Genomic DNA, 119,941 nt, shown 5'->3' on the forward strand with positions numbered 1-119,941 from the left:
CGAGAACAGTCAAGCCCAGGTACACAAAAGCACCTAGAAAGAAGAAAGAGTAGTCAAGGAGTAAGCCATTAAACCTCACCTCAGTGAGACCAAGGAGTCAGAAGTACTCTCCGTATCTGCAGTGAGGCTCTGCCGCTGTCCAGCGGGGACTATCAGGTTAATGGGGTCAGTCGGAGAGAAAATAAGCTCTTGCTTTGCAGCCTCGTGAGGCAGTCCCTCCACAGAAAGGGCTGTGCTCTGCCCCTTGGCCTTGAAGTGCATATCCATTTTTCAGCAAGAGTGTTGTCGGTAGGAATCGGAGGTCAGAGCAAACCTCTCTCCTTTCCTACTCTGATCTCGAGGGAATGCACTTACCTGGCTATGGAGTCATGCTCCTGCTTGTGTGATCTCGGTCCTGCTGACTCTTTGAGCTGCTGGCCGAGTCCCTCAGGGACAGTGAAGGCTAGATGCACTCCTGCCTGGAGCCTGGAGGCTAGACATTGAGGGTTTGAACCTTCTCAAGGGCCTCCCACTCCCTGACTCAGTGCTCCGTACTGTTATTTAGGAAAGCAAATTAGCTCCCACCCAAGAAGATGCACCTTCGGGGACACGATACAGGGCAATGAAACTCTGAGCTGCATGAAGGACTGAAGCTGCGTAAGACAGCAGAAATTCAGAGACAGATTTGCTCATTAGTGTCGCTTGTTCGTGTTCTCTGGCATCGAACTCCCTGGGTCTCACAGGGCACATGAAATCTACTTCCAGAGCCCAAGGGCTGGGGCTTCGTTGTAGGGTTGACCTCATGCAACCTCTGTGAGAATGCACAGAAAATCTGTGGCACGTAAAGGGCCTAAAATGAGGTCTCTCACAGTCAAAAGCTAGTTCTCCAGTTCTGCTCTGCCCTCGCATCCAAAGAGGGGAAACACAGGAAAAAAAGTTGCACTGCGAGGTGATAGGTAATCTACAGGAGCCTTGAGTAAAATCTCTACGGGGCATAGCAAGAGTCTAGTGGTCACTGGCAAACTTATCAACAGCAGGTAATGACAGCCCTCCTAGCTGCCTATAAGTGATCACAGCCACTCTGTGGCTCATAAACCTTCATCACAAATAAATTATTCGATGTGATTTTCATAGATGAGGGTAACTGTCATTAATGTCCAGAAATTAAGTGAAACAGGCGGACACAGATATTCACTGTGGGATGCTCCCACTGTGAGCAACATAGCAAAATCAGTTTTGTGACCAAAATATGTACTTTAGAGTAGAAGGAACAACAAACAGCCTCCGTGAAAACAGAGCAAATGCCATTAACTAAAAAGCAACACAGAAAGCACTTTTGACTTTCACTTGCTAAATGTAATCTAACATTTACCCGCCACAAGCCAGAGGTCAGTGTCTCTTCCCTTCTAGCAAGTGCTGGCTATGGAGGAAAACTAAAGAGTAGTGTTCTTCCTTTGAACAGTGCTTCCATTAGCAGAAATATTGCTGTTTCTAAGTGGCTTTGCTGTTGAAACACATAGCCACTGTGCTTAAGAGTTTTAGATCTTTTAAAGCAACAACAACAGCCACTTTTAAGTCAAAAAACTTCTTGAACTTAAACATTTTAGAAAGAAACCTTCACAAAAAAGTTCGTGGCATCCCCCAAATGATTGAGCTTTGCTTTTTAAACTTTAGGCTGAGGATGAAAAACACTTCCTTCCTCTGGGCTTATATTCACTTTGCAGTGACGTATCCATTCTTCATTTACACTTAAAACTGAAGTAGGGAACTCGTTCACTGATATGTGCTCTATTGGTTATTAGTAAGTGAATGGGTTATTGTATCCTCATTTTTGGAAAATCCAGCAGAATAGCCACCATCTATGTTTCTGCCAACCCTGGATGTTGCTTTCTGCTTTTTGGGCATAGGGAGACTCTCGGGCAGCAGGTAGATGAATTAGGGATGTCTGTGCTTCACCTTCTCATCCTCAGCAAGCGTTTGCTGCAACTGCTAAGCCAGTCTTCCCATTAGTCTGCACACTGTCTTATGCTTCAAACGAAAAAGAAAGGCTATTAAGCACTAACAGATCAAAGGTAATATTTTGCATATCCCTTGCAAATGATAAATTCTCTTTCAAAAAACAGACAGTCATATGTATTGTCTGGAATATGTGCTTGCATCCCTGAAAAATTTCTCTATCTGAAAATTTCTATTAAGACTATTTTGTTGTCCCATGCACCATTTGATAAGATTGTGTGTGGATTCTATTCAAAGTGAAATATTTCCTCCCTTTTATTTTCCATTGTTTCGGTTAAGACCTGCCACTCGAGAGACTGTTTTTGTCACCGAGCCAGGGAATTAAGTCCTCTTTTTCTGGATAACCCCTGAATATATATATTATCAAAGACTATTACAGGCACTTCTGTTCATGTGCATATTTTTTAAAAGTAGTGGCAGACAATTAAAAATATGAACACAAAGTTAAGATGTTCTAAAGCTGAAAAATGACAAATATTTTATTTCATGGCAAACATCATATGCTGTTTAGGAGAATTAGTGTGTAAATGTGTCCTTTACACTGTTCACAGAAGCCCTTCTTCTGTATAATAAAGTACATATTTATGACAAAAACATTGTAGCAGAAATCAGAGCTATTCTAAGCCAAGGTAAAGGTACTTCTTAGGTTGTAATAGCTGTATTAGAAGATATATCAGTATAGTTGTACTTTGATTCAGTCTTTCCTTTGAGAAGAAATCCTATTCATGTTTTAGTGTTTTCATATAGTCAGCCTCATTTGGAGGTATTCAGTGTTTTTTGTGTGGGAAACCATATAACAGGAGCTACTCAGCTCTTTATGAATAGAAACTCAATTTCTTAAGTATAATAGAGCTGTTCATTGGGTCTGTCCTTGTGTTCTGTCGTTGAAATTCAAAATATATGATCATAAAAAAAAAAAAGTGACATTATTCAGTCCACATCCAAAAGGATAGAAACCTAAACATTTCTTTATGAAGGTAAAATGAGGTGGCATGTAACAAAAAGGAGAGGTTTTTTTGTAGCATAGTGTAGCTAGATACAACAAACAATGTGGAGTCTATAATATAACAGCGCTGAGAAACACCCTACTGACTTTGATGGCAGTTTTCTCTGGAGTATCTTCATATGGTGCTGAATATCTGAGCAAGGCTGTCAATCTCGGAGCAGCTGAACAGTTTTTTTTTGTTCCAAAAAGAGTGGATGAGACTAAAGAATGATTTGTAAGTCCTGTCAGTACGTCTTCATGATTTTAAGTCAGGATAATTCTGAGGTGTCTGATTGCAAAGGAACTAGACCCTGTGGAGGTTTTCACTGGCTTCAGAGAAAAATTATTTGCTAGGGCAGCAAGAGTTTAGCTGTGTACAATGAAAAGAATCTTTTTCTATAACTTCCTTGGTTCCAGTGAGGGTGAGCCTAATTGTTAAAATAGGGTTAATTATAAAATCCCTGTGGACAATAAGATTCCTGAGATTTTTTCCTGAGGAGAAGGTTCAGTGTTTTGGGTTTAGGGACATAAGCACAATCACAGGGAACTGGGGGGAAATACCAGGCTGCTTCTTGTTGTCCCCTCTCCCCTGGTGTCTGAGTCTCCCCGTGTCCGGTCTTCTAACAGAAGCTCCAAGTGCCACCGTGGGGCTTCTCCTGAGCTCCAGAGATTTCAGAGTGTGCTGGGTGCCAAGGCTCACCGCACTAATGATCTGCACCCATGGGACCTGTGCGGTAGGATGGATGTATCACCAGGCCTTTCAAAGCCACGTGCTGGTGCTTGTGTAGGTTGCCCACCCGCTGCTCTTGCTGCTGGTGAAGATGTGTTGGGTGCCACCGGGGACAGGGCTGCAAGCTCCACTCTGCAGTAACCTAACTGGGTTTCACAGAATCACAGAACAGCTGAGGTAGTAAGGCCCCTCTGGAGATCATCCAATCCATCCTCCTTGCTCTAGGTGACCTAAAGGAGGTTGTCCAGGACCGAGCACAGCCAGGTTTTTAATATCTCCAAGGACGGAGGCTCCACAATACTTCTGAGCAACCTATAACTATATTGGAGATCATCCAATCCATCCTCCTTGCTCTAGGTGACCTAAAGGAGGTTGTCCAGGACCGAGCACAGCCAGGTTTTTAATATCTCCAAGGACGGAGGCTCCACAATACTTCTGAGCAACCTATAACTATATTGGAGATCATCCAATCCATCCTCCTTGCTCTAGGTGACCTAAAGGAGGTTGTCCAGGACCGAGCACAGCCAGGTTTTTAATATCTCCAAGGACGGAGGCTCCACAATACTTCTGAGCAACCTATAACTATATTGGAGATCATCCAATCCATCCTCCTTGCTCTAGGTGACCTAAAGGAGGTTGTCCAGGACCGAGCACAGCCAGGTTTTTAATATCTCCAAGGACGGAGGCTCCACAATACTTCTGAGCAACCTATAACTATATTGGAGATCATCCAATCCATCCTCCTTGCTCTAGGTGACCTAAAGGAGGTTGTCCAGGACCGAGCACAGCCAGGTTTTTAATATCTCCAAGGACGGAGGCTCCACAATACTTCTGAGCAACCTATAACCAGTAGGGTTAGATACCGGGTATTCAGCATGTGCGATATTATCTGTAACGGTTGTCCTCACTTCATGGGGTGGCACTCGTGTGTGCTGGTCTAACCAAAAGCAGCACAGGAGTCTGTTCCCACCAGCCCCCAGCGTTACCTCTGCAAGGTCCATGGCATTGCCCCAGGGGTGCTGGAGGGGCTCTCCCATGATCCCAGCCATGAAGCTATTGGGTTCAGGCTCCTGCAGCTCTTCCTCAAAGTGGAGATGGACACTTGCCAGGGTGCCTGGGTTCTCTTCCATCGTTTAACTGCACCACTGTTGATCTTGCCTGTAGGCACTAGTGTTCACTGCCTAGAGCTGGCACAAGGGTGCAAGCCCCCAGTGAGATCCGGAGGATGAAGGTCATGCAGCTGATGGGCAGTGACCACTGAGAGCCACTAGCTCTGGGCAAGTCCAGGGCTGTGGCTTCCCATGAGACTCCCAGTAAGCATGTTAGACCCATTGGGTTACCAGAGTGAAAGACAGTGCCTAAGAATAAGGGTGTAAGGGTGGGGAAAAACTTCCTAAGGCAAGCTGGGCCGGGAGAGGGGCCAGTCTGTTGGGACACAGGGGAACAGCAGCAGCTGATCACTACCAGGGCCCACACAAAGTTGCTTGTTGTCTCTCTGTAGGGGGGATGTCAGGGAGGCACAAGGTAGACAATTTTTGGAATTTTTTTTGGAGAAGTACGCTTCCAAGAATTTTGCTCAAAACTCAGCAACCAATAATGTCATACGCCTGAGGACAGAGCTTCAAAAAGCTTTTCCCATATAAAATTCACTGCAGGAATTTTAAGCCAGCAGGGTTTAGGCATCTGATTTCTCAGCAGGGCCTATATCCTGAACTCTTACTCACATGGGCATGTTGGGCTCTCAGCAAAACAACAGGCACGTTTGAAGATCCCTCTGAAGTTCTGAATGCGAGTGTCCCTGAGAGCTGACAAGAGTTGGGTTCCTAAAAACTTTTTGAAAAAAAGACTTTGGCACTTAAGCCTAAGATTGTTTTCACTAAAATCAACATGTGTAATTGTTTAAACTAATATTTAGCTAGAGTATAACTTGCTTTTAAAGCTATACCCATTCTTCCTGTATTTCAAAAGATCAGTTTAGGAAGTAAAATAGAAACACTTAATTACTCTTTTCCTTCTAAACCTCCTTTTAACTATATATTTTTTTTCTTGCTGTTGTCTTGTGACAGAGACCTGGTTTGCTTGTTCGTTCTGTTCTCACAGTGCAACTTGAGCTGCGTTCAGTGTTATGTTACTTCCTTCCTGCACCGAGAAACCTCTATCATGCCCAATTTACACTCTTTGCTTTCACTACACATTGTGTCAGCATTCCAGGCTGCAGTTAATGGTGATTAAATAAGACAGAAATGCCTAAAATCCACGAGCGATCCTGCCTGAAACACAGGAGCTAACAGCTTCTGTGCTACTTCTGTACAAGTTCAACTCGCTTTCCCTCTTTGCTCAAATGCAAATATTTCTTAAGAAAGAAACCCAATTCGTAGCTTGGAAAATAGCTCTTCAGTTTTGTTTAACAATTTTTAAAACTTCACTAACATATGATCGCAACTTTTCCCCTTCCATTGGCATGATAGTACCAAGATGTACAAAACATATGCTTTGATTGAGTTCAATTACTTGGAGATATAAGCTTGACTTTGGCTCCTTTTGGTGTTTGGCACTCTCTGTCTATTTGTGGAGAGCTATTAATTGTCATGTCAAAACTGCTAAGTTCTACTGGCATGAAAATAAAATAAAAAAAGAGATATCTCAATCAATATGAAAATAAGTAGTCAAAACTTAGGGTTGAGTGAGATCTTTCCCAAAGCTATATTCCAGCCTCTCATGAAACTTGCTAGATTTTGATTGCATTCTGTCAAACCACTTCTAGCTTGTTCTGCTAAAACATAGGATTTCCGTAAGTAAACTCTGTCTATTCTGTCTGTGTGGTTGTTCGCATGCTGTTGTCCATTTAAAAAACAACTGAAAGAAGAACAGAGACCTCCATGATATTGAACTACTGTCTTGAGAAAGCTCCATGGCGCTGAACTCCTAAGTCTTGATATAGGTATCAGATAAGTGTAGGAAAAACACCAAGATTAGTACTTTCTCCAATGGGAGATGTTGTCATTTGAGCTCAACCAAATTACCAGGGAGCAGAAAATCCATGCAAGGCAGACACAGAAAAAAAAGATCTCTGCATGACTTCTGCTGCTCATGGGATTACCCGCTTAAATTCCTGTTCCTCGTCTGCTCCTGCTGGTAGGGTAGAGCCACCCCACTGCAGGTGTTGCTTTCTGACAAACTCCTTCCCTTCCCCTCTACCCCCAGCCCCTGAGATGTGGATGGAGGAGCTGCTCTGCCTGCAGGAGTTACGAATGCAGCAGCTGATCAGAGAGCGAGTGAGGGCTCCGTAACCTATGGACTGACGCTCACAAGCACGTCTGCCGTGACCACCTAGTCCACGGTATCATTCCGACGAACTTGTTTCATCAGTATGAAAGCCCTCCTTCAACTTCTACTCCCCAACCCTACCGGAGTGCATCCTCCAGTACCAGCGTAAGGTTCCTCCCCTAAAGAGCATGGCTTCAAACCCAGACATCACCCTGTGCTCTCCAGGATGCTGTCCGGAGCAAAGCTCTGCCGCAGCAAATCCGCGTTTCAGCTTGCTTGCTGCGGGGTGACCACTCCCAAGAGAGCAAACACAGAGATCGGGCAGATGATCGGCGGTTGCCTTAGCGGGGTCTTCGGGCACCACAGGGGTGCGGAGAGGAGGAGAGCGGGATGCTGGTGGAAGGCTTCAAGGCAGGATCGCTGTGGCAGGACTTCCTCCTCCGATCGGAAACAGAGATAAGAGTGAAACTCTAGCTAGAGAGACTCTTCTCAAAAGGAAGATTTAATGACTTCTGAATGATGGTGTATCTGTCTAATGCATTTAGCCTGTGGCAGAAAAAAAAAAAAAAAAGAAAAAGAAAAGGGTTAGGAAATCCAGGACTGATCTTCAAACTACTATGAAGAAAATCTCAGCACATAAATAACTGAGTAGAAGGTTCATTCTCTCCAAAAACATTCAGAGAAAACAATAGGGTTGGAAAGCAATTTATCTCTGTATTTAGCAAATTAACATGATAACTGGAAAAAAACACCTATTTTAAGAAGAACTGAATAAAGACAAGGACTTGGGTTTTTGTTTTTGTTTTTTTTTTGTTGTTGTTGTTGGTTTTTTTTTGTTTGGTTTTTTTTTGTTTGTTTTGTTTTTTTTTTCTTCCTCTTTAGGTCTTTTCTTAAGACAATACTAAATTACAGATAGCACAGAGTATGTAATGCCTGAACAATACATAGGTCAGGCAAGTGAAACTGGTGCCTTGTCACAATATTGATATGAGTGTTTTATTAAGGAACGCTCAAACAGTGCTTTTGTGACAGTGTAAACATGACCATCAACTGGAGTGAAGAAGACAGGAGAGGTATGCCACGAACAGACAGTTCATTTGGCATCATCTGACAAAGGTACATCTTTCCAGCATTCAAAAATGTTAGTGGTCTAAACAAAAAGAACGAGAAAGTTGGACAGAAAACAAAGCAAAGATCACTTTTGGGAACTATTTGTGAAGTACCTTTGACATGCTAAAACTCCAGTGGTGTTTGTTAGCAGTAACTTTGGATCTCTGCACTTTGGGATAGTTGGTAGCATTGGCACGTTTCTTGTGAGGCACTTCATTGCCATCTGTCTGTGGTCTTTGTGAACTTTATTTATTTTCATTGCTTCTTAAATATGCATACCATGAGGTTCTCAAGCTCTAAGAAACAGAAATGTGGGGCACATGCTAAAGTATGCTCATGTGGATTTGCACTGACGCCAGTGCAAACCTTCTTTTTTTTTCCCTACTTTGCTAACAACAGTCACTGCCTGAAAAATCAGTCCCAGATGGAACGGATCCCACTGTGGACCTTGTTCCTCACCTCGAGCTTTTGACCAGCCCCCACTGAAGATATTGTGAATGATGGGCTCCTGCGCTGTCTCATGTAGGGTTAGAGCGAGGTATTTATTTACAGATCTCCTGAAGCCAGAAGCAGGGAAGAGGGAAATGCAAATAAATATGTATATACATTAATGACGTGAGCAATTCTTTACTCTCTCTTCTCAGAGACCTGCTCAGCCCACAGCATAGAGCAGTTTCACATGAGCATGCTTTTGGGGACTGGCCTCCCAGATCCATTTTGAGCAAATGGAGAACAACCAGTACAACTTAAAACAATATTATTAGCTCAAGAGCTCGTACTACAAGACTATAGCTCACATTCTGCAGAAAACCAAAGGCCAGCCCTGCCAGGAAGTGTTGATCTCATGCTGTCCCCCTGTTCCTCCCTCCCCCTCTCTTTCAGTTGTTTCTAAGAGGCTTCAAATAATGGTTTTGTCATTGCTGCGGGTTAGTGAGCACAGTTCCCCTTCTCCTCTTGCCATTAGGGTCTTTCATGTCTTATTATCGAGGTGTCTAATCTTCCTGCCCTTTGTTGAGCATTGCAAGCCTTGTTGCAGCTGTTCTGCATGAGTTTAATCTAACTCACTGGATAGATGTGTGGATGAGACTCTCCAAATGCTTGTGTTCTGCTTAGATGTTATCATGAAAACATAGAAGCCTTGACCTTTCACATAACTCAGCTAGCCATGAATGGTGGCAAGCCCTGTCCCCCAGCCACATAAATTTCATGCCTGTTCATCAGCTGCTGTGATGCAGAAGAGCATTTTATCTCCCTTACTTTTGACATCTTAATTTGGTTACAGGGCTTTCCTAGAAGGTGTTCGTTGTATATTTTCATCCCCAGCTTTTGGCTGCTGGCAGGTATTAGATAGCAGCGAGCAGCCTGGACACTTTCATTTGTAGAATATGAGCTAATCTGCACATTTAATGGGTTTAATGGATTGCACCGGAGTCTTATATAAACAGTGCTTCCCATCTCACTAGCAATAACCGGGAACACAAATTAGTAGATCCCATTCTTCCTTGTAATTGCATTAAATCAGTTGATGTCTGAGCTGGAGCAGTACCTATGTGAATCCGTTTATGAAAACTGCTCCACCTCCCACTTTATTTTGTCTCTGTGTTCATATATGTTTATACTTGTCACGGTGAGAGCACCTACATGTTGCTGTTTCTGCCGGTGTGGGGTTCCCATTTCGTTCTGGTACCATTTACCGTTCGAAATGAGATCCTAAGAGATGACACCGCTTTATGATGAAGGGTTACCTTCTATTTCTTAATCCCTTGTCATGCAGTGTTACATGTATTAGATGGTTCACATATTAGATGTTAATTAAAGGGGAGCAGATGGAATCTGTCAGCATCAGAAAGACTGCGTGTTTGAGTTCCTGAGCCAGCAAAAGCAATCCACCGGTTTGCCAGGAAGGCAGCCTGCTGAATGAAAATGTTGTGTGTCAGTGGACAATGAGAACTGCAATTTCTTTGCAATTCGGCTGCATTGTGGTTGATTAATAATAAAAAAAAAGTATAAAGCAGTTAAAAAAAACAGACTTGTTGAGCAGCAGCTGCTACTTGTATTGGTATATCCTTGATGGCAAAATATCTTTGATGCCGAACATGAAGTGTTGTGCAAAAACCTAGCACTTCTGATTTTATTCACTACTCTTCTTCTGCCTTCCTGCAAACAGATTTATTTCTGTGTAGCAAAAAAAATCAGTGTATTTTATTTATATTGCTGGTGCATCAAAACTTCTGTATATTTCTCACATGCAAACAAACCTCTCAGTTTTCCAAGTATGAAGAGTAAATTGAAAGGTGGGCTCTGAAGCTGTCAGTATAGGCACAGCTTCTGGTGGGAAGAGGGTAAATGGCTATGCTTCCAGGCTCAGCCTTTTGCTCACTAAATTCCAGCTCTACTCAGAAACATGCTTGAGCATGACAGTAAACCAGCAGAGAATTCAGCCCCTGTGGTGGTGAATGTCACTGGCCAGTGAGCTGCAATATTTCTTATTTTCTCTCTCTGAGTCTCTTCTTGATGATGCACGTTGTGGTACAGCTGCAGAGGGGATGCTGTCTGACAGCCGTGCTGGTACATGTAGTGACACAAACATTTGTCCCCTTGAAAACTGTATTATGAATCAACTTGTTCACAGAAAACCCTAAGTAGACTTCAGAGCATTTGGTGTGGAAATGAGCTGAGGAAAGACCAGAAGCAAATGGAAATAATGACTGGGGAGGGGGTGGGAGAGAAAGAAAGAAAAAGTAGAGGCAACTGTAATGGATATTTATCAAAATGATACTCCCGGTTTTGACATTCAACATGTCCTGGCTCTGCTCCTGCCCCCAGGTGTGGAGCCTCGGTTCACCTAAACCACATTTTTATATCAGGCCTTCCTGTCCACCAGGTTGGGACCCGACAAGGATAGATGAAGTGAATCTGCCATACAAGGGAATGAAAATGAAAAATGGAAAAAAGGAGGCTGTCATATGGGGGATGTGGCATGCTTGTGTACAGAGCCCTTTGGTGGCTTCCAGTTTTCACATCTAATGCAAAGCAGCCAACTTGTGCGAGGCCACGTGTTTGGCAAATGCCCAGGGAGAACGGGATGAGCTCTTGGCTTCCATGACACTTCAAGTGCATGACCAGGCATCGCCTCTCCAAAATAAAAATGGGTGCAGAAACAACATCACAGCACGTAGCAGCTGAGAGACTGACGGGCATGCCCTGGTGAATGCATTTGTGCTGTGGGGGCTAGTATCTGGGAAGCAATTGTCTCAACTGAAGTGGAGATAATTAGCTATGAAATAAGTGAGAAGAAAAGATATTTTCTGTGATCTGATGCCACTGCAGAACTGCAATCTTCTATATTGTTTAAAATGCATTTGTGTGCTAAAAGAAAGGGCCAGATCTTGATTCCTCTGGAAAACCCTTTTTTTTTAAAAAAAAAAAAAGACTGTACTCCCTCTGGGGTGACTGAGCAAGTTGCATGTAAGCAGCTTTCAAGGCTGCATGCTGTTGTTATATCCTGTTTTGTGTTACGGCAGTGGCCGGGCTTCCCAACCCATTAAACCAGGCACTGGCAAATAAAATGTGTACCTGGTTCAAAGTGAGCTGAGGTTTTAAAATCAATACGTCTTTTGGCACCATATCAGATACCTGGGATAAATCTAAGTTACACTATCAGACAATAGTTGCATGTTGACCAAATGTGCAGTCTTAGTGCTTTTTATGTTTAAAAAGACCGGCATTCCACAAATTTGCTGAATACCTTCAGCCATATTTTTGTAGCTTGTAGTTTCTTAGTCTTGGTAGTCTTGAACTGACTTTCATTATTTTGCTCAGGATTGACACCAGATAACTGGCACAGGTTCCCCTAGGTCAACTTCTTTAGTCATTTCCCTTTTATTTAGAAAAAAAAAAAAAAAAAAAAAAGGTCAGTTTTCTACCCTTTGTTATCTTCTTAGTTTATTACTGAGTGCTTAAAATCAAATTCTGACCTGAAGAACTCCTTAGCTTATCCTTCAGGATTTTGGATGCAAGTTTGAACCTGTTGGTTTTGAAAATCAGTAATTATACCAAATGTTTTCTTCATGTTCTTTTTTCCCAAACAATAAGCTTCCTCTTCCATTTATATCTCCATATAAAATTATTTGTTCTAAAGGTAGCAGAACAGTCTCTTTTAAATCTCAATTTTTTCTTTATTCTGTTTCTAATTCTATCATCTCTTCCTATATTAACCTGATGCCTGGTGTGGATTTATCTATTGTATATAGGTTTTTTAATGCCTTATCTTTAGTTTTAATGAAATGGCCACTGATATTGTAGATATTCCTTTCATTTCTCTGAACAGAAATTGTGTATTATATTTTATAGCTGAAAACTTTCCTTTACTTGCTTCCTTATAATTGTTGTCATTTTAAAAAATTATACCAAATGTTCATGTCTATTTTTAACTAGGGCAGTTTTTTCTAATCAAATTTATTTATTTTTTCATATCTATGGAATTGTACCTACTGATCATCCATTCCTCAAACGAGTCTTACTTAAAATTTATTTCCAAGTGTGCTAGCAACCGCTAAAAACTTTTGGAAGATTCACATTTCAGGTATGCCAACTTCTGCTTTAGTCCGCTCCCACTACATAAAAGAACACTAGATCACAATATTCTCACTTTGACAAATGCATTTTCTTTATATTTTATTTTTAAGTCAGTGACTAATACTTTGCCCATCAGAGAGAAGTCAGATACCGAATTAAAGGTGTAGTGTAGTAAGAAAACTCTCTTGCTTATTGCTTTTACAAAAGCTGTAAGAACTTTGTTACTAGCATCAAAAAATATCCATTAGAAGTTGGGAGGATTATGGACAAATACAGGAGGATTTGTTCATCCATAAACATACATGCAGCACTAGATCCATCTTTAATGTAACTTCTTAAGACTTCAAATAATAAAGTGCCCTGCACTGACGATGGCTTTGTAGAAGGCTGAAAGGGCCTCTTGCAGCACACTCTTCTCCGGTTCTAACGGACAAATTAATTCATCTCTTTATTTCAGCATTCAAGGTGCCATCTGTACTGCCAGTATCCATCACTTTTCTTCTGTGAGCTTACCCAGTTAGCAGAGGGACTTCATGCCAAGTGCCATTTCAGCTTGGGTTTGGTGCGTGAGTAAGGCACAGAAAAGCTGGATCTGATATTGGGCAGGTGAGAAAGAGGAGCAGCCCTGAACCAAACGGGCTGAAGTCGGAGCAAGTCTCTCCATCTCAGGGCGCGGATCCAGAGCTGTTGCTGAGGATGCGACACGCGTTAGGTGTGTCTCCTTGAAATATTTACCTTCATTTCTTAGCAAGAGTTTCACATTAATTTCCATTTGCTGCACAGATAGATTAGAAAAATGTGTTTTCCTCCTGAGATTAATGTATAATGACATCTATCCAAAGAATGCTTAAGTATTCACACTTCAGAGAAACTGACCTTTAAGCCACACTTAGTGAAAGTAAGCTAAAATCAGTATTGCATTCTTGTTACCAAGGACACTTATAATCATCTTCTTAATTGTCCTTGACAATCTTATCATTAAGGATCTTGGCATTAATTAACCATATAATGTCCTCTGCTTGATAAAATCAGCCTTGCTGGCACAATAGGCATTGTATTCTCCAGGCATTCCTTGCAGGGAGTGTATCTATAGCAGAGGTCGTTCATGCTACTAATGTTGCCTGGATGACACACAAATATTTGGAGCACTTAATTGTCTGAGAAGTGAGCTGAATGAAGGCAGTGGTGACGCTGTAAAATATGTTCCAACTCAGTGTTTCTTAAGGGAGCTTTTATGCCAAGATTAGTATCAGTGTTTAATTGACAGCCTCTTCACTTAGTTAATTACTTGGGCTATTGTAGCAGAAAGAGAGAAATGGACAAAGGCATTTGTGATATGAATCACTACCAATACAGAAACAAATATGTGAGTGCTGTGAGTACGACAGGAAAAATACGGAGTCTTATCTTTCTCCTGCTGGAGTATGATCTCCTTTCAGCATTTTCAAAGGAAAACCTGAATCACCACAATAACATTGGTGGTTCAAAGGTGGCCAGGTTCAATGCTTTTATATTTTTCAGATGACTGTTAGGAAAGATTACAAGTTGAAGGCTGAAAGTTCAATCTGTGTGTCGTATATCAAAACACAGTCATAGAGAAATTGCATGTAATCCCATATCTGCACACACACAAAATATGTGTAATACAGTCCCACTTTCAGAAATTGGAATAATCTTTAAATAATGGAAGACTTGAAAAACCTTTTGTGCTTTCTTAAAGCACAATAGCTAGCCAAACTATACTTGGACTACCTATCTCGCACATCAGAAAGATTTTTCCTGTAGTATATGGTTACAGTGCTTATGCAACCACCACTTTCCATTTTAAAAAATGAGCAGGCTAAAATTTTGAATGTGGTCTGTAAATCTCTCACACTTTAATGCACTGACTCTGGTTATGCTTAAAATGTGAGCATGCACAAGATCTTTCAAATGCAAATGTGAAAATACGGCAGTCCTGCTGGGAATGCTTTCCAGAAGGCACAGTCACCTTGGTGTCTCACCCCGACCTCTTGGGTGCTCATGCAGTACCCACCTCCAGCTGGGCCACCAGAAGATCCTAGCCAAAAGCACGCAGCTGCTGAAGGGAAGCAGTTTCTATCATGATCCCATATGGGGCTGAGGCCTCCAGTCCTTGGAAGGGCAAATTTCTCTTTCTGCTTTACCCACCGTAGGTGGGTAAATTAGGGACCTTGCCGACAAACTGAAGGAGCCAACAAACCTATCAGGTTTGGCAGCAATGATCTTGGGACACTGTGTTGACTCCCTACCAATGGCCATGGCAGAAATCTTCATAACTGCCAATGAAAAAATCCCTGTCCTCCCCTCCAAGCACAGCTGTAGAAGGCAAGACTACAAATACCTGTGTCCTTTCTAGTTTTTTGTTCTGTGGTGTTTCATAACACATTTCCTACCCAAGTGTTGTCTATCACCACAAAAAACCCAAAGGACTTAAGCAGTGAGGTGGGAAGGGCTGTGAAACCTCCTCCCTTTGCCAGTGCCACTGTACCTCCATGATGAACGATCAGGGCACCGTGGAACTTTTTAAGCCTGAACTCTAAAATCGCTTTGGACCATCCTCAAAAGATTAGGGATCCAGTGCTGGCCCGCCAAAGCAAAGAAGATTTTAACAAAGCTAGTTAGTACTAGCAATCCTCCGAATCATCCCAAGAGCATCATTAGCAATTTTAACTGGAGACCCTGGTATGAACACGGCTGCTGTGAGCAGCAACAGCTCAGTCCCATTAGGAGTCTCCTGTTTCCAAGCACGGAATGATCACTTCCCCACACCACGTTATAACGGGTAGCTTTGGGGTGCAGCTTCTCTATCAAACTACGCTGTGAGCTGCTGATGGAGCAAGAGGCCAGCTCTCCCCCTCCCTGGTCCAGGTGACATGTCCCCTCCCCGGTTGCTGGTGCCCAGCTGCTGCGTGGCCAGGCCCAGCCACCTCTGCTGCTGCTCTGGCTGGAAGCTGGCAGTGCAGAAGAGCAAAGCAGCTGCTGGATGAAGCGACGTGGCTTGCTGAACCGATACACGGGACGGGGTAGGATACACGGGTCGGGGATCAGGGACAACAAAACTGTCCTTCTGGGGAAGAGCCAGCATCTAGATTGGCCTCAGCACATCATACATCCATGCACTCGTGGTGTATGCGCTGTGTCTGAACGCCGGCAGGCCCAGCCAGAACGTTACAGAAGTGTTCATTTAGAAGAATTGTGGTTAATTTTGACCTTTTGACTCAATGTGCCTGTCAGACTGTATTTGTCTATCAACATTTTTCCAATCAAGCTTCCTTAGGCACAGTTTTTCATATGGAAATTACATTGCTTCTTAAAACGAGGAGACCTTTATTGCATACTGTGTCCCTGGATGATCCTTCTGGAAAGTCATCGTTCCCCACTAAGGAAACTGGGAGCAGGTGCTGGGCAGAGGGAGACTAAGCCCCATTACTGCTGCCGCTGGGTCTGAACTGGATGCAGAGATCTGCGGGTATACCCTGTGAATGTCTGAATGTTCATGCCTCATAAAGCATTAGGGCATGCAATTTTTCCATACAGAGCATTAATTGGCTTTTTCCCTCTCTGATGGAATAATTCAGATTCCGATATTCAAGCAATTTTTTTCTTATCTGGCTCTGGTTTTACTTTGCACCTTTCTTTTTTTCCTAGAGATTTCCTTTCACCTCTTGGTAACCATTTTGCAGATAGATTTCACAAAACATTGCATCCTCCAAGGCAAACAAAAAAGGGTTGCAAAAGCCTGTCTTACCCAGCTCTCCCTTCCAGACTCCCAGGAGAGGGTTTGAGTTAATGCAGGAGTTTACTCTTCTCTCTCATTCTCATTTTTCACATGGGAAATGTGTATGTTGGTGAATACGTTGGGGAAAGCCTACAGCTGAATAGATTGGAAGGCTTAGGTGCCAGTGAAATTCATCAGTAGAGTCAAAAGATGACTCCAAAGCTTCTGTATTTGGATCTGAAAAAGGACTGAACAGAGGTCCTGAAGACCAAGGGTGCTTGAACTTTGACTTGCTGTACACTGAAATATGCCTTCCAGTTCATTCAGGATCAGGGCTATATTTCATGGTTTTGGATAAAACTCACAACCTTCCCTCACCCTCAGCCTCTGCTAGATATATTACTGAGGCCAGCTTCCTGTTATTTCAGATCACTGTCATTTCATCTGCCGCTTTTGTAACTTTGAGAAATGCCATATTCGCCATCTCAATGGTTAGGCTTTTGCCCTGACTGCACATTTTGGAACATATCATACATGTCATAAAAGTATATCAAACAGATAATATTGGGTGGGTGGGCTAAAAACAAAAATGGGGTCTATAAGGATGTGCCTTTAAATGATTGCACGTGACCTGTAGGAGTAAGCACAGCCAACCTAACATCTTGTTGTGCATTGATGTACTTGAGTTCATTCAGATGGTTTGTGATACTGTAATATATAAAGAAACCACGTTTCCTGCCTTTCCTTGTACCATTTTATTAGTTTTGTAAAAGTTCAATCACTAAAAAACACTGAAGTATTTTTAAATTCTATGCACCCAGGAAAGAAACAAATTTTGAAAGGATGAGTCGGAGATAAGAATAAGCTGGTTTCTGAGACTGGTGTTCAGGCAAACAAGTCATGACGAGGGGGTCCAAGTCTTGACCACTTGTTGTCCCTGTAGACACAACCACTGGTAGAGATGAGTGGCCATTTCTGCCCAAAAGCTTGACTTGGTAGCTAACTGCAGTTGGGTGTTGATTGCCTTGATGTTCACTGACACAGGAAAATCTTGTATGAAAATACCTTATTGCTCTGTGAGTCAAATTATCCCAGACCTTCTGTTTGTTCTCATTGTTGAGGTAAATGAAAAGAAGCTCTAGAAAGAAAACAACTCATGACTCACAGAGAAAAGGTGACGGAATGATAAATATGGCACACTTGGCTGCTGCCTTCACCAAAAAACCTCTCCTTTACTTAGTCCTACAAGCAGTAGCTCTGCCCATGTCCTTTCTTTATTTCTCCACTCTCCATCTTGCAGAACTTCTGCTGTTATTTTCTCTGGCAGCTTACTAGAGCCTTGGAGTAACTGAAAAAATTAATACAGGGGAAAGACTAGACTGGAAAAAAAATAAACTTTGTGGAAAAGTGCGTGCTAGTCTCTGGAATAGTCTTCACAGGCAGACTCTGCAAGTGATGCATTTCATACAGAATCAGTCACTGGTCAAGAACAGTCCAGAAATGGTTGGAAGAAGATAGATAATTGTAAGAGGTTTTTTTTTTTTTTAATCTTGTCTAGCCCTGTTTACAGGGCAGTGTCACCCGAGGCAGTTGCAATGACAGTCACCATCACATTGCTAGCACTTGGATCTCAGAGTTAGCTTCCCATAAAACCGGTCAGTTGGAACACGTATTTTTGGATTGATAGCTGTAATTTTAAACAAAGCAACACAGATATGTGTTTAGCAGGTTCATTCTGAAACCATAAAACCTAGACTCTTTAAAAAGTGAAATGTACAACTTGCTGAATATGATCAAGTCTCCAAAAGAGCACTGGAACTACCTTCTTTGTATTCTGAATTACTTAAACTGCCCTTCCATAAAATGCTGAATACCTTAATTAAAATTACCAATCATTACCAGGTAAGACATACACAATGTCCTTATTTTAGTTTCTGATTACATGTGTCATAATATTATTGAACAGTTTGATGTAAGACAGCTCTTTGGGCAGTCACTGCTGCAAGATGAGACTTGGCTATAATAATAGATTTTTAAAATAGTTTTGAATTAAAAATCAAAACGATAATTTGTCATTTGTGCATTGAAAGCCACAGCAGGTAGCCACAAGACACTATATGCTGCCTACATATGAAAAGCACTATTAGTTTAAGTACCAACATAAAGCGGCACGCAACAAGCCTGGGGTACTGACAGGGGGATCAGGAAGGGAAAAGGTGGATAAAAGTGCAGCTTTCATTCAATTTACTTCTGGTAATTATTCTTTGCTACTTGAATGGTACGACTACGTCTCTACGTAAGAGATCTCATGATGTCCAGTGCACATACTGGGTCCCTAGTCAGTGCACACGTGCAACTGCAACAGCCCATCTGCAGCACAAACAAATGGTCTGCTACACGGGTGGCTCAAGAGCCACGGCGTAGGGATTGGTGTGCTAATCAAGGACACTTTTCAAAAGTGCAAAGGACAACGGAGCTTTCAGCTTCCCCTGAGGCTTTTAAAAGTCTTCCACAAACCCAGTGCCTTAGAGTGAAGGCACAGTCCGCCAGGTTTTGTGCAGCTGCCTGCTCCTTTGCCTTCGCGATGCGCTAAGCAGTTGCAGGCCCGGGGAAGTTGGGATGCCGTGTAACTATGTCATCATGCTGTTGAGCAAGGTCTAATAAGCCCTGCTGAGAGGTAGCATGTGTTTCCTCCGTCTCAGTTTAGCGCTAACAGGGATACATCTGCTGACTTGTGTCTGGCTGGCTTGGTACCTGAGACAAATGACTGTCAACGTCCGATCGTTTACATCTCGAGGGAGGATTTCATCCAGTGCAAATCACAGTTATTGATTATTTTCTAAAGCTTTAGGTCGTCTCTCTCATTCTTAAGAAATTTAAAAAGTTTTTTAGAAAAGTCTTATTATGAGAAAAATGTTCTCATTCAATCCGATGTGCCACAGAACCTGTAGACATCCCCAGTTATCACTTAATACTCTCTATCGGGCTGGAAAGTGCTCAGGCCTCAAACCCAGCAGCTTCAGACAGGGCCAATATAGAGTAGCAGAGACCACTAACCGTCTTCTGAAGGCTGAACATTTAAGAAGGATAGTTGTAAGCGAATGTCATCTACTCCAAGGCAAGCTGAAAGCTTGAACATCTGCCAAGGATGAGCCAAGCCAAGGGACATGACTTGGCTCTCTCTTTCGGAGACCTGACGGGGGCCAAGGGAACTTGTTGTATGCGTATGGCAAAGCATATAAATGAAATGTTTTTTGACAGTGTCCATCAGAAAGTAGTGTCAGCATCCTGTCACTTGGCTCTGCTCTAGCCCTGCCTCGCAGCCTGCAGGAAGCAGCTCAGGGTGAAGGGCGCAAGTAGCTGGATCACGTCTGAATCCACCCGTGCGTACTGCAGGTCATGGGTCCCCTTTGGTATGGCGAGGGCTAAGAACAGAAAAGGCCTTCATTTCTCAGTCCAGGCTTTTATTTTGCCAACTACTGGCAACTAACCATGGAAGAAAACACCGTGGCTTTTTTCACTTGTTGCTTTGTTTTCAAAGGAGCAGTTTCCAGTACAATCGAGAGCGTGTGAGGACAAGAAAAATGAGGTATCAGCATTGGCCTTTGTGAATAACTACTCATCAGCAGCACTGTTTAACATTTCACACCACAAATCTATTTGAATCAGAGACAAGCCTAAATCCCATGGAACAGGAGGCGTGATCTTCCCGGGATTAGTAAGCACACTCTGTTAATATACGTCCTAACTTTTGGAATCTGTAGCTTTAATAATATTTATACAAAAAGAAATCCAAATGACGCTGCTAATTTGAAACTAATGGCAGCTGAATGAACCATGATTTATCTCTAAGTTATAGCTGAGCGTAAGATTTACAGTGCCAAAAATGCAGAGAGATTTCCCAGATATTTACCACCAGTGAGAGAAATGCCTGTAATGCCTGATGGCGGAGCTGGCGTGCACCGCTCCAGCGCCTGCGGCTCCGCTCAGGTTGGGAGGCATGTGCTGGAGGCAAGTGGGTTTATGATCCATCAGCCACCGTAGAGATCAGAATATACTTTGACTGCTGAATCACTTGGTACTTCTCCACATTTTCTAGCTCATCAGTAGATTAGGTGAAGGATGGATATGTGAAAGAAAGCGATGCTATTGCCTCTGGGTGTAAAGGATAAATGAATGGGGAGGGGAAGCATAGCACAAACATTTTTATGCAAGTGCTAATAGATGGTGCTGATAACTCTGTATAATACAGAAGTAACAAGTACTGTAACACAGACGTACCAAGAACAGAGACCTCTTACACATGCAAAGAGTAAGACTGGCAGTAAATACAATCTTTGCAACTGTGAACTTCCAGGCTAACTGGAAGGGGAGGATCCCTATTCACATTTACACATGGGAAGCTGAGTCATGCAGGGATTGAGAGAGGGGCATCCTCCAAGGGAGAGTCAGCCTGTCGCAGGCTGGGCTCACCCTTGGGGACGTGCCTGTCCCTTTCCTGGGACCAAGGAAGCACAGAGGAGACAAAGTCCCAGCCGAGGTCTCCAGTTCGGTGCAGATGACCCTGGGGAACTTCAGACAACCTCCCTGGGAAGCCTCTGGCAGAGCAAGGAGTAGATGCTACACACCCAAAATCCATGTGCCGTAACAAAAGACATTCTTCCTCTTTCCCTGAATAGTGACTAAAAATGTGTGCGATTAAACAAAACCTGTCATACAGGTGTTGTATTACCACAGTTGAATGGTTAGACAATTAAGGAGAAAATAAAAAATTTAAGAAAAGAAGAAGAAATTTCAATCAACAGTCAGACTAAAACTGTTTTAACTCAGTTAAAGAAGTGAGCAAAGTTTGGAGAGACTTCAGTTGAAGGAATTCAGAAATTTGCAGCCTTTTTGGAGGGGGGATGATTCAGTTTATTTTTAGCGTGCAAGGCCTTTACATAGCGCACTTGGACCTAGATCTGGGGGTGAATGCTGATCCCATCCTGCACTTGCAGATGTTTTAATCAGGAATTTTAAAGTTGGCCCAAAGAGCTGAGCACCATTTTTACTGAAGATGTGAGCTATGGCAAGTGACTCAGGTTTGAGAAATGATGGCAAGTACTAGTGTTCAGAAGACCTCACTGGATCGTTTCATCAGCTCTCTTGTTAAAGTCCGTTATCTTTTTTATGCTCACTTACCTTCTTCACTGAACATAACAACTTTATAGATAGCCGTAAACTTTCACAACTAATGTTCAGGAGAATTTGGTTTTTTAAACAATGAATTTGGAAGATCTTGCAGGAAAAAAACAAGCAAGCAAACGAACAAAATTTGATCATCCTAGACCATGCTGGTGTTTGATCTGAAGCTGAGGGTTCTGGCAATCATTTCACATGAAATGCTGCTCTATGAATCAAGAGACACCCTGAGTGGTTGCCTAAAATAGGTCGGGTGAATCAATCGCCCTCTGGAGGAAGGAGTTCAGGATGCCTGCAGAGGCTAAATAAATAGGGTTTCTGACTTTTAAAGTTAATGAGATGAATCCTGTGCTGGGGAACTGTGGTTTGCGGTACACTGTGAAAAAGGCGACGCGTTAAAGGCTTCGTACAAAATAGAGTATCTTAAATGTCCCTTCATCATCCCCTCAGAATCAGCTGAAACACGTGTTGGGCGGGGGTGAAGCACCACACCATGATGTACTCCGAGGCGGTGCCACAGCGTGCATGCACAATAAAGCAGAGTTAAGATTGTTCAGGCAGTGTTTTAATTGATAACATTAAGTCATTGGCTTACATTGGACTTCTCCCAGTATAACTCAGACCGTAGAAGAACTTAAATTATCTTTTAATGAACTCCACCTTCACTGGTGACCCATGACACAATTTACAGCGCACAAACTGGTGTTATGAACACACTCAGCAAAGCTGCTGTTTTCACAGGCTGCTCATAAAAGCACTGTAACAGAAAAGGCTGATTCAGAGGAATACTTCCTCAAGGAATTCACTTGCAAAATACTTTTTCTTCTAGGTTTTGCACACTGGATGACACAGCTCAAAAAATCTCTTTTTTTTTTTTTTTTTTTTTTTTTTTCCCCCCTTTCAGTTCTGGGAAGAAAGCTCTCCCTAAATTGCTAGTGAAGCGTGTCCCCAAATGTCCTATTTCCTTAACAGGTGATAATGTTCTTATGGAAGTGACAACTCGCCCCAGCTGTTGAAACATTTTGAAGACTGATTGTACTGATGAAGGGTTACTTCATGTGATGAAACTCCGATCAGTAGTCCAAATATAGGATTACTTCTAGCCCCTTTGTTTTGAGAACTGCTTCACTTACTACCACATGGGCTTAAGCACACTGAGGGATTTTCCCCTTGCAGGCATCAGTTTGGTAGATCATTTGCAGGATTGATAGTTCTGTAAGCTCAAAGCAGTGATGGACCTGGAGGGGTCAGTGGTAGCATAGCTGCATGCTAAAGGTAGGCAAACATAAAGGCATCATATGGAAAAATCTGTCTGCAATTAAGTCTTCATTGCTAGAGAAAAAGAAAAGGAAAAAACGAACTCTGGTGTTTTCCTCTCCCCAGTTCCCTGAGTGAGCCTCTGACTTCTGTTTTCTATGACTTACAGCATGAAGAGGAAATCATCTGGGGGGGAACCAGAAAACCCTTCATTTAAGTAAAATTCTGAGAAACACTTACAAATACCATATATGTCTATTCACCTTGGTGATTTTCTGCTATTTACTGCGACAATATGTTATTTACCATATTTGTAATAAAATAGTATTGGAAGATAGTGTGTATGGAAAATCAATATAAAGGTGGATTGCAAGCCACATCAAGCAGACACAATTTTTTTCATATATCAGTTCAATTCTTAATGGGACCTTAAGGCTCTCTGGTTAAGTAAAATAGTGTTATAAGGCATATTAAGTTTTCTTCTGCCTCTTTTTTCATGGAACAAGAAATATGTCCGCTGAGGTTTCAGCTCTGGAAGATGTTGCTTGTTGCTACTCAGAACTGAGCCTTTTGCATTAGCCAATATACTTCAAATAAATTACAATTATATAGCACCAAAGTTTTGGCACAGAGAAACATTTTTTTTTAGGTAAAACTGCACTTTGCCAACAATTGCTGTGTGAAAGAAGAAAGCACAAACACCACATGTGAGTGATGTGAATATACATATATGTATGCATATACATAAATTAGTTCATCTGTAAGTTAACTGGGTGTTAATTATAAATAATTTAATAGAAAATGTTGTCTATTTAGGTTGCCATAGTGTCTTTTACTCACCCTGCTATGCCATGGGAACTTTAACCTATGGTTTATTAGCTGCTGTATGATGCCCACCTAATTCTTAATTTTGGTTCATAGATGGATGCATGATTCTTATCATTAAGTTATTTAAGTGAATCTTATGATTCACTTCAGCAAAGATGTTAAGGAGGTGAGAATGCTATGAACAGCTTTTGAAGAGGGATTATGGTTAAATGATTATTTCCTGTTATCATTCCTTTCTTGATAATAAGTTTCTTTTTGGTGCAGGAGGAAAGGAGTGATACAAAGGACTAGGGAAAGAACATATGTCACTACGGATTTTGCGTTGTGATAAATTTAACTGTGTTGACAATTAGGGGCACTGTTATGTAAAAGCATGTGTTGAATTTACCTTGAAAGACGGTAAAAATCAGGTGCATCTCATGACGCTTGTGGTTGGAGCAGAGATAATCAAAGCACAGGCATTTGCCTGTAGAAATCCAAAGTCCTTAATTCCATTAGCTCCAACGGTGTTTTTTTTTTCTCTCTCTGCTTCCTGTCAGAAATACTCCAATGTTGTGTTTGCAGTTTACATTGTTCTTCTATTCTTTCACTCTATTCAACACATTTTCTTCTAGGCAAAATCAAGAACTATAATGAATAATGTTTATGTGTACACATCTCTGCTCATCCTCCTCCTATACGTTTCAAAAGTGTAAACAAATTTATTGAAAGTTCATGAAAATGTCCCCCAGTTTTCTTCTGCTATTTATCTGTTAATTTGTCTGCTACTGTAAATTCTGATGATTTCAGCAGGTGACAAGGGGAGAAAAGGTTTTAATGGGAAGGACCTTGCTGAGCGCCACTGCCAACCAGGGAGAAGTGGGAGGATGTACATATCTTGGGAGATTTGGGTTAGGAGATTGGCACTGCTGGAACAATGTAATCTGAATGGTGAGAAATAATTCATGATGATTTTTCAAGGCATTCAAGGAGTTACACCGGAGCTTGTTTTTACACGTGTTTCTATTTTAGCAAAGAAAACTATCATACAGTATTAGGAGAAATGAGCATGAAATTAAAGTTTTACCATGAATAAGAGATGTCAAGACACACTTTAGAAAGCCATTCCTAAATTGAATCTGGCCTTGAGTCTATGCAGGCACAAGGGTCGCAAGCAAAAAGAACGCAAAGCTCAAGCTAGGCTTAGTAAGACACTTTTGAGCTTTGTAGTACATCCCCTAATAACAAACTTGTGCCTGAAGATACCTCTTTATTATCATACAGCCGCTGTGAGATAAGGATGTGTTAGCTATTCCATTAACCCTTCCCCATTATCTCCATGGTTGTTTTAACTGATGAAAAAAAAAAAAGCTCAAGACCGAAAGTCGTCAGAAAAAAACTTAATTGTTAGGCATACGCCAGCACGCCCAGAGAGCAGCTGGCAGCTGCTCATCGCCCCGGATGGTACCCAGCAGGTAGCAGTCCATCCTTGGCAGACCGATGAGCCCTTTTTGGGGGGGGGGGAATGGGAATCCAGGCAGCCCCCATCCTGCCAGAGCGGGGTGGAGGGCCCAGGGAAGGACGTTCCTCGGAGGGCGAGAGCAGTGTCCTTCTGCAGGGAGAGACGGAGCGAGCAGGGCAGCTGGGAGGTGGTAGGGCTCCGAGCGGGGGGGGGGAGATGAAAGGAGGAGAAACTGAAAACAACTATGCACGCCTCCGGGTCTCCAAAGGCTAAAGCTGTTAAACTTTGGAACCACACTCGCTCCAGGAAATAGCTGAAGTTCACATCCTAGCCCCACAGCCTGCATTTAGCTGCACATTTATTTTTAATTTTATGGCTGGTCCACATGCCACCGGTTGGCCTATGCTCCTGGCCTTGCCATATTTACTTGGGAGAATCAAATAATTCTCTCTTTTCCTTTTTCTTTTTTTTTTTTTTTTTTTTTTTTGTGCGTATAGTACAATGCTAAACCAAACAGAAGCTAACTTCCACACTCCCCAACTTTCCTTAACCATTAATGGCGATTTTTTTCAGATTTCCATAGTAAATTTTACTTCAGGAATATACAAGAAGGCAACATAAGCAAGGTGGTTAAAAAGTTAATTAAGATTATTAAATGATAATAACACAGGAACCTGTTGCATCATTAACAAAATTAAGTGCTTTAAATCATTATGAATCCAGGAGCTGAGGAATTAAACACTTGAACAAGTAGTCAAGTCCCAGCCCTCCCTAAAACAGGGAACCTCAGTTGGCACATCTGGACTGAGGAGGTGGAGGAGGAGGAGGAGGAGGAGGAGGAGGAGGAGGAGGAGGAGGAGGAGGAGGAGGAGGAGAAGGAGGAGGAGGAGGAGGAGGAAGACGAGGAGGAGGACGAGGAGGACGAGGATGATGAGGAGGAGGAGGACGAGGAGGAGGAGGACGAGGACGAGGAGGAGGAGGAGGAGGAGGCGGAGGAGGAGGAATCCAAGATGTCCAACCTCTCAGCACTGCGCAGCAGCAGAAGGACTAAGAGTAAAGAGAAGCCCATCAGGGGATGCTCCCTCTGGCTTTCCTGACCTGCCACAGGACTAGAGGAGAAAATCTATCACCCAAGGGAACATCTGTAGCAGATGGATTTTCCCCACAAACACTACAGGAATCTGAAAACCCACAGTAGCGGTAATGGTGGCAGTTTTGACAATAATATTCATCTTGGCTGAGGTCAGGAACACGCTTCTCTGAATGTGGAACATTCACAGGGAGTTAGTCATATAAACCCAGACGGCAAAGCCAGCCACGGCATGGAAGATTTTACTACAGATCAGGGTTGGAGTGATGGTGAACGCACAGTACATTGAAAAGAAAATGTCTTCAGAGCATCTCAGATTAGTACTCACATAATGCTCAAAGCCTCTGCACATTTGGTAGAGGCTTTTTTTAAAAAAAAAAAAAAAAAAAAAAACAAACTATGCCTAGTTGACCAGAGCATTTTTAAATTGATAAGTCACGTTTCCATCAAACAAAAAATTTTATGACAGTTGGATGTGGTTTCAGGAGCAATTTTTAAAGAAATGTCCCAGCCCAACTCCTTCAAGGATCCTGTGTTACGTGTATAGGAAACTCTCACACATTCACCTCTGTCATTAGTGCTAACACCTCTCACCAAACCCCTGCAAACAGTGCCCTGTTTGTGTGAAATCAACGGCGCTGATTTCCTCTGGATTTTGTTAAGCGCCTAAGTACGTGGTAGAAATCTGGCAGATAGTGGGAAAAAATGAAGGTTTAACTGGCACCAAAGCAGTGTTAAAAGGGGGATTAGTATTAGCATGTGCTTTGAATTCAGAGTAATAGAAGTAAAACCAGACGCGTTTTGTTTGGCATCTATTTCATGTCCCAGTGAAAATGGCATACCACCATTTGATCAGGCACGAAGCCATCCCAACAGATGGTCCCCAGCAGCAGCAGCCAAGAGACCATGTATGAACATCAAATGCGTTTGCAAAGGGCAGGACTCCAGGCCGCCAATGTCAAAATTGTTTTCCATTCCCAGCTTCCGTGCCCATGGCTAGCGGGGCTATACAGCCGCGCCGCTGGCCCGGGGACCAACCCAGCGCCCTGGGGAGGGTGTACGGTCAGGAGTGCTGTCAGCCCTTTTGTGCCCACCTCTCTCTGACCTTCTGGAGGAGGCCTTCAGCACGCTGGCTTAAAAACACTCCTGGACACACTGTTTGAGTTGAAATTAAAAGATGGAAAAAGCGTGGGCTTCTGCTCCGTGATTTTCTCAGGACCTGTGTAGGCACAAGGGCACCAAAAGTGCTCACAGAATGGGCGCATCTGGAAGGCAATGAGCCATTTCTTTAAGGACCCAATGAGCCCAGAAGAGCACACGTTACTCTGCCAGCCTCTACGTGTTGCAAGGAGGCATTTTTTTCAGTCCCCAATTAGCTGGCTGCTGAGCAAAGCTGCTGCTCATGTTCCTGTTGTGAGTTTGGTTTGCAGATGATTAGTTAATCCACTGTGGATCTGAATGAGGCTCAGCTCTTCCCTCTCCCAGTCGTCACGCCTTTATGTGCAGGAATAAATGTCACCCAGGCTCTGTTGAGCCCGTTGCAGTCACCAAGCACCTTCCCCCTGTTGTACCTGTGCGGGTTCCCAGGAAAGACCGGACCACCGAGATGACAGCAAAATTCTCTGCTCCTCCTTCCCTTTTCTCATCCTGCTCCAAACCAGAAGGTGTTCATACAGCCAAGCCAAACGCTCCCTCCCTATCACACGGCAGAAGAAATAAGGAGGCAAAAACCTTGGAAGAATGGCTGTAGCACCAGTTCAGCACGCTCCCCGCTGTGCCCACCGGTGCCTGGCCCGGCCGGGGCAGACCCCAGGCAGGGAGCAGGAGTGGTGGCAGGAGGTGCCTCCAGTTGGCACCTCGTGGCCATACCTCTGGCTGGCCCCAAGGGAGGAGACCCCCAAGGCCACCTGGCCCTAAGGGGCGATCCCCCACACCCCCACGGCACGCAGGGGGGACTGGCTGTGGAGAGGATTTTTCACCTCTTCCTCATCTCCTACACGTCGCTCTGCTCTACGGGAGCCTTTGCCATTACAAAAATACCCCGAAATTCCTTTGGAGTTCACAGGGCTGAGGATCAGCCCCTCTTTACTCAGGTTCATGGCTTAATTGCCATCCACCGTGTATCGCGGCGTTGTCCATCAAGGAGCTTCCTGGATCTTAACAAGCCAGACGCATAAGCTTCACAGGCATGCAAATATAGATATATGTATTCCAAATAACTTCTCTCATTGCTGAAGTGCAGCCACCCCGCCATGAATTGTGGCAATTTTTCAACAATGTGCAGCTGCATTACAAAACCGTGCAGGATAGGAAGTGAAGGATACCTCACTTCAAGAAAACCCTGGAGGAATCTGAGGTTGGCTCCATAGAATTAATCCCAAGTGAATTTGTCTCCTGACCAGGTTAAATAGTTGGCACGAGGAAAGGAAACAAGAACATATTTCATTAATACTGGGGCTTTAATTTGCTTATATTTGAGCCCTTTTGTGTGTATGAACCTTGAAAATAGCTTGTGATTCAACATCAAACGCTTTTGTGCAATTGTCCTGCCAAGTGAAACTTGTTTGAGCTCCACTGATGTTCCAATAGCAACAATTGATACAATCTGGCTAAACCCTAAATTTCCATTTATTACACTCTTTGAATGTTTCCAATACTAAACAAAGTGTCAAAAAAATTAGATGGATCTATGAATGTGTTGGAGAGCAAAAAAGGGCTACATGCACCGATTTGTACATTCAGTGAATACCAAAAGGTCTTGAATCTGGCTAGGGTGCCAGAGTTGGTGCCAAATTAAGTCCAAACAGCTTTTCCAATAGCATCCCCCCCCATTAGGGTCTCAGGTGGACCAGCTCTAGAAAATGCTGACAGGGTCAACACGACAGCACTTCCAGCAAAATCTTTCAGCACCCCCTAATGAATGGCAAGGCTTTTTCCTGGCAACACCTGCAGGTCTGTGGGAATTCCACAATCACAGATGGAGCAAATCTAGAGACTGGGGCAAGAGAGGAGCAAAATACATTGCCTGAAAATAATGCCTCTGCCTGCAGCTTCTAACTGAAAGCTCGTCAAGGACTGAGTCAGAAACAGCCCACTTGTAGTGACTTTAGTTTTGCTCGGGCTTGTTTGACTTAGCAACAGGCTCACTGCAGGTACTTTATGTTTTCTACAGGTCTGTTGTTGTTTATTTTTCTTTTGGAATGACATAAGCAAAGATTACAGCAAAACTACATCAGCTCCACGTGCACCAAGCAGCAGATTCTTTGTGGGTCTGACATAAAGCCCTGCTTATCACATTGGCAGACTTTTAAATCATCTTTTTCACCCATTTAAAGCAAATACTGGAAAAATGGGGAGAGAAATTTCACAGTTAAGTTTTATGGTCCTGTCGGTGATATGTGCATATTTCCATATAAACCGGTAGCAGCACTGAAGCAATGAAGTCTCCAGTGGTAATCTCTGGCCCTTCTTCACTTGAGGGATTTTTTTTTTTTTTTTTCCCCCTCTTCTGTGGCAGGTTGCAACGTTTTGGAGACGGGTGTGCTGCAAGCATCGTGCTTAAGGACTCCAGTGATGCACAGCGGCGATTTCAGTTTTGACCTTTAACTCGGTTCTTTGCAATTCACTCCAAATACCTGCTGGACACGCGCGTGTTTTTCCCTTCCACAGCCTTCCTCCGGCGGGCACAAAGGTGCTTCGCTTCCCCGACCCTCACGGGGTTTTTGCTACCAGGGAGTTTCCCGAGCTTTCCAGGACTGTGCTGCCACCTCCTGACCAAACCTGCGGCTCCCCCCCTGCTAAAAGCCGGCGGGGGACGGAGGCCGGCCACCTTTTTCCTTTCCCTTTCCCCGAAAGGGCTGTAAAGGGCCCTTGACCTCTCGCCCTGCCGGTACCCACTCTGCGTGGACACCGCTTCCCTTTCCCCCCGCCCGCTCCGTCGGGCGTGAAGGCGTGTGCGGGAGGCCACGCGTGAGCAGCCTGCCCCACGCCCCGGAGCCGCCCGAGGTGCCTCCGGCCCCCCGCGGATTTACGTTTTCGGGAAATTCAACCTAGATTTTAAGGCAGGCTTGCCTTTCTTTTTTTTTTTTTTTTTTTTTTTTTTTTGACGTATCCAAGCGCACCTTTTTTGATGCGCTCACTCTTTGCCCACCCCTAAGGTGCAACTCCGGGGCCGGCGGGTCCCTGCCCTCTCTCCTCCCCTCTCCCCACCTCAGCAACGCGGATTTTCACCCCGCCCTTCTCTCCGCGCCGGCGGGATGCTGCGCCAGCCGCCTCCCGACGCCGCTGCTCCTCCTGTCCCCGCCGCGGAGCACCCGCGTTGCCGCGTCCCTTCTTCCCACGACGCCAAAGCTGCTTTTTAGATCCGCCCCCCCCCCCCAAGCAATAACCGCGGGAGGCCGCGCCGGGAAGATGGCAGGCACCGGCACCCGGGGGCTACGAACGCCTCCGCGCCCCGTGTCCGTCCCACACCCACTCACGCCGCCCCGCTCCTTGCGCGCCCCGCGGCCGCTCCGCGCCCGAACCGCGCCCGTCGCCACGTCGCCACGTCGCCCCGCCCGTCGCCACGTCGCCCCGCCCATCGCCCCGCCCCGCCCATCGCCCCGCCCCGCGCCCGCCGGGGGCCGGCAGCGCCGCGCTGCGCCGCGCCCGCCAGGGGGCGCCCAGGGCCGAGGTGGCACCGCCGGTCCCGGCGGTCGGAGGCGGCTGCGTCTATTTTATTATTATTTTATTTTATTTTATTTTATTTTATTTTATTTTATTTTATTATTTTATTTTATTATTTTATTTTACTTTATTTTATTTTACTTTATTTTATTTTATTTTATTTTATTATTTTATTTTATTATTTTATTTTATTATTTTATTTTATTATTTTATTTTACTTTATTTAATTTCATTTTATTTTATTATTTTATTTTATTTTATTATTTTATTTTATTTTATTTTATTTTATTTTATTTTACTTTATTTCATTTCATTTCATTTTATTTTATATTTGAATTTATTTTATATTTGAATTTATTTTTTATTTTACTTTATTTTATATTTAACTTTATTTTATATTTTATTTTATTTTACCTAAAGGGAACCCCCCCACCCCTACCTACACTGGGGAGCTCTAAGGGTGCACTTTGCAGTAATGATTTAAGGGACGCGCTTGCCGGCTGGAAAGGAACAAGTACAACGTGAACGGCTCCTCTGCACATTCACACTGGCAAAGTATTTCCCTCTCAGATATTCAGTGTCTCTCTTGCACTCCAAACCAGTGTGCCATTTATCCTGTAGCCCCTCTCCCCTTTATTTATTCAGGTTTATTTTTCTCAATAAGTGAGCCATTATTGGAAAATCTTTTTAGCAATAAGGCACAAATTTGCTACTATGTTCCTTCTAATACAGGAGCAAAGATTTAATGGTAGCATACCACCTCTCTTACAGTATGCTTTCTGTTACTAAAGTAATGGCAAGTGGAATAAGAGACAGGTGGTGGTATCTATAAAGTCTGCTAATGGCCCCATCAACATATGTTTAATGTATTCTAAACTATACTTCACATCCTACTGTTGCTAGCACATTTCCTCTGGCACCTCTTCTCAACAAAGAAATTTGGAGAGGAAAGGAAACATTAATAAACCCAAAGTGTTTAATTTAAAAGCAGATATAAAGTTTAACACTGCTCATAAGAAGGTTTATTTGACAAGAGATCAGCTCGTTATAGACCTCAATAATTTTGTTGCCAGCATTAGGGAAAGGCTTTGACAAAGCAAAGGCTTTTTAGATACAGTTATGGCCTCTCTGCTGCGTTTGGTGTTTGATCATGTCATGGAACAGCATCACTTTCTAATGGATTACAAAAGTCGACCAGTCATGAGACAACCCTGGGTAAATGTTTGTTGGGAACAAAAAAGGTCAGGTCTACAACAACAGGTTTTCCGCTGCTTAGCTTTTTTAAACGCATCTTCCTCTGTTAAAGATGTGTTTTGTTTTCCCATGCACAGGTATATTTCAGGCTGAATTCGGATGTCCTGCTTTTTGGCGAGGCCTTGGACAGGCCTGCGCTGCCGTTTCACCTCCAGCCTTTCAGAGGGTGAGCTCTGGGTGGTGACAACTCGCCTTCCTCCTCCTCCTCCTCCTCCTCCTCCTCCTCCTCCTCCTCCTCCTCCTCCTCCTCCTCCTCCTCCTCCTCCTCCTCCTCCTCCTCGTCCTCCTCCTCCTCCTCCTCCTCCTCGTCCTCCTCCTCCTCCTCCTCGTCCTCCTCCTCCTCCTCCTCCTCCTCCTCCTCCTCCTCCTCCTCCTCCTCCTCGTCCTCCTCCTCCTCCTCCTCCTCCTCCTCCTCCTCCTCCTCCTCCTCCCTGCACCCTAGGAGCCCCCAGCTCAGCAGGGCCGTAGTCCCCAGCAGCGTCCCCAAGTGCTTTGAGAGCACCGATAGCACCAACGATGGCACCGACGGTCCTTGCGCCGGCAGTAGGTAGCCAAAGCCTTGCCGATGAATTTGGAGTGAAATCAGCAGTTTTCAGAGTACAGAGCTCCCACGAAGAATTACGGCTGCAGGAATAGTCTCCTGTGAGCGTGCAAAGTCAAGACTCCGGTCATTAGGACCAAATTCTGCCGGATCTAGTCACGAAATCCCTGCTGAAATCAACATTTAGTGCGGCAGAGAGAGGCAGAATTTGGATGCCGTGGTCTCTAGCTAGCCCACAGAGCTTAACCTGGATGTGCATCTGCAACCTGGCTTCATAGTACTATTATACCTGATCAACAGGAGCACTTTTTTCTAGAGAGCTGTGTTTCTTGCAAAGCGTTGGAACTGCTGCCTTCGTGTGCTTTTCCCGGCGCTGTGCTTGCCCGGCAATGACGACGGCCAAAATTCCCAGCTGAACTGCAGGATTCACAGCATGCCTCTGATCATCTCTAAGTTGAAATCGCTCGAAGCGACCTAATTTCTTGCACCCTGCTCAGGATACAAGGCCCTTTCCAAAAAGCGGACGCTTGGTGTGAGACTGGGACAAAGAAACACGGGTGTCAAGGGCCAGTGCAGGAGAGATGAGGAGCGCTTAGGTACCAAACCCCAGCTGGACTTTGGGTGCCCAAACCCCTATGTATTGCTACGTATGTGATCTACCTAATGTATACCCATAGGAATGGGCTCCTCAGAGAAGGCAGCCTCGGTCCTTAGCTCCCGTTGGGGTTCAGAAGGAGAAGGAGGTGGTGCTTTCACTTCACAGCTTCTCCCTTGAGGTATCTGCCCGGGCAAGGGGGGCCCAGGGTCAGCTTCCTCTCCTGATGAGGAGAGTCCCACTCCCCAAATTGGGTGCTGAGCGTCAGGCCCAGGGGCTCTGGGTGAAAGCAGTCATTAAATAATTACTGACTTAATTATAGAATTATCTTGAAAACAGGCATGGCAGCTGCATCCCACACGCACTCAGGGAGAGCCTGAGATCCGGTACAGACTTGTGGGTTCTGCCCTGCACTAAGATTCTTTTTAAATTATGTGACCGTGACTTATTTCTTTGGATTGATTTCTGAGATACAAGTACATGCTTAAGAGTAAAAAAGGGAAGCAAGCATGGGAATGAAAGAAATTGCTAGAAATTCAGAAGGCCTCTACAGTATGCTCTAGAGGGCTATTTGCTATTATACACAGTAACAAAACCATTTATTATCATATTCTAGGAAAAAATACAAATATCTTCTATTCTATAAAGAAATAGTTCAAATTGCTTTTTGTGGTGTAAGTTCTATGCCAGAATAACACAACGATTTCCAACAGAACATCAGTTTATGTTTTTTTCTGTTATTACAGAGGATCAGTTTCATGCTAACGAAATGAAGCCCTTCAGCCTGCACTTAGTCTTAATTGGAAGTCAATGCATCTACTCATATACGTTAAGTTAATTTAATAAAAACAGGACTGGAATATGCAACAATGTTTCCTCTTTCCTCTTAATGATTAAAGAGGATTTTCCTTTAGATTCACTAGGGTGACCCTTCCTCCCCATTTTAGCCAGTGCAGCTCTCTTTCCTGAATGTTGTTATTTATTAAGAACCCCCGGGGGAGCAGATCAGCTACTAGAAACTCTTATTTGACTTATCACATATGATCTCAGACACCCAAAGTTACTCTATGTCTCTCAAACTCTGCAAAAAAAAATTACAAAGCGGTAACACTTTGGTGAGAGCTCCTCTGTGTTGTAGCGTCTCTGTTGGAGCCCGTTTTCTCTCTTGCTTGAGGTTCTGATTTTGCTTAGCAGTCAGTGAGGGTCAGTGGTGAAAAGAGGCGTTGCAGGTGATCTCCTGCTTGTCTATTTTTGCTTCTGCTTTCACGAGCCCGTGTCTCTCGTCACCAGTTTGCCAGACCCTGCTTTTACCCGTCCCGCCTGGCAGGCGAGCGGTGCCCCGCAGCGCCCACAGTACGTGGGGCGGAGGGTGGGCATCTGACCCTGTGTTGTGATGGAAGCAGATGGGACCAGGTTTTAGCACATTGCTAACAAAGCAGAGCCAGACTTCCTCTGGCTTTCGGCACCATGTTTGGGTCGATGTTTCTAAGGGACATAAGCCAACAGAGGGAGGGTTTGTCACTATTAAAGAATACGTAGAATCCACACACACTCAGTAAAGACCAAGACCAAGGCTCCCGCCTGCAAGAGTACAGCTTAGTGAGACGTTCCTACCACAAGCTGTATGGAGTTGCTGCTTTCCCTGCATGCGAAAGATCAGATTTCTGCCATGTGATATCATCCCCAAATTTTCCTTTCCCTGTGCCTTCCCATGTCCTGTTATTTTTTTCTATGAAATCCATAGTCTAAAATAAAGCCTTACTTATTTCACTGATTTTTTTTTTTTTTTCATTTTACAAATAAATAACTTTACCTCCTCATCTTTTTTTGCCTCTGCACTCACTCCTGGTAAGGTGCTAATAATTGTCTCAGTGGTACGCGTGCAACATTGGACTTTACGTACGACCTCGCTGAGCCTCAGCTTGCAGTATAGTATTGCAGTTTGTTTCCTCGGGTTGTTTGTGGCTCTCTCACAGTCTCCCATTGATACTGAAGCAGAGATGGTTAACAAATACAAGCTGGGAAAATCAGTTGATCTTCCGTTTGCTGAAGGCCTGATGGAGAGCTGTACTGCAGTAGCTAATGCAAAGTTCTGGTTAAATATTGTCCTACCGTTTGCACTATACCGTCTGTTGTTTTTACACTAAAGGCTTAGCAGAGGTTGGAAGCAGTATTGACTTTGTAATTAAACTATTTTAACTTCAGGATTTTGTAATCACCGTACTTAAACCATCTGTTATGGTACATGGGTGATTTCCCCACCCCCCGCTCCACCCCTCCTCCCAGGGAACAAAACGCCGTCGTGTTTTTAACTGCAAAGCCCCTCGTACGATGGGGATAGAAAGGGGAAACAAGGATAATTTCCTTTTTCTAAGGCAACGTGCAAAAGCTCACAGAGCTTGCAAGGGGAGGTGCGCATAGGACTTCCACTCCTGGCTCCTCCTGTCCCCTGGGCCCAGGGGCGAAGTGGAAGGATCGTGAGTGGGGCACCTCCCTTCCCTGACTTGGCCCTCACCAGGGACTTCCAGTGTGAGAAGTAAGGAAAGGAGATGGAGCCTGAGCTCTACCAGGGCAGAGCCTGGCAAGCGGGAGTGCTCATGCGGGGGAACCACTGAGCTCTTTGTGCTCAGGGAGAGGAAACAGCAGCAAGGGTTAAGGCAGAAGACAGCAGCAGATTTTGTGGAACTATTTCCGTCTGTTGACCTACCTGTGTCTCTCCCTTGCTGACTAGGACATCCAACACCCTGTATCTGAAGTCCTCCGTGCCGCTCAAACTGTAGCATCGCTGCCTGTATAAGCTTGGACAAATCCCTCGGGATTTGCCCACTCCTGCAAGTTGCACTAAGTCAGTACGGAGAAAGCCATAGCAAACTGTTCCAGGGGTATAACGATCTGGTATTCTCAGCGAAATGAGCATTTGCACTTGGCATCACCAAATTCTGGACTTTCACCAGCGTGACAAAGTCTATGCAAAAAAAAAAAAAAAAAAAAAAAGAGCTGAAACAGTTATGATAGTAATACTGCTAGTTATTAAAATCTGAGTTGTCTTTCTCTGTATTGGTAAAATAGCAGCATCTTTCCCTTTCTCCCATTTGCATGGGATTCTTTTGTTTTATTTTGCTTCACCAGGTTGGTTTCTTCTGCACTTTCAGCAGATCCAAAGGCATGCTGAATGTGTGCTGAGTTAAAGTAGGGGCTTTCCTATTTTACATGTATAAAGTTAATCGGAAGTCTGGATTCCTGATTCCTGGTTTGTTGCTCTGAATTTAAACCACTAGGTCAGATATCTTTGTGCACCCCTTAGTTAAAAATATATTTTAATTTTGCTTCATCTTACCTCAGTTTTGTGTGTTCATGTACATTTGCTTACCAGCAGTCAGCTCGGGAGAGCCTTTGTGACCAGTGCATGGGAGAAACGCACTCTCACATCTTGTCATCTTGTCACATAAACCTAAGGTATTGAAAAAAAAAAAAAAAAAGAAAGAGATACAAGTGTCAGGGAATCTTCCCAGATGTATTAAGCAGAATTCACTTTTTTCCTCTTGTTCTAGTTTGCCAAAGAAGAATTTTCTTTCAGGACAGATGAAAGAGCTGAATTAGACAGCAAAGGTTCTCTATAGCTAAACATCAGATTCAATGTTCTTCCACATATCATGCCCATCACGCATGTTGGGTAGACCTACCCTTTGATCTCAGCCCAGGTTTGTTTGGCGTTATGGTTTCTGGAGTTCTTTGTGGACAGCAGATAGAGTAATGAGTGAGAGAGGCAGATTTTTGCTGTGAAGCGGTGCAAGCACAGCAGGGCTCCCGAGGCTGCCTTGGCTGGCCACCTCTTGGTGTGTCTTACATGTCCTGCCCCACCGACTTGCTTCCAGTCTCAGGAAAATGACAATTTCTTCAAAATTCCTGGGAGGCTGAAAGAAAATAGGCCAATGCAGCGTGACTGTAGGTGGGTGAGAAATTCCATTCAAATCAGTCCCATCTGACAGCAGTAAACACTGTCACCAATTTCTATTCCCCTTGTAAAGAAATGACATGTTTCTGTTTATTTCCTTTCCTAAACAAGGACCCTTGTGCCATGTTGTAGTTGCTGTGAAAAAGTGTAGCGTGTCACCTGGTGCTACCAGAGGGCAGTGACTGACGTGAAGCAAGAGCAGCCCCCCCCATGGCCACCCACTCTGAATTTTATTTGTATCCCCGTGGCTCTTCAGCATGCGCTCGCCTGGCAAAGCCATTTCGTTAATGCCAGTCAGCAGGAACTGCTGAGTGCACAACACTTCAGAAGAACTGTTTGCTTACTTCGAGAAACTAAATGCAGATGTGGAAGCCTTACCTTACCTTTCTGATGGTCGATAAGCTGAAAGAACAAAAGCTAGCATTTTCAGGAGTTGGACTCACAGTTGCATGGCTTTTTCACACGTGTTGTTCTGCTCAGCGTTGGAAGAGTGAAGATCTATTTCTTTAAAGATAGATAGCTAAGTATTACCATAGCAGTAAGTTTTCTATAAATTAGGTGCCTGGATATTTTTAGAAGGTCTCTCCTATCACTTACAGGATTAAGAATTAGATGCTCATATGTAACAAAAGCTCTCTGCACTCATCAGTGTTAATAAAGCTAAGCTACAAACTTAATTTCCAAAAACACTCTGGCACTTGTTAGCTTATCTCTCTGGTCACCTCTGAGATTAGCCCCCAGGACGTGTAACACATAGCCGGATGTTGACTAAACACACCTTCTCCACTGCGCACTATCTGGACATCATCCAATTTCAGCTGAGAGGCTCTGTGATGCCCAATTCCACCTGTTCTGCTAAGCGGCTGGTATTTCTTGGAGGTCGGTGTCAACTCTCATTGTTGCAGGGCTGCAGCCAGCCTGGGGCTGGGGCTCACAGACGAAGCCCGAGAAGGTGGGCAAACATCTCACCCTGACCTCGTAGACTGCTCTGAAACTCTCCAGGCCCAACCAGCCATGAAGGGACTTAAAGCTTGTCACGTACTCCACTGCGTAACTGCCGCGTGTCCTGTTGCCCACCAGACTTCTCAACCTCGACTGAGGCACCTACGGTCCCCACGGGACGCGTGGAGCAGCTCACGTTTCACGTGGAAATCATGTGAGCCACAACTCCAAGGATCTGAGTGAGCAACAAGTGCCCAGCAAAGGGATTTGCTGAGCAAAAGCATCTCTGAGGGACAGCCACCTGCCAAACTCTATTTTGCCTGGAGGTAGATGAGAGAGGGAGCCAGCTCCAGGCCTAAATAGTTCAGCTTTGCTTTTGTCTGAGTTGTCCAGGGCTCGGGTGCATATCACTGATGATTTATCAGTGGTAGATCATGCCTTGACTACTGGCAGAAGTAGCAGGAACCTCATTGCCAGCTCCTTGATGAGGCTACTCTTGGAAGACTGTGGAGGGCTAGGAAGGAAAATGTGTTTCACATCGATGATGTAGAGTAGATGTGGACCCTGGAGTGGACAAACTTTTGATTTTTACTATTTTCCTGCAGAGGTAACTGCCTGGCTCAAGGATGAAGCCAGGGTATACTCCAGCAGTTATATGGGATGGACTGCATAATCAATCAGGAGATAAAGGCCACTCTGCAAAGCAGAGGAGCAAACCAAGCTGACTACATAGATGCGTCTTCAGTTTCTTCTGATGTGATTGTTCCACTTCATGTAAACTTTGGAGCAGGATCGGAGATCCGATTTTCTTCCAAACGATCAAACACCATGATCAGCTGGAATAGCTCAATATCAAACTTAATTTGTGGCTTGGTTCATATTTATTTAAGCAAAGTGTTACGTCCCCAGTACAATGGACTGAGTCCATTTCAGTCTCATCCTCAGTACTTTACTCTTTTAAAAATTAATTTCCCTAGAATTTTCCACATACCCTTCATTTGGAATGAAATCCACCTTTAATTTTAGAAGGAACTTAATAGCGTAGGTAACTTTTTCTATTCTCTTCCAAAATTATTTTAAAATTACCCATACTTTCAATTATACAATGATGAGTATTTTGGTACTTTCAGAAATGGAACTGAAAGAAAACTGTAAATCTAGGGCACTGCAGGTAGTTCATCAGTTCATCAAGAGCCAGAAGCTGGATAACTGTTATCTTAAGCATGCCTGGAGATTGGCCATGTGATCTCTAAAATTAAAGTACTTACCACGAACTGAAAGCTGGGACTGTTAGAAACCCACAGCTGCTGTGGATTGGGTGTGGAGGAGGACAGAGCCAGTATATCAGCCAGTGGATGGCACACCTACATGGGAAAAGAACGGGTAGAGTCAACGTAAAGGTGCTGTTAGAGGATGCTGGATGTCTGGGCTGGTGTTCGAAGGCTGATCACACTTTGAAGATTAAGCTTGGTAAAGAGCGTACTAGAGAGAAAGTAATGGCTGTTTATTGTCCATCGTTGTATTACAGACAGTTGGTATTTTTACTGTAGTAGAGATTTTCTAAAGCATGTCATTTTAATTAAATTTTCAGTGACCCTTATGTATCTTGATGCAAGACAGGTGATTAATCAATGAAGTCAGCTTCTGAACAAAACTGAATGATACGAGAAAATTAAATATGACAAGAATTAAAGAGGCATATAATATTAAACTCTAAATGTATAATTTCACTGTATGTCTCTTTTTACTGTAGCAACCGGGGCACAAGGGCAGTATGAACATGTGGCCCTTTATTTGATCAAGGATAATAATCAACTAAGCCAAAAGGAAGGGAAGTAGATTTTCCTAGTTCAGCTGCTAATATAATCTTTTATGTGTTTCCAATTGTGTAACCATTGCTCCACGCAGTATTGTAACATGCAGCCATTGTTAAGTGGGGAAAAATTTTGCAAGTAACAAAGAATCCAAAATGTAGAGAAATGGTATTTGATGTCACTAGTCATACAATGGGTACAATATTTCACCTGCCTCCATTTCAGATCCCAGCCCTGCTTTTCTCCTGCTTTGCCTGCTCGTGCCTCCACTGGCCGGCTCAGGTCTTGATGAGAAATGATTCTGCTGAGCCTTGTAATTGCTGCAAAGGTCTGGTGACGGTGGAAGCAGCGCAGGTTGTGGCAGGATCTCCTGCTTTCCTAACCTTTCACTATCCCAGTTATGTTGATTACCTGAGATCTAATCATTAACAAAGATGCAGCATCTCTCTAGAGGCTGCAGATCCTGCAGTCCTTCCATTAAGGGTATCATTCTTGTCTTAGGCTGTGAAAGATGTATCTCTTTTCCATCAGGGAGGTTTCAGCTGATGGCTACTTAGATGTGCATTTATCCTGCCTTACACAATTATTGGCCTGGTCCTAGCCTCTTATTCCAACTCTTAGCTGAAGTTAATGACTATGTCAGTGACTCCTAATAATTTCAGTAGTGAGCACAGATCCTTGCAGGTCTTAAATCCATAATTAGTTCAGATACATTGCTTCACGTTGGCCTGAACCCCAACCATGACCTTAAATTCCCCAATGACAGCCTCAGAAGTATGATTGACAATGTGATCTCCATCACTGAAACCCTCAAATAAGTCTCGCTCGTTTCCTCTAGACCTGGGTTTAACTTAAATGGCTCATCCTCTTTCATTTTCAAATGTAAATTTCAAATCAATGTTAAGGCTACTTTTAAGACTAGACTTTAAAGGAATCATAACTAGATCACCTGGTCCAGCAGTAGGTTTCATATAAACTCAACAACCCCTGCTAAATGAAGAAACAACCCACTTTTACCCGTTCCTGGCCAAGTAAATCTTAATTTTAATTCTGACTGTAATATTAATCTACATTTGCCTCCCTATATTCTGTCATATCTAGAACTAAGCATAGTTTTGGGGTCCCTCTAAATGGTGGCATTAGGCTGAGCTTGGTGGCCACTTCTATATCCAACACTGATTCGGGGTCTCAGCTTCATCTCGACCCAACCCCTGAAGTTAACCCTAATGCCAAAGCTAACGCTAAGTTAAGTTCCACCCTGAGCGCATCAATAAGAAAAAAGAAGCAGACTTTCCTGAATTAACAAAGTTAATTATGCGGGTTAATTATGTATGGCATGTGAAGTTATTGCGCAGGCTCATCCAACGTAGTAGTCTGAATCCAAGTCCATAAACCCAGCTATAGCTATTCCCAAATCCTACAGAGCTCATCATAAAAACTAGACCTGGGACCTGTTTCAGACAGGCAATTTAGCAGAGCTTTACAGACCCTGGTTTGCAACAGTCATAAGGCCCATACTGACCTACCCATCCTTGCCCAGTCTCCATCCCCAAGGCCAATATAAAATTTAATCCAATTCCTAAAGGTAGATTAGTGATTCCAATTAAACGGTATCCCAAAAGTATTCATGCAAAAGGCTCTTACTTACAACCTGGGGCATATCAGCCCTAAAATGAGCTATCTCTTCCCAGTTCTCAAAGCCAGGTAAGGCCTCCTGTGTTCCCTAGATCGAATCACTAGCAGGCAGCCTCAACTTAAGCTTTGCTTCTATTGTAGCACAGCAGTACTGGCTGCTGTGGGACGTCTGGCATGGAGCGGTACACCTTCCTCCAGAGGCATGGCACCAACGACCTGCATTGTTACTCTCTTCTTTCCACAGATTCTTGCATTTCTCTGCCTGATCTTTGGTTCTGTTCCTCGCAGACTTCGTTGCTTTAGTGTCAGATATCTGCTTTTCCAAGAGCGATAACATCTCCACAGGTTTTCTTTAAGTTCTCTGAGCGTGGCGGTGCGCTGTCATGGCTTCTCCTCCGCACCACTCGCTCCACAGGCCTAAAGTCCACTCGGTTCTGATCCCCCGTTGAGGGAAACACCACGCTGTTGCATCGTAGAAAGCATCTGTTCCTATTCCAGCCTAACTGCGATCTTCTAAAGACTGCCTTAAATATAAGGTTCTGCTCAACAGCTCATCTCCACCCGCTGCACCGCAGGCTCCCTTCCCCTCCGTGACCGCTCATCTCGCATGTGCTGGATGGAGATCGCTGCCAGGATGCTCGCCCCACCAGGAAGATGCATCTGGCACGTGGGATGACAGTACGATACACAGGTTGGCTTTTCACAAGTAATTTCACTGGGTTTTCATTACACACGTAAAGGTAAAGGCATACTTTTTTTTTTTTTTTGTTTTGTTTTGTTTTGCTAATTTTGAGTCTGGAGCAAAATTTCCATGGTCTTAATTGCCTTCAGAGTTGAAGAATTGCACTTCTCTTTCAGCGCAAATTTTGTGCTGCTGGGCACGGTCTCATGGCACACAAGACAATCGGTTCTTCTCCAATATTGCTTCATCTTGATTGATATAATTTGTATTAGAATCAGTTTTACTTTTGAAGTGGAAGCAGGTTTGACCTGCTCATCCATCTCTTTTGCCTTTTCTATCGCCAGTTCAAATTCACGGATATTGGCAAACAGATCAAAAGGATGTCATTTTTCATCTTTCCTTCTCAGAAAAAAAATGCTTGTTTTTTTTTTTTTTTTTAACTCCTTTACACAATATTCATTTGACACTGATTGTACTCAATATATACAATTTTTCATTACAGATTTTCTGGTATGTATATATTAAAACCAACATATTACTGCTTCAATAAAAATGCAACTGGACTGAATAATACAAGACAACCAAGTGGTGACTCCATTGATTCTTCATATTATTTACTGTCATGCTGCTATACTACCAAATGTAAAAATATTCCTGTGGGATATCCACAAAAGCTATGAATGATTTCATTTCCCACAGACAGGACTTGCCGAATTCACCGAACTACGTACTTGACTGAACTAATGGATCATAAAAAGGAAATTTCTCATTTGTTTTTGCTAGTCACAATTATTATGGGTTTGTTTTGTTCTGCAATGCTATGACAGATTTCTCTTAACTGGCTATTTGAATATTAGAAATTTTTTTACTCCTATTTGCTGTCGATAATGAACTGCAATCTACAAGAGCGTGGTCCCCCATGCTACTCTGTGCTTTGCAGCCATCACAAGAATCTGCACATTGAATGATAGTTTCTTATCTCAGATAAAGTGCAAATGAAGTAATTTATGAAACACCTTCCCCCCCCCCAAAAAAAAAAAACAAACCAAACCAAACCAAAACACAATGAAAAACGGCCCACGTGAAAAAAAATAAAATTACTGGAAATGATGCCTGTAAATGGCATATGAGTCACTATGTATCACAAACTGTTTTTCATGTATGGCCTGATGGACTAAGACCCTGTCTGCTAGTGGCTGCATACTTCCTCTACATATTATGCTCACATAAATTCAACAATCTGAAAGTTTCCAACTTAATTATTTATGCTGTGCCGTTTATCAGCAGAGGGAGCCAAGCGCTTCAGGCCAGTGACATATCCCTTCCCATAGCGATGCATTTCTTACCTTTATACTCCCCTTCTCCATCTTCTCTCACTTGGAATGGGAGGGATCTCTCTCTCTTTTCACTGACTATAGGGGTGACCTGCTTAGATAGGGAACCTGACTTTTATAGGACTAATTTTAGGGGAAAACATACCCTGTTCTGAATACTCATGAAGAACTCTTTGGCAGCACGTACTTCACTTGCTGTAAAGCCTTGCCCCCAAAAATATTTGTTTGAACAGGCTGCATTACTGCTACACGTCATAGGGAATTTTTATTGAAACCAAAACTTTCTTGTATCTTTACACGTTTGGTCACAGAGTGAGATTTCACCATAAATTAGGAAGCAACTGCCCAGAAGTCTTCTACATCTCAGTTACGGAACTATGGTGTCTCATTTCTACATGAAATACTTCATATCAGGAATTAGTCATGAGCTAGCCCAGCCAATGCTCCTGATTACTTTTGTGCTGCAGTCAGACTTCGCATGATGGAAAACACTAAAGGAAATCATACAGGATTAGGAACAAAAACTTCATCACAATCATCCGTTCTCTTCCACCAAAAATACCCTGGTATTTAATTCCCCAATATCCGGCATATATTCAATAGACTGAAGGGAAATACGGACATCGAAGAACCTCAAAAGACTGGATTGAAATCCAAATCTGAATCTGACGTTGGGACAATCAGATTATAAAATAACACCTGCTATTTCACGGATGTGTAGAAGGAAGTTTATTTTGTAAGTGTGTTCTCTTCCCTGCCCTCTTTAATACCACTAGTGAATATTCTTCACCTGACTTCTCCAGAAAGGTACATAAATGCATGTTTGTATACAAAGTATCATGGCACTTGTAAAATATTTTTTATTCAAATAGCTGCTCTGGAGGGTTGCAATATTTTTAAATCATCTTTACTAGGTTTGGTCTCGGTATACCCAGCTGCCCAAACCCCATGAAAGCTGATGGACATCTTTTTGTGGATTTGCACCGGTAGGAATTTTGGGCTCAGACCACAAGTAATTTTGAAATCCCATGAGGTTTTGTGGCATAGTTTAATTTGTTTCAGCTATCCAGCTACAGTAGCAGGCTCCTGCCATTAGTTAGCTTATGATATTTGCATGTTTTGTTTGGTTTATTTTAAGAGAAAGTTTATTTTAAAAGAAAAAAAATTCCCCACAATATGTTTTATTTATTTCCTGAGGAGTTTCACTTGCACAAGTAGGCACTAAACATTTGAAATTGACTTTCCAGAGCACAACAGTAAAAAACTTAAGAATTTGGTTTAGTTTCATTTAAAACAGTAAAAATTGACCTTGTAAACATTTCCATAGGAGGTGGGATACATACATTTGACAATCTGTCAAATAAGAGAAAGTAAACAGTTACTCTGTGGTCCTAATAAATAATGAGCAACACAGGCATTAAATAAACATTTTTATACAAAAAGATATCAGTGAAAGACTAAAATAGCATTTTTAATAAATTAGGAATAGATGTAATAATTTCTTTACAACTTATTCTTGTTTGCAGGAGTCACTGGCTCTTTCTGCTCACCCTGAATTTCTGACTGAAAAGTTGTAATGGCGAGAACAATCCTGAATGATTCACAAACAGGACCCAATCTGAATATAGCTACTTTTTTTTTTTTTTTTTTTTTTTTTTTTTTTTTTTTTTTTTTTCCCCGTGGAGGACACTAATGTCTCTAAAATGGCTCCTTTAACACCTATATGTAATACTTTTCTATTCCACCAGCTGAAGGGGATTGTCATCATAGCCTTAATGTCTGGCTTTGGAAAGCAAGCTTAAGGCACAGACATGTCTCTCCCAGTTAGGTCCCTCCAGCAGCTGCTCCCATGAAAACAGTGTTGATTGGTGGTAAAGATGACACCATATCTCTGCTTGGGGGGCCGTGGGACTCCAGATTTTCCTGAGAAGGGAACTGACCAGATGTTCCATACATACACTGGGAAGATGATGTAGTTTGCATGTTTGAAGCTGTGGGAAAGAAAAGTTACCATCATTCCAAGCTTTCTATCTATTGAATATAACAAAAAGCACAATCCAATTTCATCTGATGGAAACCCTTACCTACCAGGCACACCACACGAAGAATGGAAATGTTAATATTTTTGTACTCCATTCCATTTACCTATACTTCTACAGCTCTTCTTCAGTGGTTCCTCATGCCATCAAGGAATAGGTTAAAACCCACGTATAAGTGAACTCTGCTAAAAATCCAGCTGTGTGCCTGAAGTTTATGGCTTGCATATGAGAACTGTGCCAAGCTATTTATGTGCACTATGCTCGTCTTTCCGTATCTTGCACCATGCAGGTCCACAGCCACCGGTGGTGCCACTGCCACCACCTGGCACCTACCAACACAGACTACAGAAGATACTCAATGGGCCCCTGTGTGCTGGTGCTGGGGTGGTTTTTTTCCTTTCTTTAGCATCCTTTAAAGAACTAAGCACTGGATTCTTCCAGAGCCTTAACGGGGCAAGTAACGTCTGATCCTCTGTGCAAGGTTAACAGGTAAGAAGTGGGAAGAGATAATCTGGTGGAGAAACAAACGGTGCCCTACTTTATATCATCCAGGCAACTCTTTTTGGAATGTGACACCAAACTCAGCTGTCATTTGTTTAATGCATATACCAAAACAAACCCTTTGGGGTTAAGGAATTTCACCTAAAATTCACTGTCAGCGGGAGCTCTGCCTAATACACACAGTTGTTGAAGCATAGGGCGGGAAAGGACTATACCACGGGAAGTATAGATCTAGACATCCCTGACTTCATTTGATCTGTTTGACAGTGAGGATCCTTAAGAGACCTTAGAAAAGCCCAGTCCATTATTAGCTCATTTAATAGTTAGAAAGTGTCTCCCAATATGGATTTTTCTGCAATTCAGGCCAGTCATTCCACTCCTCACGGACAGTGGATCGCAGTCCGCCTTATGGGAGCGAAGAATTATTAAACCCACCCTCCTGGAATCTTAAGGAAAACACATCTTCTCATACATCTGAGCTATTTTATCTGTATATTGCATCTCATATACTATATATGTGAGATACAGTTTAATAGCCAGCCCTTGTTAGGATGCTAAAAAGTTCATAGCTCTTCCTCAGTCGTTGGCTATACTTACGCATAGGCGTCCGACAGACGATTGAAGGAGATGACTCTGTGTAGTAGGGGCCCGTTTGTTTTCTTCCGCCGTCATCCAAGATATTCAGTGGATCATGTATATCATTGTACGATGGCAACGATCGAATGCTGCTTACGCTGCTGATTACAGAAACATGTTGATCCACCATTGTCCCAAGTCTGTGAGATTCTGGATAATTTACATTGTTTCCATAGTATCCTATTGACAGGAGATTGGAAAAAAAGCAGAGTGAAACCACTGGGGAGGGGAAAGGGTAGGGTAGGAGCCTGTGATCACCTGGGACAAAAGGTGATTGTTGCCAGCTCAGTCCCTTGAGAAGAAGATTATTTATGTGCACATACAGCCCAGTAACATATGCAGTGATTGACCCAAAAGAGGGGTGATGACAAGTGAGAAAAAAAGATCCTAAGTGTTCAGTCATGCCTTCGGTACAGAATTGCCCTTCCATTCTGAGTTCAGAATCAAACAGCTGCCTGCAATCAGTGGCCATAAGAGACACCCTGGGAAATCCTATCCACAGTTCTGAAGCTCACAATCAAGGCAAGTACACACGGAAAGAAAATCTGCATGGTGATATATACTTACTGCACATACAAATCCATATAAAAGCAACATTTTCACCGTGTCTTTCTTCCAAGAAGAGGGAGGTGGTTTTGCCGATTGTATTTCTGAAGCAGATTGTGGCAATAACTTAACATTTTAAGTATGAGAAATATCAGGGCCAAAGTCTCAACTAATGCTAATGAGCATTTTTAAGCTTCGTTTCACCATCCTGACACTGTGACTAGAATGGTCCATTGTGCTGCTCCCAGAGGTAAGCTATCTTATGCCTGCTCTATTTCATAGCAGCTATTTTGGGGGCTTTTCAATAGATTGTTAGATCACAGGGTCATCCTGCTCTTCCTACCTTTGTGCATGACGTGGCGATGGTGCCAAAGGAAGATTAGCATAGGTACAGCAGATGCATTTGAGGTCAACTGAGGATTCACCAGAGGAAAATAAATCCTCCAGTAGCTTGTTAAGCTGCTTTACAATCTCTAAGTGTGTCATTAGAGAAGTGGAAAACAGGAAGGTATAAATAGGAGTTGAAAAATGTCTTCCAGAATAAAAATCAGAGAAAAAGTGGTTTACTCCAGCAAGAGAAGAGAAACAGAAGGGAAAAAAGAAAATATATATTAATACCATTGGAAGCATTAGCGGGATATGCTGCTCCTGGGCACGTAGACACTGAGTTGCTCAAGAAATTGAAACTCCCAGTATTCAGAAACTGCATATTCTGTGTGTCCTGAGACATAGATGAGGGACCATAGCTGGAAGGGGACCTGGCATTGTATGGAGACACAGCACAGCTGTTGCTGAAGTAGTCTCTGGAGAACTGCTGCTCACTCAAGGCATTGAATCGGCTGTGCTCTGCTCTGTGGTGGTAACCTCCTGAAGTGGAATGGGCCTGAGTTCTGAACACAGCCTGGTAATTGGAATTGTTTCCATAGTAATTCTGATTAGTTTGTGACAAAGTCTGATAAAGGGGTTCTGAGTAGGAAGAGCACTGCGAATGTGTGGATAACACTGGACCTACACTTGGAGGTCTCACAGCCATTGGCCCCTGGTTGATAACGCTTCCTCGGCTAATCATGGCTGGTGAAATGGGTGGAGTCATCAGGTGACCAGTGCTTTGGGACAGCTCCATCTGACCTGGAATAAATAAGCATTAGCCGTGATTAACGTTCAGACCGCAGTACTGCTGAACAGAGTCGACCCGTTAAGAAACTAACCCTCTAGGGAAGCGTACTTTACTGTGTGAAACCTTTACAAAGGATATGCATTGGCCCCCACCTATACAACACAAGTTCTTTAATCCATGGCTTCAGGCTATAAAGCTTCCCACTTTCCTTCTCCAGCCCGGAGGGAAATCCCTGCAGCTACGAGCCTTGTGTTCCAGGTTACTGTTCATTCTCTCCTCACAAGAACCTCACCAAGACAAGAGGAAGAGGATAGTTTTACCACTGTTCTAAGAGGATCTATTACTGGCAGGGCTCTACAATCTCTGCCTTCTGTAAATCAGCACAGAGGGTGAGCTCATGAAACGTTATTTACTAGAGGTCTTCATAAACGCGTCTGGTCATTGCTCCTCCCACAGCACCGCGTTACTGTGGGCTGAAGGACTAACAAGCAAATAAGAGAAGGTGAAGCTAGAAAAACTGATACATACCTGTCAGCTGCATATTCTCATTGTCTCCTGTGGCGAAGGGGTTCAGACCAGAAGGTACACTGCTAGGCTGGCTAGCTGACAAGGACACGTAGGTTTGCTCTGTTAGACACTCATTTTTGACGGAAGCGTCGCTGGGCAGAGAAGCAGCTTTGTTACGGTTTGCTAGGAAGCAAGAGCTTGGTGACGCGGTAAAGGTGGCTTTGCTTGCATCTGGAAGAGCAAGTGAAAACTCTCAGTGGCTGTTACGTATGCTTTTTGCACATAAATTCACCTGTAGTATATAGGTAACACGAGCTGCCTGATTTGTTCGTATCTTTGGTTGCTTACTCTAAACCCCAGTGAAGCCGCCGTATTTTGCATGTAGCCATTGAATACAAATCCTGCTCTAGTCTTGATCTTCCCAGTGGAACTGCTTGTATCATATTCCCTGGCCACAGTTTACATCTCAGAGTATCAGCTCCTTACTGAAGCCATCATACTGAAGGTACAAATCAGATTTATCCCTTTGAAGTAAATATCAGCAATTAAGCCAAGTAAATTGAATTGAGTGAATCAGGCTCACGACACTTCATCTTGAAGAATTAACAATGGGAATTTTAGAATGCTTGAACTCTATTTTCATACTGATATCTAGAGAAAAGCATTTTTTACAGTCAGTAGTTCCTCGGTTTTCTGCAGACTATTGATAAAGTCAGTGGAAGTTCTGCTGTTCTTCAGTGGAAACCATGACTTTACCATATGGTTTCAAGTATGTCACCTAAGTATCCAAGGATAAGGCAGCTACTACAGAGGACAAGGTTTTTTTTTTTTCCTGAAGGCTGAATTAAAAGAAAAAGCACAGCATCTACTGTCAGACAATTATATGCAAGTTTCTTGCAGAAAAGTGCAGATTTAGAATAACAACAACCAAAAAGTTAAAGATTGATTGCTGGTGCTAATGTTAATAAAAAATAATTCAGCAGAACCCAGTTGAGTTTCACTGGATTTTTAGGGATTAACTTGGACTAGAATTTGATCCAAATCAACCTTCATTAATTTTACAACAAAGGACCCGGAGCATATGTCTTCAAACTCTCTAACTTTGAAGAAGCCCGGTAGATGGAAAATGCTGAGGATACTGTTTTAAATTAATTTTGTTTCTCTTCCACATAGTAATACCTCAGCCAGATGCTAAATAGGGCTCCATACTTGCGTTCCAACCTTGCAGGGATGTTTTGCATTCTGCTAACATTTAATACATCCCTAGTTCAAGGTGTAATTACATACTCAAGCTTTGGCAGGAAAACTGGATTAGGAATTCCTGCCCTTTCTGCTACTTATACCACTTCCCACACTTCAGCTCGTGGCCCTTCAGATGTACCTTACAAGTGTTTGTTGCATCCCAGATCATTTCAGTGATCCAGTATATTCACATTCCCACAAAATGTTATTAAGTGAACTACGGTAAGAAGGTGAGAATGCATTGCTGAGTGAATGGTCACAAGTTTTTCAGATTAATTTGACAATGTTGCATATAACTACACCCTTAGGAGAAGACAGTAAGCCTGTTTCAGTTTAAAGTTAAGCAAATATGTCCATTTCTGAAAATACGGCAGTACATTCTAAAGACTCAAGCTCTAGTTACCTAAATTCTTCATGTATTTGTCCAGTAGATTCTGGAGTTCTTGTTCTTTGTCATTGTTGAACTGTGTCTCCATGGCAAGCAGGATGTACTCATCTAGTAGCATGCGGATCAAATGAAAAGAACCTTTTGGAGGAGAAAGAGAGAGAGTAGCTGAGTTATCTTTGTGACCATCTCTCACCACTCTAGGAGAAGCGAGTGAAACAAACAAATAATTGTGGACTTTAAATGACCTGGCAAGACCAACAAGGAATAGTGCCTAACTTCTAGCTCTAATCTCTCTTTGCACTGGCCCACCTAGCTCAATTGTTTACTGTCCTGTGGGCTATTTGACCACTAATTACATCAAAGAAAAATACTGATGAAAGTGAGACATGCTTTATACTTGAAGAGGGCACACAGTGGAGCTAGATAAGGCTGAAGTCTGCTAGAATGCCTCTGCTCTATTTCTGTTTGCCTTGTGCTAAATAACCAGACAATAACTGGTGAAGTCTTTGACCTTATTTCAAGGATATATCACATTAAAAACATGTCTCTCCTTACAGACATTTCAAATATCCTCTGAATTTTAGATAACAGTGATCCTACAACTAAACTTAGGAAATGATGTACTAGATTTAAAGTGAGTTTCACTTGCTCTACCATCTTCTATTTTATAAAAGGTTCTTTCTGAGAGTCCCCAAAAATGTAAACATTTCTAAAGATGGACATGTGAACCTTGATTTTTAAAAGCCACAAACACTGATGAATTGGCTGTATGCTGATCCCAGAACTAAATGAGTGGTGACCTGCTAAATTCTTTCTGCTTTTACGAAAACATACCGTGCACAAGAACTTCTATACAGCAGTAATGTTTTACCAAACTGATCCACATATACTGTCCCCTATACTGAGATATGCAGTTACACTTTCATCGCCATATCAAAACAAACAGAGCTTCTGGCTCCTAAATGGCAAAGCAGTATCAAAGTTCAATTCAAAAGAAAAATGCCTATTAAAAATGAACATGTGTCACAGGTCACCAACAAAATATTGCTAGCATTCACTGTGAAATGTTAGTTTGAAAAACACACTACACAGCATTTGTGGCTTAGATCAAAGAATCTTTAAACTAGGACAGGTTACTCTGCTCAGGAAATGGTGGAAAGCTGGTGAGTGCTAGCACATGTGTACAAAATATGAGTGTTTTTACAAAGCCCAGGTACCAAAACTCGATGCGTTGTTTAGAGTTAGGTTATGCATCACTCGAGCACCAAAAAAACTCCATTTGAGAAGGAATTCTTGAGCTCTCTTCTTTAATGACCTCCCATTTTGCTTGCTTGCCTGAAAGAGAATAGTAAAATACTATTAAGTATGCTGACTTGCCTTTTGGACACAGGAGAGAAGAAAGAAGAACTGAATATGCTTGAGAGTTCAAGGGATCCTTGACTCAGGCTGACGTGGCAGGGTGGATCAAGCTGCCTGATTCAAGCTATCTTCATAATGTGTGTCCTAAAGTGATAAAGAAGAGCAGCATTCACTCTTTTCAGTGCAACCAGAGTAGAGCTCTGACAGTGTTAGATGAAGCAAACTGCTTACTGCTTGGGTTCTGTTGTGCCCTGAAGGTATATAAATTGCCTCTTTTTTTTTGTATTAAAGGTGCCAAATTGTTCTGTAAATATGCAGGTGTATAGGGCAGAAAGAAAGAATAAAAACCCCACCCCCTGGCACTGTGTTATTCCACATAAACAGGGAACAGAAATTAGTCTTTGCACTTTAATGAATCTGTAAAATACTGGCCAGACTTTCTCTTACAAAATGGCATGTTTACTGTCAAAACACCGATGCTTGTTAGGCCGCCTATTTCATACTGTCGCTTTGCTCTGGCAGTGGTTTGCTCGTGTGGTAACGTATGCCCTGTTGCTTTTTCAGACAGAAAGCAGAGAAGCTGTTGTGTGAGTTTGACAGTAACCACACTTTAGCATGAACAGAAGGCAGACAGCAATGGATGGATTACATGTTCTGTAAATTATTAGCTTCTGCTTAGTTGACCTAGCCTCATATCAGGACTTGTTGGTATTTCTTACCCTTAACTACAGGAAAACAATGATAGGAACCATACCTGTTAACTTTAATAATACAGCATCACATAGTAGATGCTGAATGGGAGAGTACTTCACCTTTTCTGCCTGGCTTGTTTATCGGGAGTTGTCTTCTGAAACTGTGGAATCAATTTTAGACCATAATAATTCGGTTCTAAAATAAGCTGTGATTGCTCAGCTTCAGTGGGAGTTTTGTGCCTCCGTAAGTGTGTGTGAGGACTTGCCTTGGCTCTGCTGCTCCGAATCATCCAAAGCTCCTCACTGCACTGCTCACATATGACAGCAAACATTAGGAAATTCAAAGTGCTTTAAGAATAAAGAAATTATCACTGTCTCCATTGAAATTTGGGAAAACAGGTGAAGAAAGGAAAAATGACATGCCCATGGTTATTCTGTAAGTGGCAGAGTCACTCTTCTGCAAGCCAGTCAAAGCTAACTGCACTGTCTCCTCCTCTTGCATCCATTCATATCAAGATGCTCCCTAAAATGATGGATAAGATACTGCATTTCCAGGTAGAGAAGACCCAAAGAGAAGACCAGTTTTCAGCTACTAGTGAGCAATGTGTAACATTTTATTCTGCTACTTTACACTCATTGGAGTCACAAATTGGGTAAATATCTCTTACTTGAGCTATAACTCAGAACTCAATTATTTTTTTTCCAAGCTATAGTGTAATCATTCCTGTATAACTACATGCATATAAAATACTTGTGATTATAAATCTTCTTGTAAATCGGGGGTGGGGGGAAATGTCCAATCAAAAGCATCAATTACTGTGGTAAGCACCTTATAAAGCTACAAAACTGGCCTGCAGAAATCCTTCTACAGCTTAGTTGCTTCTGAATCCATCTGCTACATTAACTTATACCACATACGTTGCCATCTGAATACCATGAAAGAAATAATTGCTTCTCTAAGGAACAGCCTTTGCTCACCTTACCGAGCAGTACCCCTGTGATTCTGCAGGCACAGATAAGGTGGATGGGTTTCTTTCACGTACTGTTTATGAAAGTGCTGACTTGCAGGTTTTAGTCAAGATACTTCTCAGTTTGTCACACACATAAGACTGTTCACCGGCATTTAACATGATGAATTAGAACTAACAGCACTGGAACCTTTCACACCAAATAAAGAACTCCTCTGTTACAATAAGGAGATGGGAGAAGAGTTGAGAATCCCATGTGGGAAACCGTTGGGACTGCATGAGTAAGGGCCTGTGTAAGTAGGAAGGGGAGCAGGATTTGGTCTTGAGTCAGGCAGAACATTTGAAAGGTACCTTGATTACCCTTTGCTCAACCACAGTATCCAACCATTCAATAAATGATTCCACAGTGGCATTCTTCTTTAGCAGGTCCTTCAGTTCTTGGAACACTGTAACAGAGTCATCTACCATGTAAAAAGGAAAACATATCATTGCACACTATTTGGAACATGAGAAAAAGCCACTCACCGGCCATATGACAATATTGTAGCATGGAAAGGAAGAGCAAAGAATTAGAGCAGTGAAGAAATAAGCAATTCTTCAGCAAAGCAAGCAGACACACATCCATTACACGTATATATTTTAATTACTCTAAGCATTACAGTGATAGAAGCTGTAAGGCAATGAAGTTTTATAAGAAAAGAAAAGCAAAAAAAAATGTATATTTTCCATTCCTGTTAAGATTCAGACTTGAAAACCTTTCTATTACTAAGTTTGGTAGTAAAGCTTTATCTGTAAAGTGGCAGATTTGCATATTGTCTTAGGTTTCCCTTATATTTTACAAGTTTCTCACAATATAATGTAAAGCTAACTTCCTCAATTCTCATTTTCAAAAAAGTGCCTGAATGACCATTTCTCTTTTCCTTTTTTTAACCACTGTGAAAGATGACAAAGAACAAAATATAAAACAATTACACAAAAAGTATGAAATGGGCAACGCAAAGGAAAATGTGAATAGGATTGTAAACCACTAAAAAGAACAGACTTTCATGATCAAAATAACAATATTTAGAGTACACACTGCTATTCCTTTCAGCTCTCCAAACTCTGATCAACGTGATTCCTATGACAGAAGCTGTCTTTTTCATAGAGAAAATGGCTATATCTTTTTTCAACAACAGGTATGTATATGAAAATTCACACCCTCAAAATTTGTGCTTTGTTCCACACTGTGGATGAAAATAGCCGTTACACTTTATAGAAAATTATGGGGTTTTGTAAAGATTAACTTTCAGAAAAAAAAAATCTATTCATCACCAAAAAAAAAAAAAGTAAACTAGCTCAAAAATCCATTAAATTAAGCCATAATGATATGGAATTCTGGAGACATTTTTAAAGAATTGATCTGTGCTAATATCCCCATATGATTAGGACAACACTTTAAAAGAGAATTTATTACACATAGAAACTGATACGTAAATGACTTTTTCATCAACCATTTAAAGTCATTTAGCTGGGATGACTTCACAGCGCAAGATTCTGTTCTTGTAAGACATGCTATGGTAGCCAGTTGGTTTTCTTAAGCTACTGAAGTTAACACTGAGCTAAATTAGAGAATGCAGTGACCATATGTGCCTTTTCTCAGTCCTTCTCCAAGGAGACTAGTGTGGCATGGCATGAAAGAGTAAATTACTTTTAATAATACAAATATATCACCATGGACTTACATTCACTGTAGGCATCCCCATCAGAGTCTGTGCTCCCGGAGGCTGCAAGGAGTGCCTGAGAGCCAATACTATTCAAATCAACTTTTTCAATATCCGACACCATGGAATTCACCACATGCTGATCAAAAAGAGCTGGCCGAGCAATCTGTAAAGACAATGTAAAATGCTGAGAGCCTGTCATGGCTTAACCCCAGCTGGAAACTAATCACCACACAAATACTCACTCACTCCCCAGCCCCCTGTGGGGTGGGGGAGAAAACTGAAAGTGTAGAAGTAAGAAAACTTGCGGGTTGAAATAAAAGCAGTTCATTAAACTTAGAAAAAGGAATAACAATAACCATGATAGTAAGGAAAAGGGGAAAAAAAAAAAAAAAAAAGAACAACAACAAAAAAGAGAAAATACAACCCAAGAAAGACAAGTGATACAATTGCTCTCCTGCAACTAACCAAAGCCCAGCCAGTCCCCAAGCAGTGGTGTCCCCACCAACCTTTCCACTCATTTTATTGCTGAGCATGGCATCATACGGTATAGAACATCCCTTTGATCAGTTGGGGTTAGCTGTCCCAGCTGTGTCCCCCACAGACTTTTTGTGCACCTCCAGCCCACTCACTGGTGGAGTGATGTGAGAAGCAGAAAAAGGCCTTGACTCGGTGTCAGCACTGCTCAGCAATAACTAAAACATCCCTGTCTTGTCAACGCTGTTTCCAGTGCAAATCCAAACCGTAGCCCCATGCTAGCTACTATGAAGAAAATCAACTCTATCCCAGACAAAACTAGCACAGATCCACACCTCGGGATCACCTGAATAACTCCTCAGAGAAGAATCTTACTCTGTTTAATTTTCTGATCATGGTGGAGTTTTTCATAGATCACATGAGATAATGTTTCCCTTCCGTTAGGCTTCTAATGCTCTTCTAATGCACTTTCCTATCAGATCAACTTCACGATGTCACCCATGTGCTACTTCTGTCTTAATATTTATGAAAGAGAAAACTAAGTCAAGATGAATATATGGTGCATCTACAGTTTTTTTGTGAGGATTACCACCTGAAAGCCCAAGCTGTTAGCACTGAAGTTCCCCGAAAGGCATTGCATCCTCCTGTATAAACTACCAACCCATCACAGGGCAGTGCCTCCTAATTGCAGATACCTGTATCCTGCCAACACAGCCTTGGAGCCCTCAGCTACCTGTCACTCACATGTTGTCCTTTCAGTCAAAACTCAAAAAAGAAATAAGCTCACTAAAGGGCATCATGGACAAGACAGCAAACCTTTGCTAGGCAAGAAGGATCATCTGACGTTTTCCAGTTTGGAACTAAAACAAGTACCTATATGTTCCACTTCATCATTGGATTGCCAAAAGTTCCCATGATAGCAGTTCCTTACAACCATGATCTTTTCTCTCTTTTCTACTAAAAAAGTTTGGAGTTTTGGTCAGATCTATTTACGGCCGCTTCCTTCTTGCATGGTTAAAACTACAAGATGTAAGTCTTCCATGGCTGAAGATGAACCTTGAAAAAATAATGCATTATATCTCATAGTCAGCAAGGTGCACTGAATGTAACTGACAATTTTCGGATGTATAATCTTACTCTTTACCTGTGCTAGGTGTAGGAATGACGTCTGTCGTTTCAGAGAGGAAACAAATCTTCGTGCAATAGGCAGTTTCTTATCTGTCAGATTTTCTGGTAGATTTTCCAAAGAGGAAACAACCCACTGTTCCCAGTTTTTTGCAAAATTTCTTATATCTGCCAGTAAACTATAGGAAAAAAGATGTGTTTTAGAGAAACATCAGTAAAAATTGTCTTGCATTAGTTTAAATAATTGTGTGTCAATCTATGATTAACAGACTTTTGGACATAGCTGGGAATTACTCCTCAGGTGTCACCAAAAGGAAACAGGAAATAATCAATCATCAAAAGGATAAAATTGACTATAGGTATCTGTACCTCCTCTGAGAAAAAATGTAAGCCATCTGCGAATGGAAATAGGTTGAAACCCACTAGCTTTAAGAATAAACCATAAGAAATCCAAGAACCATTAGAGATATCTGAAGCTGAAGGCCTTAGTCAGACATAAAACCCCAAACAAGACGCCCTTCGAGGGAAAGATGAGAAGATTTGGGGGTAAGTTATAAAAATCCTCTTATTAAGAGAAAAGGCTTAGATTATTATGGTGAGGCATAGGACACAAACCTGAAAAGTGTTCTGAAAAAAAAGGTAACCATTATTTTTCCTTAAACAACACAAGGACATTTGTTTCTTTTTTGATCTTCTAGGGCTTTAGTGTAGAAGAAACCTATTTCGAAATATCCAATAAGCCAGTAAAATGGGACATTAAAATACTGTGTAATATTTTAAGGCTGTTCTATAGCTGTCCTCAGAGCTGACAGTATTTTACCATACCTACTCTACTGTTCTAAAAGTGAGCATAAATATTGTGAGAAAATTTCTCTAGGTTATATAATTTCTGCTACTTACCTGGAATATGCCTAACAAACAGAATGTAGCATTGTTATTGTCGAACACCTACCTTTCTGGCATTTCTTGCATTGTTGCAGGGATGAGTACATCTGTAAGGACCTTCAAAAAGGGAACAGAAAATGATATCAAGCTTCTACTGGACATCGATTAATTCAGGTCTGACTCGTCTACTTAGATTGCAAAGTGATAGGGACAGGAAATTTATACAGAATAAAGCCATTCAACCTATTGCCCAGATATTTATATACTTAGATTTCTCCCACAACTTTTAGATAGGAACATATGAGATATTTATATACCTAGATAGCTCTCATTCTTAACGTATGCCGGCATGCCAGTAAAACAAGAAAGTGCTATCACTCACGTCCTACAGTAGGGAAATCAGTAGAAGTGGGATGCATAAACACTGTCTTTTCCAGCATCGCTGTGGGACTCGGTAAAGCAGATACTCAAACATCTCCCAAGTTCTCAAGTGCTATTTAGCCACTTGACTCTTCTTTCTGCCACACTGAACGTGACACTGAAGGTGTTCAGAGTTTAGGACGAATCCTCTATAGCTAAGTGTGGTGTGGAACTGTTTTGGAAAAAAACTGTGTCATCTGGCATGCCTTCTGGGGAATGTTGTTGTGGAGGGCAAAGTTGTTAGCTTATATCCCCAAAACCTGTTTCCACTACTAATGTAAATGGTTTGATAACACCACAAAAAAATTCCTCCTTTTTTCTGGCAGCTATGCTGTCAAGAATATCTAACATGATCATAAGTGAGAAACAGTGAGAAACAAAGAAGAGGCCCAATAGTAAATTTATGAACTTTTGAGAAATTCTGTCTTATTCTATTTATAATTTAGTGCTCCTGTAGCATTTCTTCTTCTGTCACATTAAATAGTTATTACAAATAAAGTTAATATTGGGACAGCCCGTTTAGAGCAGGAAAAAACACATAAACTCAAAGTACATTATAACATCTACAAGTAAATGAAGTTTAATGGCTCATCTCTAGGGCAGTAATTATGATCTTTGATGTTAATCACCTTTACTGCACTCTGCTAACTAAAATACCTCTCCTTTACATCTCAATATGCTTCTAAGAAATACGCATTTTGATCTTTTCTGGATTTTTTTCCCCATATTTTTATACAGTAAAGAATGACAAATAGATGACAATAAGGCATTCACCGCTAAACAGACCCAAGTCTCTGACTGCTTAGTGTTTACTGCTACACCAATAGTTCTTTCTTCCCATCGATATGCCATTCTGAAACGTGTTAGAGAGAGGATGACAATCCTTTTCTATTTATATGGCAAGTTCTATCAGAGGAATTTACAGTACTTTGCAGCTATTAATTAATAATCCAATTTGATTTTCCTAATTAAAAACTCATGGAACTTTGGTGGCATTACTTTATTTTTTCCCCAGTGCTCTGTCTCTTAATCCTGACCTCGCAATACTCCTTAGTGTCACTTAGTTTCAACTGCTTGTGTGATCATGCTGTGAACTGGATCAAAGAACTCATATGGTACAAAAACTCTGCAAAACAAATGTTCCTTAGATATTTTTTAAACCCAAACCAGTTCAGAGTGCAGCGGTTTTGCTGGTACATCTAGCATCATAGGAACAGAAATGAAGTGCAGCAGGCAGGAGAGGCAGGAATATTTTAACCCAGTACTGTTCCAGCTTTGTAACATGAAACCATGGCCTGGCATAATCTGTGAGTAGCAGATTTGCATGGGGAATCATCTCACTGATCTGCCACAGACTGTCTTTGCTGGTAGAAATTGCAATAATCTTTTAAGTAAAAACAAGGCTTCAGTTTTCCTCCAGGCTTAATTTAGCCAGCCCTGTCAGTGAAGCACACAAGCATTTCTTTTAGCTACATCCAAGTAAGGGTGTCAGGATTTCACCATTAGTGTGCTGCTTGTAGTCACACTAAGTGTGCAGCAGAGCTGAGACTGGAGTCCAGCTCTTCCACGTGTCAGTTCTATGTACCTGATTTCAGTGGAATCCCTACTGATTTACACAGGTGAGAGGCAGAAAGCAGTCATGGCATCCTGCTGTTCTAACTCCAACGCTGTTTTTACACAAGCGAAAGCTGTCATGTGGTTGAGATGCTTAACTTACCTTATAGAGTATTGAGTCACAAACACAGAAGATGTCAACGATGATGGGATTTTCAAGCAGGGGAAGAAGATGGTCAGGCATTCCTTGCCAAAAGTGTAATAAGAAATGCTGAATCTAAAGGAGTAGGAACCAGATTCATGGACATAAATAATGCTTTCTTGGCTCCCTGTGCATATATACCAAGAACATGTGTTCAAACAACCTTACCTCTTCAAAGTTCCCATTAATTGCATTGTCAAGGACACACTGACAGTGTGTTTTGTACATCATGATAAGAGTATCTACCTATTTTGGAAGAAAAAAAGATTAAACAGAGTTTCTTAGCTCTCTCGCCTAGTGCTATAGTGATCTAGGTCTCTGCTTTCTGTAGCTAGTATTTAAATATAAAATAGAAACTGTGTTACAATGTAGGCAGTCTATATATCCAGAAGTGATGCAGAGGTCACTCATTTCTAGTTTTTATTGACATCTTTAAGTCTCAGTGCTGTTGTCGGAAATGTAGCATCTGAATCTGTATACATTGTGAAAATGAGGATATCAAGGTAAGGCAATAGCTAGATTAGCCAGTCAGATGGTAAAGTAAATTCACCTTTCTGAAGCGAAGATTAATCCCAAAGAGTAGTGCAAGTTAATCATTAGGCTACTATAGGCGTCTATGAGTGTTCTGAAACATCATCTAGTTGGACAAATGAGAAAATAGCTGCCAGTCATTTGGTCAAAGTTTAATCACTGCCTTACACGAACTGAACTTTAAAAAGCAAAACTCTCTTTTATCTCATCAGGCTAATTTATCTGAGTGGAGTGTTCCCTTATTTTAATAACTGTGCAGAGGTATTACGAGACTTTGTAAAAAAGGTAGTAAATTTTTACATTCTTATCAAAATATAAAACAAGGAATTTGTGAAATATTTTAAGGAAAGAAAAATGCTAGCAAAACCATCCTTATGGTCCAGAATCACAGAAAATTTGTCACAGCTTGTGAACTTCTCTGGCAAACCAATGTCAGGTTTCAAATGAACCTAGTACCACCTTATTTCAATAGGTTTAGCATTTAGATTTCTTTGAAAATGGACCTTGGTCACTTTCAGAGCTGCTTCTGTAACTGCGTATCTTTGAAAAACAATGGCAAGGCGTGAGATTTGCAAATATTTTAAAGAATTTTTTTTAAAGGGTTGATGGATATTTAAAGTTTCAGTAAGTTTTCTTCAGAAGCATAAAATGCAGCGATTATCAATCTATTTTAGCCCAGACCACTACATTTATGGATTTGCCAGAGATCTCAGTTACATGCAATTTCTTATGAGTTTAATGCAGGAGTCAAACTTCACATATGGGCTCTCTTCAACAGAGTACCTAAATAGCTTTGGTTCAATAACCCTTAGTCAGGTAAGCTGAACGAGGGGAAAGACAGTAAGGAAATAAAACATGAAATAAGAGAACAAGGAATGAGGGAAGAGCTGCAAGGAAAGAGAGTGGGGGACACACAGAAATTCATCTCTCCTCCCACAGTCTCCTCCCAACTCCATGAGTCTGTCCCCAGAGTCACCCACAAAGTCCTGCTGAGCCCTCCCATCATCTGGTTCCAACATCAGACCAATTACACGCTGCTGACACAAACATGAAACAAAAAATGAGTTGCATTTTTTTCTTCATTGTTGGAGTGGTAAAATTCAGTTTTGCTTACGCTGCTGTGTTGGGTCTGCAAGGACCCTCACATGCTCTTCCGACTTAAATGTTAGGAGAATGCTGTATATATGAGAGATGTCAATTAACTGATGGAGACTATAGCAGCGGGTGATGCACACTGCTGAGTACACCAGTTCTTGGGCTTTCTTTAGGAACTGTAAGATTTCCAGCTAAGATCTCTGTACCACAGATGCCTCCTTTCTTTAGCTCCTCACAACAGGAATTCTAGGCTTCACTACTTTCACAGAACAAACTTAAGAGGAAAGGCTCATCAAACAAAAAGCTTTAAAGCAGCATATCTCAAGACAGCCACCATCATGACCCGTACTGGAGGCTAAATCGGGGAGTTCACAATGTGTATTAAAAGATTTCTAGCACAGTTCAGGGATGTAGCAGCCTATAACATGACCAGAAACAACACAGACATAACACACAGGCAAGTAGTTCAAGACACAAAACATGCCAGCGATACTGCCAACTCAACAGTTACCCTTACGATGAGCAATACTGAGTATTGATTTGAGGAATATGATTTTACTAATTAAAAAAAAAGCTCAGATTTTCACAGTCTCCTTTCAAACAATTAATGAAAGAGCATAAAGTCCATCTAATTATTTGTGGTGAATTATTTGTTCTGATCTAATCAGAATGAAATTTACCTTAAATCCAAAGGCATTTGGAATGAATACAACTCTTAGTTATTTGTTTTGCTCTCCCCGTCTTACATACCATCAGTTTGTAAAATGCTAGGTCAGTTAATAGGTAAATAATTCAACCACCTTTCCAGCGGAAAGCCAGTTAATCGGTGTTAGTAAAGGTTTGCCCCCTCTATAAATCAGTCACCTCTGTTTGATTATGGACATTTCTGGCTCTTTCATGTCAATACCTCAAAGGCTAAGATACGAAAAAACATTCTGTGGCAATTTTTGATCTGTAAGTCAGAGAAGAAGTAGCTCACGTTTTACCTTGTCTTTAGAAATGCACCCTTGAAGCAAAAGGTGTTGAGCACTTGGAAACTCTGGGAGGAGAGTCCCAGTTTTGGAACTCAGAGAATATTTACGAGTGAAACCACCCTGAAATGAAAGAGAAAAAACAGGAACATTGAAATAGTTAATGTAGATTCAACTCAAACCAATAATTCATGCTAAACTTGTATATTATCCCATGAGTCTCTCAGAGTTCGAGAATACTTACATTCAGATAATCCTTCCAAAATATTGATGCTTATCCAGATCTGGATTCCAGCTCAGGAAGGTAATTAAACATGTACCTAGACCTAAACTCCATCAGATAATTTTCAGAGTGGTGCAACCTTTGAGCCACATTACTTCATGGAATTCTACAAGCTTCAGATTTATTCTGTGTTTAAAAACTAAAGTGGAATACTACTCTCCTCTACAGTATGGACCGTGATATCCTCAGGGAGAGCCTAAGTTTAATTTAATATGTAGCTTTCTAGTGCACAGCTCTGGAGATACTGTTCTCCCCTGCTCTCTTCCTGTTCTGATAGCACAGCAATAGTGATTTCTGATATTTTACTATGGTAACCATTATTTTAGTTTACCGTAAAGTTTGATAATATTTTATGATGTTATGGATGCAATGGTATGTAGGGTCTATGGACACTTCTGAACTGAGTGTTTATTATACAGCTCTCTGTGATTATGGCAGATTTGACATGAAGCTCTGGTTTCATATCTCAGTAGGAATGATATTCCCAGCTGTTTAGTGTTCTCCATTGGCTTTGTTGAGACACGGTCAATGTTGACCTGAAGACCAGATCAGTTCCTCCCAAATTATGCTCAATTCTGCTGATCTGAGAGTTTCAGTTCTTAGAGTCCACCTCTTAAGCCTCTTCAGCTTGTGACATCTGAAATATCATTGATACAGCTTCTACTCAGTCTACAGACTGAGAGAAGATAACTGAATAATTATTAGCTGCTAGCCTTTGGAGAGGTGGGACTGAAGGCTGAACCAACAAGCAGTCTTCTGTGTGTGGATACTGACAGTGAAACAATATATGGTAAATCAACACTTGTTTAGATCCCTAATCTAACACTCTCACAAAATCTGATTTAGGCTACTTCTCAGTAAAGCTGAGCAGCAACATTCTGTAGTGACATAGTGTTACTGTGCTTATATTGATAATGCACACCACATTACGCTTATTAAGCTCTCAAGTGATATAATTAAGATGAAACCCTTATCCTCAAGAGAAGCAATAAAATCTGTATTATGATTCTGTCCTTACTGACTGAATTGTGCTTGTTTTCACAGGATTGCATTCAAACCTAGAGAAGATTATTTGTCTGAAGCCCTTTGTTCTGTTTTAGCCCACACAGTCTTCATGTCAAGGCAGTCTCCAGAGCCTTGAGCAGGACTTCTGCATACTCCTGCAGTAAATCCATTTACGTCTGTGCAGATTCCCTTTGTACTAATGGATGGAATTTACAACCATGCATGAGGCATTTGAGCAGTACTTCAGGTGGCCTTTCCCTATCCCTTTGCATAGTCGGATTTCCCTGAAGTGGGAATAGTAGTGTAACATATAGTGTAAAAGTGCAAAGGAGAGTATTTTCTTATAAATGTTGACTCATTAATCGGAGGCCAGTTTCAAGCGAAATTCTTTTAAATACTGAATGCAGAAAACCATAGCTGTAACTGACTTATTCACCATATATATGCTAATAGTCCTATTTTTATAGGAAGATATGTCCACCAAAACAGACAGCAAGGAATGAAAGCACACATCATGTAAACACACTCTACCTGTGCTATCTACTGTTCAAATACATATAAAGCTCTAAGTCAAAGAAACTGTAGAAATTTAGAAACATTAGTACTAATTCGTGTCAATACTTTTGCAGTGTTATAATTGCCTATCAGTATCAGGAGGTTTGTTCTTTTTAACAACAGGAGTAATCCTAATGATTTTATTATGCAATTACCCATGAAATATATTAAAAGCTCTGATTAAAAGGGATTAGTTCATTTAAAAGAAGGCAGTGATGGTGGTGGGAGGTTTAAGAGAAGATAATCTGCAGTGTTTTTTAGCTTGCTAATGGATTTATATGACTGTGCTTCAGTTCTAGGTTTAATATTTTAACCCACTGCCACTTGCCCTTTCAATTTAATGCCATCTGTTTCTAATGGCCATTTAACATTAAGATAATGACAGTAATATTATCTGCCTAATTAACCATGCAGACTGTAATGGTGTACTAACTGGTTTAGATAAAAGAATTTGCTGATATCTCCCCCTACAGAGAGAATACTAGAAAATGTGATAAAACATACCAGAAGTAAACAGTGTCCCTGGCACTCAATAAGTGTTCATTCAAATGCCATTTACTCAGTATATTTAGACAATCAGTGCCTTAACATCTTTTCGATGTCTTTATGTTCCTTCTGAGAATTACACCTTATGCAATCATTGTAAATCTTTCTGGAATACCTAATTGCATGTACTTTCCAGCAAATGAGTAAGGATACATCACCCGTTTGCTTTAATGGAAAGTATGATGCCAAATTTTCACTGCGCTGGGATTGTTAAAATTCAGTATTGACCATGAAAGACATGTCTTTCTTTTAAGACCTGCCTGAATTTCAGACAACATAGAACTAGACAATCCAAAACTCATAGTTCCTCACTTATTTCCACCAACTTCTCTGTGATTCTTTTTCTGGGAGGACAAAGGTATTGAACTTTGGGGCAGAAACAAGACAGGCTTTTGGGACTGTCTGTTCCCAAACAGACTAGTAATGCCACATCAGAGATGGAAGTAGATGTGTATTAAATTATGCCATTTTTCATCCCAAAACTCTGAAAGACTGAATGCTGTAGTAGTGCTCATGACTCCTTGAATATGTTGGGGATGTCCCATGGCTTAGCACTACCTTTTCTTGATAAGAAAGCTGATTATCTGAAAAGGGAAAATGCAGCAGATCTACTCTATCTGAACCTCACTAAAATGCTTAACACGGTGTCACCATAGGAAATTATTAGTTATGCTGGTGAGAATGGGGATTACTACAAGAATGTAAAACGTTTAAGAAACTGACTTGAGCTGAAATGCTAACAAGTTGTGTTAACAGGGAAACTAATGGGTTGAAAAGGGACTGAAGTGAAGATTCTCAAAGATCAGACTTGGGGCTAATCTCACTGAATAATCATAGAATAAATTGGCTGACATAAACTAATGAAATCATCAATAAAGAGGAAGACCAAGAGGTCATGTAGAAAGATCTGGATGGCTTTGAGATAATGGCAATAAAGGGGGATGAAAATCAATAGAGCAAAGCTACACTCTCAGGGGCCAATAAGAATTTCTGCTATCAGCTAGGAGTTGCTTATCTGGAAATGAAAAAGAAGAAAGATTTGCTGTGTATCAGTTGATCACAGAGGGTATATTTAGCCTAGTAAATTAAGTGGTGTCAGGAAACATTCCCAGGCAATACTGGAACAGTATTATTCAGAATGGCCCCTGGCATTCTTTTCTCCCATGCCAATTAGCAGTCTCCCAAAAAATTCCTAGTCATGCTTCAACAGTGACTGCATGCTACAGAATTTTCTCCCATGACAGTGTGGCTCAGATGTGCCTAAATTATTTCGTAGGTTTGAGAGTTCAATAACATGAATGCAGGCTATTCCATGCCAGTTGAACTTAGTGTCAAAAAACAATTATGGGGGCAATCCTTAACCTTTCATATAGAGTAATTAATAATTTTCTGGTACAAATATGACCAGAATGACAGTGACTATACCATAATCTACAGTAGTGAAAATGTAGGCTACTTGTGGGGAAAAAAACAACAACAACAACAACAAAAAAAACAAAACAAAACAAAACAAAAACAAAAAACAAAAAAAAAAACAACCCAAACACAGTTCTAGGGTTCATCAGAAGGAATATTTCCAATATAAATTGGAGGCATGTCATTTGCAAGACTTTACATTTTTTTTCTGTAAAGATACTCAAATCTGAACAAGCACAGTGAAAGGCTATAAGGCTGATCAGAAGTGACTAAAAGGTGCTGCCTGTTCCATTTAGCAAGCAAAAGCAGCAAAAAGACATATCACAGGAAAATGTCATCAGCAGTTAAAATTAGAGAAAGACAATCCTGACCAGGAGGTATAAAATTCAGTTTATTAAAAAACAATCTTTTGGCTTCCAATCAGACAAATAAGATTCTGAAAAAACCCTCCTGCAAAAGTAATGGATGCAAAAAATTAAGCTAGAGCTTTGCTTAAGAAGGTCTATTACAAACCTCTGTGGTTATGGGGAAATGGATTTGAACAAGAACCCCCAGAAGGTGTCTTCCAGTCTTATATTTCTTTTAATATTTAGAGGAGAAAATATTGAGCTTCATGAAAAAAGGCTATGCAGACTGATCTGTAATGAAAAATGCTGTTGTAATTTTCAAAGAAGTGGATGTAGATAAAACCACAGGTCACATAATATTTGGATTATAAACAGACGTGAAAGCTAGCAGACTACAGAACTTACCTCATTCTTTAACTTGCTTCCAGAGAACCTTTGAAAATAAATACATTTTATTATTTCTTCATAAGCAGAACAATTTTAGAGTTTGTATATATATATACACATATAAAATAGATAGATAAAATAGATCAATTAGAAAAATTATCACATTTCTCCAAATGTAATTATAATAAAAATCATGCCTTTTTCTTAACTTCTATTGTTTTGCAAGTACCTGAGGATATCAGGAGACCTACTGATGTCTTCTAAAATATGAAGATTCAGATCATTGACCAAACAGTAAAGAATAAAACCCAGTTTCAGTTTTTTCTTTGGATCTTTGCAACTCCACAAATAGCAATAGTCAGCATAGGTGCAAGTCCATAAACTCTTTACCAGATAATACACAAAGTTTTTGATACAGCTGAGTCAATTCAGAATAGAAAAAATCTATTTAGAATTTACACGTCTTAGGGAAATGAAGAAATGATAGTGCTTCTTCATTCTTTTTCACTGCAGTATTATTCTGAGGTAGGCAAAATGCATTTCTGAGATCACAGATTTATTAACTGGCAAAAATGTGTTGCGGTATAGTGAATGTCCTACTGAGAGTCCACCTGAGACATTCTCATTGAAGTCCTGGACTATCAGGACTATCAGGCAACTCTTTGGTGCAGAAATTAGAAAGTACATGTTTTAAATTACACTTACTAAACTAGAGAATGTGTAATGATAGAGATTCTAATGGATCAGTATAATGATAAATGTTGTTTGATTATTGTTACTTCCTGTTCTGCTAGCTGCCAACTGATAAGATACTGTGGACAACAAGAAGTCTTATAATTATCAGTGGCAATTGTGTGATTTCGTGCTGTTGAGGTGCTCTGCTGGCAGGACAGAAAGCCAGAGGCTGAGCGGTTGTGGAATTCCTCCTGGCCAGGCCAGGCACAGGTGCCTGACAGCTCCCATCGCGTGGTGATCCAGCTTGTTTCCTACAGAGTTCCCTTGGTTGTCGATAGATGGGTATGAAAGAAGGCATCACTCAGTTGCTTACAATGTGGAGCTAATTAGCTTCATAGCTGGATGTATTTGTTACGGACTGTGGACTTCCACATGCACCGCAGAATGAACACAGCACGTCCAGCGAAAACATGAGGCAGCCTCTGCTAGCACTGCTCCTCCAGAGCCTTAATTGCTGGCTAAAGCTACCCTCCACACAGTGCTGTGGATACTAACAATTTTTGATGTTAGGCATGCTCCTTTCACAGTGCAAGGCTTGGTATTTAAAGGAACCAGGAAGTCAAATTTACTGTGGAATTTAAGGATTCAGGCATCTGCAACGTTGCATTTAAGGACTACTGTACTCAGCTTAATTACCTAAGTATTAATACATGAATGTCAATTAAGTTTGAAATGGCAGTAGAGGGCTGTATTTAGGCAACCAAACTGAAGCCCATTGCCCCTTCTATCTTTTACCAGGTTGCCATCTAACACGCAAGCCTTTACCACAGGTAAAGGCCTCCGTATGCCTACGTTTGTGCAGGGACATGGTGTGATCTGATGCCATTATCAAACCATGTATTTTCCCTGCCTACATCTTCCCCAAGCTTGACTGAGGAACATTTTCACAGCTCACCTACCAGAACAGACAACAGACAAATGACAGATTTTACAGTGGATCATTATATGCAACAGCCAGCAACTGGGAGATTCGTTGTCATTCTGAATCTCTACACTGCCTGACCTTTTCCTTACCCAGGAGCTTGTTCTTAAACCCGGGCTGCTGCATCATTCTCTTCACACAGACAAATCCAACCACAGTGATGTCCCAGACTGTGCAAAATGAGCATTTAACCGTCTATTCTAAGTCAGCTAGGGAGGCAATTTGACTGCTGGATCCTGAAAACTCAGCATCTCATACATGAGAGCACAAGTCCTAACACAAAGAAAAGGTTCCTAACTAGTGAATCTAGTGCATCCAGTGAGTACTCCTGAAAATCTTGGAGAGTCTCTATGCCATCTTTATGGGAGTCTATACCATTAGAAATCCAGCTGTGGGGAATTTTGCAGAACCTCCGCTTTCTTTGCATTCATTGCTGCTAGACTGTGCAAGGACAGAGCTTTAAATGAAAAGGGCACTGGCTGAAATAAAGCTGAGGACTAAGATTGATTATACTCCCTTAAATGAAAATAACTGTCTTTTAGTCAATTAAATGAGCAATTTGTTCAAGATAATTATGTATTATGAAAGAACCTCATCTCGCTGTGTACCAGCAACACTTCCGCAGCTCTGGATAAATACTGGACAAGGAAATGGCATGTTCCAGTCTATTATACTGTAAGTCAGTCCTGCAGTGGAGAGATCCCTCCTTTTAAGCATCACTGACAACATTACCCTCAATTTTTACACCTGTCCTATTGCCTGGAAAAAGTCTCTGCATATAACCTAAATCCGCCAGCAGCTGAATTTTCTGTGTGATGATAAATTCATTTATTCCTTTTCTTTTCTCAGAGTCCCCACTTATACAGGCATACTGCCATAGACAATGAAAGCCGTCATTCAAGCCATATGTGAACAGAGACATTTGTTTTACAAACTATTAATCTTTGGCAAACCAACAGGCAGCTATCGTAACGTATTGATCCTGCTAGCTGTCCCTTAAATAAATATAATTAGAGCTTCCTGGGTTAGGTTTAAACTGATATTAGCCAGTCAAAGGACTTGTAAATATTAATCTACACTGACCCCTCCCCCGTGCCCACAGGTGCCAGCTTCACACCATTCTCCAGACGTTTCATAATGGGAAGCTGTCCTGGGGAAAGAACTCAGAGGGTGACACGCAAGCAAACAGAATGAGACAAGTGTTCTGGAAATGGTGGTTTGCTGCCTCGCATGAACAAATCCTCTGCTGTTAGAAGGTGATGCAGCTCTACACTGATTGTGGTGGGACCCATGCTGGAAGACACCGGAAAAGATCTAGATCAACCTCTTCATATAAAAAGTCTTTAACCTCTTCATATAAAAAGTGTCTTTAGGAAGCAAACTGCTACTTAAATCTAGGAATGCCAGGGATATGCAGCAATACTAGTTCTGGTATCAACAAAAATTAGTGTTCTACAAATACCTTCCTAAGGGAAGGTCAAGTTAGACCTTCACTAACGAAATCTCAGGAGTTATGTTACTGTACCTGGTTAAGCCTTTTCCAGAATACACAGAGTGGTAGTATGCACTGCTTTCTTTAATGCCAATTCCATAGTAGTGATACCTGTGGAAAAAAAAAAAAAAAAGAGGAGTGTTTATGAGTGACGTGTCATGAAAAACAAAGTGTCAAATTGATTTTCAATGCTTTCTGAAAACTATTCCTAACAGTGTCTATCAATTCCTTTCAACAAAACCTGGTCTCAGAGAAAACAGCATTGTCATGATTCAATCCAAAATTCAAGGATAGGATCTTCTCTAAATTTAAAACACTTTCTCTCTTACAAGAAAGTAGATGGAACAGCAAATCTCTTAGAAACACGTTACATCTCTTTTCCCTAATGTGCATTCTCTTTCGTTTCACTTCATCTGTTGAAAGTGTGCCAGGTTTGATCTACCAGATTTATTTTATCAGGTTTACCACTGATATATTTAGACAATCCCACAGAGCACTTCTCAGTTGAAAATAACTCACCAGTGTAGCCTACTAATTAGTGTTCAGCCTCCTGTGGCTGAAAATGCTCATCCATTCATTCTTCTCTGAGGCTGTAGGCTGACTGACTCTCAATTACTCAGCCATTTAAGCAGTTCTCATCCACATTTGTCTCCCTTGCTGCTCTCCTGGAGATTACTGCTCCCAAATAGAGCTGGAAGAAGGAAACATGTGCCTGTTGCTCAGGCCCTGCAGTGCTGAGCCAACACCTTAACCAAAGACACTAAAGAGGGTGGGTTGGTGCTAAGAAAACTGGCTATGCAGTAGATACTTACTGCTTTCCACTGATTTTGCTACAAAAGAAGTGACCTTCAGGAGGGCAGGAGAGCAAGCTGGGGGCAGCTCTTTCTTTACCGGTCATAGCAAAGTTTGCTTGAGCTCATCTATCAAAGGTGATAGCTCTGTCTTATAAATTCCACTCAACAGATTTAAAAACCTGATTACGTTAAGCCAAATTTGTCTAAGAATGTTATGGACAGTATACTCAGGTTGATTTTACTAAAATTAGCTTGAAAACACCAGGGCAACTGCTTTAACTGAACTGCTTCAAAGTATCACTCGTAGTTCAAGTACATTGCGTGTACACCAAGCCTAACACAGAGGTGACACTTGGCAACACATTGCGCGAATTTCACTGAAACCTCTCAAAAGCTTGAAGAAATGCACTCTCAAGACACAAAGCTCCCAGCAAATAGTTCAGAGAACACATAAACAAAAGCTTTCAGCTCATCTCTGCTGTTCCTCGGGATGCCCATTAAAAAAATCACAATCTTATTGTTTGTTCTTGTATGGGACAGTCACAGATAAGAACAAAACCTTCAAATGCTTTAGAATTACAGAGCTAACCAAAGGCATTAGATACAAAATATATTTAAGAAAATGTTCATTAGAGTGATAAATTTGCTTAGCCTAGGTAGCTTTGAAAATCTCAGCTGAAATAGTCATTCTGTTTCTGGACAGTCTGTTGGGTGCATTCAGGATTTTACAGCAAGAAACGTGACAGAAAGTGGCTGCTATTAACCATCATAGTTTTTACTTTTTGCCTGAAACTGATGAGTCTACATAATATCACTAGATTGCAGTGGCACCTGGCAACCCACAGGAAGGCCGAAAGTTTCTCCCCTATTTCTTTATTGTTAGTTTTCTTGCCCCCTAAGTGTATTTTTCTGAGGGATGGTGATGGGGTGAACTCAGCATTTTTAAATACCTGTTAATACTCAGACGCTCAGACATTGGACCATTTGCTCATAACAATTCTCTTTTTAAAGTCCCATTAAAGTCAGGGTTGTCTGATCAAAGCAAAGTGAGACACCTCAAGGTGGTTTAGGATCCCAACGGGACCTTCCGCTAAATGTCACAATGCAAGACTGTTGTCCTCTGGTTCACACACACATTCTGTGTCACCTATGGTGTGAGTTACCATCCTGAAGGTTTTCAACCACCACTTTTGGTTTAGCAGTATTAAAGAGACAGATGTGGGCTAAAGACCTGGATCTGAAAATTCCTAGTAGTTGACAGAGTTCTTACACAAATGCTAAAGGCATGAACATTTTTTCTTCTTTCATGAACATTAAGTAATTTTAGATGTGACACAAGAGGTATTGAAAACATACACGTATGGATTGCTTGAAATAACAGCATTTACTTCGTTCCGACACTGAACAGGATGAAAAACAAAAGAAAGCTCTGATAGCTTCTTTATCAATGTTATCTGCACATTTGCCATTGACCATGTAAGCAAGCAGTTGCCTACATCTCATTCCAACACACTAAATCTCCTGGTTTCGATCACATGCCATTTTTTAAATTCTAAAAATAAAACTTTGCACTTTCACCACAAATTTGGAATTCCCTCCTGCTAAAGCTGGGGTGGGCCAGAGGCAAGGAAAAGCATTGCTTCTTTACTAAGTTTGGATTCAATATCTAGATTATTCAACATCTAATTCAATGTTAACATATTCGGGCTGGAAACAGAAATTGTTGTATGATTTGGATTCTTAGGTTTCCAGTGGTAGGCAATATAGTTTTTCCTACTCTGGTATGCCCCAAGATATCAGAATTTACCATTGTGACATTTTGTTATGTAGAGAATAGCTATTTTCAGTACCTGTTCTGTGTGTATTAAAGGTACAGCAGTTACCATTCCGATTTCCTTCAGTGATTTGTGTAGTTGAATTTTTAGTACTAAAAAATACAGCTTTACAGACATGACACAGAAACAATTTAAAAAAATATAATCTGTACTTTTCAAGCTCTGTCTCGCATACTTCACAGAGTAATAAGGTGTCAAGATTCTGATTCTCTTACAGGACAAAGTCATTAGGCTGAATGGTTTATTTTGGGCTTCCTGTTGAGAGTAGTATACCCATCCCAGGCACAGTGATAATATCTTCAACCGACAACTTCAAGCACCCTCTTTCCATCTCTTTGTATACATATTTCTGTGTGTATGTACAGTATATATGCATTTTACTATTTATATTTCTATTGTATAATTAATAAAATCAAACCAGTCATCATAGGGAACTTATTCTCAATTTTTGTAACAAACCTTTTAAAAAACAAGCCAAATTGCCTTCCTCTTTTAATTTCAGTGGTTGGCCGTAACATATGTTCCTACGCAACTAGTAGCCCTGATTTTAGCATACACTGACACAAATGATAGCTGATAAGAAAATTATAGGCTTAAGCTGTTCAGGGACTTGCAATAACTTGTTATCACAGGGCCAGCTGCCATATCAGTTTTATTAACCCACTAAATCACTCCTAATAAATAAGATAATAGTTTTCAGACATGATGGATAAAAGCTAAGATTCATCATTGATCAAAGTCTACAAAGAAATTAAATTGTAACTTGAGCTCAAACAGTCTTCTGTGTTTATGGACTGAGCAGTACGTACGTTTTCCCGAATAGCTGCCCCAGGCAATTCATGTATCGTGAAGGTTATAACTTAATTCTAGCAGTGACCACAATATGTTTAACAGTACCCATGCAAAAAGGCAGGTTCAGAACCTGCTGCACAAACAGTTGTGGACTATGAAATATTCATCTAATAGAGCAGTCTGCAGGATTTACAGTGCTGGGTCTTCTTCCATGCAGCAGGAATACAGAAAACATCCCCTAGATTCAGCAATCGGGAGTGATTAGCATGGGCGTGAGAGATGAATGAACTTTGTTAACAAAATTGTGTCCAATGCGTTGTACCTTCTTGGCTAAATGTTTAAATGAGTGGTTTAGTACTGACACTTTTGTACAAATGGGGTTGTTGGATGTAAACACAGAAACACTCTGACTCAAACTTCCAGGATTTGTTAGACCCATTTTTAAGTCTCTCTTTTGCCCAGAAATGGAGATGACAAATGCTGCTTGGAATCAGAGCAGGAACTAACAGTTGTGTATCTCACACCTTTGAACAGCACCTGTATGCCACATCTCAGAGCAGGAATTCTTTCTCAAAACCAATTCATGCTCATGAGAATGCTAGAGAGAGCTTGGCCTTGTTTTGGTGTGGGAGCAAAACAATTTCTGCCACCTTGAAGAGGATGGAAAAGCGAACTGATTTTCTTTGCTTTCTTCTGACCACAGCCAGGCTCTATCGATAGGTTACTGTGTATGCACACAGTGCCCAGTAAGGCACTTTATTCCCAGGCAGTTAGCTTTCCTTTGCAATATAAGAACAATGATTCCATTGGAGAGGAACTGTCTTTTTCCTTTCATGCTTTTGCAGCATCTGGCTCAGTAGAGCCCTGGACAATGATCAGAGCTCCTAGGCAATATTGCCATCTGAAACATCACTGTCAGGAATAGTCTGTCCTATTATTTCTCCTACTAACATTATATCAAAATAATGATAGCAACAACAGAAATAAAACAATGTCACTACACTACCATGCTTTAAAAAATATTATTTAATTGCTAGTAACAAGTGTCTCTTACCAGTCCCAGTAACCCAGCTTTGTTCAGCACAGAAACAGCTTACAACATTTAGAGTCTGTGCTGACATAAATGCAGAGGGTAACTACTCATTTACCGAAACTGATGAACACTCCCTTAATTTGCTTATTAATTTAATGGCAATACGTCTGTAAATTATATTTGTGTGACTAACTGCCACCTGGTGAAAGCAGAAATTAATTTGCTCCTCAGTGAGCCTGGTTCTGAGGGGAATACAGTCCACAACATCAGAGATAGATAATCAGAGATCATTATTTATACTGCCACTTCTCTCTGACTTCTTGCTGCTGTGTATTCAATCTCTGAACTGGAGATATTGTCGCTTGTGCCTCTTGAGAGGTCCTTTTTTGCACAGCAAGAACAATGTCAGTGTATCTTAGTGGAAATGAGAATTGCAGAGGAAAAGTCTCCAAGGAAAACTCTGATGAAAAAAAATAAGGAGAAACAAATGCCAGATGTTCAAACAAAACCCGCTGATGCCTCATCCCTTTGAGGAAATTGTTCAAGAACGGTTAATCCATATGAAAATATGGCATACAGTACCACCAAGGTAAGTAGGGATGTGGGATCTGCTGAAGAAACACGGGGCATGAAGTACTTCTGTGCTAATACTGTTAAACGTCTTAGAGAAAAGGGGAATATAGTGACACATGTCCCAACACAATTAATTTTGTAGCTAGATTCCCATGTCAAAAACTAGATTTGAAACATACTCCTCTACTCAATAGAGGTTGACTTACTGTGCTTTAAATTATGAAGACACTTGATGCGTTTTGGAAGTTTGGATCTTGTTTATTAATCCATTGGATATGTCAGAACAAAAATATAATGAGCATTTGGGAGACTTTTCCCTTTGTATTATCTCATTTGTTATAACTTGAAAGTGGTTCTCTAAATATGCTGTGTTATGAACCTGGCGAAGACTTAACCAAGGCACTGATGAGTTAGTAGGTTGTCAAATATTCCTGCACAGATTGGGAATGCAAGATCTCCTAAAACCTTAAGAACAACACCAGCAGCAATTGTCCATCTGCAAAGCTGACTAAGCCTACATCAGCTTATCACTGTAACCATAGCTGAACTTCACCACAGCAGACAATACGTGAAATCTCTTTTCCCCTACCCTTTCTAATAGTAACTCTACTCAAAACCCCTCTATTCAGCATCTGTAGGCCATCTACAAAAAGAGAAATGTACTTCGGTTCCAGTTTGTCTCTATACAATGCAGATGGTGAACTCTTCCTGAAAAAAATCACTGAATTATGCATTTGTAAGACTGTGACAGAAACTACGCAAGAACTGTCTTCTGTTAAAAAAGAGAAAATATTCCATGCAGGCTTTAATTCCTTTGGATTTTATTTTTATTGCTTATTTAAAATAAACACTTGAGACATACTCAAGAAATAGAATGCCTTTGTAAAAACGTGGAATTTAAATTCTTCCCCACCTTCGTTTATAGTGCAACAAAACCTAATATTCACAAATGACATCTCCTATGAATTCTTCAGTAAAACTAAGGTGGAGTCAACTCTCTACTTCTTATATATCTAAGGCAGGAATAAAACCAAGCACAAGACCATGAAACAACCCCCCAGAGTTATAAAAGTAAACAGTGCATCTTTCAGACATTCCTAGTATATTGCAAAGCTCCTAGGAAGACCACAGTCTCACAGGTTTTTCCCTTGTCAGTCTCCTTTTGTTGTGAGCTTTGCTTATAAATTACTGAAAAGCAAGAGTAACTTTGTCTCTCAGGGCTAAGTCATTCGAAATAAAGAGTTTTCCCAAACAAACAGGAATGTTTGAGTTGCTTCTGTTACTACCAGTATTCTGGATTTCTATCTTGTTCATTAGCAAAATGGTTCTTTGCTAATTTTCTGGGGTTTAGTTTTGTTTCTGTAGACCATCAACTCTTTGTGTTGTCTTCTGTAAGTCAAGGATAGTTTCATGACTCTTATTCAGTAAGTGCATAAACACATTTGTAATTTTAAGAATGAGAAAAGTCCTAGGGCTACTCACATATCTAAAGGCATGCACCTCCTAAGATATAGGCATTAATAATAAATGTTTAATTTCTGTGTATACACAGAAAGCTGGACACAATAGCTATCCTAATTTCCTCCTTGTAGCAATGTCTTATTTTTATGAAAACCTCTTCTGTACTCAACAGAGATATGCAGATAAGGATCTGGTCTAAATATGATTTGGGATTGAAAAGCATTAAGTTTTGGAGAGTTACTTTTTGGAGAGTTACTTTAAAAGAGCAAAATTATTTAACTAGTCCTATTTTATGTTGAATGGCGTAGGCGCTATGTAGGTTTAAATATTTTTTTACACCGGATATTGATAAACACTGAAATAAGTTTAAATCACAGCAGTCAGAAAAGCTCAGAGCCAGCCTTGGCTTCAGGCAATACAGAGAACTATTGTATTTGTGACTCCTCAAACAGAGATAGAACTTTCCTAGAATTACCGAACTCATAGCTTGACACTAGCAATGCCCCAGAGCATTATTTTGACTTCTCTACGTTTCTTATATCAATACACCACACAGTTTTGAATTTCCTTAAGAAGTAGCATTTCCCTGTTAAAAAAACAAAATCAGATTGTGGACAATTCATCAGTCCTTCCTCAGCAGTCTTGATATCAGGACATAGGAGGAGGGCGGCTATGAGGGAATATGTTTTTACCACTGCTCACCACAGTTTTACACTAACTTTACAATGGCCAAAAGCATAAAGCCAGAACCAGAACTAACAAAAATTTTGCAACAGGTGATATATAATTATCTGTTGTATATTTTTACAGCCCAATATTCCACAGATCAAATATACAAATTGGATACCTTATTTATGAAATGACTGCGCTATAGGTTGTGTACTTTTCAGAGTTTTTATAAATTGCCCACCACAATGAGCAGACATACACCTTCTTTCTCAATTTAAGACAATGCTTTTTTCTAGTGTCTTTAAATGAATACATATTGTTATGTAGATAACACCATGAAAGTTGCTAGGTTTGAAAAAGGCAAATAAAATCGAAGTTAAATTGCACATTATTTATAGAAAGATGAGCAGCTGTAACCAAGATACAGGTATTATATAATGGGTTTTACATATAACATTTTGACATATATTTGCAACAAATGCATGGCTCTATAAACATGAAGACAATTTTTAGAAGCTTAGTCAGTTTAGTCTTAGAAATTATGCCTGCAGTAATGTTTTCAAATTCAAACTCTGTATCAATTTCTTCATGTACATGAAAGTTATCACTTGCAGCTTGCCATCTGAATAAACCCCCCCTGCCAATTAGTATATGCCAAGGAGATATGGAAATACATGTCATTCCTAGAATAAATTCTGTAAGTGGATACACAGATAATTGTGCCTTACTTTGAATGGCCCCTTGTTCCAAGCCGCCTTGTGGTAAGCAGAGGGAATTTCTGCCGAATGGTCTAAAGAGAAAATAACTGTATTAATTTCTAACACTGGTGTACTTTCTCAGCAATCTGCTCACAGAAAAATCGTAGAGTAAATATATGGTCTAATGTAGTCCATGAATAAACATTTGTGACACTTATGTCACAACATAAACAATTAAGCACATCTTACACTGCAGGGGTCCTTCCAACCTCGTCCATCTCGCTGTCTATCTCCAGTATTCCCACCCATAAACTCCTTCCCACCTGTTCTTCCTTTCCATTTTCACTTCTACAATTGAAAATCTAGATTTCGGCACCAGGATCCTGTTTCATCAGGACCCTAAAGTACAACTGTACCTTCTGCTTCAGAGATCTAAACAGAACCAGGGAAAGATCTGCCCTTTATTCTGTTTTCAAAGTCAAACAACTAAAAATAAATCAAACAACTGAAAATAAACTTATTTTTGATGTGAAAAGTGTGATCTGAAGGTTAAAGCAAGCAAATATTTGCCTCACAGGTACTTTTGTGTCCTCCATTATCAGTGCTGGACAGTCTTAAACTTATTTATGCTCACTGAAACCCTGTGAAAGTTTCCGTCAGCTCTGTGCCGCACATAAAGAATTCATGTTATGTGCTTTAATCTAAGTCAAGCAAAACATTCTGTCACTGGACTCCTGAGATTGAGATTAGTGCCCTAAAAACATCCTACTCTTCCTCTAAAGAATTATGTTTAAGGCAAAAGGTTTATTAAGTAAAAAAAGTAATTCAGTAATAGAGGTGGATCTAATAGATCACTATCAAAACAATGTTTAAATTGAAAGCCATTGTGTTTCTCATTTATACTGAAACTGTGTAATTAAAATTAGACATACACTTTCTCAGTATATCCAATTCAAGAGGAAAAAAAGAGTAAGTGAACGTTTTTTGAACTGGATTTTAAATCCATTATTAGTACTTAATTAAATTAATGTATTTTGCTATGTATGAACAATGACTAGATCAGTAGTGTTTAAAAAAAGATGATCCTTGAAGCATTTTTGGTTTCCTGTTTCACTAACTGCTCGGGATTTAATCTGGAGAGTTCACATCTCCCTTTCATTAAATGATTTCAGGATTAATTGTAGGGAAGGGTATAAAAGAGGATGAATCAACAATTTTTCACTCAGGAGCTCTTTGTGTTATTAATTTTGATTCCCCTTCTTGTATTGCTTCTTGTGTCACATCTCACTTTACACTGCCCTTAGTATAATTAAAAGTGTCCTCCATGTCAGATCTGGTTTTGTGGAAAGAACACTATTAATGTCATCATCAGAAAGGGAAAAAAAAAGCTTTCAGAGATAATGCCTTTTTTGGTCTGAAATAAACATAAATCAAAGGGAGTTTCAGGTTCCTTCTCCTAAAGCTGATGTCATGAAATCCCTTCAGACAGAACAGTGTAGTTAGTCTGATTCCATGTACATTAGCAGTAGAAAACATGTGAGTCTGAGAGGAATTTTGACAGAGGTGTACTAAGCTGTGATTTTAACAAATCTCACAAATTATGAAGGCATTTACTCTTTACCTTCCCAAAAGTTGCAGCACAGGCAGGTTCCAGCTTCTCTTTTCTGCAGAAGTCTAAATAATGTGCATAAAGGATGCATCTTGGTAAACAAACTCCTTCACAAACAATGTAGTTTTCTTCCAGCCTGTATAGAGAAAGAAACTGCCAGAGTAAGAAGCAACGTGCCAAGACTCCTGATTTTTTTTTTCCTTCTGGTTATTGGTACTGTCCTCTTATTTTTAATTTTACTGAAGAATTCCATGAGAGCACACAGATAAATTCCTCCTGAACAAGACAGACACTACAGACTGATCACACTTGGTGCTTAAGCTAGTTGCAGAATATGGAAAACCTGGGGCCAGGTCCTTTTTTGTAATGAGTCTTTTTCAATGTCTGGACTTTTTGGCTTTATACAAATAATTAAATGTTCATCACCTAAGAGCCAGCCTTGCTCTGAAAATAAGAGCACTAGCTAGACTACGAAAGACTTGAGTTTAAGTCTGTCCTTTCCACTGCATCTTTAACACCTGGGCTAATGTCTCTTTTCTTCCTACTTTTGCTTTTTAATTTCCATGCCGGACCTGGATCTGTTTCTTGACCAAACCACACTGAAAAGCAAAGATAGATCTGGCTTTTTCTGAAGGGGGTGCACTTCTGTGTAGCTTCCCAATCAGTTTACAGAATGCAAGTGCCTAGTGGTGGTCATTAAAGTAAAATTTAAGAAAAACGAAGTAAGAAACTGGCTGTCTTCACTTGAACTGAACTCTTGGTAACAGCTGGGTATTTCACTGTTGTCATGTTTCTTTTCTTTATCAGTTTACATTATTTGCTACTCCTGGGATGATGCGCAATAAATTTATTTCTCCAATTACAGAAATCTGTAAGGAAATACTGTCTAGTAAATGCTGCATACTGAATAATTTTGCACTGACTCACCAGACTCAAATCCTTACAATTTACGCTCAGAAGTCAAATGTAAACTAGACTATGAAACTGAGTAATCTGGATTACTCTAATTTTTCAGCTAGAAGGAAAAAAAAAAATCTAAATTTACCGTCTGTATTTGGTAACTAAACTCTCGTTTAATTTAACGTAACTCCTCCCTAATTTCAAGTGTGCTTTAATAGGAACATTTATCAATGAACGTCTGCAGAATTTGACCTCTTGGTTGGTTAATTTTTGCCCAGATAAATGAAGCAAAGTTAGGGCTTCCGCGGACGGTAGAATATAATGTAAAAAAACACATGCTAACACAGTCATAGCCCTAAAGGATGATTAAAGCATCCACTCGTTAACGTAATTCTTAAGTAATGCTTCATTTCTACACTTTTCCGGTACGTTTCATCGATAGCCACGTACTGTGAGAATCCGGCAGAGATTTCCGTCAACTGACAGAACTCTGCTAACTTTAAAAAAAAAAAAAAATCATAAAAGTTGGGGGCGGATGTCCTCACTGGAGGCTTACCCGCAGAAAACCCACCTAACCAAACATCCCACATCCATTCCTAAAAGCGCTGCGAGGCGTAACATCCCCCCCCCCCCCCCCCCCCCCCATCGCCTTGGCAGGACCGTCCCGCCGGGCCCGAGGGACACCCGGGCTGGGGCCCGGGGCGGCGGCGGGCAGCGGGGCCTCTCCGCCGGAGCCCTACCATTGCAGGGTGAGCTGAGTCTGCTTCTTCTTGTCCTTCATGCTCTGCGTGGCGCTCCTCCTGGCAGACGGGCTCCGGTCCGCGGCTTTTAGCGCGCCGTCCCGGGCGCCCGCATCCTCTTCTTCCGAGGAGAGCGCTTCGCTGTTAAAGCGTGTTTCTGAGCGCCGGGGCGGGGCGGGGAACAACAAGAAGAGAAGCCCACGGGCATCGTTACGGTCAGGCAGCGCGCCGCCCTCCTCCGTCCAACCGCATCCGTTCAACCGGCCCGAAGGGACGGGCCCGGCCGCCCCCGCCTCACCTCGGGTCGTGTCCCCCCCCCCCCCCCCCGCCGGTTCCCCGGCAGCAGCGACGGCTCGGACGCCGCCCGAACCTCACCTGCCCCGACCGCGGGCTGGAGAAGGGGCCCCCCCACCTCTTACCTGACTTGATGCCGGCGGGCAGCGCCGGCTCCGGGAGCCCTCTCTCGGCGCCCGCCGCGGCGCACAGCCCCTCCTCGGCGAAAGGCAGCAGACCTCGCCCCGCCAAGCCCGCGTAGCAATCCTCCGGCGCGGCGGCGGCGGCGGGCACCGCCGGCGCGGCCGGGAGGCGGAGGAAGGCGTCCTCTTGCTCGGATCCTTTGGCCATGGCTCCTCACCGCCGCCGGCTCCTCTGCCCCGCCGCGGGGCACCCGGCGCCCATGGGCGGCGGGAGGAGCGGGGGCGGGACGGGGCGGGTGCGGCGCCGGCCGTTTGTGCGGGGCTCCGGCACCTGGGCGGGAGCCGGTGTCAGCCAGGCGCCGCCGCCGGCAGCGCGAGGGGAGGGGAAGCCGCCTTGGAGGTCGCGTCTCCCCGTCCCTGCCCCTCCCGCCTCCCCGCCCGCCGCCGCCGCCGTGCTCAGGGCGGGCTGGTCGAGCCCGGCCGGGAGGCGACGGGGCACGGCTGGAGGGTCGGGGGAGGCGGCCCGGAGCGGAGCCGCTGGGGCCTGACTTAATCGTTAACTGCCGGCGGCGGAGGCTCTCGCCCCTGTCAGGGAGTAGCTCCCGGCCCGCCGCGGCGGAGGGAAGGGGGGCGGCCGCGGCGGCTCCCCCCCCCCCTCCCCAGCCCCTCCGGCTGAGGGCGAGGGGCGGCCGGCGGGCCCTCGGCCCCTGGCAGCAGCCGCCTGACAGCCGCCAGGCCCAGGGCGGGAGCCGGCCGTGGCTGCAGGCCGCGGAGCCCTCCGGGGCTACCGCCCGTGGCCGCCGGTGTTTCCTCGTGGAGTTTTGTGGGTGTCGGAAGAAAACGCCTTCATTTTGCACTGATAAATCACGTAGATCTGGCAGGCGTGTCTTTGATTTGCTCCACACCAGCCTGAGAGAGATGGACGGGGGGGGGGCAATCACAGAAAGATTGCCCCTGCTTTTTCCAAAGTTGTCAGTGGGATGGAAAATTAGCCTTATCACTGCAACAGCCACTGTTTTAATATGTCCTGTTAAAGCAAAATCTTGGGCATTTTGCTCCTCCCAGGTAAGGGCTGGGAGTCTGCAGTGTGGCTAGTGGTGGCAAGCATCCCTGAAATGCTGTATCAGATGAATGTTAGAGGCATTCTTCCAGCCGTCAAGTAGTGTTGGGCTGTCACAGACGCAAAGCTTGTGAAGAGCTGTTCTTCCTTCTACTCTCTTCCAGTCACCTGCTGCACCTCAAGTCATTGGTCCCACCAGCAGTACAAAGCAGAGGAATAGTACCCCTTCCACTCCTGCACAGATACATTGTCAGACGAACTATCAGCTATTGCATCTGTATTTAACAAAACCCCAGGTGTGACCGTAACCTGCCAAAAGGCCCCAAACCACATCATCAGTGTGAATGACAGACTTCAGAAATGAGGAAGACTTGTGAGAATCCCGGAGTCAAAAACGGTGTTTAGCCTAACTTTCTGCTGCTTCTACTTACACCTCTTCCCTTAACTGTGTAAAATAGATTTGCTTCCTTACTGGTTACTCTAATCAAACATTTCTTCACTGTTACAATGTCCCCTTCTTACTTTATTTGTGATGCTATACATGACTTTGTCCATATGCCTGTGTCCATACATGACTTTGTCGGTGCATCGGTTCTTAGCATCACTCACTGAGACAGTTCAGCTTCTGGTTTCAATGGCTTTGTTCGGAGGTTACAGTAAAACTACATTTGACTCTCTGACTTCTCTGTGACTTTTGGCTGAGCCAAGTACTTCAGAATCTGGCCCACAAGGATCACTTTTTCTATAGTGTAACAAAACCTCCCAGCTCCTAATGGTTGCGTTGAATCTTTTGTGAGCAAAATCCAATGTGCCATTGACTTTCTGGTATAATATGGAGCTAAACATGGTTATTTGTTGTGTAAGAGCAGGATTCTCCTTTGCTATGATGTCAGAACATCCTCAGTGATGCTGATGAATTCTAGCCATCATCAACACAGGGATTAACTGAGTGATTAACTTCACCTAAAACTGGTGATGATTTTAAGAGCTTTTTCAGTAAACAGTAGTTTTCCTTGGACCTAGTAATGTTCTCTGGCTCATATAAACTGTCCCCTACTTGTTCTTTCAAAGCCAGTGAAATATTGTTGTGAGGTGTTACCAGCTTTGTATAAAACTAAGCTTATGTCTGCAGTAGTAGAGAAAGAAACGTGGACAGTCCAGTGCTCCTAGGTAAACACACGAATGTTCAAACATGCACGAGAACAGGTACATCATCCAGTGCCAACATGTGAGCAAACATATCTACTCTAATAGAAATAAGGGATTTTTTTAATAATTAACACACTATAAATTAAATATAAAATATTTTCCTCTGACAGGAGACAGACAGTGCTCTTTAATAAACTCAAACTCTTTTAAAAAAAGGTTCTGTATGAAAACACTGGCAGATAAAGTAATTTACGGGACAGAAAGTTTAATCCTGGCAAGCAAAGGGAAACTGTGGTGTTTAAACTGTTCATTTGTGCATCAATTAAAACAGCCAAATCCTTTTGCTTTCTAGAAAATATTTCTCTATAGTTGGAGGTTGGTGGTGTGTCTATTTACAGGGTCACCAGGGCTGCTGCTCAGCCAAGCCAGCCTCTGACTCTCATCATTACGGGCCTGTCCCTCCTACTGACACTAGTGCTGGAGGTGTGCTTGGCAATGTGGACATACACTCTTCAAGTTCAGTATCTTCTCCTCTGCCACTTAGTCCTGCTGATGTTCTTGAAATTTTCTGCTTATTCTCTCATTCAGTCTCATTTTCCATCATGGACTATAGCTCTGAAAGACTTAATGGACAGATAGAGATCATCTTGTCCATCCCATCCGTTCCAGTGACAACAAGGCAGGATTACAGACAGGTATTATTATACCTATATGGTTCCCAAAACTGCTTCTTGCTTGTTTTTGAAGATCTCTGATGATAGAGGGACACATCATACTCAGATCATCTGTCAATGAAAAATGCTCATTAGTGTCAAACAATCTCCCTTCAGCGTGCATCCACCGCTTCTTTTTTCTGTCTGTCTAAGAACACGATCACCCTTGTTCTATTTTCATCACTTCTTCAGTATTTGAGGACTGTTATCATGTCTCTTCTCTGATTCTCTGTCATTTTATTACTAAAACCAAACCAGTACAATTAAATCAGCTGTACCGGTTTCTTGCATCTCCTTGTGTCTTCCAGTATTGCTCCTGCCTCCCAACTCTTTTCAACTTATTTTTAATCCTTATTTTTTGCCTTTTTGTATCACCATGGGAGATTTCTTTTCCATTCCTCAGAGTATACCTACTCGGCAGTCACCATGCCATGTTTTGCTGCCAGGGAGTTCTCAGGATAGTTGTAATTGTCACATCTCTGGTACCTGCATGGTACTTCTGTGGTATTTTACTGGCACCGCAGAACTCCCAACATGGACTGCCCAACCCAGCCAAAAAGCCCAAGGAGTTATCCACAGCTTTGCAGTCTCAAGCAATTTTCTTTGCTACTTCACAATTTTCTCTATAACTTCCTTAAAAATCGCGATACCTTCACATTATTGGAACTAAAATGGTTGCCCTAGCTTTGGCTTTCATCTTCCATCTTACCTAGTTCACCCCTCATCACCTTCTTTCAGACTGTTCCTGCTTCCACCCAGTGACTACCATTCTCTTTGTACCATGTTACTTCCATTTTCAAGTCCATTTACCAGCCTGTTGAGCCAGACTTCAACTCTGCCTTCAGAGACACCTTTGCTCTTATTTTTGGTTTTTTTTTTTTTTTTGTCTGACTTCCATAGAGCCTTTGCCTCACTAATGTGTTCTGGAGTACTTATTCCAGTAGAAGCAAATCATCGCCCATCTGTCTTCTGTTTACTGGACCTTAAATGTGAGAAGTTGTCACACCTGCCTATTGAACATGTTGATTTGAGGCAACTGGAAAGGTCTCTTACAAAATACCTAGCACACCGTGCACTACTCTTTTTACCTTGAGGAGTTAATTCCTAGTTTTCTGTTGTTTGATGTAATCTCAGAAGCATTCCTCCTGATGAAAAGGTCATATTTCATATAAACAAAACATACTGCTTTCATTATCGCTTGGCATTCTTACCCTTGTACTCCACTCCAAGGCTAGTATCATGGCTAGAAAAGTGCTCTGAGTCTTTCTTAGCAAACATCTCTACAAACCCAAAATTTTCAAAATGGATTTCATGCTAGATGCACAGTTGGGCTGGCTGGAGCCATAAGTACCGTGGACATTTCAGCACAGCTCGTGCCTAGGAATTTGTATGATCATTGCGGTGTGCCTGTAGAAAATTGGGATCCTGTCAATATTGCTCATTACTGAGCGGATTCTAAATTATGAAGTAGAACAGTTAAAGCATGTATCCACAGATAACTATTTCTTTATTATTTTCTTATTCAAAAATTGCAGTTGTATATAGATGTATATATATGTATGTGTGTCTGTATACATATATGTAATTGCAATCATTGCCCAGAGAGGTGGCAGATGCCTCCTCCCTGGAAATATCCAAGGCCAGGTTGGACGGGGCTCTGAGCAACCTGGTGTCGTTGAAGATGTCCCTGCTCATGGCAGAGGGGTTGGACTAGATGATTTCTAAAGGTCCCTTCCAACCCAAACAATTCTATGATTCTGTGATTTGTCCCTGAAGCACGGGATACCTCTTGCCTAATTTTGTCTCAGAGTTAGGTTTTCTGACTCTAATCTGGTCACCTCAGCCTCCCTTCATAGTCAGTGGAGAAAAAAAGGTGTCTCCCAGGGTTAATACGTACCAGGTGCATTACCCACTGAAACAAATCATCCTCTCAAATCCATTTATCTTCCTTGTCAGTTCTGAGAGCCTAGGAAGTCTTGCATAGTTTTAAATGAATTTTGTAATGGTATAATCCCACCAAAATTCAACAGATTCTGTTATACAGACTGGACTAAATGCTCAGATACATGTGCTCTGTAGCACAATAGAATTATTTTTCAGTAATTTACATGTGAAATATCTTTTATATCGGCACGCGGGTATTGCACCATTTCACCTTGCTGCAGCGTTCCTTTTTTTTTGTTGCCAACACAACATGTTGAAACAAAATGTTTTTAACTTTATTTGTATCAGTGTGACTTTCCAGTACCAACAATCTACTTGAGGGACTCTGTATGTTGAACTGAAGAAGGTTTGGAAGATAAATGCAGCAATAGAAATATAACTTGTTATTGATCTGTTCCTGCATAACTTCATGATGTTTACGTAAGCGTTGGAAACTGTTTCACCTCATATCCTCCCCAGACAAATTAACTACACAGAAGCTGTGATACTGTGTTGATGTCAGGACTCTTGGTAGACTCCAACACCGATTTCTTTCCAAATATGCTGACAGTACAATAAGAGAACAGTACGGTACATGCCAGTATTCCACAAGGAATTAATAAGGTAATTTCTCATTAACGTCAGCGTTTGACATTCATTCTGCCTTGACGTAGCTTGAATCTAGTTCTTTCTGACGGTCCATTTCTGTTTTCCTCCAACTCATCACAAGAAACAGTTTTAACTAACAACAATTCAAACAAGACAGCTTTCCTGTTTTTTTGTGGGGTTTTTTTGTTTGTTTGTTTGGGTTTTTGTTGTTGTTGTTGTTTTGGTTTGTTTTGTTTGGTTTTTTTTTTTTTTTTCCTAGCCACATCTCAGTGTTTGCTTTTTGAGAGTATTTTGCTCTTGACAAAAAACTAATTCAGTGCACTCAACTAAAATCCCCTGTGCATTTCACTGCCAATGCCTTTTGAAAGGATATAACCAGGAATAAGTTTTTTAATCACACAAATTTCTTTAGAGAAATACCTATCTATGAATTAAAGGGTCAAAGCATTGAAGCATTCTCTGTAATCTTAGGTTTATTGTTTCCAATAGTTATCCAATCATTCCTTTTGATCGACTAATTGTAATGATGGCTTTAGATCATCACTCACTATAAGGAAAAATTCTTTGCCTTTGCATGTTTATTGCTCTTTTCTCTGAGCCCTTCCCAAGGTGCTTATACCTCAGCATTACTCTAAAGAATTTATTTTGTTCTGGCAGCTTGAGTCACCAGTTGTGTGAATACAACCAAAAGAACCCCTAGAGAAAGTGAGGGGAAAGAAAGAGCAGGGCCCTCAAAGTTTTCACACTTCTCCAGTTAGATTTCTCTTCTTCCGCAGAGGAGGGTACTCACGTCATCCATTGCTTCCACAATGTGGCTTCTCTGAAAACTGAAGGAAAAGGAGGTGGGGAGAGATGCGAAGTGGGGTGGGGGGAATCGGGCAAGGAAAGGGCCAGGGACTTCTGTTCTCAGTGCGGAAGGGAAGGAGCATCTTTCACAGCTGTAGCAGGAGACTGCAACCTGCACTGGTGCCTTTTGCCCTCAGCAAGCTCTGTGAGCCTCTCTGCTAGTCCTGAGGCTGTAAAATCACAACAGTAGGGCTGAACTTTATCTGTACAGCCAAAAGAGTGAGCAGATAATGTTCAAAACGACGGAACTGCAGTCAGCACGAGCTACCCAGGGGGGCAGCCGTGCAGCTCCGTGCTCTGCACGTGTGTGTGTGTGTGTGTGTCTACACAAACATGACACCAGAAAACAAACTGGTTACTCAAAGGATGTTATTGCCCCCATGCCTGACTACCACCACCTTCTGTTTTTAAGCTCCCACTGTGGCTTATTAAGAGTTCCACAGCCTGTGTTATATCACTCTGAACTTTTGGAGTTTGTTTTCATAATGTTGAAAATAACTTCTCAACCTGGTGCTGAGAAGGTCCACAGTCCTTCTCCTGCCAATAACTATACGAGCAGTGTCAGACCTGTAAAAGCAGAAGCTTGTTTGACAAGCTAATTCAGCACAGAAGCTTAGGGTTCGCTTTGCAAGGAACAAATGCTGGCATCCAGTAGATGGTGATGTTTAATAACATATTTCCTCCTCTGCCTCCAACTGATAAGGCCAGACATGTCTGTCTGTTTCTTTACATTTGGGTACTTATTTTCTGTTCTTACAGTCTTTGAATGAAAATCCATTCTGTTTTGTATAGAAGTAGACGCTTCTGTTTTTCTCCCGAACGAGCAAACTTCAAAATAAATAAACTAACGTTATATATATTTGTATTACACTAACACCTTCACTGTTGATATGTCTCCATCCTCTACAAACACAGGGAGACTACAGTCTGTGGGATGTTGAGGTAAACTTCAGGTGGGGACTTCATAGTCTGATCTCATGTAGCTACATGTAAGTAAAAATTTCCCATGCTTACCTCTCTCTCAAGTTGATGTTAGACAGCTATCTCTGGTTTCTTATCTTGATTTTAAAATGCCATTTTTCAGTATGTGATCTTTTTCCTTTGCCAAATCGGGAGAAAATGTTTGTATTCATATAAGTACGTGCTCCTACAAGCTTGCAGACTGAGCAGCCACTTCGCTATTCCTGTATTTGCACCGTGCTTTGGTGGGCAGCATCCGGGAAAAGAAAAGTGAGGAGGCCAGACAATTTGTTTCACTGGGCAGCTACAAAAACATCTCCAGTTTCCCTGTGAATGATCCAAGAATAGAGCTGAGGTTAGACAACATGTTCACCCTTGAAGAAGTGGGTTTGAGAGTTTCTGCAGATACTCCAAGCAGCTCTGTGAGCAACACTTGTTCTTGCATACCTAGCCTATCTGCAAATAAATGCTAAATAGGTGTTAACAGAAGCAAACCACTAAAGTCAAGGGACTATTATCCTTATGTAAAGCTGAGTCCTGAAGGTTCTACCACCAGTTGGGTACAGCTCCCTAAAGTGCTGTGTTCACAGACAGCTCACCGCTGCTGAAAACAGGTTGTTTTCCCTTCTGTGTCTCTCTGTCCACCCTGCTTCTGGCCATACGCTCCCACTGCTAACCTTGTGCCAGCTTCAGCACTTGTCAGGCACTTCTGTGTCAGCTTAATTCACTGAAGTAACAGAAAACAAGACCAGGAAACAACAATGAAAAGCTTATGAAAAGCTTTCTGGCATTTCAGTTAATTCAATCGGACAGGGAGTGTGACGAGAGCCAGAATATGGGTGAGACAGTACAGTTGGGAGTGAGGGAAAGGTGAGGAGGATGGGGTAGGATAGAGGAGGGAGAAGGTACGTGAGAATGGAGAGGAGCAAAATCTTCTCAGCCCTGCAGCTGTCAGATCTGGTGAACTGCCTGTGGCCCCACAGACCTAATAGCTGTCATGGGTGATATGCATCTGGCAAAAGATGCTTATTAGATTTATACACCCTTCATTAAATAAATGACCTTATACAGATACTCTGCAAAATTACAGTTCTGTAACATATAACCAACCTCTCCCTTTTTCTTTTTTTTTTTTTTTTTTTTTTCTGTCTCAGGCTTGGCTTTCCATCTTTTATAGAATATTATCAATGTTCTTCCTTCTAAGTGTGAACAGAAGTGCACTGCACAAGGAATCTACTGGGTGCATCTGAGTCTGGTGTTCTGTTGCTTTGGATAATTCTGTTTTTTCACTCCAAAAAATCTTTTTTGCCTTGAGATTGGTTAGACACAGTCTGCAGAAAGCCTCAGCAACAGACAGTGCCTTCGCATGGAAGTTGCTCAGGCCCTCGATTAACCTGGAAACAAAACTACTGCTTGTTCTTTTGCATATTCCCATTTGTAGCACATGAAATATGCATTGAAATGCAGGAGCCAGGCTTTGAATCTCAGTTTCTTAGATGGAGAGAGATCAATACACTCACCAGTCTCTGAGTTATAACAAGGACAGCAAGAGTTTTTTACGATTAGGAACGAAGTGATTGCAGTCACCTGTCCCTAATTGTCACTGACACCACAGTGCTTGCCAGAAATTGACATATTATAGCCAGTTATTTTAAAATTCTGGGACAAAAGCAAAAAATTATGGTGTTTTTCTGCATAGTATATTTGGACAATATTTTTTAAAGCATTTTTTATATATATTATACTTAATGACAGTGTTAGAGCAATTCAATGCCCGATCCAAAGTCAATAGTATTCTGCCCACTGCCCTCAATGGGCTGTTGATTAGGTCCTTATTTGCTGAGTAAACAATAGATAAAAGTTCAGTTTGTCGCATGTACACAGCACTGTGCTCTAAGTGAAACCACACGTTCTTGCTGTTAGCAGATTCTGGAGTCTGCTCAGGAGGAAAATGGCCTCTTGAGACCCATGTCAGAGAAGCGATGTTTCTTATTGCCAAAGATCTATCTCCAACCACAAAGTGGTCACGTTGTTTTTCAGAGCAGCTGAGCGTAAATACTGGCCAAAGGCAAGATCCTTGGGATACCTGGGGTAGTGGACAGAAACCCAGCCGTGCCCTGGGGAGGACGCAGTGTGAAGCCTCACGTGCTGCAGAGGCTGGAGACGTCTGCGCTGACACAGGTTGCTTGGTAAAGGGATACTAGACACGTCCAGTAACCGCCAGGTCCCGGGTGGGCAAGGTGCTTTCCAAAGCACTGCCATTAAATAAACAAGCTGGCTTATTTCCTACTCTGCTTAACACACCAAGCCAAAGGAGGTTGAGTATCTCCTCATCCCCAGCCAGCCTCAGCTAGTCCTTTCCTTCACCCAGAACACCTTCAACACCACCTGTCCAACCCGCTACGTGTTTTGAAAACATCAGAAAGGTCTTTGCTGGGCCTTTTATCAACAGAATGTTTGTGCAGAATTTAGCAGAACCTCCCGCTGCAATCTGAACTAATAACGTGTGCTGGGTTAATGGTGTACTGAAGTGATGGGTGGGTTCTTATGATGGTACTTGGGAAAGGGTGCTGTAAGAGACAGGGCTTATTGCTTCCTTCCAGCATGTCTGGTTTGCCCTTGGAAAAGTCACCTGCTCTAGCTGTAAAACAAAATTAAATAGTTCTTTGGGTTCAGTTAGTTTATAAATCTTTTGGGGGAAGAAATGCTTCTTATTATGTATAGTGCCCAGTATGTTATATAAGCTTATAGTCTCAAATTACAGAATTATTACAAGCAGCAGTATATACTGATATATATAAAAAGGACCATTACAATTATTTTACACAGGAGAAAAAAGTTCTTAATTTTTTTAAAGGCATAGTTTTTTTCTGAATTTTCCATGCAACCCTCCTGCTACTCTCTATAAGGACTCCACAAAACATTATTTCATAATGCTTTTATTTCAACAGTAAGGGGTATCCCATAAAGAACTTTGTTGATCCCATAATAACTTCTGGTTTGGGTTGAAAAAATGATAATACCTGGTGACAAAGACCAGCTTTTGGTATTTATCTAGCTACAGTTTAAACTTTTCATATATGTGCATATAAACTTGCAGAAGAGAGACGTGGATTTATATGCTCATTTATCTAAATTCCAATCAAATACTACTGCTACACCTCATTAAAAACAAGGCACTTGGACATGCACTGTTTACAAATGGGAAATAACATAAATAAAACAGACTGAATAAGGGCTAGACCTGGTGAGAACAGGAGACCTCTCATGGGAATGAAATTCACGATTAGAAACTCGGGACATTATGTTTCTTCAAAATATTTTGTGTTGGACTGGTGGGATTAAACAATTCTGATGCTAAAATTCACATAAGTAATTTTTCTTGCACACCTACATATGCATTTAAGAATTATTGTTTTCTCCGGTATTTTATATATCTCACAGCAGGCACATTACTGGCTACTGAAACACCAGCAACTTCCTCAAATCCTCTATTAATGGAAAGGCAGTTTGAAGAAGTACTTTTAAAATTTCTGTGTCTAAGTTAGCCTCCAGACAAGGATATTATCTGTAATAGGAGCATAGACGAAGCTGGGTATTTCTGTGCAAAAGGGGTTAAGAGAGAGATTGCGAGTGACAGTGCATGTGTTAAATCCTCTGAAACATAATTTTCCAATTAGTGAACATGAACCAGAGATGTTTTCCTTTTATCCTCTTTACTTATCTCACAGAACAAAATTATTTTTAATGCGAATATTTGCTTGAATAGATCCCCTCTATTTAAATTTTGAATGTCTCTTGAATTCGTATTTTCTGATTACTGTGTGGTTACTATGCCAGAAAATGTGGGGTGACTCCGAGCCTAGAGAAGCATTAACTGTGGGCAACTTCAGGGGGACAGAGTTTGGGATTTTCTGTGCAAATCTGCTATAGAGAATTTCACTCTTCATAGTGTACATCACTGTCCAGAAGCGAACAGGTCCAGGATGGGTGCTCCTTTTTCATATCCTGTTATAAAGTGGTTTTCTTGTTGCTGGTAAGTGGCAGTGTAGGTGATACCACAATCATTGTCTGGCCCAGTGATACCTAGTGTCATACTGGGTAACTAGGAAAAATTAGATCAAGTTCACGCGTTCATCCATCCCTTCTTTCTGCACCCCTTCAGAGACTGCGCTGCCTAAATGAGTTCTGTCGTTAGCAAGTCCATATAAATCTTAAAGCACTTCTATCAGTCAGCACCGAGAGGGAAGGGGATTTGTTTTACCCGTCATTTAACAGTGGACTAATCATTTATGTATTTTGATACCTAAAGGCGGTATAATAATTACTACTAAGAAGATCCACTTGCGATTATAATTTAATTTTTTTGTTGTTTCGGGTTTGGGATTTTTGTGCATGGGAGACAATAATGGTGCTATTGCAGTCTTGGAATATTTAAATACAACAAGGTAGTCTTTCACTGGCATTCAAACTTGACATCTCATTGTCTACTGCTCTTCATGTTTTAAATCAGTCCACCAGCAAGAATTGAAGTCTTTGATCAAAATGTGTGATCCGTGCAAGGACAGAGGTTGGGAGGAATAATGAACTGTTTGACCTACATCTACTGAATAATGTGTCAGGAATACCGTAATATAATAGACAGTCATACTTGTGGCAAAATAATTCTGTAATTGTTTTCCTTGTTCTAGCTGCTTGCTTTTTTTTGCTGCTTGGATACATATACAAAGCTACTATTTCTTGCAGGTGAGCTATTTCCATTTCTTTCATTCTTCCATTAACCTTTATATCTTAACAATTTAACGCGTATGTTACATTACTACATATTTAAAATGCTCTTTTCAAAGACCTTGGTAGTTAACAGATCGCATTACGTTTTGAATTTGAAGGTATGTTGGTGCATTCCTAAACACGACAGTCTCACCGTTAATCTGGAGATTTGTCATGGTTCGGTCCTGGGGGGTACATATCAGTCTAGTGTAGCCAAAACACCTCTGCAGAATTAAGGTGTGAATTACTCTGGTGTAATTCAGAAAACAATCTAATTTTCTGTTTCCTAATTTCTTACTAATGAGGTAGGACTAGATATGCAGAGACCTTTCTTAATGCCTCACTTACTGGAATAATATAATTATAAATCACCTTTCATTAACCTATAGATATATTCACAGGCTCTAATGGAAACTAATGCAAATGCTACCTACCATCATTATCATCATTATCATCATCATCATCACGTTTTTATTGTGCCTGGTTGATGATTTATGAATGCTTGTATGTGGAAATAAAGACATTACCTTTTAAAAACAAAACATTGTCTCAAGAACAATGGGAACATTTTTGCAGCCTTTCAGTATATAAAGGGGGCTTACATGAAAGACAAAGACTTTTTATCAAGGCCTGTAGTGACAGGACAAGGGGCAATGGTTTTAAATTGGAAGAGGGTAGATTTAGATGAGATCTAAGGAAGAAATTCTTTGTGGTGAGGGTGGTGAGACCCTGGAACATGTTTCCCAGAGCAGCTGTGGCTGCCCCCTCCCTGGAAGGGTTCAAGGCCAGGTTGGACGGGGCTGGGAGCCCCCTGGGCTGGGGGAAGGGGGCCCTGCCCGGGGCAGGGGGGTTGGAACCAGATGACCTTTAAGGTCCCTTCCAACCCAAACCATTCAATGAGTCTAAGAATCTGCTACCCACATACAGCATCTTAGACAAATGTATGTTAAAGAATTCTGCATCCATGTAAACAAGAACATTTATTCTATATAAAAATATAAAAAGCTTTAGAGAAAGTAGTATCTGCATTTCAGTGTATTTAAGGTAGATGAAGGATTTAAAGAAGTTTAGATATTAAAGTTATTATTAGTTCATAGTACAGCCTTGGCAGCCACTGGTTATGACATCACAGCTGTAGCTTCCTTAAAATCAGGACTTTTTAAAATTTTCTATTTTGGTTTTCTGAGGTGCCTCACAAATATGATTTTTCTTATCACTAGGAATAAAGTGAAAACAGGACTTCCCCAGTGAGTGATGGTAATTACGTAAACAAGTTGATGTGTGAAAAGAAGGAAGTCATACTGATTTAAAAAAACACAAAACAGATGGGAAAACATTACATGTACTGACCTCAGACTCCTGAAGTTCTTCTTTCTCTCTGCCCCTCTGGAATATAAAGCCGATATAGAACCCTTCTGCTGTTGAAGGAAGGAAAATCTCTAGAGCAATTTGTAGTACAAGGTTTTATGCTTATCCTCTCAGATTTTAAAGTGGGTCCATATAACAGAAAGCACTGGTAAGGGAAATAACCTTTTAAAAATACAGATATTTTAATATACCTCTAGGAAAATGCTGACTTTCTTTTTTATTTTTTCAAATAAAACTTCCTTGCTTTTCTATGTAATTACACAATTTCTGTCTTGCAGTGTAGCAATAACCATTTTGTCAACATTGGTCACAACGGGAGTACCTGAAAATTGCAGGAAATTGAATGCCTGAAAATATACTGTGGAAAGATGTATAATAAAAAGCTGAAAAATTCACATAGTTAATTCCTTTTTCTTTCTGTCCTTGGTTGATTCTAGTCAATACTCGATGCCTTTTGGATAGCTGTTGACATAGCTTGTTTCTTCTTCCAATTAATGAAGGTAATGATAGTTGTACTGCCACCCTCAGCTTTAAAGACTGGGTGATTGCAAGAGATTTAATACCAAACTTAAGATCAATCATGGGTTTATGTACTGTTAACTACTTTGCACTGTATTTCTAAAAGATGTGGATAAACAGAATGCTCGGGGAAGCAACTGCAGATTAATGATTTGATCTATTCTTGTGGTATGTCTTCAAAGACAATTTCTTGTCAGGGAGCAGAAATGACTTAAAACAAGGTCTTGTTTCCTACTTTCGCATTAACCAAAGTTAATAATGCAGTATTTTTACATATGTGAGCTCTCCTTACCCAACAGTGCACAATATTCTCTAGGAAGTGTGTAGAGCGTTAAGTTATTCTACAAGATTTTAAGAGTTGTTAGCAGGAAACACTCCCAATAATTTTAATTAGTGAATATTTTTTTTTCCCAGTCTTTAACTCTGAAGATTGAAGTCAGTCTCCAGACTGACTCCTGCAGATTTGTTGTTTGGGGTTCTTTTCCTTATCTGAAAGGAATTTTTATGAGTGTCACCTGTTCTGCCCGTACTCTCTTTGCAGATGTATGTTTACTTTTATAACACAATCAGTTAAACCTTGTAAGGTGAGCTGAGATCTTTTAAGATCTCAAAAGAAAACCAAAATAAATAAAAAAGTCCAGAATAAGGGTGACAATGACAACACTGAATCAGTTCTCAAAAACAACAACAACAACAACAAAAAGACAAAATAAGTTGAGAGATTAAGTCCTAGGGTCCAAAAACTTTTAGAGGAAATTTTAAATGTATTTAAGCATCAAACCTGAACTGAGTTAACTAAGACATAAGACTTATCTACCTTCAGGAATCTTGGCCCTTGCCTGCAGACATCCTTACGGCTGAGTGAGGAGCATCTAACAGCTCACCTCCTGTATGAGCTTAAGGAGATTCGTGTTCTCAAAACCAGAGTCCCCCAGAACCGGCTGCCTGAACTCAGGACTGCCCACAGTAGCCTGTACTGAGAGGAGCCTCAAATCCCACTTGGATCTTCTACAATTTGGCACCTATAGACACCAGCCCTTCCCCCCAAAACACCACTGAAAGTGTCGTTATCACAGAGTCGCACACTAGTTGGGGTTGGAAGGGACCTCTGGGGATCATCTAGTCCAATCCCAAATTATCTTTCTCTGTGTCCAATAACTCAGTGTTCAGAGAGAAGGTAAACAAATATGGACTTGCTCAGATATATGGTCTCAAGAGAGTGACGAGATGGGGGCTTGTATGAAATCAGAGCAAGTGAAAACCAGCTCTTTCCCTGGTGTGCTGCCCTAGGTCCTGGCTGCCAGCACATTTGGGAGACATAGGCTTGATTTTCTGTTCTGCCTGAAGAGGTTTAGACCCGTGTTTTCCAAAAGTGTTCTTGATAAAGTATGCTGAGGGAGGGAAGCAGACGAATTTTCATTCCTTTCTATGCTGATATTTGCACAGAGTAATTGAAGGCTTGGGCCAGAGAGAAAGCGAGTATTTCCATTGTATCTTTTAGTGACAAAGGCATTCCCTTAAAATTAGAGTCCACCTGAATTTCAGTCCCAGCTCCCAAAACTGAACCTTTTTTCATTTATCTTATTCTAATCGCTGCTTATCATTACCAGTCCTGTTTCAGCTCTAAAATGACTGAAGAAAAGTGCTCGTATTTTGAAAGGAATTTATGTGGGACAGGTACTGCAAGAGGTAAGAAATCACTAAGTACTGTTTGTAAAAGTGATTTAATGAGCATAAGCACAAGATCACGAAGATGACTGTTTGGATTTAGGTAGCTATTTGTCCCTTTAACAGTCTATACCCTAAACTAACACCGTCAAATCTCTCACAGTCTACTCCTTTGGAGATATCTATAAACTGTTAACAACTTATATTTTTAAATCCCTATAAATCTAATTCTATTTGATAGTGTGCTCAGTATTAATAATGCTGAGAGGTTTGGCATCGACTTCATATCTGACTGCCATCAGCATTTTCATGTGAGATGATCTCCAGCCTGGCTGTCTTGCAGATAGGCATTGCCAAAACATGCCAAATATACTTGGCAATACACCTCCAGAAATTTCGGAGTATGCTGACACTCGGAGGAGGGTTCCTAATGCTCAGGCTAGAAGGGCTTTCTCAAACAAATCTTCAGTGACATCCCAGTGAGTAAAGAGCACTGGGAGCAGAAAGATTTGAGTCCCCTCCCTTTATGGAGCAAAGGTCTCACTGTAGGATCATGAGCAGTGATTGGCAGAAGGGCTGGACCCAAATTAAAAAAAATAGCCCAAATAGCTAAGCTAGAGGTTCTCTGTCCCTCTGGGTGGCCCTTTCACTACAGGTTGGGCCCAAATGTTTGCATTGTCAATAGATGAACATTGTTGCTCTCTTCTTTTCCACTTCAGAGGCGAGCGGATGGAACGAAGGAGAGAAATAAAGCCTGATGAAGAAATGTGAAAATGGCATCTTGACCAGCTGGGTCATGCCTACCGCGCTGGATTTTGTGAAAAATTGTCCCACGTCCATCCTATGCAACTGACCATCTTCTTGACTGGGTGGGTTAGGGACAGCCTTGCTAGATTAATCTGAAAAACAGTTCATTTACAGCGAAATTCAATATTGGAATGGCTAAAAATATTTGTCCTCAACATCAGAGAATTCAAACCCATTTGATTTTTCTTGTCAAAATTATATTTGTCTTGAAATTTATTCTAAGTATATTAAAATATCTGAGAACGACGCTAAGTGAAACAAACATCTCTGAACTCAAAAAAAAAAAAAAAAAGTAGAAATTAGTTGTATTCCCCCCTTCACAACTCTGCTTTAATTTCTGATAGCTCTACTGTAGTATACACAGCAGTGGTGCACTGAATACGCACAATGCTGACTATTGACTAAAACACTTTCTGAAAAAGAAATTACTGTGGGGCTGCCCAGGTCTGCCCTGACAGTCAAGGCAGGAGGCTGAAGGCACTGTCACAGCCCTCCTCTAGGCACACGTTCCAGCATCAAAATTTTCCACCAGAAGTACTCCACCAAGGCCATTTGCATCAGGGAAAATTCAACTTTCAGAGGCACATTATAATATTGTGACCTGATAAAGAAAAACAGGACTCGTCCTCCCCATCATGCTGCTCAGCTGACACGCTGTAGAGGACAAACCCAATGAACTTGAAAATTGAGTTAGTTTGTTTCTCAGGAATTAATGTGACCACTTGGCTTCCATCCAAATTCCGTGTCACTGTTGATGTGGTTTTAATTTTTAAGTTTTTTTTTCTTTTAATAACAGACCACAAATCAAAATAATGGGTATTCTCCTTCCCACTCTTTAATTTTAATATTTAGTATTAAGCTATGCAGGGTCCCAGTAAATAGAAGAATTTTTAAAAGATAATTAAAATTAAGTAATGCAATACCTGCTTCTTTTTTACTCCACTGTTTAAACTTCCTTAAAAGAAACTCAGTAATCCAAAATCATTGGGTTAAATACAATAGTTCTATTAGTCTATCCTAACCGATATTTACTCTTCTTAATGTTTTGACCTCAGCGCTACCTACTGTCTTTATTAGTATAGATGTAGTCCATCATATTGAAAGAAAATGGCTCCATAAACTGATTGCATGGAAATTAAAATTATTTCAGAAGGGACAATGCCTTCTTCCTGGCCTGGAAGGTTTTGGCATACTCATTTGTAATGGCTTCCCTGCTGGAAGCAATGGTCGCTTCCAATTGCACAGAGCTTTTTAGTGGTGACTTTAGAGAGCAGCCCACATATGTTTTCCTTGGTATTTCTGGTTTTGGCAGTGTTCCCCAAACCTGCTTGTAGGCAGAGCTTCACACTTTGACTCTCTGGTTTTCTTTTCAGTCGATTTAGCCTTCAGCTGGCCTTTCAGCCTTGGTTGCGAGGCACAGCAGCTCCCATGGACTTCAGTAAGACCTTGAGGGAGCAGCTGGGCTACCTGGGAGCCTCCCAAACACGCTGCTCACTGCCCCAAAGCAAAGGCAAACCAAGAGGTGGCTGGCTGGCCAAAGCAATGGGCTATCGTATCAGCTCTTGAGTAGGAAGGAGACGGCAGCAGCCACAGGCATTTCTTCTGCAGCCACAGTATTTACAGGATTGCCAGGCTCAATCAGAGTTATGTGAAAAGTAACACTTTTTAAAATAGACATCTCATACAAAATATATTCCTTTCTTGCAGCACTGATTTATACTCGGGCTTGGCTTAGTTTAGGTAGTTTTCTCTTGCCTGGTTTTTATGTTATTTATTACTCGTATGGAAATACCGTATATAATCTGGGGGGTCACCAGAAATGAAGGACAGTAGTTATTCTAAAGAGTTTATGATCTGAATGGAAACACAATACTGTTCTCCGTTTCACAGGTATGATATGAATCAGAAGGTTAAGTCTAGAGTTTCAAGGCATTTTGGCACTACTTAATTTGGGAGAGATGGAGCCTTCCAGAAACCTGGCTGTGAACACCTGACTAGGCTTGGGCAGTCGTGGCAGAAGTCTGTGTGGATCAAGCACAAAAATTCAGTGGTAGAAGTGGGAACAAACCACTCAGCTCAAACTTCTGCCTCATTTTCCCTTCTTTGTGTCTCACGTCTTCCTCAGGAACAGTCCAAGAAGGGATGGTCACTCTTAACTTACATAAACATCAGCTTCCCTGCAAATAATGGGGTTTTATTTGAATGCTGCTGGGTTCTCCAAACAGGGCAACATCCCTTGCATCAGGGCTGGTCCTGTCTGGGTGAGGAGGGCTTATCTCACTCTTTTGAATAATGGTGAGAATATCCAAATTTCTTCTTTCTTTCCTTAACTTTTGCATATGCCTAGCAGAGGATTTAGCTCTCTGCTGTATGTTGGTTTGGAAACAGCATTTGGAAACAGCACAATTAAAAGCAGTTTAAAATAGAAAGTGATGAAAAATGTCGTTCTCCTTTAACAGTATCTGACCAGATGGGCTTCAGAGAAAAGGCATTCCTGGTGGAATCTAACCCATTAGCTTCCCCATGAAAAACAACAGCTAGGACAAAGAAGTTCAGCCAAAATCTTGGTGTTTGTTTCCTGCATAGTATAGTCTCTCTTTGCTTGACCAAGCTACTGACAGTTGCAAAGCTTCCTTCTGCACTGAAGCCATAAACTGTCCAGGTTTGGAGGCTTCAAGGACAGGAGAGGCAGGTGGCCCTTTTACAGGTGTCCACTGCACTGCGGGTGCGCTCGGTTGGTCCCATACTCAAGTCCCTCTGGATTCTCTCGCACAGTTTAGATTGCGGATCCTTTCAATAGGTATGTCACTGTTGCAAAAATCTTATTAACGATAAACTTACAAGAAGTCACCGCCTTCCAAAACCCACCTGTTCTGGTCCTTCTCAAAGGGAAGAGGAAGCCCAGGTGGAAGAAGTAGTCATTTTGGCAGGGCAGCAGGCAATTTGGCAGCATACAGAGATACAGAATATCTTTGTCTCACACCAGATCCTCCAAAGCTTCTTAGAATTTATCTGTGGCTCTCAGAGTAGCTCCAGGTTTGGTAGGTCCTCTCTTCTGCCTTTGCACAGTCCATTAAAGGCTGCTTTCTAGAGACGATGGTACTTCCATAACTGTGCCAAATCTTATGCTTGATTCTACCTGCCAGGACATGCTCTTATGCAAACAACCGTGAAATTCTAGCGATGTTACAATCCATCACTAAATTTTAAGCAAAGAACATTTTGTATTATACACTTATTTCTATTGGTATCTAAGTGTCCATGAAAAAAGGGTATTTACAAACACTTCCAGTTAATTCTGCAGTACTAGGTTAGGCTGAGCTATCTCAGTAATGCTTCTGAGTGCTTCTCATCACTAGCAGCAATTATGAGATATAGGTCTTGAAAACAATAACAATGAAAACCCTTCCCTGTGAAAATACTCTGCACTGTGGTGTAAACTCAATGTAGTTGAATTTGAAGCACACCTCATTTTGTGGTGTTTTTATAAATAACATGAAATTATGCACCAACTACACGTGGTGTTTGTTTTGACAACTTCCGCTTTCCAAAATGACCAAGGATTTTTGTTCGTAGGTAAAATCCTTTTCTATAGGAATCAATAACTTTTTAAAGACTGGCCAGAGTACAGTTTCTTTTGTGTTTCTCATGATAAATTATAAAAAAAAAATGTGAAGTTTCAAATTATCAGTACTGTATTTCCACTCAGTCCTTCATACAATGCTCAGTGTTTCGTCCTTAAAAGTTACATTTTATACTAAATGCACATGACTGAATATTTCCTGTGGCTCGCTTAAGGAAATTACTAGCTCCAGCCTTACGCTTTAACTACATCTAAGTATACACAAGTTTTATACACAAAGTTATATGCAAAGTCAGGGTAAAGGAAACACAGGGGTATGTGGAACCAGGCTTTAGGGTGCATTACATGGATGGTAAGGAATGAGCACATGAATATTTGCAAATGAATATTTCATAACTCAGGGCCAGAGTCTGACTACAGGTACACTGCTATAAGTGAAGAGGACAACCTCTGAAATAACTGGGATTTTTGCAAATCAGTGCAGAAGCAGAATAAACTGGTATCATCATCTGCCCATAAATGCATGTGACCAGATACATTAAAGAAAATGCAGGCAGCTGTTTACTATATGCCCTGACCCAGCAGTGAGAATGTCACGTGGAAAGAAAAAAGGCAGATGAAAGAAACACAAGCTGTTGTAACAAAGAAGAGGCTGGATGGAAACTTAACTAGGGATTAACAATAACATTTGCAAGTGATATGTGTGCTGCATTTGCATTTTCAAGAAATATCTGTTGTAAATGGATACTCTAACGACAAAGAGACTAGTGAGAAAAAAAAAAGCATAATGTAATAATTCAAATAATTTTTATAGTATGCATTATGCTTATCAGAAAGAATATGTAACAGACGTCCCATTCCTCTGTTTTGCTTGCCAGAAAACAATCATCGATTCAAATTTTCTATGTTAAACACAGCTTTTACATAATACAATCACAGAAAATAGGCACTATGACTGACTCCATTCTTTTGAGAGTGTTTTGGCATACTACCAAAAGAAACAAAATCTGAAGAAGCCATTATAAGAAAATAGAGAAATAAGTCAATTTCAAGAAAAGAAAGAGATTATTGTCAAATCTGTGTCTCTTACGTAAATTGTTATGGTTTTGTAGCACCAATCATATTTCTGCCTTAAAGAGATTCACTTTAGTGTTTATGGTTGGAGTTTATGAAAGCTGAGGGTCTGGGCTCTGCTTCTCTTTCCCCAAGTTCCCTTTCTGGTGCAGCATCTGATTCCTGCGAATCTGAGGGGAATGGTGGCACTGAGAACAGCTACTTCCCAGTCCTCCCACAGCACCAGAGCTGCTGCTTGCGTACCGGTGCCCTTTGTCAGAGGACGTCTTTCCCTCCTGTCAAAAAACTAGGACTGTTATGTTTTCCGACTGTTCTGTGTTTATCAGATTAACCAGCAGCAGACGCAGCCTGGACTGTAAATACAGAACCTGATCGTAGAATCATAGAATCACAGAACGGTTTGGGTTGGAAGGGACCATGAAGATCATCTGGTTCCACCCCCCCTGCCCCGGGCAGGGCCCCCTTCCCCCAGCCCAGGGGGCTCCCAGCCCCGTCCAACCTGGCCTTGAACCCTTCCAGGGAGGGGGCAGCCACAGCTGCTCTGGGCACCTTGGGCCAGCGCCTCACCCCCCGCACAGGGAACAATTTCTGCCTTAGATCTCATCTAAATTTCCCCTCTTTCAGTCTAAAACCATCACCCCCCATCCTATTCCCCCACCCCCTGACCCAGAGTCCCCCCCCCCCCTCCTGTCCCCCCTTTAAGCCCTGGGAGGCCGCTCGAAGGGCTCCCCGGAGCCTTCTCTTCTCCAGGCTGAACCCCCCCAACTCTCTCAGCCCGGCCCCCCAGGGGAGCTGCTCCAGCCCCCCCAGCATCTTCGTGGCTCCTCTGGCCCCGCACGAGCAGGTCCGTGCCCGTCTCATGTCGGGGGCCCCCGAGCTGGACACAGGACTCCGGGGGGGGGTCTGATCCAAAGCCCACTGAAGTCCCTAGGAGCTGTGTGTGCATCAGAACCATGAGTATTAAATTTTTATACAAAGATTTTAAAACTTATAAGAAAAGGCTTGAGAGAAAAACAGTCTTTTGATAGTTTTAGGTTGGGTTTTTTTGGACCAGAATCTGATCTAAAGCACACTGTGGTAGGGGGGTCTTTTTTCAGTTTTTCAGCTCTTCGGACCAGACCCTTAAAATATGGTCACAGCAATATCACTACCATATTACATGTTTTCTTCTTTGCACCCTGCGCTCAGTTGGAATGTATTCAAGACAAGCCCAGATTTATACCAAAATATTTGCCATGTGTTTCAGATAAGGTTTAATAAACTTTGAAAACAGCAGAGCAGATTTGATGTCAAACGTTTCCTTTTAAAGTCATTTATGTTTTTCCCTCCCTCTTCACTCTCACACCCCCGTACCCTCACATTTTAGGTGACAGCATTGCTTTAGTACCTTCAATAAAATAGCCTCAGCCAGCGAAGCAAATACAAGCACCTTATGAGGTGTGACTAACTTCTGAGTGCAGGCTTTTCCGTCGCTGCTGTTTATAGATGACATAGGAGCCCTTGTTGGCCCTGCAGAGCACTTCATTGACTTGGAGCTGGTAGTGAGCAAGTGAAACAGAAACATGGCATTCGCTAGCTTTTTGATCCCCTGCTTGGTGATCGGCACTGATATTGCTTTCTCTTGCCAGAATACTGACGACTTCGTGGGCGCCAGTTCTCCGGGGGATGTTGTTATTGGAGGCTTGTTTGCAGTTCACAGTGAAATGCTGCATCCAGCGGAATATCCCATCAAGCCAGTAATTCAGAACTGTGCTGGGTGAGTAGTGCTGGAAATTACATATATAACAAAGAAGAGATCACTGATATCGGGCATATACCTCTTATATTAAGATCAACAAAATCTGGTTCTCCTGCATTTCTTAGCTGTCTAAAAGACCTTGGACATAAGTTGTGAGTGATTTGAACACAGGCAGACTGTTCCATTTTACGTAAGAACGTACTTAAGTATGTCCCCCACCTCACAGGACTAGTCAGTTGTAATACATGGTAGTATCTTGCTTACTAGTTTGTAATTAATACTATAATTACTGCGGTTATTACACTTTGTATTACAATTGTGGCATTATGTTATAGGTTAGACTATATAGACAGTATGTAATATATGCATTCAGGTTCAGACTGTGCATCAGAATATTTATTTCATTGGCTCCAAATCCTACTGTGCTTGAAACATTGATTTTTCTTCTGGAAAGAATGCAAAGGAAACCTGGTAAAGAACTTTATTTTAACTATATACTAAAGCTTCCATAAGCCCAGGAGTTGCAAATATGCATTTGTTTTAACACAGGTGCAAATCCTCAAATTTTATTTGAATTTTACACGTAACTTAATCCCACATCTTAATCTAATAATCGGATGAATATGCAGGTATCCATTTGGATTTATTTCAAAATTATGAAAGAGTTGATAATTTTGACAGTCTTCCATTATTTTTCTATGAAGTCATTAATTGTCTCAGGTCCATCTGAAATTTAATTTAGCTTGAAAGATCTATAAACTTTAGAGAAGCTTGTCTGAGAGGAGGGTTGGTTGTATTTTGTGCTAGCACAGTTCTGATTGTCTGTTATAATATCCACTGGAGATAAGGAGAATAGCTGTACTAACTTCATCAGGTTTAAAGAGGATTTTAAGGAATGTTGATGCAACTGCTAGAAAACCTCAACCTCTGAAATATTTTCTCCTATTCTGAAATATTTAGTCCTTTCTTTTCTCTGTTTCATGATTTTGGTGAAAGTAAATACATTTTTTTTAAATTTATTGGGCAGATGGAGTACACTGGAACAGCCTCACTGACTTTGACATGCTTCCTGAAGATGTCACTTGCAATTTTTCATGTACCATGAAATTTTGGGGTTTACTATCTCTTTCTTTTTTTTTTTTCAGAAAATCATTGTTATTCAGGTATATTTTAAATGTTGTGTTTATTTTGCTTAATCTCCCACTTAGGTGAGACAAAAATGTATGATTTCTAATCTTTTGTACCCTAAACCCCAAGCAAATCACACAAGACATACTATCCATCATTTCTTTTCAGTAGTTTTCAAGTTCTAAAGGATATGCTCAAAACAGACTTTGCTTTGGCCTTGTTCCCAGCGACGCTTTTCTAAAATAAAACTTCTGTGTTTCCTGACAGCTTTGAAATTCAAATTTTTCTTCAGACACTTGCAATGATACATGCTATTGAAACGATCAACAATTCAACGCTGTTATCTGGAGTTACTCTGGGCTACGAAATCTATGACACATGTGCAGAAGTTACAAAAGCGATGGCATCTGCTCTGAGGTTTCTGTCTAAATTCAATTCTTCCGAGGATGTTGTAGAGTTCAAGTGTAACTACTCAGACTACGTCCCGAGAATTAAGGCAGTCACTGGAGCCAGCTACTCGGAAGTGTCGATGGCAGTTTCCAGGCTGTTGGCTTTGCAGCTAATCCCACAGGTAGATTTGAGGGAATTACTTCATTTTGGACAAAACGTTAAATTTACCATGCTTAGAGTAAAGGTGCAGCTCTGACCATAGGGATTGCAAAAGCCACTTGTTTGCTACAGGGCAGGATTTGGCTCGGCCTAAGGGCGTCGGGAGGGGTGGCATTCAACTCCAAAGGGAGGGCTTGATTCACTTGCCTAAGCAAAGGCAGTAAGGGCTCCTTGATATGCCCAGGGCACAGGCCTCCCGGTGCTGTTTCAGGATGATGCTGGACCCTTGTCAGCCTGGCAGCACCATTAGTCAGTCCTGCACGGCTGTGCCAGTTACTCCAGTGTACCTTGGATGACACTCAAGGACTTTGGTGAATATGCCAATACCCAATCTCATGCAGGAAAAAAAAAAAAAAAAAAAAAAAAAAAAAATCAAATTTGGCCAGAAATCTAGAAATTCTCTCCTGCCTGAGAGGGATTAGATGTTGGAGTCTGCTATAACTGTGGACAAGGAAGTGAGGAATATTGCTCTAAAACACAGCCTTACTCCTGTTACTCTTCAAGCAGTTCTAGAAAGGAAAGAATACAACTCTCTAGACCCACACCAATCCTTCCCAAAACATCCTTCTCTATTTCTGACCTTTCTAGGACTAGCACAGTCCCACACTTGCACTTAGGCCAGGGCTTACATTTCTATTTTCACCATTTTCAAAGAGTTGGAGTCAAGGCTAGGACCAACAAGGGAAAAGGAGATCCGCTTCCACACCATCCTGTGTTGCACCTTGGGTTTAGCAATTTGATAAAAATTACCTCACTGCGAAGTAGCAGCATAGTAAGCAAACACATGGGAAAGTTATAAATTTTGAACTAGACATGGCTCCTAACTGAATCTTTTCTTCTGCAACAGTAGGAAGTAATTATGACCTTTAGCTCCACCACAGGAGCTATAGTAAGTAGGAAAATTAAAATGCCACACTTGAACATAATCAAAAGACAAGTGCTGAAACAAATCTGCATTGGCACATAGAGATGGAAAAGGTGACCCAGCAGATTTTTCTCATCGATAGCATCTGTAATCTTCTGACATAATTAAGATTTGGTATCCCCCTCTAGACAGGTGACTCTCATTGTGTAAAGCTTAAATTTATTTTTTAAGAACTGTGAAGAAGTGTAGGAAATCTAAGTGTAGGGGGAAAATCTCCTACGAACAAATAGAAAGGGCTTAAAACTAGAAAGATTTAAATAACAATGTTCTATTTACATTTTTCTAGCTACATTCACAAGAAAAAGGTAATAGAACTTTTACATGAAAGAATTATAGCATTTTGTTCATTTTTCTGGGAGGTTCTTCTAACAGACCTAATGATCCCTTTAAAATACAATAATTAAATCTTGGAGAGAAAATATATATGTGGGTGAACCATACTAACATACTCAGTGATAGAAAAATACTGCAAACTGTAAGGGTACTAGAAACTTGTAAAATAACTCAACCAATAATTAATGCTTCCAGTGTTTTAAATATTGTTTTGAATAGTGCGTGGATGGTATCTGAACGGGGTAAACCAAAATCCTTATACCAGCATAACTGTCATATCCATTTTGAAGGGTTTTAGTCTCTGCCTTCACTGACGTAGTTATGTGGATGAGGATGAAAATAGTGAAACTGGTACTGGGCGTGAGCCTGCATCCAAAGAGCAGGGTGAGGGAACCTGCCCCATTTGGCTGCACGTCGTTGATGCTCATTCCCAGGAGGAGGGAGCCTGGGTCAGGCTGGAAGGAAGAGCAGATGTGCAGCTTTGATCTCTTGGTGTCCTTTGGAGGAGACCGCCCCCATAACCGCGTTGTTCGCTCTTCCTAGGTCAGTCCGGCATCATCAGCTGAAATCCTCAGTGACAAAATCCGGTTTCCTTCTTTCTTCAGGACTATCCCCAGCGATTTTCATCAGACAAGAGCAATGGCCCACTTGATCTGTGAGTCTGGGTGGAATTGGATTGGAGTAATAGCCACTGATGATGACAACGGGCGGTTCGCTCTGGAGAGCTTTGGGGTCCAGGCCATGGCAAACAACGTTTGCATAGCTTTTAAAGAAATGCTGCCTGCCTACCTCTCTGACAACACCTTTCACACCAAAGTTGATCACGCAATTGAGAAGATTGTCAAGGAAACCAGAGTAAACGTTATCGTTGTCTTTATGAGACAGTTCCATGTGCTCAAACTATTTAAGAAGGCAGTTGAAAGGAACGTAAATAAAATCTGGATTGCAAGTGATAACTGGTCAGCTGCGGTCAAAATCAGTACAATTCCCAACATCGGACAGCTGGGAACCATTGTGGGATTTGGATTTAAAAGTGGAGACATCTCCACGTTCCAAGACTTTCTGAGAAACCTTCATGAAAAGCCCACTGACAACAACAAATTTTTGCGTGAATATATTATGCTTTTGTCAGTCTGTGCACACCTGGAATATCACGATTTTCAAACGTGCATTTCAAACCAGTCCCAGAACGATCTATCGCAAAAGGTTGAGAATAAACATCAGATCTGGAGAGATGATTTTCTGAATGCAAACATTGAACAGGGATTTATCCACAGTACTATACTTGCGGTCTATGCCATTGCTCACGCCATTAAGGGGCAATGCAAAGACAGAAACTGCAAGGATCCCTCTGCCTTTGCTCCCTGGGAGGTATGATGTTAACTCTTTCAGGTCCCATTCTCTCTGCACAACTTCCTTCTCATCTTTGCTCCCACACTCCTGGATTTAATGGCTTGTTCCTTCTACAAAATGACTTTTTATTCCTGTTCCTGCTTTTCTTCACCAACTGAAATTACAGACCATGTGCTAGAGCAGCAGTATCTAACTAGCACAGTGATAAGAACTAGACTACCGTTTTGTCTGCTTTTTTTTCACCCATGTAGATGCAGATTTTCCCAATACTAAGCCATGGCTGTGTTCTGCAGTAGATAGAGAATGGTTATTGCATTTCACATACAGATAGCTAACTGATGGTGAGTAACTGCGTACCCACCATCTCCTCCTTCATGGGTCCAACAGCAATGGCTGTAAATGCCTGACTCCACGGATGCAGAAGGAATCTCTAGCTGCTCAACTTCATTAGCTGCCCCAACTCTTCCCCCATCACCTTCAAAGAGCACACAGAGTAGGCACCAGCTTGGATGAAGGCTCCAGTCTGTAGGTTCCTTGCTGGAATGTCTTCCTAGCTACTCATGTGGGATGGAATAAAAAGCATAGTCAATCTACAGTTGACTTACCAGCTATTCAGCTACTAGCGGTTGGTCCTGTTGCTGCAAACCACTGTAACACACAGCAACGAGTGCTCTTGAGAGATGGGGATATTTCAGGATAGAAGCACTCACCAAAGACTTTCAATTTTCCTCTCCCACTCTCTCACCATTATCTCCGTTTTGTCTGAATTCAGGTATTTTCTTCTATAATGAATCTTTACTTGAAAGTGAAAATGCAACAGACTGTCCCTCTGTTTGATCTTGATTTATATTGAAGTGACTGGTAGGAAAATTAGACACAACCTTTAAGATGGTTGAGGTACTTGATATCAAACTCTACTGGGTGGGAAAAAAAGAGGAAAAATCAGACAAGTAAACCTGACCCGACCTTTTACCCAAGAACCTGCCCAGGAGTATTCACTTTTACACACTTTTACTCAGAGGATTAAACAAAAGTTCATTTAAAAGTCAAACAATCACTGAAGTACTCTGACTTGCTCTGACCTCTTATCCTAGGTCAGAGGAGGTCAAACCAAGATAGGGAATTTGAAAAAAAAGCAACCAGTAACAATCAGACTCTTACCTGAATTTGTAAATGCAAATGGGACAAATTCAGGACTGCTCTACAGGGGATGCAACTTTATGGAGCTGCATTTACATCAGTGCTCAATTAAATGCTAAACCACCCAAATTAAAATTCCTGTTAAGCGGCTAAGAACTCATGAAGAAAACTGAAAGAGATATTTATTCCCCCCTGTGCAGTTTTCATGATACATTTCCTCTACACTAAATTTAAAAGCTCTTGAAGTGGATATATATGTATATATAAAGCTTAGGGTGCAACTAACTCATATCACACATTTCCACATACAGAGAGATGACAGTCATTGGTGTTACAGCCTTTGCAAAAATAACCATCTCTCACATCAAAATGTTGCTACTTATTAGCCTCTTCTGCCTGAAGGACAAGATGTATTCAAAAAGTTCTGTTCTTCCCATATCGTTAGAGAAACTGGAAAAATGGAGAGGAGAAAGATTAAATGACTAGCCTGAGTATATACAATAAAAAATTCCTATTCAGTCCCACACAACTACGCAACATCGAACTCAAATGCAGTACTGCTTAGAAGCACATTTCAGTTCTTTATATATTGGTAGAGATGCAGTAAGAGTATATGAACTCTCCAAAAAATTACATGTTATACGTGAAAAAATTATGTTATATACACCAGAAGTGTTATATACCTATAGTTGCCAAAGTGTAATATACTTGTCAGTATGTTTGTTAAATGCTACAAATATCACAAATGGATCCATGTACGTGCATGCTTTTCAAAGGCCAGATAAATTCAGCCTTTCACCAAAATCTTGGGGTTTTTTCTTGTTCATTAACCCCTGTTGCCAAAAATCATTAGGCCTGCAAAGGGATAAAGCCTTTGCTTCAATTAAGAACCACAGACACGCTGTTGCAGGTTGCTCTGGGAGCAAACGTTGCCCAGATCGACTCTGGTGACATTAAAGTAGCAACAGGAGCATCACTCACAGTCATTCTTCACAAGAAGGGGAGTTCCAAAAGGCCATTTGTTCTTGCAGCCAAAAATCTTTTCTTTCCAATCATCGTACCAAAACTTTAAAGGCTGGAAAGAAATAACAACATGAGTATTTGTACACATTGCACAGAGTTAAGAAATTATTATTTTTTTATTAATAGATTTTTAAGGTCAACAGGACTGTCTGAATAATGTAATTCTGTGTCAGACCTCAGAATAAGCAGTTATAAAGATGACTTTCAATTTGAAGATTTCTTTTACTCCTAAAAAGCAACATTTCTTTTTAACTTGATATTATCATACAGATGTTAAACTATGGAGTTTATCACACTGACGTGATACTCATGTATGTTATCATTTCTTATACTTATGTTCAGCTCCTTGAAGAACTTAAAAAAGTTACAGTCATTGACGATGCTAAAGAAATCAAGTTTGACTCCAACGGAGATATGAGCACCAGTTACGATGTACTTCTTTGGAAAGAAATTGATGGTCACATGGAAATCACCACTATGGCAGAATATGACCCAGAGAAAGGTGACTTTATCTTTGAGGATGAAGAGAAAAAAAAGGAATTTCTGGATTTAAAGGTAGCTTTAAATTTGTTGCCGTAACATGTGAAGTCTGTTTCATGTTCTCGTCTCTCTGCAATATTTGCAAATGAAATATGTGTCGGTTAGAAAACTCTCTTGTGGTTTCACGTTCTCCTTTTAGAGCAAAAGACCCTCTCTGGGTATATCTGACCACCTTCATGCATCCTGAGAAACACGTTAGCCTGTAAGAAGTCTCAGCGATTTGTAATTGAGTTATTTCTCCAAAATGCTCCTAGGAGGTTTCCTAAGATGAGAAGTTATGTCTGTCCTAAGTATGCTACTCCAGAATCTTGAAAAGGGGTTTTAAAATTAAAAATGACCATGTATAAAAGCCCTGTCTCTTACTTACCGCCACCATTTATTTTGTACATGAAGACTGATACCTGTCGAATTCACTGATTAAAAAAAAAGAAAAAAGAAAAAGGGATGTTCATCCTGTTAGGGCTGGGGTCTGCATGAATAAGCTGTCATCTGTGCATGGGTGGAGGTCTCGGTTCATTGTGCAGCTCTGTGCTGCAAAGCGTTCACCACCAATGGGGTGGGGAGAGGTGGATTACTACGTGGGCTGAATTCAAGTCTCAGCGTGTGAACTCGGCTGAAAGAAAAGTCTGAGGACAGAAGGAAAACTCAAATCTTGTCTCCCTTTGTGGTGCTGCCCTGGATGGCAAGGAAATGTCTCCACCTCCTTGCGAGCACCATCTTAGAGGGAGAAGAACTAGCAGTGTCCCTCAGGACTGCTGCTCCATTTTACACAAAATTATCTTTGGAAGGAGGACCTGAACCCAGACCTCAAGAGAAAGCCCTGATCATACCCCCAGAGAGGTGCTTCATGACTCGGGGATGAGCTGCCAAGGGTCAGGAACGTCAGAGCTGCAGTGCAGAGCACCCACCAAGGTGTCTTCCCCGAGGCGAGGTGTCTCCCCTGAGGCTCAGAGCAGCCAGGCAGGGTTTCAGGATCTCACTCGTGAAGCAGTCCACTTGAATCCCCCATCAGATGCTTCTGGCCTTTCTCTGGAGCTGGTCCTCAGCAGTCTAAATTCCAGGTTCGAAGCTGGTTGAGACACTTGATCAGCATTGTAAAGGCAGAGATGATTCCACCGATTGGCATTCAGGGCCAAAAAATAAAATTATCAGGTAGATAATTTGCATCCTGTCACCTGTTGACTGTGTGGAGAAAATACAAGAAGCATGGAGCCTACAATGCCTTCTTTCATCATCATTTTCTGATTCCCTTAAAATACATTAGATGCAAAAAGAGAGTGCAAATTGCAGAATTACTGGAGGTTTATTTTAACTTTTCTTAGTAATTAGTTGTGCCTGAGCTGATTTTTTTGTTTGTTGGCTTGTTCTCTTCACACTGCAGAAGGTTCAGTCAACATGCTCCCAGCACTGCAGACCAGGACAGATGAAAAAGGTTACAGAAAGTCCACACACATGTTGCTATGAGTGTGTTTACTGCCCAGAAAACCATTTCAGCAATCAAACAGGTAAGGAATTGTGATCCAAATAAAGATTTATTTAGACACCAATACAATTGTTTTGTTGGGTATAATGTGCCTTAGCAACGTTGGGTATAACTTTGGAATGGGATTGAAGTATTTGTTTATGCTCAGCTTCCCAAATACAAGCGTTCAGCCTATAAAAATGGGTTTAGATGCTTATTAGAAGACCAAATTTAAAGCAAGTAGCTTTTCCAGCTGACTACCATTATCTTTTGTTAGGACGGACAGTCTGGCTGATTTATCAGTGAGACTGGCTCTCATCAAAGAAAAGCCTTGCTTCCCTGTCTTTCCGCAGTACGCCCAGTCCAATAAGGCAGAAATTGTTCCCTGTGCGGGGGGTGAGGCGCTGGCCCAGGGTGCCCAGAGCAGCTGTGGGTGCCCCCTCCCTGGAAGGGTTCAAGGCCAGGTTGGACGGGGCTGGGAGCCCCCTGGGCTGGGGGAAGGGGGCCCTGCCCGGGGCAGGGGGGTTGGATCTAAATGGTCTTTGAAGATTCTTTCCAACCCAAACCATTCTATGAGTCTATGAAGATCAAGGGTTATGTATTTTGCTTACCAGAATATTTTTTTGTCTTACCAGGAAGTACTGTGAAGTTTGATATAACTGTACAGTAATATGTTCTAGTATCAAATCTGATGTATACTTTACCAATGGTTCATTTATAGGTGTGAGCAACATTTTTTAAAGGGGAAAATTAAATATGGAGGAGAGAGATGGAATTAAGAAAATTGCAGTACAATGTACTTTTAATCTTCTGAGAGCAGAAGGGAATTAAATTTTGTCTTTTTAATTCAAAAATTTGTGAAATTTCTCCATATCACAGGATAGGAATTTTGAAGCAAAAGGAACCTTTCAAAACGTAATCTAAAGCAACATTTATTTCTGCGGTTGTATTTCAAAGTCTGTCTGCAAATAGAAAGTTGTGGGTTTTTTTTTTTTGTTAAAATAGGTAAACAAAAGAAGCATAGTTCCAATTTCTGTAAGATAATTGATCTACCCTCAAGTCATTGTTCAGGTTTCAGTTAAAGTTTGCCTGTCCAGACCTCTGGCCAGGTCACGTACTGCCAGTCAGCGATGGCCAAGGCAGTTTTAGGACCCTGCTTATTCTCCCTGTCCCCTCCCTGCCCCTGGCTGCAGGCAGCCCCTGCTCCCAGCTGGCTGGCTTTTGTCCTTTGCTCCTTCTGCTGCTTCCACCACAGCCACCACCCACCACAGCCACCACAGCCACCACTGCCACCTCTATCACCACCCACCACAGCCACCACAGCCACCACTGTCACCACTGTCACTGCTGCCACCTCTATCACCACCCACCACTGCCACCACTGCCACCACTGCCACCTCTATCACCACCCACCACTATCACCACAGCCACCACTGCCACCACTGTCACCACTGCCACTGCTGCCACCGCAGCTACTGCTGCCACCACTGCCACCCCTGCCACCTCTATTACCACCCACCACTGCCACCACTGCCACCTCTATCACCACCCACCACTATCACCACAGCCACCACTGCCACCACTGTCACCACTGCCACTGCTGCCACCGCAGCTACTGCTGCCACCACTGCCACCCCTGCCACCTCTATTACCACCCACCACTGCCACCACAGCCACCACAGCCACCCCTGCCACTGCTGCCACCGCAGCTACTGCTGACACCACTGCCACCACTGCCACCACGCACCACTGCCAACCCTGCCACTGCAGCCACCACTGTCACCAAAGCCACCACCCACCCCTGCCACCACCCACCATTGCCACCCCTGCCACTGCCACCCCTGCCACCACCCACCCCTGCCACCCCTGCCACCACCCACCCCTGCCACCACTGCCACCCCTGCCACCCCTGCCACCCCTGCCACCCCTGCCACCACCCACCCCTGCCACCCCTGCCACCCCTGCCACCCCTGCCACCCCTGCCACCACCCACCATTGCCACCCCTGCCACCACTGCCACCCCTGCCACCCCTGCCACCACCCACCATTGCCACCCCTGCCACCACTGCCACCCCTGCCACCCCTGCCACCACCCACCCCTGCCACCACCCACCCCTGCCACCCCTGCCACTGCCACCGCTGCCACCCCTGACACCCCTGACACTGCCACCTCTGCCACCCCCCACCCCTGCCACCACCCACCCCTGCCACCACCCACCCCTGCCACCACCCACCCCTGCCACCCCTGACACTGCCACCTCTGCCACCCCCCACCCCTGCCACCACCCACCCCTGCCACCACCCACCATTGCCACCCCTGCCACCACTGTCACCCCTGCCACCCCCCACCTCTGCCACCCCCCACCCCTGCCACCCCCCACCCCTGCCACCGCAGCCCTGCAGCTCCTCCGCCTGGACGGCGACAGCAACAGTGGGAAGGGATCAGCCCTGTCTACTCCCCTTCCCACATCGCTCCCGTATCTCAAGCCTCGATAATCCACTTGGCAGTTTATTGACTTCAGGTTTCTACGCTATCTTCCTTTTTTCTGCTTTCAGATATGGATTACTGCTACCGGTGTAACAACAAAACCTACTGGGCTCCCATCAACAGTACCACATGCTACAGAAAGGCAATCCAGTTCCTCACCTGGACTGACTGGTTTGCTATTTTCCTCCTTCTCCTCTCCGCTTTTGGGGTTGTGCTGGTTTTGTCAATCGGTGTAATATTTACTAAAAATTTGAACACACCTGTTGTGAAGGCTTCTGGAGGTCTAACTGTCTGCTATATTATTCTCTTCAGCCACCTCTTAATTTTTTTAAGCACTGTCTTCTTCATAGATGAGCCCACAGAATTCAAGTGTAAGACTAGGCAAGCCCTCTTTGGCATCAGTTTTGCACTCTGCATTTCATGCATTTTAATAAAGTCACTAAAAATTTTACTAGCCTTCAGCTTTGATCCCAAGCTGCAGAATTTCCTGAAATGCGTGTATAAACCTGTTCCCACTGTGGTCACCTGCACTGGAATTCAAGTTATCATTTGCACCTTCTGGCTAATATTTAGGACACCTTTTGTAAAGCAAAACTTCTCAATCCCAAGAGCAATAATTCTGGAGTGCCATGAGGGCTCTATTGTGGCTTTTGGGATTATGTTGGGCTACATCGCTGCCCTAGCCTTCACTTGCTTCATATTTGCCTTTAAAGGTCGAAAGTTGCCAGAGAACTACAACGAAGCTAAATTCATCACATTTGGCATGCTAATTTACTTTATAGCGTGGATTGTATTTATCCCCGTCTATGCAACTACATTCGGTAAATACCTGCCAGCAGTGGAAATCATCGTTGTTTTAATATCCAATTACGGAATCCTCTGCTGCATTTTTCTTCCAAAGTGCTACATCATCATTTACAAGCAAGAAACAAACACAAAATCTGCCTTTCTCAAAACGATTTACACATATTCCTCCAAGAGCGCAGGCAGCGTTGCTGTTAGTCAGATTTCTTTGGATTCAAAGTCTTCCAGCTCCCGAGCTACTATCTCAGACTCGTGTAAATCTAAGAAAAACTCTGTGAATGGAAACTGCCAATCCCAAGTACCTGGGCAGACACTAACAAAAGGGAAAGTTCTTCCTAAAAACACTGCAAGGACTCTGGCCAGGAAAAGACTCTCCAGCATATGAATGGCCAGCACTAAAGTACAAGAAGATGAAAAGCCATCTGAGGGAGTCATTTCTCTTTCAGGTGTCTTTCCTTTTGGCATCCCCAAGGAGAGCAGGCCACCTGAAATGCCTTCTCCTCCAGTACTCAAGCCGTTACCCATTAGCAGATTTGCAAGGCTTTCCTGGCTCTGCCTGTCCCTGCTCCCGTGGGCACCGGGAGGTGCAGTCCCCTCCAGCAGCCCCCTTCCTCCCCCAGCCCGCTCATGTAGACCTGCAGGAACCTATTCTGCAATCTCACTTCCCCGAGTGGGGCAGAAGCATCAGGATATGATTATTTCTCACAGATGTGTAGGCAGGAACAGACAGGTTTACCTCGCTTTTTTTTTTTTTTTTTGCATTGGTGATGCCCAATTGTTTAAGGAGCTCTTCTCACCTGCCTCTGTTTTACAGATCAAACAGAATCCTCTCCCAGCCTTTGTTTGCTAAAATAAACAAGCCCAGCCCTTTAGTCTCCACTCTTAAGATAGGTTTTCCATTCTCCTGAACATCCAGAAGTAATCCTTTTCACCTGGTATCAGTGAATCCTTTTTTGGTTTTTCTCCCCAAAATTCCTTATTCCAGATAAGTGCTGCAATAATTTCTTAAAGTTCCTTGAACTTACCAGGATGATAACGAACTAGAGAAAGGTTGATCTAAAAACTAAAGAATTGATCTAAAAGGTTGATCTAAAAACTAAAGAATTGATCTAAAAGGTTGATCTAAAAACTAAATCTACTTTTTTTTTCCCCTCATACTCAGAGGGAATACACTGATTCACCCCCTGTACCTCCTCTGATGCACGAGGAGAGAGGACCAACTACGCTCGTCCCCAAGTGTCCTCTTAGTTGAGGATGTAATGTCAATACTCATAAACACCAGTTGATTCCTCTCGTTAGCATAAATAACGTAATGACCAGGATCAGCATGAGCACATCCTGGGAATTTTAGCTTCTTTCATACCTATTTTAAAAATCTGATTTTCAACAAGAAAATGACAACGCACCGTTCCGATACGTAGAAATAGCACAAGAATGAACTGATGTGAGCTGCTCTGGATGAGTCCCTGCTCTGTTGGTACAGCTCTTCTGTGCCTTCTGTACGAGAGGCAAAGGGCATGTTCAGAAAAGGAGGAATTTTTCTGTTGGGACAATGGTACCAGAGAGTTTTCAAACCCTAAACAGCAGACCTATGTTGCCAGTCGAGGACCATGAAAAATAATTCTCCCTGTTCATAAAGCCCGGACCATGAAAACTTTGCTATTTTAACTTTTGTGACATCTTACTGTGAAATAATACTAAAATCCCTGAGTTTTGTCCATGCTTCTGTTTAAATCTGAAATAAATGCATGTTGTGACAGGCCAAAATGAAGTTCAGTAGATTTGGTGTCACACAGACATAGTGTATTATTGTTATGTACAGTAAATCCATTTTTCTATAATTTCTATTTATAAGTTGTAACCCTTATCCATATGATTTTTCTACTCATATTTTGTTTAAAAAAGCTATGTATCACATTCCAACAATGGGCACAGGCAAGTAAATTACTGTGACATGTAAACTATATATGTACTACGCACCTGTGAAGACATTTTTAAAGTAATTTGAATGGCAAAGGTGCAATTTACATACATATTTGAGTAATTATGTAAGTTCTGTCACTGATGGGAAGAATGAAGGTTTATGCACATGTGTTTATATGATGAATCTCGTTCAGACATCAGTTGTTACAAGTACTGTTCTGAATATAAAATTATGTATGATAAGGTTAAAATTCCTGTAATTTGGCTGCCAATGCAGCAAGATGTCTCACCCCCAAAAAATAGAAGCAAAGCTTACATTGCACAACAACTCTCAGCACTAAGCTGGATAGAAAAGTTAATTTGGCTCGAGCGTTGTACCTGCATTTATTGTTTTCAAATGTGTTGAGCATGCCATGTCTTGAAGATATAAGGAAAGGGGATGATTAAATCCATATTGTTATTTACAATTGAGTTTGCCTACTTAATTTCCTTACCTTTCCCCATGAACTTTGGTTTGGCCTTGAACAGCAGCAATACACGCACCTGTGTGGTGTTTCCACCCAGCAGATCTCAGCCTGCTTCTTGCAAACGTCCCTTCGGTTGAAAGTTAAGTATGGTAGCGCAATCCCCGCTACAGGACAGTGAGGGAAGTGTCTTGAGGAATAGGGAGTGGGAACAGCAATATGAAAGCCCCCCCGGAGGTATCTTTAAGGAAAGACATCACATATGACAGAATTTCAAAGAAGTCCTGCATGCCGTCCGCCTCTCCAGCTCATTGGATCTTCTGCGTAAATCACAGTGGGTGGTGGAGCTGAGGGGATGTAGCAGGTCTGCTGGCTAGACTTGGAAGAAAAAAGAGACACTGTACGAAGCTGTGTTACATATGTCTTTAAATGCTTTGTCCGCAAGAAGCGAGTGATCATACGTAGATTGAACATAAGGTGGTCGTGCTAGCCTATACAGAAGATAAAAAAAGCTGAAAACAGAGATTCATGATACTAAAGGGAGCATTTGTGTGCGTCCCCTTGCCCAGAACCCTAAGCCTTCCAGCAATCTGCCCATTCCCGCCTGCAGGCACAGGGATATTAAATGGGCCTGAAACAGATTTTCCTCCCCAGCGCACAGAACAGGAATCGCCTTCCCGAATCAGAGCCAAGTCCCGGCACGGCCCCCACCAGAGCCACGGCCCGCAGGGCAGGCCAGACCGCGCAGGGCTGCGCTGGGTTTCCGTGGCGTGGGTTTGTTGGCAGTGGGGGAGCCGTGGCCCCTCTGAGAAGCTTCTCGAAGCTCCCCCGGCTCCAAATCGGCCCCACCTCTGGCCAGCGCCGAGCCCATCAGCTGCACCTCTGCGATAAGGTATTTAACAAGGGGAACCTGAGAGAGGGCAGGGACTTGTGAAAAGGAATTGGGAGAAGGATGGACACCGAGATCAGTGGAAGGAAGGAGGAGGCTGTGGGAGAGGTGCGGCCGGAGCAGAGACCCCGGTGCCCCATGGCGAGGCGGCAGGGCCCCCCCCCTGCCACCCCTGGAGGGCTGCGGCGGAGCAGAGGCCGACCTGAAGCCTGAGGAGAAAGCCGCTCAAGGACGGGTGTCTGTGCTTAAAGGAGGCCGGGACTCTGAGGGGAGAAGCGGCCCCCGCTGT

The 119,941-nt window shown here is 41.9% G+C and overlaps 2 protein-coding genes across 2 annotated transcripts; one reads left to right on the top strand and one right to left on the bottom strand.

Moving 5' to 3' along the window:
• Positions 1 to 45,406: 45,406 nt before the first annotated feature.
• RFX6 (regulatory factor X6) lies at positions 45,407 to 81,992 on the bottom strand. Its single transcript, XM_042796016.1, has 19 exons — positions 81,788 to 81,992; positions 81,369 to 81,525; positions 79,741 to 79,864; positions 78,150 to 78,211; positions 70,298 to 70,375; positions 67,134 to 67,161; positions 62,592 to 62,699; positions 60,148 to 60,225; positions 59,941 to 60,054; positions 57,871 to 57,920; positions 56,938 to 57,097; positions 55,338 to 55,482; positions 53,965 to 54,074; positions 51,812 to 51,929; positions 50,610 to 50,732; positions 48,986 to 49,195; positions 47,959 to 48,468; positions 46,756 to 46,974; positions 45,407 to 45,609 (listed from the first exon to the last, which is right to left on the bottom strand). The coding sequence occupies exons 1-19, from the start codon at positions 81,990 to 81,992 to the stop codon at positions 45,443 to 45,445; spliced, it is 2,766 nt and encodes a 921-aa protein (XP_042651950.1). The 3' UTR covers positions 45,407 to 45,442.
• Positions 81,993 to 104,395: 22,403 nt separating this feature from the next.
• Positions 104,396 to 116,761, top strand: GPRC6A (G protein-coupled receptor class C group 6 member A). Its single transcript, XM_042796076.1, has 6 exons — positions 104,396 to 104,589; positions 105,967 to 106,270; positions 108,110 to 108,937; positions 111,425 to 111,637; positions 113,004 to 113,127; positions 115,641 to 116,761. Exons 1-6 carry the CDS (start codon positions 104,396 to 104,398, stop codon positions 116,759 to 116,761), a joined length of 2,784 nt encoding a protein of 927 aa, XP_042652010.1.
• The last annotated feature ends 3,180 nt before the right edge of the window (positions 116,762 to 119,941 follow it).

The sequence above is a fragment of the Tyto alba genome, unplaced genomic scaffold (genome assembly GCF_018691265.1).
Source record: "Tyto alba isolate M040663 unplaced genomic scaffold, T.alba_DEE_v4.0 Super-Scaffold_22, whole genome shotgun sequence".
Classification (NCBI taxonomy): Eukaryota; Metazoa; Chordata; class Aves; order Strigiformes; family Tytonidae; genus Tyto; species Tyto alba.

Excerpts from the sequence above, each read along its gene's own strand:
- GPRC6A (XM_042796076.1), top strand. The coding sequence starts at position 104,396 with ATGGCATTCGCTAGCTTTTTGATCCCCTGCTTGGTGATCGGCACTGAT. Across the intron at positions 104,590-105,966 it reads GTAATTCAGAACTGTGCTGG|CTTTGAAATTCAAATTTTTC; the intron begins GTGAGTAGTGCT and ends GTTTCCTGACAG. Across the intron at positions 113,128-115,640 it reads CCATTTCAGCAATCAAACAG|ATATGGATTACTGCTACCGG; the intron begins GTAAGGAATTGT and ends TTCTGCTTTCAG.
- RFX6 (XM_042796016.1), bottom strand. The coding sequence starts at position 81,992 with ATGGCCAAAGGATCCGAGCAAGAGGACGCCTTCCTCCGCCTCCCGGCC. Across the intron at positions 81,526-81,787 it reads GCCCGCCGGCATCAAGTCAG|AAACACGCTTTAACAGCGAA; the intron begins GTAAGAGGTGGG and ends CCCGGCGCTCAG. Across the intron at positions 70,376-78,149 it reads GGAACAAGGGGCCATTCAAA|GTATCACTACTATGGAATTG; the intron begins GTAAGGCACAAT and ends TTTTTTCCACAG.